This window comes from Carettochelys insculpta, chromosome 29 (genome assembly GCF_033958435.1).
Source record: "Carettochelys insculpta isolate YL-2023 chromosome 29, ASM3395843v1, whole genome shotgun sequence".
NCBI lineage: Eukaryota > Metazoa > Chordata > Testudines > Carettochelyidae > Carettochelys > Carettochelys insculpta.
The window spans coordinates 4888644-5020128 of NC_134165.1; the positions used below are offsets into that span (position 1 = coordinate 4888644).

Below are 131485 nucleotides of genomic sequence, written 5' to 3' on the forward strand. Positions count from 1 at the left end.
GGGCTAGCCCTCCCCATGCTGATACCAAAGACAGATAAAGCTAAACTGATCCAGACCTCAGCAGGCCAGGAGCACCAGAACACAAATACATCCACCCCAGACATAAATCTCCACCCCATCCTTCAGCCTCCAGAACAGAACAGAATAAGTCAAAGCAACCTGGCTCTTTCCCTTGCCACAGGGCTGTTTCTGGGGGCCCTACCTGCTTCCTGTAGATCAGTTGTAATTCACTGAGCAACTGGCCTGGTAGCCTTTTACTGGAGCCCAGCTCTCAAACCCATCACCTGGGGAGGGGGTTAATTAGCCACAGGTGGGAGATGGCTAAACCCACCTTCCTGAAAGGGCCAGGCTCTGAGCCAGAGACCAAAACAAACCGAGCTGCTGGTCAAAGCTAGCCAGGAAACAATTGTGTTTGGGGGACAGTTTTAAAGAGTTCTTGGCAACAATGTGTTGTAGGTTTTCCAGGTTTTTGTCAAAAAGCCGAGTCATGTTGAACGAAGCCATTTGGAGGGAAAATGTTCAACACCCTCTGCCCATTCGCTTAACCTCTGATTTTCAGGCCAATCTTGCAGTCTGGAGGAGGGTGTGATTCGGGCTCATACAATACCTGGGCTGGCAGTGCTGGACACCCCCTTACTCCCTGGCTGCCCGCTCTTCTGTGGCTTCTCCGTTAGTCTGCAGATTTCCCGGTTCTAGCCCTTATGGATTCAGAAGGAATCCCTGATTGCGGGTGCACCCCTGGCCTCGCAGTACAGAGATGGCGGAGCTGCGCTCTGTCTTGGCGCGTGTTAACTCGGGTCCCTAATAATGACAGTCAATAGGGATAGCTAATGACTGAGCATTTTATCCCAAACATCTGGCTCATAGAAGACCTGTGCACTGTGGGCAGGTCTTGGAGGTCACGCCTGTCCCCTAATCTTTGTCTGTCGTGTTCCGATTGCTTTGGGGTGAGGCCCATCTCAACAGGTGTCTGTGCAGCTCTGAGCAAAGCCACCCCCAGGGCTGCTGTTCAGGGTTAGGACACCAATCAGCACAGGGGAGACTGATCTTGAGTGACACCACTGTAATAAACATGATTGATAACAATACCATTTTTTTGCACTAGCTGGGACCAGGCTGCCCATCACCTTGGCCTCAGGCCTCTTATCACTTGCTGCCAAGGAAAGCCCTAAGGACAAGGCCAGGAGATACAAGTGGGCAGCATGTGACAGAGGTGACAAGTGGCCATGGCCCCTTCATGTTATTGCCGATGGGGGGCTGGCCAGCACAGGTGCCCCAAGGCGCCCCATCTGGGGACTGCAGCATCAGGAGTTGAGCTCAGCCCAGGTGCCTCAGGCTGATACGCACACAAGATGGCAAACCCCTGCCCAGCCTGGTCCTGGCCCTGGCCCAGGCCCCTGGACACCCCACACCAGCCCAAGAGGAAAGGGGGTGGGAGTGGAGAGCTCTGGGCTGCAGGATCGCTGGCCCGGCCATGCAGGGGCCAGACTAGGTGCTTCTAAAGGTCCCTTCTCCTCAATGGCTTTGAATGCAACTTTGGGTCCGCTTACGGCTCAGCTGCAACCCCCAGCAGCAGCGGGGCTCACAGCCTGCCTGGGCTCCCCCAGGTGGGGGCAGAGAGGCAGGGGCACCTGGGGCAGGGACATGGCCATGTGGCTTGCGGCGTGCCAGCCTGGGTGAGAGATAGCTCCCCAGCAGATGTAACTCTGCTCATTTTGCATCAGTGATCCCCAGTGTCAGCCTGAGCACCCCCCCCCGAGAGCTGGTGACTGTCGGGGGCGGTCCCCTGGCACTGCTGACCCCAGTGCGGCACTAGGGGGTGCTGTGCTGCGGGTAGCTCTGCTGCTCAGCACAGACTCTGGCCCTGGCCAGGGGAGCTGAATAAAGGTCCCCCCCCGAGCCTGCATCCCTCGAGCAGAATCCCCACGTGCCTCCATCGCCCTCAGTCCCCCTGGAGGAGCAGCAGGACTTGGGCATTTCCCCACTGCCCATCCCAAACTGCCAAGCACAGGGTCTGGGAGCGCTAAGGAAAGCCCAGGCCCACTGCTGCTCCCCAGAAGGGGCGCAGGTGCTACCATCCCTACCTGGGAGGCTGTTCTCCACTCAGCTCACCAGCTGCACTTTCATCCCTGTGGCTTTGGGGCCAGGGCCTCTGTTTGGCCCCTAGGCCTTCTGGGCAGGTCGAGGGCCCCGCCACTGTGTCACCACATGCTGCCCACTCCCTCCTGCCTGTCCCACCCGATAGCCCATCAGCCTCACCATGCCTTGTAACCAGCGGCTCACAAAGTTAGTGGGGGGAGGGGAACCGAGGCACGGGAAGGCTTGTCCACAGTCAGTGACAATGGAGAGAACTGAGCGAAGGAATCCTGGGTCTCAGCTCCCCTCTAACCACTAGTCCATGCTCTCCTCCCAGAGCTGGGCGTGGAACCCCCGAGTCCCGTGTCCCCCAGCGTAGCTGCTGCTCCTGCAGGGTGTCCCGGAGCGGTGTGCTGGCAGGAGAGCTCTTTTAGGCTCTCACAATGAAACGCCTTCAACAGCTGGGTGTGCTTAATGTGTCTATAATTTACAACTCACAGCTCATACCTCAAAGGCAGCTGATTGGATTCCTCTTGCCCCACAGAACACAGCCTGGGGGGGGGGTCTCCCTGCACCCCCCCCTCCCCTGGAGCGCAGACAGCTGGGACAGAGGTAGTTAAAAGGCAAGTGGGTGTAGTGGGGGTGCTGGCAGGGGGACTGTAAACTTGAGCCTAGGCCTGCTCCCAGAATGACCCCACCCCCAAGGCTGACAGGAGGGGAGGGGTTGTTACTGAGGGGGAAACCGAGGCACGCAGAAAAATGATTTATCCAGGCGACCACAGCAAGTCAGAGGCAGAGTCAGGAACAGAACCCAGGAGTTCTTGCTCCTGGCCCCACCTGCTGTAACCATGACAGACCAGTCACCAAGCAGGGCCATGAGAGAACCCGGAAGTCCTGATTCCAAGCCCCCCACCCCTCCCACTCCACTCATAAGGGCTCGACTCTTGCTGACCAGGATGAGACTAGCCCCTGTTGTGGCCAGACTTCCCAGCAGCCCTGATGCCGCGGTGAGGGGCACAGGCTGGGGTTTGGAGCAGCAGGGCGGTGCATAAAGCTCACATGGGGTCCATCTCGTTCCCCTTAGCCCTTGTGCCTGCCTGAGCTCCATGGGGCCAGCACCCCCTACCTCCCACCATCATACCCAGGAAGGCCCCCCACTCTCCTTTGACTCCAGCACTTTCAGGCCCTCAGGCATGGGAGGAGCGGGGACAGCTAGGCCCTCACATACTGAGCGCAGTCAGGCAGGTGGGAGAAAGAAAATGCGGGGAGAGAGTTAGGGACTCAGTAGGGGCCTAATGCCCCTGTCTGGCACTGCAGGGAGAAAGGGGGGCTGTGCTACCGGGAGAACAGCAGGGGGCGCTCTCCATTCACAGTCAGTGCGGAGCATAATGCACCAATGTGACACTAGGGGGCACTGTGGTGCAAGAGGGGGCACCCAGGGCAATGGGTAGCTCGAGCACCGCCAACAGGCCTTTGGGTTAAAAACACGTCCCAGCCCACGGCCAGGCCAGCTTCCTGGCTGGAGTACCCTGGGGGCAGCTCCCTGCAGCCCACTTACAATCCCCTTCCCTCTCCCTTCCAGTCTGAAAACCATTGTGCGTTGTTGCTGGTGGCTGCTAAGCAACTAGGAGAGCCCACCCCAGAGGCAGCTGCATTCCAGTGCCAGGCAAGGGATCCCTGCAGAAACCGCACCCCGCCGCGGCCTAGTGGCAGCTGCCACCCGACCCCCAACTCTGGCGTCACCTGGCTCCATGACACAAGGCAGCGGCCTCTGCCAAGGGCTGGGCTCCCTTTCACCTGGCCCCAGGGGAGCAGACGACCTACGCAGGGACCCGAACCCCTGCTAGAGCTGTGGTAGGATGAGGGGCTGCAAGGCCCCAAACCCTCTAGCTCAGGGGAAGGTCCCAGGGCCGCGGAGAGGGGCCGGGGGGGGTCCCTGCACAGTGTGCGGCAGGGGGAGAGTTCCGCAGAGCAGATCCTGGCCATGGAGCGTCCCACCTGCCCTCCCCCAGGACCCAGCTTTGGTGGCAGCCTCGTCTGCCCTCAGGGTGGCCCTGACCTGCCACACGAGAGTCCAGCAGCTCCCCTGCTTCCTAAGCTGACCAGGACCCCGCCTGATGGGGACCCCACCTGGGGGGGAGGACATAGACCCCTCCTTTCCCTACACTCCTGCCTCTGGGAGCGGGTCTGGGCTCCGCCTTTCACTCTTGGCAGCATCAGGGCCTGGCGGGAGCGGACCCAGGGCAGGACCGGCCCTGAGCTCAACCCCTCCGCTGGCTGGTCTGAAAGAAAGCCGCAGGCAGGCGGGGCAGGACGGTGCTCAGACAGGGCAGGTGGGGCTGGGGGCAGCAGTTCCTGGCTGGGATTCCAAGAGATCCATTTCCCCGTCTTGCTTCTGCTGCTCTGGGGCCAGACTGCTCCCCTTAGCAAGTCCCTGGCCCGGTCCCAGGCCGGCTTCCTCTGGACAAGTCCCTTCCAGAGGTCGGAGGCGGCTCCCACCTGCCGAGTCCTTCAGAGCCCCCGGGGAGGGGGTGGCTGGGGGGAGCCCTCCATCCATCCCCGTGGCCCACTTCTCCCAGGCACACGGGTGGGCACCCCCGGGCTAGCAGGCGTCCGCGAGGTAGTCGAAGTGGCGGAAGGCCTCCTGCTCGGTGGCGGTGAGCGGGCGCGGCTCGCGGGGTGGCGTCAGCGCAGGCGCCTCGGCCGTGAACTCCTCGTCAAAGTTGCTGATGTCCTCCCGCCCCTTGATGACGGGGACGAACGGGGGAGGGAGCTGCCGGGCCAGCAGGGCCTCCCAGTCAATGGCCTGCAGGGGGTGGGGAGCCGTGAGTGGGGGGCACAGCTGCAGCCAGACAGGGAGTTCGCCCGGCCCTGGGGAGCCAGGCAGAAGGCAGAGGCAGGTTGGGAAGCTCCCCGGGGGATGCGCACCCCCGGCAGGCAGGGCTGGGTGCAATGCCCCCCTGCAGCACTAGGGGGCGCTGCTGGCCAACAGGCACATGACATAGCCTAAGGGGGCTGCACTGGAGAGGGGCCCAGTGCCCCCTGCTGGCCGAGCCAGGCGTGGCCGCACCAGTACCCAGTGAGGGGTCTCAGCAGGTGTCAGACTGTTTGTGGGGGGCTGAGCTGTGCCGCTGGGTAGCTGCCGTTAAGCCTCGTGCAGGGACTCAGGGCTGCAGCGGGGAAAAGGCACCTAAGCAATGAGAGGGAGCGGTGCTGGGGGTCCCCCAGGGCAGGATGTCGGGGAGGCGGGAAGGAGGAGGGGCCACACTGACCCTGAAGAACGGCTGCTTCTTGACGTCCTCGGCGTCCCGCTCGCTGGAGCCCAGGCGCCGCTCCGGGTTCCTGCGCAGGAGCTGGACAGAAACGTGGTCACCCTCTGGCGCCCTGCCCCCACCCCGCGCTCCAGCCCAGAACCCCTCCCTGCCCCCGCTTTCCATCCGCCCGCACTGAGCCAGCCTCCCCCAGCCCTGCCCAGGGCTGAGTGCGGGAACACCACGAGCCCTGGGGACAGGCTCCCCCATCCCTAGGGTGCCCGTCCCCCACAGCATCCAGCAACCCCCGCTTGGTGCCCAGCCCCGGCCCCTGGTCTCCCTGCCCGGGACACGCGGACGGGGGTGATGCACTCACCCGGCGCATGACGCCGATGGCCTCGGTGGACAGGAAGCGCGGGTACCGCACCTCGTCGTTCACGATGCTGTCGAAGACCTCCTCCTCATCGTCGCCTGGGAACGGGGACTGGGGGGAGGGGCAGGTCAGCCTACCCTGCCCGGAGCCCTCCCCACCCCACATGCACCCCAGCCCCCGCCCTGACCTGAGGGCCCCTCCCACCTGCGACCCAGCCCCTCCGCCCCGCCCCACCCCCCACCTCTGAATAGCCCCCTCTATTCAGACCCAGCCTGTGGGGAGCACGGCTCTGACCCCCTCCCCTGGCCTGGCCCCCCCCGGGGGAAGACAGTCCCCCCCACAGCTCACCTCCCCCACCAGCATTTCGTAGACCAGGACGCCCAGCCCCCACCAGTCCACAGCCCGCGTGTAGGACGTGTCCGTCAGCACTTCGGGCGCCAGGAACTCTGGGGTCCCACAGAAGGTGCTGGTGCGGTCTCCATAGCCCATCCCTGAGCCAGGAGAGGAAAGGGTTAATCATGGGGGCTGCCACAGGCACTGAGCAACCCCCCCCCCCCACTGCAGAGGAGACCCCAAGGCCACTTGCTGGAGGCCACAGACCCACCCATGCTCCTGCTCCACTGGGCCCTCCCCACAGGCCAACACCTCCTTAGGGTCTCTTTGGCCCCCTGGGCTCCTGCACCAGGTGTCTCCACCCCCGTCAATTGCCCCCGAGCTATGCAGGGTGCGTGCAGAGAGGAGGGAGCTCCCGGGGGGGGGGGGGGGGGACTCAGCAGGGGGTGCTGTGCTGCAGGGTGTGGGTTGCAATGAGGGCGCTGTGCTGCAGGGGGTTCAGCAGGGGGCGCTGTGCTGCAGGGTGTGGGGTGCAATGAGGGCGCAGTGCAGCAGTGGTCTCAGCAGGGGGCACTGTCCTGCAGGGTGCAGCGAGGGCACAGTGCAGCAGAGGGTTCAGCAGGGGGCGCCGTGCTGCAGGGTGTGAGGGCAGTGAGGACGCAGTGCAGCAGGGGGCTCAGCAGGAGGCGCTGTGCTGCAGGGTGTGGGGTGCACTGAGGGTGTAGTGCAGCAGGGGGCTCAGCAGGGGGCGCTGTGCTGCAGGGTGTGGGGTGCACTGAGGGCGCAGTGCAGCAGGGGGCTCAGCAGGGGGCGCTGTGCTGAAGGGGTTGTCTTCTTGTGGAGGGTGACTTCAGACCTGGGTGGTTACTAACAACCCCCGAGCCGCCCCAGGCAGAGGAGGCCCACGCGCCTCCCCTTCACCTCCTGTCCCAAAGTGCTGCCTGCCCAGCCGTCCTACACCTGCCACCTCCCTGCCCGGATGTGTTGGCACCTGGCGCTGGGAGAGTCCCCCCCCCACCCACCCGCTTGGGTGCCCAGCCCGGAGGTGGCTTCACTGCCACGACAGGCCAATTGGGGCACACTCCTGCGGCTGCCTCCTGGGGATCCACACCTGACGGCTCCTGGTCCCCCCACCCCCCGTGCCCAGCGCCCACCTTCCTTGCACAGGCCGAAGTCGGCAATCTTCACAAAGCCCTCCGTGTCCAGCAATAAATTATCCAGCTTCAGGTCTCTGCAGGGAGAGGGGGAGAGGGTCAGGGTGTACCAGGAGCCTGGACTCCTGGGTTCTACCTGTGTCCGGGCAGGGGAGCCCACGGAAGCAGCTCTGTGTCTGATCTGCAACCCTCCCGGACCGGCTCGGTGCCTCAGTTTCCCTACCTATGCTGCAGGGTGCGGAGTAGGGCGCCCCCTGCTGGGCGGGAGTGGGGGATGTTCCCTGCCTGCACCCTGCCCAGCTGAAAGTCTCTGACCTGTAGACGATTTTGTGCTCGTGCAGGAACTGCAATCCGAGGACGACACAGGCGGTGTAAAACCTGCAGGGGACAACAGGGAGAGTCACTCTACAGGCTGGGCAGGAACGGCCGCTGCCCCCCTCCCAGCCGGTCCCACCCTGCAGCCCACCGCGGAGCCAGAGGGGGCAGGGAGGGGAGAGGGGTCTAGTGGTCAAAGCGGGCGGCCAGCGGGGGGCAGGTTCCCAGGGAGGCCTTGTGGGCTGGCGCCTGGCGGCCCGGCACTCACGTGGCCCGGGGCTCAGTGAAGACGTCGGTGTGGATGTGCATCATGAGGTCGCCGCCAGCTGTGTACTCCATGACGAAGCAGACGTGCTCGGGCGTCTGGAAGCAGGCGAAGAGGTTCACCAGGAAGGGGTGCCGGGAGCTGTTCACCGTCTCAAAGATCCGCTTCTCGCACATCAGGCTGCGGGGGAAGGGGGCGGGGGGAGGGCTGCAGCTGGCTGGGGCAGGCCATGACCCCCCCGCCAGCCAGAGCCCCCACCTCGCCGGCCCTGGCAGATCACGGCCCCCATGCACAGAGGCCCTGGCAGAGGGGCACATGGGGGGCACCCAGACATGCATGCACTGGGACGGTGTCCAGCCCAGCTGCCACGTTCCCCCTTTGGGGCTTAGCCCCTGCGCCAGCCGGGAGGCAGCCCCTGGTGCCCTGGTGCGGGGGAGCTGGTTCCGCTGGCAGGGGGCTCGGCAGGGGTCTGCCCACGGCGCTGGGTAGTCACCTCTCCACCTCGTCCCGCGCCACGATGTCACCCTTCTTCAAGGCTTTGATGGCGTAGAGCTCCCCCGTGCAGCTGTACTCTGAGAGCAGCACCTGCAGCCACAGCACCGGCATTAGGGGAGTGGGGTCTAGTGGTGAGAGCAGGAGCCGGGACTGGGTCTGGTGAGGACCCCCAGCAGGACCGTGTCCTTTCCCTGCCCCGGGGGGGGATGCTGGGAAGGGCCCGGATGGGGGCGGGGAGCTTTAGATGTTCCACCGCCGCAGGGGGGAGCCCCGGAGTGGCCCAGAGAGTAGAGGGGAGCTGGGGCGCGGGCGCACGTGGGGCTGGCTCCAAGACTCACTTTGCCAAAGTGCCCGCGCCCCAGCACAGCCAGGAACTTGAAGTCATCCAGCGTCAGCGGCGTCATCCTGCGATGGGGGGCACAGATGGGGGTGAGAACTGGGCACTGCTGCAGCTGGCACCCAGCCTGGGGCAGGGGTCCCCTCGCTCCTCTCCAGCCCTCTCAGGGGGGGTGCAAATGGTGCCCACCCATCAACCCCCCTGAGGAGATAGGAGCCCTGGGGAAGGGCTGGGCCAGCAGTGGGTTAGGGCAGATGGGGGTGGGAGATGATGTGTGATGGGGAGGTTTGGGGGGGTGGGGCTCACGCTGGGGCCGAGGGATGGGGCATGTGGGGTGAGGGCTCTAGCAGGGCAGAGGGTTTAGAGCTGGGAAGCGCACTGAGTGTGAGGGCTCAGGCTGGGGGTGCAGCCAGGCAGGAGGGGTTCGGGATACAGGAGGGGCAAAGGGAGGGGGTGTGCAGGGCATGTGAGAGAGATCTGGTGGGGTTTGGGGTGCAAGCTGCCCCAGGGCAGTGGGGGGAGAGGACCCCCCCAGCCTTCTGTTCCCGCAGCAGGACTTTGTAGGGGAAGATGTGTGGGGAGCTTGTGATGGAGGGGCAGGGCTGGTCGGGGGGCGGGGTCCAGCGATTGAGGGGCAGGGCTGGCGTGTGGGGGCGGGGCCCAGTGACAGGGGGGCAGGGCTGGCGGTGGGGGCGGGGTCCAGTGATTGAGGGGCAGGACTGGTGTGTGGGGGCGGGGCCCAGTGACAGAGGGGAAGGGCTGGCGGGTGGGGGCAGGGCCCAGTGACAGAGGGGCAGGGCTGACTTGTGGGGTGGGGCCCAGTGATTGAGGGGCCTGGCTGCCATGTGGGGGCAGGGCCCAGTGACAGAGGGGCAGGGCTGGTGGGTGGGGCGGGGCCCACTGATGAAAGTGTGGGGCATTAGGCAGCTCATTCCCAGTGGCGGCTGCGGCAGGCCGGGGGGGCGAGGTTCTCCATCCCCTGCCCTGCCTGGGGGCCTGGCCCCGGAGGGAAGGACCCTGCAGTCACCAGGCGGGCAGGGACAGACTGAGGTGGGGGTCAGTCTGGGGGCCAGAGTCCCTCACCTCTGCAGGGTGCTATTCCCAGGCCTCTTGGTGTCTCCTCCCAGCGTCAGCTCCTCATCTGCTTGCGGGCTCTGGGGGCAGAGAGGAGTTCACCAGACAGCACTGGGCACACCGGGCCACCTAAGAGCCTCTCCTGGCAGTGCTGGGGGTCGCAGGGACAGCCCCAGGACCAGTGGGGCTTCACCTTCCCCAAGGGCCTAGCCATGGGACGGGGAATCTCCATCTATGCTCCCACCCCTCCCACACGGCATCTGCAGGGTGCCCATCCCCACAGCCTCTGGGCGCAGCCGCTGGCCGGCCCTGTGAGGCAGGAGCAGGTGAGAGTGGGGGCTGGGTGTGGTGGTGGCTCCCTGTGGGGCTGGGTGTGGGCTGCCAGGCCCCAGGGCTGGTGATAGAGCCTAGGGCCAGGCACTACAGCCTGGCGAGGGGCAGTTTCCTGGGACCCGGCCCATCCTGCCAACCCCAGGAGTGGCTCCAGGCTCATGGCTGGTGCCTTCACCCCCCAGCTGCCCGGGGCTGCCCACGGGGGGGGTGGTCCTCACCAGGGCGCCCCTCCCCGGTCGCTCCCCACCACTGGCCGCCCGGCCTGGCGGCTCCTGCGGCTTGTCTGCGCCCAGGCTCAGCTTCTCGATGGAGATGTCTCTGCGGGACAGGGATGCAGGTTCTCAGAGGGGGAGGCCCAGGGGAACCCCCCAGAGCCCCCCCCCCCCAAATCCCCTGCGGCAGAAGCTGGGGACCCGCCCGGGAGACTGGGGTGATCTGACAACAGGCAACAGCTGCCCCCCCCTGTGTGGGGGTGGGAGGGGGGCTGGCGAACTGGCCCCCCTTGGACCCCTGGTCTCCTGCCCCATCGCTCCCCAGGCTGCCCCCGAGTCCCTCCGCAGCAGGGCGCTGCCCCGGGGCTCCCGGCGCTCACCCGGGCAGGCTGTGGCGGCCCTCGCAGCTGGGCCCGCTGGGGCCGTGGGCCGAGGGGCTGTAGGTGCCGGTGGAGCTGGCGGTGGGCAGGACACGCCGCAGCAGCCGCACCCACGTGGCGATGTCGATGTTCATCTGCCGGGCGCGCAGGAAGGCCTTGCCTGTGGGGCGGCACAGGTCATGGCAGGACTGGTCCCCCCCATGCCCTCAGCCACCCCCCGGGCCTGCTGCAGGGCTGGCAACGCAGCCGGTCCCGCAGCCCGAGCAGCAAGAGGATGCAGTGACGGAGCCTGGCCCCCGGGGTGGGGGAGGGGATCTGGGGGGCAGAGCCTGTCCCCTGGGGTGGGGGAGGGGGATACGGGGCAGAGCCTGTCCCCTAGGGTTGGGGAGGGGATCATGGGGCAGAGCCTGTCCCCTAGGGTGGGGGAAGGGATCATGGGGCAGAGCCTGTCCCCTAGGGTGGGGGAGGGGATCATGGGGCAGAGCCTGTCCCCTGGGGTGGGGGAGGGGATCATGGGGCAGAGCCTGTCCCCTGGGGTGGGGGAGGGGGATACGGGGCAGAGCCTGTCCCCTGGGATGGGGGAGGGGGATACGGGGCAGAGCCTGTCCCCTAGGGTCGGGGAGGGGATCATGGGGCAGAGCCTGTCCCCTAGGGTCGGGGAGGGGATCATGGGGCAGAGCCTGTCCCCTAGGGTGGGGGAGGGGATATGGGGCACAGCCCAGCATCAATCCCCGAGTGCGGAGGGGAAGACAGGTTGGCAGCCGGTGCCCACCCCTGGCTCTGGGCTGGGGGCTCAGGCAGGAGAGCCCTGGGTGCTGGGTCTAGGATTTGGGGCCCGGCCCCCCAGACGGCACCTTGCTGCTTGGAGAAAATCTTCTTCTGCCTCTGGAGCTTGGGGATGCGATCGATGACGGGGTCGAAGAAGGTCACCTGGGGGGCAGGAGACCGGGGTGAGGGGCTGTCCCAGGGGGCAGGCCAGGGTGAGGCCGGCGCTCCCCGTCAAGGCCCGGCCCTGCTCCTGGGGCCTCTGGGGAAACTCCCACCACCTGGTGCAGTGGGACCAGCACAGGCCATGGGATGACTGGACCCAGACTGGGGAGTCCAGGGGCCAAGGGAACTTACCTCCGTGGTGTTGGGAAGTGGAGACAGCCTGTTGCCCCCTTGCCCTGGGGCATCCTCTGCCCCCCAGGCTGCACCCCCGCCCATCCAGCCCCACAGGCTTCCTGCTCCCTCCCCTCAGGGGCCTGCTCCCCACCCCCATGCCCTCTCAGAACTGGCTCCCCGCCCACATCTACCCCTCCTCGGCCTGCTCCCGCCCCCCAGGCGTCACCTCAGCCAGGAGGGTTCCCTGCGGCTCCAGGTCCAGGTGGATCTCATGGCGCTGGTTGTCCAGGAAATCCTCCAGTTTGAGGTGCTTCAAGGCACAGAGGCTGCGGTAATCCCGCCAGTACACCGAGATCTCCAGCTCCCGGGCCTGGAGGGCAGAGCCAGGGATGAGAGGGGGCCCAGCCAGGGCTATGAGACAGCTGGGGGCAGGGGGCTTGAGGTGGTAATGGAGCCCCAGCCCACACCTGGTAGCTCTACCCACATCCCCCCAAAGGGGCTGGAGATTTGGGCTCAGGTGCCCAGCAGTAAATCAGCTCCCTGCACTAGTGCCATCATTAGGTTCCAGTGTAAACACGACTCCCACTGACATGGCACCATTTTAACCCTTTGCAATGGCTGTTTCTCCTGGGCCCAGCAGGGCGTTGTGGGCGCAGGTGCGATCACCACATGGTTAGAACAGGAGCGCAGGTGGGAACTGGCGGTGCGCCACTAAACTCCAGAGCCCATCCGGGGCTGGGCCACATTGGCCCTGGGTCCCCAGTGCGGGTAGAACCGCAGGGTGCGAGAGACGAGGCAGCTGAGTGAGGGTGAGCCCGGCTCCGTTCAGTCTCTGGGGCTGGATCAGCAGTACGGGCAATGCCAACACCCCGGTGGGGGAGGGGGAGGGGGAAGACAGGACTCCTGGGTTCAGCTCCTAATTCCACCTTCCTCAGAGAGGCTCACGTCCAGCTGCCCGGTGGTGGCACCAGTCCTTCACCCCTCCTCCCCCCACATGCTCACCCGCTCCAGCTCCAGGGCGAAGGTCTGGTTCCAAGCCTGCTGGCCCACTGGTTTCCAGGCTGTCTGCCCCACCACTGCATTATCCAGCTTCAGCACGGCGCTCACCTCGCCTGCGGGGAGCAAGGCGCATCACCGCTGGCCTCCAACCCACCTCCCTCCCCAGCCCCCTGCTGTCACCAGCACCCAGCAGACAGCACTGTAAATGCTGCTCCACTGGGAGCCACCCGGGGGGCTGTTGACCAGCCCAAGGCTCTCTGGGTGCGAGTGAGCACTCAGACTCAGGTGCAGCCGGGGTGCGCACGGTTTGCAGGGCAGCTGGTGCAAGCGGCAGGGGAGACTGCACCCAGCCTGGGTGTCTCCAGCTAGAGTCACTTGCTGGGCACCAGGGAGGGCTGAGCTCCCAGACTGCTCTGCATGCTGTTGTGCCCACCTCTGCCCCAGGCCTGTGGCAGCCCCACTAAACTAAGCCAGTAACAGAGCTTGTGCCCAGGCTGAACCAGGGTCTGAACCATCTCCCACTGCTGGATCTCCCACAGACAGCACTCCAGGATCCCCTCCCCCTCCTCCCTTCCCCCTCCCTAGACACCTCCCCCGTCCCGTCCCCATCCCCTCTCTGGACCTCCCACAGACACCGCTCTGGGATCCCCTCCCACTCCCTGCCACGCCCCCAATTCCTCCCCATCCCCTCCTCCTGGACCTCCCCCACACAGCACTCCAGGATCCCCTCCCCCTCCCCGCCATGCCCCCAATCCTGCCCCCAGACCTCCTCCTCTTGCAGGACAATTCCCCACCCTCACGCTCTCCACAACAACCCTGTGGGATCCCCTCCCCCACCCCCTGCACTCCCCTCCAACCCCCTGTCCTGACCCCTCCCCCCCAGCACAATGCCCCATCCCCGCCGGGTGCCCCGCTCACTCACTGCTGGTGTCCTCGGACTTGAGGGCGGTCCGGCCGCTCACGCTGCCCGTGCGGCTGTAGAGCCCCCGCCCGCTGCGGCTCATGAAGGACGGGCGCGCCTCGCCGGGGCTGTTACACGGCAGCGAGACCATGGAACCGCGGGTGCGGCCGGGCACCGACTCCAACAGGCCGCTGCAGCCCAGCAGCTGAACCTCCAGCATCCCTGCGGACAGGGGCAGGGGGGGGTCAGAGCTGGGGGCTGGGTGCCAGGACGCCTGGGTTCCATCCCCAGCTCTGAGGCAGGAGTGGGGGCTGGCGCTTAGAGCGGGCGGGGGGGCGCCAGGACTCCTGGGTTCTCCCACAGCCTGGGAGGGGTTGGAACAAGCAGGCGGAGAGGGCTCCTGGATTCCATGCTGGTACTTGCTCTTCCCGGGGGGTGGGGGGCCGTTCACAAGCTGGTACCTGTGGGGCACTGGGAGGAACCGCAAGGCAGCAGGCCCAGGGGGGTTCCCCCAGCAGGCCAGTCTCCAGGACTCCCCGGGGCGCTGCCCCCGCAGGGCGTACCTGTGAGGGGCGAGGGCTTGCAGAGCGTGCTGTACTGATTGTGCTGGTAGGGGGTGCTGTGGCGGCCGCTGAAGGCGGGCGAGGTGGCCATGATCAGCTCCTCCTTGACGATGCAGCCCTTGGGGTGCTCCTCGGGCAGCTCCCCCACGCGCTGCTCCAGCGCCAGGCGCAGCAGGTCCAGCTTCTGGCTCGACTCGGTCAGTTTCGCCTGGGCCTGCAACATGCACAGCAGGGGCATGGCCCCTGGGCCCCCACATGCGCTCACCCTGCCCCCCACAGCCCCGCCTGTCCCGGCCCTGCGCCCACAGACAACGCCAGGCTCCCTGGCTCTGCGCACGAAGCCGCCCTAGAGCCCTCGCTCCCCACAATGCCTCGCGGCTTGCAGCCCGGGGATCCCGACCTTGGCCAGGGGCCGGGGGGGATGGGGGGAAGGGGGACAGTACCTCGGACATGACCCTGTGGTGGGGAGGGACAGGACCTGGGGGTTGGGCCTGCGAGGGAGGGGGAGTGCCACCGAGGAGCTTGCCAGGGAGGGGAAATACCATGCTGATGGTCTTGCAGGGGAGGGGCAGTGCCTCAGCCATAGCTGTGGGTGGGGGAGGGACCGTAGCAGTATGAAGGCCCTGCGGGGGAGGGGCAGTACCTCGGTGAAGGCCCTGCGGGGGAGGGGCAGTAACTTGGTGAAGGCCCTGTGGGGGAGGGACGGTAGCTCAGAGAAGGCCCTGCAGGGGAGGGGCAGTAGCTCGGCAAAGGCCCTGCTGGGGAGGGGCGGTAGCGCTGTGAAGGCCCTGCGGGGAAGGGGCGGTAGCCCAGCAAAGGTCCTGCCGGGGAGGGGCGGTAGCGCTGTGAAGGCCCTGCGGGGAAGGGGCGGTAGCCTGGTGCAGGCCCTGTAGGGGAGGGGCAGTAGCCCCGTAAAGGTCCTGCGGGGGAGGGGCAGTAGCCAATGAAGGCCCTGCGGGGGAGGGGCGGTAGCCTGGTGCAGGCCCTGTGGGGGAGGGGCAGTAGCCCCGCAAAGGTCCTGCGGGGGAGGGGCAGTAGCCAATGAAGGCCTTGCGGGGGAGGGGCGGTAGCCCCGCGAAGGCCCCGAGGGGGAGGGGCAGTAGCCCCACGAAGGCCCCGAGGGGGAGGGGCGTTACCTCGGCGATAGCCTTGCGGTCTGGCGTCCGGGCGGAGCTCAGCAGGCGCAGTACGTTCTTGGCCCCCTCGGACACGGCGTGCTCCACGCGGAAGTGGTGGCGCAGCTCCTCGATGCGCAGCTCTGTGCAGCTCAGGTCGGTGGTCCCTGGGGGGCAGCGCTGGCTCAGACCCCTGCCCTGGCGGGGGAGCTGTGCCCGGGGATCCCTGCCCCCCACTCGGGGGCTGGCCCAACGCCTCCCAAGCGGACACGGCTCCGAGATCTGCCTGCCAGCCCCTCGGAGAGCAGCCCTGTGGGGAGCCCCTGCAGCTCGGACGTGTCGGTCTGGGACTAAACACGCACCCGCACAGGTACACAAAGAGCCCTGCCCGCACCCACCCACACGTCTATGTACTACACAACGTCCTCCACAAGCACACCTCCTAAACCCCCTACACATGCACACAAAGAGCTCCTCCTTCGCCAGGTGTCACAGCGTCACAATGTGCATGCCCGGCCCCACCAGCCTGCATGTGCAACTGTATCGCCGTTGGCTTGTATGTGTGAGGGCCCAGGGGCAGATCCCCTGCCCCCATAACACCACAGCTGCCGGGGAACATCACTGCCAGGACCTGATGCCTGTGGGTTACCTGAGTCATACCTGCTGGCAGAAGTGTGCAGGGCTGGAGGGGTGTTTCAGCACCTGTGTGTGTGCAAACTGGTGGTGGGTATGGGGCCAGTGTGCAATGACACTGTTGTGTGCACGGGGTGGGCATGTGCCCATGTACAGGTGTGCTCAGGAGTGGGTGTGTGCCCCTGCATAAGCATGCACAAGAGTGTGTGTGTGTGCCCTGGCAGGGCATGTACAGAAGTGGGTATGTGCCCCTGCACAAGCATGCACAAGAGTGTGTGTGTGCCCCAGCAGGGCGTGCACAGAAGTGGGCGTGTGTCCCTGCACAAGCATGCACAAGAGTGTGTGTGCCCTGGCAGGGCATGTACAGAAGTGGGTGTGTGCCCCTGCATGAGCATGCACAGGAGTGGGCATGTGCCCCTGCACAAGCATGCACATGAGTGTGTGTGCCCTGGCAGGGCATGTACAGAAGTGGGCGTGTGCCCCTGCATGAGCGTGCACAGGAGTGGGCATGTGCCCCTGCACAAGCATGCACAAGGGTGTGCATATGCCCCGGCAGGATGTGCAAAGAAGTGGACGTGTGCCCCTGCACGAGCATGCACAGGAGTGGGCGTGTAGCCCTGTGTCATGAATGAGTGCAGGAGAGGGGTTAATGTCTTCCTGAGGTAACCTGAATCCCAGGTGAGCCAATGGGAGTGCAGTAATTTTTTTTAAACTGAGAACAAGTGCAGCTTTCGGGGCTTTTTTCTGCAGCCCAGCAGAGAGGAAGACCAGGGGAGAAGATGTCTCCCAGGCAATTGCAATGAAAATCAGAAATACCCCACCTGTTGCAAAACCAGCCCTAGAGGTATAAGTAAAAGGCAATGTAGAGTTAGAGGCCATCAGGTTCTGGTTCTTTTGAATTTGGTTGGACTGGCTGCTCTGTTCTTCTCTTTTGTGCTGTTGTTTGACTTGAGATTTTCCGCCTGTAACTTTTAAACTGAAACCCAGGGAAATATTTTTCTCGGCGTGCAACCCCTGATTTACTTTTCTCCTGGTTTGTGAATTAATCCCCGTTTTTAAGCAATTGATCTGATCCTGTGTCGTAAGAAGGGTCTGTCTGCATCCCTCAGCCATACAGCTAGGAGGTTCCAGCTTGTTTCAATTCTCTAGCTCCCCTCTGTGGAGGGGAGAACGGGACAGGAGTTTTCCCCCACGGGGGCATTGCCCAGTGTGTCTGCCTGGGTTAAAGGGGTCTCCAAGGACTGGGTTGGTGGCAGCTACATCCCAGCCTCCAGGGGATCTGTGACCTGGGGAATTTTTAAAGCGAAGCCTGTGAATAGCAAGGTGTTTTAAAGATTTTGCAGGACCCCACTTTCTGCACTCGCAGTGTGGAGCTGGGAGGAGGCCTGACGTCCTGCACGGACATGCATGCAGGTGGGCGTGTGCCCCTATACGAGCATACACAGGAGTGGGCGTGTGTCCCTCTACGGGCATACACAGGAGTGGGCGTGTGTCCCTATACGGGTGTGCACAGGAGTGAGTGTGTCCCGATACAGGCGTGCACAGGAGTGGGCATGTGACCCTGCACAGGTGTACAAGGGAGTGGACTTGGTCCGCTTCCTGGGTGTGTGCCCCTATACGGGCATGCATGGGAGTAGGCGTGTGCCCCTGCACGGGTATGCGCAAAAGTAGGCGTGTGCCCCTGCACGGGTGTGCATGGGAGTGGGCATGTGCCCATGCATGAGTAGGTGTGTGCCCCTACACAGACGTGCATGGGAGTAGGCGTGTGCCCCTGCATGGGTATGCCTGGGAGTGGGCGTGTGCCCATGTGGGCAAAGCTCTGGGACAGAATGTTATTTAAAGCTCCTCCTAGGTCTGTTTTGCTGCCCTGACCCTGGGCACCTGCCAGCAGCTCCGCCTGGGCTCCCCGTTGGCTGGGATGGGCACCGCTATCTCATGCCATCCCCGCTCCTTGGCCACGAGCACAGAGCTTGGTGCTTCCTCGCTGGGGCTGAGGACCGAGTGCTCAGCGGGGGTCTCAGCCTCCGGGCACCCAGCTGCCCCCCACTTCCAGTACGAGCCCCGTATCACCCCTGCCCCGGGGATCCACTGCCAGTCCCTGCCTTGCAGGGGGGAGGGGGCTGCACACACCCATCCCACCAAGCCAGGATCTCAGCTTCCCAGCCCCCACCTCGCAGCTCGGACTCAAGGCCCACGCAGCCCCACACCCCCTGAGCTACCCCCCAGCAGGGGCCCCCCCATTTCCATGCACGGAGCATCTGCCTGCCCCAAAGAGCCCCTCCCGCGCTGTTTAACCCCTTCCAGCCTCCACGCCCAGCCATGACCTGAGGAGGGAGACCCGATCGTGGGTGCCCAGGGCAGCTCTGCCCTCCTAGACCCTGCATGGCTAGAAGGGACCACAAAGCCAGCTGTGGGGGGGGGGCGGGGCTGAGGAGGGGGCTCCCTGTACTGGACCTGTGATGCATTGGGGTAGGTGGCAGGGGGCAGAGTGGTGGGGGCTGGGAGGAGCCAGCAGTGCTGTGGGGAGCAGGGGATTGTGGGAGCATGGGCAGGGTGAGGATAGCAGGAGTATATGGGCACTGCCCACCCCGCTGCCCCTCCTTGCTATCCCCATCGCCCCCGGCTCCCCCCTCCACTGCCTCACCCACCTGGCCCGTCCTCCCCGTCGGGCGGCGCTGCGTCGGCCTGCGCAGCTCTGCGGATCTGCATGCGGATGATGTTGATCTTGGTCTTGCTGTCCTGCAGCATCTGCTGGGCCGTCTGCAGCAGCTTCCGGTCCTGGCGGGCAGGCAGGGAGCTTGGGGGAGCCGCTGAGCCCAGAGCTCTCAGGGGAGGGGGCACCCTCCCTCCGAGGAGTCTGAGCCCCCAGATCAGGAGCAGCTCCCCTTCTAGCCTGGCCCTTGAGAAGCACATCCCTTCTGGCCTCGGAGGGCTGGGGAGTGGGACCAGCACCACCAGAGCCACAAGCCCAGGGGGAAACTGAGGCACGGCACGGGGCCATGCCTGGGAACAGGGCAGCCACCCTTTAAATAGTTTGTCAGCGCTTGGCCCTGACTGAGTTCAGGGTGCACCGGGGAGGGGAGCTGTAAGCAGTAACCTTATTATAAGGCCTAAAGCCCCCAGCCTTTGTCTGCAGCAGGACTGAAAGCGCAGCCGCCCTTAGCGGAGACTCAGGAATTCACTCCTCCTCACACTCCATCTGAACTCCATTAAAGAGGGTGATTGCCAGACTGCCCCGGCCGACTGGCCCCAGCAGCACCAGAGAAAGAAGCAGAGCTTCCGAGGGTTAAAAACACCTAGTTTGACAAGGAACCACTTATCAATACGTGGGGTTGTGAAATCCTCATTTCTGTTATTCCGGATCCCACTTCCCTGTTGTGCGTCTGCACCATCTGGCTGTTCGTTCATTGTCTGTCTGCTGTGTAATTAATTTCCTGAGGTGTAAAGCAAGGAAGGTGGCGGGACAGAGTAGGTTGCAGAATGACATTACTGTATGTTCGGATTGGATAGTAAAATGTTACTAAAATATTTGGATAAAGTAGAGCTAAACAGGACTCAAGTTTCACTATATAAACTGGGGTGCACAAGGAAGTCGGGGCAGCGGGGGAAGGCAAAGCCAGGACACAGTCCTACAATCAGAGCTGCCAGACCGCAACCTTGTGTCAGTGACACTGTACAGGAACTGGAGTGTCCCAGCAAGACCTGGCCATGACCGGCCATCAAGAAAAGCCTTGTAAGCTTGGCATGCGCCTTCTCTTTTGGCAACTGTTAATACGTAGAAGTGAAGTAGGATCTTACTGCGTAACGCTCTTGGTAAAAGAAACCCGCAAAGAGTGAGGGGGAAGGGTCAGCGTTCCCAGGTGACCACTAAGGAGAGAGTCAAATGCTGCCCAGCTAGTTAGCAGAGTTCCCACAGCTGGGTTTTTTGTTTCTCCTGGTGGTGCACCTCTGCATGTGCCTTGGTGCACATAAAATTTATTCTGCACACAGATGGGGAAAATTAGCAGGAACACCAGGAAGGGTGGGTGCCTCTACTGAGAGGGTTATGCCTGAGTCCTCGCGCAGGGGTGGGAAACCTTTTCATGGCTGGGGGCCACCGACCCACAGAAAAATCACCTGGGGGCCACACACAAGTGAGAAACGGACACCCTCAACTCAGGGTCTCTGGGTTCTGCTCACGCTCCTGCACCATGGAGGGGTGAGTGTGTGTGTGCTCAGACTCAGAGACTTGCCATGGGGCTTTAGCGCCAGCCCCAGCTTGCCCCACTGCCGGGGGGAGCCCTGAGCCTCACTGTGGGCTAGATCAGAGTAAGCTGCAGCCGTAGGTTCCCAACCCCTGCCCTATTACCCTCTTTGGGTAAGTGTAGGTGTGCTGGGGAAGGGGGCTTTGGGGGCAGGGCTGGGGCTGGTGCAGAGGGGGGCCCTACAGAGGGGCTGGTAAGGGAGGGCAAGGAAAGGGAGGGGCAGCATGGGGCTGGTGGGGGGGGCTCTTCCCCAGCCCCCAATGGGCCATGCTTTCACCATAGTTAACAGATCCCCAGGAACTGCACCTGGCTGGGGGCTGTGGCCTAGGACAGCAGGGGGAGGGGCAGGGCCATGGGGTGGGGGCTCTTTTGAACCAGCTGCGCCCCAGAGGCCATGGCAAACTGCCCCCGGTCCCCAGAGCAGATGGGGGCAGAAGCTGGAGGGGGAGGGGGCGCTGTGTAGTTTCTCGCCTCCTTCCAGGCCTGTTTCCTTTGGTGCTGATGGCACTTGGTGAATTCGGTCCCAGGGCACCTGGGAGGGGAACGGGGATGGGGGGAGTAGGGGGGGTGGGAGCTAAGTGCGGGGGACTTGAGGGGCCAGGTAGAGAAGCGGAGGAGGTTGGGGTCAGGCTGGGGTGGGGAAAAGTCTGGAGATGGCGGAGGTGGGGGAAGAGGGCAGTGGCCAGACAAGGGATGGAAGGTTCGGGGCTGGGCCGGGGAGCAGCAGGAGCCCTCACCTTGGTGGAGCCATTGGCGTACATCTGGATCATGTTCTCGGCTCCCTGCTTCACCTTCAGCTCGATGTTCAGCTGCTTCTCCAGCCCGGCCAGACGGTGCTTGTTGGCGGCCGAGCGGCTCAGGCTGTTGGGCGACTGGGGGGCATCTGCAACCGGGGGGGGGAAAGTTGCTGGGAACTGAGACAGGAGGTTTTCCCCAGCCCTTGGGGCCATGCACATTGAGCTGAGAGGGTCAAACCGCTGCTGTGCCTGGGCTGAACCCTGCCACGCGCCACCCCACAGGCGGCTGCACCTTGGCCCCAAGAAGGTTGTCACAGAAAAGTCAGGCTAAAAGCCCATCTAGTCCATTCTGCGGCAGGACAAGGAAACCTGCCTGGCCCCTTCCTCGCAGGTGCTGGCCCAGGCTGTTCTTGCAAACCTCCAATGGGGAGCCCACAACTGCCTCAATCACATGGGCAGGGTGTGAACCCCCACTGGCCTTGTCCCTTTCACCCAAGGCCCTGCCCCTGCACCCTGGAGCCCCAAAGGACCCCCTCCATAGAGAAAGCCCCAAAGAGGCCTTCCCTGGCCTCTTATACCCACTGCCCACGCTTGGCCACCTGCTGCAGAGCCGAACTCCCCTGGGACGTCGAAAGTTTTGCCTGATTTCCAACTGAAATCCCCCTTGCTGCAGGTGAAGCTCAGTGGACAACCACTTATCCCTGTCCTCTTTGTCACAGCCCTTCATGCCCCTAAGGGGACAGGAAAGCTCAAGGGGTTGAGCACTAGCCTTGGGAGCCTAAGGCTGTGAGCTCAGCCCTGCAGGAGACCATTTGGGGGTGAGTGCAAATATGAGCCTATGCTGGAGTACAGTTCTCAGGTTCCTCCCCTCAGCTGTCTTCTCTCAGACTCACCACACCCAGCTTTAACCTGGCCACCGGCCAGGTTGGCTGAGTCTCCTTTGCCCTCTCCCCAGCACATCCACACCTCTGCTAAGCAGAGCACCCACTAGGTGTGCAAGCACATTAACAGGGAGCCGCTCCAACGCCACAGAGCCTGCTAGAGCAGCTCTCTCCCATGGAGGGGCTGGGGGTCTCCATCATCAGGGTTCTGCAGCCTGCCTATGGTGAGGGAGCCACTCCTGCCCCAGGGGCTCTCAGGCTACACCCCGCCCGTAAACTTAAACTTAGCATTGGAATGCATTGCCTAGAGAGGTGGTGGATTCTCCATCCCTGGGAGTAAAGTCTCAGCTTGACAAGCTCTTGGCTGGGATTACTCAGTGGGGGTTGATCCTGCTTTGGGCAGGGGGCTGGACTAGACAACCTCCTGAGGTCCCTTCCAGCCCTAGGATTCTATGAACATTTAACCAGTTAACTAAATAAATGGGATTTTACGTCCCTAGCAGCCACAGCTGGACACAAGTCTCCAGCAGAGGCAGAGCAGAGCAGAACCATCACCTCTGGTACACCCCAGATTGAGTTTTTTCACAGCTGCATCACATGGTTGACTCGCATTCAACTGGAATATTGTGTCCAGTCCTGGGCACCCCAATTCAAGAAAGATGAGGAGAAATTAGAGAAGGTCCAGAGAAGAGCAACTAGAATGATAAAAGGTCTGGAGAACATGACTTATGAAGAAAGGCTGAAAGAATTGGGCTTGTTTAGCTTGGAAAAGAGAAGATTGAGGGGGGACATGATAGCGGTTTTCAGATATCTTAAAGGGTGTCATAAGGAGGAGGGAGAAAACTTGTTCTTCTTGGCCTCTGAGGAGAGAACAAGAGGCAATGGACTTAAGCTGCAGCAAGGGAAGTTTAGGTTGGACATTAGGAAAAAGTTCCTAACTGTCAGGGTGGTCAAGTACTGGAATAAGTTGCCAAGGGAGGTTGTGGAATCTCCCTCGCTGGAGATATTTAGGAACAGATTAGATAGATGTCTATCAGGGATGGTGTAGATAGTGGTCGGTCCTGCTGTCGGGGCAGGGGACTGGACTCGATGGCCTCTCGAGGCCCCTTCCGGTCCTAGTGTTCTATGATTCTATGATTATTTTGCTCTAGCCCTGCAGCCTTTCCAACACTACGACTGCCTGGCCAGCTATTCCCCACTCTCTGACGGGGCCTGCGATTTTTCCCTCCTGAGCGAATAGCTTCACCCTCACCCGTCCTGAATCTCGGCTTGTGCATTTCAGGCCAATTCTCCAATTCGCCAAGGTTGTTCCGAGCCTTAGCCCTGGCCTCTGGGGAGCGAGCTGCCCCTCCCCTCCCAGCGCAAAGTCAGATGCAGCTTTACCAGCACTTTCTGCTTCCACCATCCTCGTCACTGCAGAAAACGCGGCAGAGGACTGGGCCCAGGCCCGACACGCCCTCCCTGGCTGTCAGCACACCAGTGAGAGCAACGCTCGAGGGTGGAAATCTGCCCATCTGTGTACTCACGTGGCAGTATCCCGGTCTAGAGCCACCTCCCCAATTTGTGTGAGACTGTTACATGGGACTGCTGTGTCAAAAGCCAAACTAAAATCAAATCGTATCCCAACTACTCTCTCCCCATCATGCTGGCCCAGCCACCCCGCCTGAGAAGGAAACGGGTTGGTTTGGTATGATTTCCTCTTGACAAACCCAGGCTATTTCTCTTCACCCCGCTGTGCTCTGGGTGCTTATGAACCAGTTAATTACCTGTTCCACAAGCTTTCCTACTCTTAGAGTCAGGCTGACCCGTCTACAAGTTCACAGGTCCTCTCTTGAAAGCCGGGGGCCAGGTTTGCCCTTCTGGGGCACTCTGCCCCCTCACCCGCCCCCTGGAGCTCTCACGGATAACTCCTAACTGGCGCAAGGTTGCATCAGCGAGTCTCCAAAGTAGGACAAATTTCACTGGGCCCTGGAGACTTCAATCCAGCTAACTAACCTATGTGTTTTTTAACCTGCTCCTGCTCTAGTTTGGCTGCGTTCCTCTCCCCTTGTTGTGAACGTTGGGCTGAGGAGCTGGTCTCCATCCATCTATTTAGCGGAGACTGACACAAAAGAGGCTTTAGAGCCGGGGCCTTTCTTGATGCCATCAGCTGTTAAACTCTGCTTCCCTGCCTGCACTTCCCTTCATTTTTCTCCTGCTTCGAATGGATTTAAAGCCCCTCTTCCGCTGCCTTTTCTGCCTCTGGTGAGGTGCAGTCCACCGTGTGCCTCAGCCTCTGCGAGGAGCGTGGGCTCTTCCTTTGTTCTCCCCCCGAGCCACCGGCCCAGGCGGCCATGTTTTCTAGGTTTTCCTTTTGATTCTCCTGATGGAGCCATCTTAGTCTCTCCCTGTTCGACCTGCCTGCCCTTTGCCTCTGATCCGTCCCTGACAAGCCGCCAGCCCTGCTCAACTCCATCCGCCAGGAGAGTGTCTCTTGCTGGTTCTTATTCTGCAGCTTTTCTCCCTCCCGCTCCTGAGGGTCCCCGGCCACGTCCTTTCCTGGTCGCCCTCACCCAGTCCATGTTCAGACTCCTGCCTGCTGCTCTGAATCCCCCCAGCCCTCACTTCCTCCCCTCCTGCCACAAAACGCTGCCCCAGCACATTTCCCCAGCTGACCGGAAAGTCTGGGCATTACCATGTGACTTGTCCGCGGGACTCTCTGGAGGGGAAAGGGGGCTGGGGCAGCCCTCCCCCCCCCCGCTCTGCCCCAGGCCACAGCCCCACTTCTTCCTGTCCCTGCTCTGCCCTCCTGCCCCCATCGCACCCGTTCCCCACACGCGCGACCCAGGGCTTGCTGAGGGGGCTGCCACAGGGCAGCAGCCGGGTCTGACCCTCTCTCTGCACTGCCCTGGCCAGCTCCACTCTGCCCCCTAAGCCGCCTCCTCCCCTTCCAGTCGTGGAGCCTCCCGGCTGGGAGATGGGCAGCCGAGCGGAGCAGACGGCTAGGGGGCTGCCGCCCCAGGCCAGGCCCCCAGATAATCCCCCAGCCCCTAGGCTACCCCCAACAGGGGGGACTGGCCCAGCCACCAGCTGGTTGGGGCACACGAGACGGCTTTGCTGCTCCAGCAGCTCTGAGCGGAGCTGAAGCCCCCATGGCTATTTGTGACTCCTAGAGATGCCTCCCCTGGCCGGGGGGTAGCAGAGACCCCCGGTTATGGACTGCAACGCAGCCCTGGCCTTCCTGACCGGGCTGCACCCCTAGGAGCCAGCCCAGCCCGGGGCTCCGCTGCCTGCGCACATAAGGCGCTGGGCTGGGCGGGGAGAGGCAGGGGCCGGCGCCGGCTCAGTTTTGTTTTTCTAGCTCACTAGAGGAAGCAGCCGAGTCGTTTCCTGCCTCGGACCCCCCGGCTCGCGCTGCAATTCGCCGCCGAGGCAGGTGCTGCGCGGCGGCTTCCTGTTGTGAAATCCCGGCCGTTGGTGCCCCGCGTGGGGGCCTGGCGCTCAGGGCTCCATTCCCGGCTGGCCGGGGAAGGGAGCTCGCCAGGACCCAGGGGCTCTGCGCTGCCCCGGCCGGCTGTGCAGCCTGGGGCCCAGCTACCACAGCAGGCAAAGCCCCCAGGGACGGGGCCATCCCTCGGCCGGGAGAGCTGTACAAAGGGCTGCCCCGCTGAGACTCGGGCACCGCACCCCTGGCTGGGGGCTCCTTGCCAACCTCCGGGGTGCTCAGAGGCCTCCACTCCAGTCCCCAGACACCAGCAACTCCCCCGCCCCCTGCCCGGCCTGTCTGAACCCTGCCTCACTCCTGGCCCCAGGCGCTCTCTGGAAGGTACCTCAGCAGTGACCCCTGTGCCCCATAGGGCCCCGGTACCTCAGCAGTGACCCCTGTGCCCCATAGGGCCCCGGTACCTCAGCAGTGACCCCTGTGCCCCATAGGGTCCCGGTACCTCAGCAGTGACCCCTGTGCCCCATAGGGTCCCGGTACCTCAGCAGTGACCCCTGTGCCCCGTAGGGCCCCTGGTACCTCAGCAGTGACCCCTGTGCCCCATAGGGCCCCGGTACCTCAGCAGTGACCCCTGTGCCCCATAGGGCCCCTGGTACCTCAGCAGTGACCCCTGTGCCCCATAGGGCCCCTGGTACCTCAGCAGTGACCCCTGTGCCCCATAGGGTCCCGGTACCTCAGCAGTGACCCCTGTGCCCCATAGGGCCCCTGGTACCTCAGCAGTGACCCCTGTGCCCCATAGGGTCCCGGTACCTCAGCAGTGACCCCTGTGCCCCATAGGGCCCCTGGTACCTCAGCAGTGACCCCTGTGCCCCATAGGGCCCCTGGTACCTCAGCAGTGACCCCTGTGCCTCATAGGGCCCCTGGTACCTCAGCAGTGACCCCTGTGCCCCATAGGGCCCCTGGTACCTCAGCAGTGACCCCTGTGCCCCATAGGGTCCCGGTACCTCAGCAGTGACCCCTGTGCCCCGTAGGGCCCCTGGTACCTCAGCAGTGACCCCTGTGCCCCATAGGGCCCCTGGTACCTCAGCAGTGACCCCTGTGCCCCATAGGGTCCCGGTACCTCAGCAGTGACCCCTGTGCCCCGTAGGGCCCCTGGTACCTCAGCAGTGACCCCTGTGCCCCATACGGTCCCGGTACCTCAGCAGTGACCCCTGTGCCCCATAGGGCCCCTGGTACCTCAGCAGTGACCCCTGTGCCCCATAGGGCCCCTGGTACCTCAGCAGTGACCCCTGTGCCCCATAGGGTCCCGGTACCTCAGCAGTGACCCCTGTGCCCCATAGGGTCCCGGTACCTCAGCAGTGACCCCTGTCCCCTGTGGGCCCCTAGTACCCTCGGCAGTGACTCCTGCCCCCCCAGCATCCTCTCCAATGCCCCCCCACCGCTGCCCCCTCACCTCCGCTCTCGTCAGGCTCCTTGACCATGATGTGGGCGTCCAGGTGCTGCAGCTGGCAGTGCAGCTGGTGCAGCTTGCGGTCCGACCCGCGCAGGAGGCTCTCCACGCTGGCCAGGTTGCGGCGGTCGGTGGTGGCCCGGCGCAGGTTCTCTGCTCCCTCCTTGATCTTCAGCTCCTTGCGGATCTCACGCCGGATCCTCTCCTTCTCCTCGTCCAGCCGCTGCTGCACGCTGCTGGCCGCCAGGTCGGGGCTGGGCTCCAGAGCCAGCTGCTCGAGCACCGACCAGCCCTGCTCACCCTGTGGGGCAGAGAGTGGATAAGGTCCTGCCCGCCTCCTCGGCGGCCCCCGCCAGTCCCATCCCTGCCCCCCTCTCTGCCCCCACCTCCTCAGAGCCCCCCCACTGGTCGCCTCCCTGCCCACCGGCCCTCTGCTGGCCCCACCTCTGCCCCCCATCAGCTCTGTCCCCGCCACCCACCTCCACGGCTCCCACCTCTCCCTCTGCCCCTCTCCAACCCTCTCCCTTCCACTCACCTCCACAACGGCCCCAACTTCCCCCACCCCCTCACAGCCCCTTCCCTGAACCCCACCTGCTCCTCCGGAATCCTGCACCTACTGGCCCCATGGCCCCTCGCTGCCCCCCGTCCCAACTGGGGAGGAGGCCAGGTCTTCCCAGGCAGAGGAGCATCTGTGCCAGCCACCCCATCCTGAAGGGAGCGACACCCATGAGGGAACTGGCACGAGGGGCTGGCACTCTGCCCTGGCAGTTCAGGGGCTGGGCTGGCCCTGGGTCCAGTCCCCGGCTCTCTGGGCACGTCCCTTTGGCCTTGTCGAGGTACAAGTTGGCTCTAGACACCAGCCCTGGGGATGCTGATTCCCACGTAAGACCCTCATGGATCACTGAGCTCATGGGGAGCCAGGGGCCCCTCCTCAGGCTGCTACAGCCAGGCCAGACACCTGGCGCCCCTGCCGGGGCATGTCAAGGAATCCCAGCCACTTGGCCTAATGCCAACCAGAGCCAGATACCAGAGCCAGATAGAGGCCAAGACCAGCCACAGCTCCCCTGGGCCCCCGGTCTCTTCCCCAAGGAGAGCTTCAGGGCAGTGCTTGGCACGACAAGAGGGAATCCCAGTGGGAGTCTGCTGTGCCTGGCCGGGTGTGTGGGGGGCGATCCCTGTCAGGGTCTGGGCAGCATTGGGCATAATGACCAGACACGGAGCGGGCAGAGGGGGGTGCATGGGCTCTCAGTCAGGGCCCTATTGCAATAGGAACAATGTCAGTTTACCCCCCAGCAGGGCCGGTGCAGGGACAGCCAGGCCAGGGTCTCTGGGGAAGAATCAGGCTGGGGCCTCTGGAAATCTGCCTGAAGGATGTGCCCAGGCACCCGGCCTCCTCCTGGCACCCACTTCCTGAAAGCTGGTTTTCCACCTCCATCCCACCCAGGCACTCAGCCCCTGACCCCCAGCAGCTCCTTGGCTAACGGCACAGCCCTGGAGGCTGCAGGGAGCAGGATCCGGGGAACAGGAGGACCAGCCGGGGGCTGGAGGGGTGGCTAGAACATGGCAGGGGATGGGGGAGCCTCCATGGGGCCAGAACCTGTCCCTTCCTCTCTGCCCCTCCCCCTGCGTCAGTTTGCAGGCAGCTGGCGCAGCAGCCACGGCGGGGGAGGAAATGCACCGTGCCCCCTGCATGGTGCCATGCAGGCGTCAGCCCCACCCTGGTTTCCCAGCTGCACAGTGCCCGGCCTTGCAGAGCCCTCTTTTATTCAGTGGGAAGAGTATTGGCTGATTCCTCTTGTACTCCCCCACCCCCAGCCCAGGCAGCACCAGCCCCACTCCCCAGAGAGCCCCTCCAGGCCTTTGCCACCGCTGGGCCACCCTCCCCATCTCCATGGTGCCAGAGCAGCAGGATGGGGCGATTCACATCCCTCTGGGGCCCTCACCCAGCCAGGTACCTCCACATCATGCTCAGAACAGGAGTCTGACTCGGAGAGCGACATCCTGGGCCTGGGAGGGTGCAGGCCAGGCCCCCCGTCTGTCCCTGGGTCTGCGCGCTGGTTGACACCGCCCTCCCGCTGCTCTGAGCCTGTCCTCCCTCCTGCGGCATGTCACAAAACCACTTCCCCTTCCCGCTGCAGCCTGGGCCTGGATCCGCCCCCACTAGGCTGGGGCCCAAAGGGTTAACAGGAGGGCGAGTCTTTCCCCATGTGCAGCTCCCCAGAACCAGGCTGAGTTTGGGGCTGACTCCCACACGCCCTCCCGGGAAAGCCCCACTGTGCACCAACCCCCAGCCTCAGCCCATCCTCTCCAGAAGCTCCCCAGACCATGCCTTGAGTCATCCCTAGACCCCAGGCCACTCCCCAGCTGACCAGCCCCTGTGCCCCACCCCAGAGGTGGCTGCATCTCAGCTCCAAGGGAGGGATTCCAGCTGGGGACACATTCTCTCTTTACTCCAATCAATTCTGCACACCATGCCTGAGCAGTCCCCGGGCGGACAGCTCTCCCCTGCCCCTGGGCTTTGGTGAGGCCACATCTGGAGTACTGTGTCCAGTTCTGGGCCCCCAATTATAGGAAGGATGTGGATACACTGGAGAGGGTCCAGCAGAGGATGACCAATGTAATTAGGGGGCTGGAGCATATGACTTATGAGGAAAGGTTGAGGAAATTGGGACTGTTTCATCTGCAGAAGAGAAGACTGAGGGGGGATTTGATAACAGCCTTCAACTTACTGAAGGGAGGCTGCAAAGAGGCTGTTCACAGTGGTCACGGATGGCAGAACACGGAACAATGGTCTCAAGTTGTGGTTGGGAAGGTCCAGGTTGAACATTAGGAGAAACTTTTTCACTAGGTGGGTGGTGAAGCATTGGAACGGTCTACCCAGGGAAGTGGTGGAGTCTCCATCCCTGGAGGTGTTTAAGTCTCGCCTCGACAAAGACCTGGCTGGGCTGATCTGATGGGTTTGGTCCTGCCTAAAGCAGCGGGCTGGACTCAATGGCTTCTTTAGGTCTGTTCCAGATCTATTGTTCTATGATTCTAAGAACCCCAGCCTTGGGAGCGGGACAGCACGTTCCCCTCCTCTCGCCTTCTGTGAGCTGTCGCGACTGCTGCTCCCACCTGGCACCCCAGCCGTGGGGGATGCTGAACGGGGGCAGGCTCAGACTAGGTAGCTCGGCACATCAGGAGCCCTCCCCAGCTGGCTGCCCTTTGCTGCCCCACAGCCCTGCGGCTGCAGGGCTCTGGGGCAGCAATGTGCAGCCAGCTGGGGGAGCACCAATGCACCAGATGACCTCCTGTCCCCACCCCACAGCTGCAGAGGAGCCCCAGAGTGAGAAGGGAGGAGCTCAGCACTGGGCCCTGAGCTAGAATGCAGGACGCCTGGGTTCCATTGCCGGCACTGCCGTGTGGCCTGCGGCCTGCCCCCATTCCCTGCAGCACAGCGCCCCCTAGTGCCGCACTGGGGAACCCCATTGACCTGCCCAACCCACTCCCTGCTGCACAGCGCCCCCCCGTGCCGCACTGGGGAACCGCCATTGACCTGCTCAGCCCACTCCCTGCAACACAGCGCCCCCCCGTGCCACGCTGGGGAACCGCCATTGACCTGCCCACAGCGCCTCCTAGTGCCGCACTGCGGAACCGTCATTGACCTGCCCACAGCGCCCCCCAGTGCCGCACTGGGGAACCCCCATTGACCTGGCCAGCCCACTCCCTGCAGCACAGCGCTCCCTACGGCCACACTGAGCCATCGCAGCCAGCACAGACCAAGAAACCAGCCCCGGCTGAAGCCCCAACCTGTAGCACCGCCTAGTGTCACCGCGGTCAACGCTAGCTTGAGCGGAGAACACGCCCAACCCCTCTCCCACCCGGCTCTGGATCCAGGCCAAAGCTGCTTAGCCAAGGCGAGGCCAGGTCCCAGCACACACGGAAACAGCCTCAACAGGCTGTTACCGCATGGAGTCAGCACCACCAAAGTGGGGGAAGAAGGGGCCTGTTTGCCCCAGGGACTGGCCCCAGTTGCAGCCCTATATGCGGGAAGTAGGGGCGCAAGAAGTGCTGCAGACACCCCCCCCCAAGATTTTGCACCCCACACCAGGGTCCAAGATACCAGCCCACACCCAGGGCTAGGCTGTCCCTTGGGGTCCCAGTCACTAGCTCCAGGGGGCTCTGACCGCCGCCCAGTACACTCTGCTCTGACCCAGGGTCCTGGCCATGAGCCAGGGGCTGTGCTGCAGGCCACAGGCCCACCCGTCAGCCCCACACCCTGGGCTCTGCAGCTGCACCAGCCTGGGCAGGGAGGGGTGCAGATAAGGTAAGGTAGGAGGGGTGCAGCTCAGATCCCCCACCCTACATCACTGGGTGGTCCTGCCACCCCCACTAGCTGGCAAAGCTGGAGTCTGCCCTGGGCCAAGGGGCCAGCTGCACCAATGCAAACCTCAGCTCTGGCCCTGTGTCCCCAGGGCTGGCACAGGCCGTTGCCACGTGAGGCGGAGTGCAAACCCGGCTGGAGTGAGTCACCGGAAAAGGCCGGAGTCTCTTCCAAATCCGGGCAGCTCCTGGGAAGGCCATCAGGCCCAGGGGCCAGCAGCCAGGACTGGGGCCAGCCCCGGCTGTTGGGGAGAGCAGCAGCAGGAAGCCACCCATGTGTTCCTCCTGCACTGCACACGGGGAAAGGGATGGAGCTCCCTGGGAACAGCACCCTCAGCCCAGCGTCCAAGGGCGCTGCCTGGGCAGCTCCACCCAGCACCGGCATGGGTCCAGATCACAGGGTCAACGCCTGGTCGGGAGATCTCCGGCTGCAGGAAGCGAGAGTGGCTGACTCATGAGAGCTTCCTGACAGGCAGCGCTGGCCTGGTGGGGCACTAGGGGGCGCTAGGCTGCAGGGTGGGGGGCTCAGAAGGGGGTTCTGACCAGGCTGGCCCCACTGCTCGGCTAGGGGGGACCCACGTTGCTTGGCTGGCAGCAGGGCACCCCCATCCCCCAGGATCCTGCATGGCTGTTCCAATAACCTCCACCCCTGATCTCGGCCAGGTGGGGGGTGCCACAGCCCCCAGACAAGAGCTCGCTGGCTGGCTGGGACGGAGGCGCCCGATGTCCAGCGCAGGACGGGGGCCAGCTCAGCCCCTGTGACGGGAGTGACACAGCCCTTCCAAAGAAGGGAACACAGGAGCGGCTGGTTAGGAGGGACCTCCCTGCCCTTGGCCGCAGCCCCAGCCTTGTGCTCAGTGCGGCCAGCAGGAAACCCGGCAGCATGGGGAGCTGGTTCCCTTCAGTACAGATGTCCTCCAAGGAGCCCGGGGCGAAGGAGGCCCAGGGCACCTTCCCCAGCCGGCAGCTGCCCAATGCCCCTCCTACCCCTCTGCCCCCTCGGCCCCTGGCTGCAATGGAGCCAAGGGACGGGTACGCAGCTGCAAACAGCCAGGGGAACCCTGCAGCAGGAGCTAATGGGGCGGGGGGGCCCAGAGCACAGCCTGGCTTGGATTCTAATGATGCCAAATGCTCCAGAGCCTACGTGGCAGGAAGACCAACAGGCATGGCCCAGGGACCGAGTACCGGCTCTGCCACTGACCTGCAGGGCAGCCTGGGGCAAGTTGGTGTCCCTCTGTGCCTAAGTTTCCCCATCAGCCCACCAGTGGGAACTGTACCGGCCTGGCTTCCTGTGAGCTGGACTGATAACTGGCTCATCTCTGGGCAGTGCTAACGTGAACCTCTCCCCCAGGCAGCTGCAGGCTGGACCCCGCGGGAGGAGAATTCCCGGGAGAAGGAACCAGTCGTGCCGAGCCTCTGGGGAGCCTCTGAGTGTAACTCTCAAAACAAAAAAGCAGCCAAGTAGCACTTTAAAGACTAACAAAATAATTTATTAGGTGATGAGCTTTTGTGGGACACGAAAGTGCTACTGGGCTGCTCTCTTGTTTTGATAGTATATAGACTAGCACGGTTCCCTCTCTGTTACTATTCATGAGTGTAACTAGTTTTTCATGCTACTCCTGTCCTGGTGTGGGACAGTGGCAGGGAGCTGGGAGCCAGGCTGGGCGGGGCAGAGTTGCTCTGCAGTTGTGCTGATAGAGATAATGAATTTGAATAACAAGCGGTGTGCCAGGCAGGCCAGGGCTGGAGGAGGGACAGGCTGGCAGCTGTATGCAAACCAGCATCACCAGAGCCCCTCTGCAGCAGGACCCCGGGGAGGGGTGGCTGGCCAGGCCCAGAGCAGCAGGATGAGCTGGCTACAGTCCGGGCCAGATCCCCTGTGGGCACAAAGGGGCCCAGCACTGCAGTCACCGGGGCCAGACCCCCAGCCAGTGCCACCCACCCTGGCTTTGCTGCTACTGCGTCACTGGGCCTCTCGCTGCTGATTCGCCAGCGGAGGACCCAAGCTGCAAACAGCACCAGCTGGACACAGCCAGCCTGGAGCCCCCACCCTGCAGGGTCAGCCCCTGCAGCGTCCCGGAGCCGCTCACAAAGGGAAGCCCCCGCCAGCCTTCCGGAGCCCCTGAGTCGAGACCCGGCCTCTGCGCTGCCCAGGGATGTGAACCCCTCTGTGCTCCACTGGCCAACGTCCCCTCTGTGGGGCGGGGAGTGGGTGTGGTCAGGGCTGGGACCTGGGTTTGAACCCCCGTCCTCACCCCGATCTGCCGGGCAACAGCTGTGCCCTGCCTGCCCCCTGCTTTGCTCAGCTGCTGTCGCCTGTAGCCCCTGGCTCGGTACTGGGGTCCTGCTGCATGGTTAGAGGGGAGCACCTGCCCCGGAGGCTGCAGCTGTTGCCATCTGACAGCCCACGAGGGCAGAGGTGGGAGAAGGGAGAAGCCATGTTGTAAGGTTGGTATAGCAGTGCTGGACTGAGAGCACAGCAGGACTCCTGGGTCCTGTCCTCAGCTCTGGGTGGGGAGGGGAGGGGAGGGGAGGGGAGTCTAGGAGGGGAGTGCAGGGGGGAAGGTTAGGAGCCAGGGCTGCTGGGTTCTATCCACTGCTGAGGGAGCATGCTGAAATGTCTGTGTGCTGCTCCATGCCTCAGTTTCCCCTCCCACCTTCAGCCTATTTACTGCGTTCTCCCAGGTGGGGGCTGCCCCTCCCTGGGTCTAAGGGCCCCCTGCATGATGGGCCCCGATTTCAAGGGGGTGCTGCTTTAATACACATAATAACACAGCCCTCAATGAAGCAGAGCAGCCCAGCCGGGCATGTGCCACCCTGGGATCCCTATGGGGTTTGGCTCCTGCCCCAGAGCCCCGTCCTTCCCACGATCGCTGCCTTGCGCCCCCACAGCCCAGGCTGGGACGCCCGCACCATGGGGGCGTCCCCCTGCCCACAGCTCACACAGACGGAAGCACCTCGTCAATTGCTTTCCTGGGCACAGACTCCACCAGCTCCCACAGCCCTTTACAGACCTCGACCGGTCCCCCACCACCCCAGAGCTGCTGTGATCCCCAACCTCATCAGGGAAGGAAACTGGCCTGGAGACGTACTGGCGACTGGGACACCGCAGGGAATGGATCTCAGGAGTCCTGCCCTGGCTCAACTCTAACCACTAGACCACATTTCCCGCAGGAGTCTGTGGCAGAGGCGGGACTCGAACTCAGGTCTCTCACAGGGCTTGGGAGCTAACCACTAGGCCACCCTTCCTCACCTCCGTTCACACCAGTGCCCCCAGTTGTGGCAGCATCCAGTGAGTGGTGGCACATAGTGGTGGAGGTGTGGGCTGCCTGTGTTACTGCGGCCCCCGGTGCCTGTTGGTCTGGCCATGCCAGGCCCAGGAAGACTCACATGGCACCGAAGGGGCCTGTTTCCAGCCAGGGCACATGGGTAGTTCACCCCCTCCCGGATCTATACCCAGCCAGGGTCGCTCTCGCTGCCAGGGGTCACTGGCCCTCAGCCGCTGCTGGGCTGATCCCTGGCACGCCCATTGGCTCGTGTCCCATTCCCCTGCCTGCATCTCTGGACAGCTGAGCTGCTGGCCGCACAAAGCAGCCATTCACCCGCCCTGGCGGCCGGCACCACGGGGCGCGGGGCCAGAGCCCCAATGGCACAGAGGTGGGGGTGCTGCTGTGGCGGGGGGGGCAGCTCCTGGAGCTGAGAGTCAGCACTTGGAGAGCCTGGAGAGGAACTTCATCCGACCTAGGGCTACTGGGCATAGACCAGCCCAGCGAGAGCCGGTACTGGGCGCTGCACAGACCTGGCAAGCCGAGTGCTGCACAGATCCTTCCCCTGCCCCCAGCCTGGGATCGGGGCCCCCTTTGCGCTGGGCGCTGCACAGACCTGGCAAGCCGAGTGCTGCACAGATCCTTTCCCTGCCCCCAGCCTGGGACTGGGGCCCCCATTGAGCTGGGTGCTGCACAGACCTGGTGAGCCGAGTGCTGCACAGACTTCCCCTCCCCCCCAAGTGAGATCAGGACCCCCCCCATCCGCGGACTGAGAGTGGGGCTCCTGTCGCACTGGCTGCTGCAAGACACCTCCCGCAGATGGGGGGCCCTGATCCCTGCTGGGGTCTACCCAGCTCCCAGCAACAGGAACAGATGCGCACTCTGAGCTGCTGCCCCAGCTCCAAAGAGCTGCAGCCGGTGACAGGAAGGCCCGAAGGACTCCCAGGTCCAGGGCGTGGCGGTGACCTGCCCGACCCCAGCAGTGTCCTGGCCTGATCCAGGGGTCAGCTACATGACAGCTCTGTGGGCTCCTCCGTGGCACAAGGCGACCGGAGCACAGCTGGGGGGTGCTCAGCAAGGGACCTACAGCCCATCACAGCCCCACGTGGGGTGATCCAGCCCCTGACACACACACACAGCATCTGAGCCAGAAAACAAGCCCTACCACTAGTGGGTCAATTGAGTTGCCCACTACAGAACCAAGCCCCTGGGGTGGGCTGTGTGCAGGCTGGAGACCCCGAGGGAGCCAAGCAGGATCCTGGGGGATGGGGATTCCCTGCTGCAAGCTGAGCAATGTGGGTTCCCCCTTGCCTAGTAGTGGGGCCTATACTGACAGCAAGGGGTCAGAGACCCTTCTTGAGCCCCCACTGCAGCACAGCGCCCCACCTGCTCCCTGCAGCACAGCGCCCCCTGCTGGCCCCCCACCCCACTCCCTGCAGCACAGTGCCCCCTGCTGGGACCCCACCCAGAAGCCTCCTTGCACTGCAGTCCTGCCTGCTATAGCTCTGGGATTTAACCCTTTGCAGACCTAGCCCAGCCTTGGGAGACAGCCGGGCAACTCCAGTCTCCCAGAGGCCTCCGGGGCCTGGAGCTCAGCCCTGCCCCCTCCCGCCACCCCGGCAGCAACCTTCCCAGCTCCAGCCTTGCACCAGCTTGCTCCAGGCACCTCCCTCCCTAGCAGGCAGGAGCCTCCCAATTTCCATCCCAAATCTGTCCCCACTGATCCCCAGTTGTTCCTCTTGGCTCGCCCCCTCCCGGGGGTCTCTGCCTGCAGACCCCCACTCAGCCGGCAGTCAGCCCAGCTGCGCTCTGCTGGGATCAGCTTCCTGCCAGGTCCCACTGCCCTTCTCTGCACGCTGCCTGCCCCCGCAGCTGCAGGTCTCCTTGGACAGGAGTCTCCAGGGTGGGCAGCAGCTTCCTTCCCCGGGCCCTGCTCAGGTATTGGAAGAGAGGGCAATGGGGGATCCGAGTTTTAAGTCAGGGCACGATTTAAAGGGCCAGTGCACCCACTCGGTGCTCAGCCAGGCCCAGCGTCTCATGCTGCTGGGGTGGAGTCCCTCCCCACAGCCAGCACTGGGAGCATGCAGAAGGCTCCTCAACGGAACAAGGGCAGTTTGCACCCGTGCAAAGGGAAGTCACAAGTCATGGCATTGTCTAGTGGTTAGATCACTGTCCCAGGACTCAATTCCCAGCCTGGCTATGGGGTGACCTTGGACAAGCTGCCCTGTGCCTCAGTTTCCCCATCTGACAAAGGGGGGAAATGATGCTTTGGAAAGTGTGCTGAGCTGCGTGGGTGAGATGAGCCAGTGAGTATCATCCCACTGGTGCAAATGAATCACCCGCTGGGAGCAGAGTGACTGATCTGCTAGTGCAACTACAAATCTCTCCCTGTGACACTCGCACCTTGGTGCACCATGGAACCCTCGGCTGGGCCCCCCTCCCTGCATGGATCTGGGGCTGGTCAGGAGTTTTGGAGGGGACCAGGAGCGCTGGGAGCAAGCCAGCCCCAGCTCCACTCAGAAGCCAGGCTGGCCGTGGGCGCTCGGCCCCCAGGTCCAGCTAAAGGGATCCAGTCGGAGCTGGGGCTGCCATGTGACAAGGCAGCAGCTGTTCAGGCCATAAAGCGACAGGGCCAGGCTGACCCCACTCAGGGAAGGAGGGGCTGGGGGGTCAAGGCCAGAGATCCAGGTTCGATTCCCGACTCTACCCACCTTGCTGTGCTGGGGACAAGTGACACAGGAACTCCTGCCTTTGCCCTCAGAGCTCGTGGAGGCTGCCCAGAGATCCACAAGGCACTGGAGCCGGCAGAGCTGATGGACTCCTCCCCAGCCCAGGATCCATCATGTCCCTTCTTTCTGCTGCTCCAGAAACCTTCAGCCAGCCAGTCCCCAGCTCCGGTCCCCCTCAACCTGGACACCCAGCACGAGCCAGTCCTGAGAGCTGGTGCCCCCCTTCCCTGCTGTCCTCCATGAGTCTCCAGCGCCAATCTGATCACTTTGCAAGGCCCTTTCCATTACAGGGCTGCTGCTGAGACAGGAATCGAACCGGTGGCTGGAGAGTCGGGGACAGGACAACACCCAGAGTGCCTCATTGCAGCAGGGAGCAGAGCTCTCTTGGGGACAGTCAGGGCTGGCCCTAATGCCCCAGGGCAGCACCAGGGGGCGCTGTTCTGCAGGGAGCGGGGGAGGGGGGGCTCAGCGGGGGGGGCGTCACCCAAGTCCCCTCAACGTCTCTGCAAAGCTCCGCCTCCCAGGCCCCAGCCCCAGCTGCGCCTCACAGCAGCAGCCTCTGGTTTGCATAGGACCTGCAAAAAGCCCAGAGCAAGACAGCAAAGAGCAGTGGGGAGCGAGTTCCAGCCACAGCTGCGGATTCCAGCGGCCCGTCACCTTGCAAGGACCCAAGCAGCCTCGCCAGTCGCGAATGGGTGGCACCGCCGAGGTGCCCCCTGCACTTCCGCCCGCTGGGCGTCCGAGAGCCGGTGCCTTTAACACCGGGCCCAATGCACGGCCCAAGGGGGCAAAGCACACTGCAAACACTGCAGGCCTCCCAACCCCCATCCCACAGACGGGGAGACCGAGGCACAGGGATGGGAGTCACCTGCTAACAGTGACAGCCAGGGAGAGAACCCAGGAGTCCTGGCTCCCAGCCCCACCCTGCTCTAACCCACTGAGCAGCAGCAGCCCAGGTAGAGACCCAGCAAACTCGTCTTAGCAGGGCTGGGGAAAGGCCCGGAGCACAGGGAAACGGAGAAGAGGAGCAGGCCCAGCCCAGCCCAGCCCAGCCCCCACAGGGGCCAGGTGTGTGGGGTAGCTGCAGTCCAGCCTGTGCTTGAGCATAGGCTGGTGTGCAGATGCCTCCATTCGGGCTGTACTCTAATTGCGCAGGGCCCATACGATGCTCTAGGGCCCAGGGGCCCCAGGTGATGCAGAGCCAGAACTCTGGAGCAGCTGGCAGGGAGGAGCAGGGTCCTGTGACCCACGGCAACGGTCCTCCCTGGCCCGGACCCCAGAGCTGGGACCCTGACTCCAGTGCCCGGTTGTGCCCCACAGACCGCAGGCAGCAGCCCAGAGATGGGCACAAGGCTCCCAGTTCCCATCCCATCCAGGACGGTCCTGTCCCAGCCACTAGGTGCCTCAGTTTCCCCACCGAACACAGGACAAGACTCACCCTACCCACACACACAGAGCCAGGCCTGGCGCTGCTCAGGCCAGACAGCGCGGAGGGGAAGGGGTTAAGTGGCCCCAGCACGCCTGCTGCCTTAGCATTGCAGCGCCCTCCAAGTGCCAGGCCCCAGCAGGCGCTGGCTGGGCCCCAAGGCCGGTTCCCACATTGGTCGTTCAGTGGCGATGGGCAAGCTTCCTGTTGGGCTGTGGGAAATCCCTGCCCGCTCACCCGCTGACCCAGGGCCATGGGTTGCAGGCCCCTGCTCCCCCCTGCCAGCTGCTCCAGAGTTCTGGCTCTGCATCACCTGGGGCCCCTGGGCCCTAGAGCATCATATGGGCCCTGCACAATTATATGGAGGCATGTGCACACCAGCCTAGGCTCAAGCACAGGCTGGACTGCAACGGAGTCTAGTGGTTGGAGTGAAGACCAGGATGCCTGGGTCCTAGCCCCAGCTCTGGGAGGGGAATGGGGCCCAGTGGTTAGAGCATGGGTTGCTTGGAGCCCAGGGCACTAAGGGAGCAGCCCAGGGTTGTGAGGGGGGTTCACATTCTGAGTTTAGAGGTGCAGCCTCATCTCCCAGCATGCATTGCCAGAGAGGCTGGGACTGTGTGCATGGGGGTCCTCCTAGCTCCAGGCTGGAATGGGTCCACGGGAATCCAGCTTCCAGCACACAGAGGCCTCAGGGTACAGCACTGGCCGGGGGTGAAGTGCCCCCGTTTCTGTGGACCTGGTTGGGTCTCCTGGCCTCAGGAAAGGCTGAACCAGGGTGTGCAGGTTGTGTCAGGTGCTGCCCCCAGCCTCAGACCCCCAGCTGCCTCACAGCCTGTGAAGTGTTTGTCTTCACCCCCATCCTGGGGCTTCCAGCCCCCTCGGACTGAGGGGGGAAACTGAGGCACGAAGCAGCCGGCTCACTCCAGGAGGGTGGCACATCAGATAACCGCCCACCCCCACTGCCTGCCCCTGCCAGGAAAGGGTTTGCTGCGGGGGTGGGGAAGGGGGAGCACCTCGCCACAACCACAAGGCCCCTAAGGGGGGAGAACTCTGCCCATGCTGAGGGGCGCCAGCCCCACGTGGCTCTGGCCGCCCCAGGCAGGAAGCAGCTGATCTCAGGTGTGGGGGATGTGCACCTGCTCCTAGAATGCAGCCACTTCTGGGGTGAGGCAGCCGCAGGCCAGGAATGGAGCTGGGGGAGGGGGCGAGGCTGACCCCGTCAGGCAGGGCAGCTCCCCAAGAGGCAGCCGGCTGGAGTGGAAGAACCAGCCCTGCCTGCCAGCGCGCCTCCCCCTCCTCCCGCTGCAGGGCGGGCTGCAGGCCCCTCCTCGCCTGGCACCGCCCAGGGCTGGGGCCTCTGCCCCCGGCTTTGATGCTGAGCAGAAGAGGCCCCGACGCCCCCCCCCCACCCCCGACTTCTGCAGGCTGCTCCCCCCGCCCCCAGCAGGCTCCAGTTCAATGGCAACTCCCTTAACCCTTCGCTGTCTGGCTGAAGCCGCAGCAGTAAGGTCCTAGCAGGAGATGAGGCGACAGCTCTGCCAGCTCCGCTCTGCATCTAGGCCGTGGGGGGAGGGGATGCTCCCAGGACTCCTGGGTTCTACGCAGGGCTCCGGGTGGGGGGAAGGGACTTCTCGCTCCTAATCCCACCTCGGCCACTGCCCCTCGCCCTGCCTTAGTTGACTGAGTGCCCAGCCCAGGACACAGGCCCTGATGGAGGATGGGGGGTGACTCTGCCACTGGCTAGTACTGCCCTGGGGGACAAGGGATCCAACCCACGGGGGGAACAAGGGCTCAAAGGTGCAGGAGGGGGGTGCAAGGGGTTAAAGGCATAGGCTGGGGGACTGGGGGTGCAAGGGGTTAAAGCGGCAGGTGGGGGGAGTGGGACTGGGTAAATCCACATTGGGAAAAACACTGGAAAATAGGCAAATCTGGAGCCGTAATCCCATAATCCCCCAGGCCCAGCTGGGGGGTGGGGGAGAGACATCCCAGTGGGGTCCCCTGGTGAGTGAGCCCAGCAGAAGGTGGGGGAAGCCCAACTCGATCCCAGAGCAGGGAGAAGGCTGGAGCAGGGCCCCATCCCAAAAGGAGGCAGCAGCTGTTGGGGGGTTTCCAGCTCCAGGGCCTGGGCCGCAAGGGGCAGACAGCAACCCCTGGGGGTCCCCCTGACCACAGCACCAGTGTACCCGCAGCCACGGAAGGGGGCAGCAGCAGGGCCTGCCTGGGAGTCCCTTGCAGGGTCAGATCCTTCTTCCCAGCACCCCAGGGTGCCCCCCAGCACCCCCAGAGCAGCAGGGCCACGGGGAGCAGCTGGCCCCTCTTGGCTGGGCTGGGGGTGCTGATGGGGCCCCACACGGGGACATAATGTCCCCCGGTCCGTACAGGCAGCAAGTCAGGCACCTCCTGGACGCCTGGCTCCACAGCCCAAGCGGTCTTGGCCGGTGGGGGGGCACCCAGGCCTCCTGTGCAGCCCACTCAGCTCCCCCGGCCAAGGTGCAGCCCCTGGGGGTCTGAGAGGTGGGCCTGGCCGGGGAGGGCTCACAGGCAGGTTTAATGGGGGAATTACATAAAGGGTGGCAGGAAGGTGCAGGGGGAGTACGGGGAGGTGGGGCACCCCTGGGTCAGCGCAGGAGGAGGGGCCCAGCTGGGGGGCGGGAGGGGGCTAGGTCTGGCTGTGACTCAGCCAGGGCCCCTGTCCAAATGCGAGTGCTCCTCCTAGCACCAGAGAAGTTGGGGCACAGGGGGAGCCCCGGCTAACAGCACACCCAGAGCAGCAGGGTCACAGGGCAGAGCTGGCCCCTCTCGCCTGGGCACCTCCCCCAGCACCCCCACTACAGACCGGCCAGCCCCATTACACACTTGGACCACAGGCCTCCGCCCACACACGTACCACAGCCAGCAGCCTGGGCCAGGCCCTGCCGGGGCCCCTGTAATACGTACCCCCGTGAGAGGGTCGGGGGGGTTATTCTGCCAGACCCAGGGGAGCTGGGCCCCTGGTGAAACCCCCATTGGGACGCAGCCTCCCCCCCAGCTATGCAAGAGACTGGGGCGCCCTGGCCCAGGGTGGGGTGTTGGGAGGAGGCCCCAGGACTAGCCTGTGCCTCAGCTCCTGATGAGGCAGGAAGGGGGGGGGAGCAGGCTGGGGGGCTTCCCAGGAAGGACCAGGGAGCCCCAAGCTAGAAAAGCAGGAAGTGACAAGGGCAGGGAAAAGGCACAGATACCCCTCGGGGGGCCTGCCGGGGGCCTTGAAGTGTCCAGCAGAGGCATTGCCCCTCCTTTGGGGAAGCAGCCCTGTCTTCAGCACCCCCTGGGATGCACCCAGCTGCGAGAGCCACCCTGCTCAAGCCTGCCCCCCGCCACCCCTGCCCAGCTTGGCCCCTTTCACACACAACCCTGAGCCAGAACAGAAGCAGTTTTCTCACCCTCCAGTGGGCTGAAATGCAGAACACCAGGAGTCCATTCCTGGTTCTGCCACTGCCCAGCTGCGCGACCTTGGGCAAGTCACCCTGCCCTGTGTGCCTCAGTTTCCCCCCACCCTGATCTGTGGAGACTCCTGTGCTGCTCTGGTTCTAAATGCTGCCATAACCCGCCAGTTAGCAACATCGCTTAGGGTACAAACCCCCTCCCAAGCCCAGAGGGATTCCAGGGCGACCCCTCAGCACCACGCCACAGCCTGCCCGAGAACGAGCTGTGCTCCTTAACACGGGTGTTTCCGGTTTGCTTGTCTCCAGGAGGACGGGAAGTTCGAGGGTGGGTCTGTCTGCACCACAGACTCAAAGCTCCCATCTAGTAGCACGAGGCTCCTTGTCTCTCCCGCTCGCCTAGTGGCCAGCAGTGCCACAGGCTCCTCTGTTAGTCCCCTCACCCCCAGGGCACTCACTGGTGGTGTGCAGCAGGCTGGGATCAGGCCCATGGGACAAGGCGAGCTGAGGATCAGGCCTGCAGCCTGGCGCTGGCCCTGACCTGAAGAATGGAGCCAGCACAGCCCAGCAACAACGGACGCTGCATGGGGCACCAGCTGCAGTCATCAAGCCCTCCCTGGGGCAGCCATCCAGGGCCCCAGGAGCCCCCGGTCAGTGCGGCTTTGCCTGTGCTGCAGCTCAGCCAGGCTAGCGCTGGGAGGGCGGGATTAAAGGACCAGCACCCACCCAGAAGCTGAAGAGCAGGGGAGGCCCCCTTGCCAGGAGAAGGCTGCGCAGGGCAGTGGGTCTGGCCAGGTGACCAGCTGCAGAGAGCTCTCGCTCTCGCTCCCAGCAGCCAGGGGAGGGAATCCCACAACCCTGCGTGCCAGCCCCGGGGGGTGCGGGGGGCAGCGTCCAGAAGCAGCTGCACATCCCAGCTCTGGGCAGGAAGCTGGGTTGCCCACATTTCAGTGTGTTTTGGTCGGTCCTACGTAAATACGGCAGCCCCACAGCACCGAGGTCTGCCCTCAGGTTTACTGAGCACAGCCCCATTGCAGGTGAAGGCCAGAGTCAGGCCCTGGTCCGTGCCGTGCCGTGCCCCTCCCGGGGGAGAGCAGGGGCCAGCAGCAGAGAGGAACCAAGCAGCAGTGCTCAGAAGTGCAGCCCCAGCAGCTGTGCTGGGCAGTGCCGGGGCGAGCGGGGAACAGAACCCAGGAGTCCCAGCCTGGTGCCCCCTGGCATAAGCCCCTTGCTGCTGCTTGGCCTGCTGGGAGCAGCCTACAAAGGGCAGACCTGGTCTCTGGTACCACCCCCAGCCCGACACGTGCCAGAAGCTGCCATTGCTGCTGCCCTGGCAGGGGCTGCTCGAGACGCGGGCGGAAAGCTCTCCGCCAGCCCGGAGCAAAGCCCCACTGCTTGGATGGGCCAGCGCTGTGCTCTGCCCGCATGGACACCAGGCACCACCAACGAATCAGGGTTTCCCCATCACCCAAGGGAGTCAGGCACGCCCCTGTCCCATGCATCTCCCCTAGCCAGGTGCCCACAATCATCAATGGATTAGCCCCTCCCACCCGAGCAGAGAGACATGCTGTCGTCGCCATGTACGGAGGGGGAAACTGAGGCAGAGAGGGGCAAATTAAGCAGCACAACACATGGGGGGGAAGAGCTGGGAAATCGAACCCCAGCTCCCTGGACCCCAGGCAGGTGCCCCCCCGCCCTGGATTCCTACCCCAGCCTGGCATACACCCCCCCACGCCGTGCTGGGAGAACCCAGCACTGTTCCTTTGCTGACTCTGGGCAGGTTCTGGGTCCTGGCAGGTGGCTGCGCCCCGCCCCAGCTTCACCAGCCACAGAGCTCCCCACTGGCTGGGGGAGGACCTGGCAGAGAAGTGCCAGGGAGCGAATTCAGAAACGGAAGGTGGGAGACAGATCTGATCTAACACCCACGGCCTGCAGGCCCCTCTCCCCACAGCTCCACCCCCCAGCATGGGCCATGCACCACAGAGAGCAGGGCAGGGAGCAAGGGCGGATTCAGGGGTGAGGGGTTCAGGGACTCTGCACCAAATGAAGTCAGTGGGGATGTAACCACCAGCCCCCCCCCGCCCCAGTGGGGAGCAGAGAGCTGAGCTTCACGCCTGCCGCAGACAGGAGCGTCCGAGCAGCTGCATTAACTCAGCCGGTCAATTATTCATGCGCAGACAAAGACACCGCGACAACCTCCAGCCTGCCTGTATTAACCAGGCACAGGCTCTGCTCTCCCAGGCCAGCCGCCCGCCCCGCCTGCCCGTCCAAAAGGGAGTCCCTGCCTCGCAGCAACAGCCCCTACGCTCACCACCCCCCGGCTCGGTGCAGCGCAGGGAACCCCCTCACCTGGGGCTCCCCAGAAAGGGGAAGGCTGTGCCCCCCAGCCAGGGCCACTGCACACAGAGAGGGCCACTGCGCTCCTCGGGGCCTCTCGTGCAGTGCGCAGGGAACAGACACTGCGTGAGTCAGAGTGGAAGGGGGCAGCTTGCAAAAACCAGCATAAGAACATAAGAACGGCCATACTGGGTCAGACCAAAGGTCCATCCAGCCCAGTATCCCGTCTGCCGACAGTGGCCAGTGCCAGGTGCCCCAGAGAAGGAGAACAGAAGACAATGATCAAGTGATTTATCTCCTGCCATCCATCTCTTGCCCTTGTTCTGAAGGCTAGGGCACCATACTTTACCCCTGGCTAATAGCCATTTATGGACCTAACCTGCAAAAATTTATCAAGCTCTTTTTTAAACCCTAATAGAGTCCTGGCCTTCACAGCCTCCTCTGGCAAGGAGTTCCACAGGTTGACTGTGCGCTGTGTGAAGAAAAATTTCCTTTTATTAGTTTTGAACCTACTACGCGATCAACCGAGGGGTTGTAAATTTCAAGACCAGACGCCTAGTCTGACGCCCTGCACAGCACCCAGGAGATCTGCGCTCGGTACCGGGCGCCGACACAGCCTCCTCATGCGACCGTGCTCAACGGCTGTGTGACTCAGTTTCCCTCATGCTGGAAAAGGGGGAGGAGCTAAATCGGCGGCGGGCGGCCTGCGGCCCCCGGGCTGGTTGTGGCCCAGCGGGGTTCTCAGTGTGGCCCCCGAGACACTTTCATTCCTGTGTCCCATGCGCCGGGTTGCCTGGTTCTGCTGGCTTCCAGCTGCGCAGTTTTTTCCTACCAGTACGATTCAAGTGACCCGCATGTGAAGCGAGGTGGGTGCTGATCGCACACACCGCTGACGCTGAGGTCCGGGCGTGCGCTCTGCAGCCAATCAAAGCACAGCTACGCTTCAGTCGGCACACCCCACAGATTCTAGGTACCCCAGCGTCATTAGCAACATGCCCCGTCCCAGGGGAATGCCTTGGTTAGGACAATCTCATGGCTCACGCAGTAGCCAAGGTTGCCCATCTCTGGGATAAAGTCTGCATAGGCTGAGAGTCTCTGGGGTGACCAATGCAGCACCTGCCCTAAGCACAGCTGCAGCGGAGGGCCGGGGGGGGTGGGAAAAGGGGGTGCAGAGCTCTTTCCAGAATACAGAACCAAGCCAGGCCACGGAAGCTCCCCCAGCCCTTTCTGCAGCAGAAGACGTGATTTTCCTCCTTCCTCACTGCTGGGCCCAGCCTCTCGGGGGCCAAAAGCCACGTGGATCACTTAGGCGGACATCCTGCCTCAGCCGAACAGTGGAGAATCCAGCCCAGCCTGGCCTGACTGCTCAGCTCCCCCACCTCAATCTGTGGTGGAGGGAAAATCACCTTCCCCTGCAGCATGAGGCTGGGGGCAATTGAAACACATTGGCTGGAAAGTCACTAGGCTCAGTATGGGAATTTAAGAGCCCGATGGTCCCTGCTGGCCTCAGATGTGTTTGCCCAGCCTGAGTTTCCCGGCCCTTCAGCCCCCAGACCCCAGCTCCTGGTCCATCTGCAGCTCCTAGCCAAGGCCCTAGAACTTGCCAGCGTGCTACCGTGATACACTTAATAATAAAACGTACAGCACCTAGCACAACGGGGGCTGTTATCAGACCCAGAACAGACCTCACCTCTGACAGTCTACCCGGACAAGAGACAGCAGATGTGGGCAGACAGGGAGTGAGTACAAGGAAACAATGAGACAATAGCAGCCTCCTGGGTCAAGTTACTCACGCAGCACAGGGAACGGTGCCATTAACAAAACTGGCTCTGAGAAGCTCAGGGATCTTTTACAAAGCGCTCTCACTCTCTCTGCTGCAGAGGCTGTTTGCTTCCGGCCTCTCTGCCTGGACTTCAAAAACAAAAAATCAATGAGGTCCCTTTCAGTTTTGCACATGGTCAATTTCATTTTCAGGAGCTGCCTGAATACCAGAGGCTCAACTGGTCTTTAAGGGAAGAGGGAGACAGATCTCTCTACTGCCGCTGGGGTTTGTTACAGAACCTGAGACCCTCATGCTGCAGAACCACAATTCACACACCTAGAACCGGCCCCATGTGAATTCACCCTCACAGGCTCTGGGAAGGCCCAGGAGTTTGCCTGCATGGATCTGGTGTGGGGCCAGGAACAACCTTTCCTTCAAAGGGAGGTTTAGGATGAACATTGCAGAGAAACACTTTCCATTGGGATTATGTTTTTAACTCCAGTTCCCATCATCCGCATCCAGGTCTTTGCTCCCCAACCACAACAGCAGAAGAGCCAGGTATTATGGAAGCAAAAGTGAAACTAAGTAGCCTAAGCCATGCGGGGTGAGTGGACAGAGACCCTTCTGGGTTGTCTTCCCAGCTCTGCTGCCTAACATATGAACAGCCACGGTGCCTCAGTTTCCCCACCAGCAAAGTGGAGACTAATACAGTCTAGATAAGAGGGACAGATTTCTTATTCAGTCATTTAGCAAAATGCAAACAACAGCAAAACTGGGCCAGAGCAACTCTTCCCGGCTCAGCAGTCGGGCGAGGGAAAGGGCTGCCAGATCTGAATCAATACAGGCCTTTAATAATTGACAGGTTGCTACCCACGCAGCGAAGGAAGGTTTTCTCAGTCTATTGATTTTTTAACCTGACAGCGATCCTTTAAACAAGCAGCCGGCATGATCGTGGCCAGGCATGGGCCAGAGGCAGGCTCACGAGCCTTCAACACACCTGAAGTAGCAACGAGGGACCTCAAGAGCTAAAAGCAACAGCCTGAACTAAAAAGCCAGGGTGCCCCAGCTGGGGCAGACAAGCCCCTTGAGGATGGGGCTTGCAAAGGTGCACACAGCTATGGCCTGGGCTTTTCCCTGCAGCACCTCTCTCATCCCCAGAGCTGGAGCCACAAATGCTTCCTGCCACTGGAGAACCATGTGGCGGCATCCCCTGGCAGGGCAGCATTTCGCTCGGCTGGGCCCTGCGGGCACGAGCAAGAAGGCAGCAAAACCACAACAACCTGGGACGTTCCCAGGGGGACATGGCCGGCGCCTGCCAGGCCACAGAGCAACCACAGGGAAGCGACTGTAGGAGCATCAGCCCCATCCCCCCACCTGTACAGGACCAGGGCTCCGATAGGGGAGGGTAACCCTACAGAGCGATGCAGCCTCTGACCCATCTCCCACCCCACTAGCACAGAACCAAGGAAGGGAGCGCAGGTCCCAGCTGTCGGCTAGTATGGGATCAGAGGACCCTACAGAGTAGGGGTGTGCAAAGGGGGAGAAGGGGGACATGAAATTTCATAAGGGGGGGCACAGCACAATCAGCTGCTGGGTCTCAGGCTCACCCGTCTCATTAAGAATGTGGAGCTGTGTGACTGTTTTTAGCTTTGTGTATTCACATTTCTACACCGACTGACAAAGCTTTTGCTTGTGACAGATTTATTTTCTGAAGCACGTGGAAAGAGATCCTTTCTTCACAGGAACATAAGCGAAATATCGGTCGGTTTGGATTACTTTACCTGCGCGGGGGGGGGGGGGGGGGGGCTGATAATTGCAGGGACAAAAAGTGGGGCCTGACATAAAAAGTTTGCTCATCTTTGCTCTGGAGGATGAGGTAACCAACCCTTTCCCTGGGCAAGTGCACAAGCAGGCAGCCCATCAGGCAAAGAGTGACCCTATAAGGGATGGAGCTGAGGTCCGTACCTTCTCCGGCTAGTACAGGGTTAAGACCACCAGAGGGGATTTCACCCCAGACGCTGCTGTCAGGCAACCCTATCTGAGCAGCGCAGAGCGCAGGATTCAGTTCTCGCTTGCAGCAGGGCTGGCCTGGGCCCCAGGGCAGAGTCAGAGCCAGGGGCCAACACGGCGAGATTGACAGCTGCAGGGCTGGTGCTCTCAGGCAAAGCAAATTGCTGGACTGTTGCTAGCAGGTTTGGTGATAGGGAGAGGAGGCAGCTGCGTTTGGAACCTGGAAATCCTGGGGCCGGGGGGGCATGAAAGTGACTCCCATCCAGTTCAGGGGAAGGTCATGACACCCGATGCTCTCTAGGGACAGGACTCCCAACACCCACCGTTCGTCTGGTTTGCAGTCATCCCAGGGTGGGCAGGTGCAAGAGCCAGGGAGGTTAAATCTGGGACGGTGGGGAGGGGTCTTCTGGTCCGCCTTGGGGTCTGGAGCCCCCAGACGAGCCATGCCAGAATAGAGGGAGCCATGGGATTGAGGCAGAAGTTCCCGTGTGTGGATGGGGCAGGCTGAGGCGCACGGGGGCTGCGTGAAGAGACACCAAGGCAGAGGGAGCTGAACTTGGAAGCAGAAATGAAACAGGGCCCAGCTGGCCAGGAAAAGCCTGTAGCTTCCTCCCCCCATCTCCCCCTCCCCAGGCCAGAGGCCAACAGCTTTACACAGATGAGGAGAGCAGAACTTGGCCCAGCCCAGCTGGGGGCCTGCATGTCCCACCTGTATCAGGGGGCTGTCCCACAGCCCTCACACCATCAGGAGGGGGTCATTGTGCCTGAGATACTTCCTTCGTCAATGGGTGTAGGGGGGCTGCATACCCCATATGTGCTGGGGGGCCCCACGGGAACAGGCCCCACCCCCTTGCATGTTCCAGATGTGCATGGGAGATGGGCCATTCGACACCCCCGCCTGCAGACTCCAGATGTGCAATGACTCCAGGCCCCCTCCCGTCGCGTTGGAATGATTTGTGTGGCCGGGGCGCTGAAAACCACTGAACAAAACCGCCAGCCCTGGCCCGCACCCCCAGCACCCCGTCTCCCTGGCCATGTTCCACCTCCTCCTCAATGGGGAGGCAGGAAGACAGTCCAGACACCCGCCTGCGCTGGAGATCCCACTATACAATAGGTGACTCCCCGCCCCGCGCTCCGGGCAGCTCCCAGATGTGGTAGGGTGCCCCCTGGCGGCCGGGGACTAACCACCCCTCCCTCCGGCTCTTACCTGGACCGAGTCGTTGGCCATCTCTGCCCCCCGCCTCCGCCCAAGCCACCGCTGCTGCTTCCTCCTCCTCTTCCTCTCCCCTGCTCCGGGGAAGGCTGCTGCAGCTCTCCCCAGGGGCCCCCCTTCACAGCCACCTCTCCATCGTCCTCCCGCTCCGGGCTGCGGGGCGGGCACCGTGCGCCGAGGCTGCGCTGCAAGCCCCCAGCCCCTGGCGGCGGGACAGGCAGGGCGCGAGGAAGGGCGAGGAGCGCAGCTGCCGCTACTGCGGCTGGGGCGGCTCGCGCCGCGGCCGCTCCCGGGGAACGTTCTATCCGGGCGGCTCGCGCCGCGGCCGCGCCCCCTGCGCCCCGCTCTGTCCCTCCTTCTGGGTCCCTAACTTGCCGGGATGGTCACGTGACCAGGGTGCAGGGAGGCGGGGGGAGCTGGGAAGAGGAGGAGGCTGCCGCTGGGCTGCAGCAGGCGGCTAATGGGGGCGGGATCCCAAGGCCGGAGACTGCGGGGGTTGCAGCTGCCGCCCGGGGTCCCTTCCCTTCGCGTCCTCTGCAGATTAAGGGATTAGCGGCCCAGGCCGGGGAGAGCTGAGCCGCCCCCCGCCGAGGCTGCATCCTCCGGGCTGCCTGCAGGAGTCTGGCCGCCGCGCTCCGAGGTGTTGCGAGGGCGGGGCAAGACGTTGCATGTCCTTATGAGCGGGGGGAGGGGTTTCTCGGTGTCAGGAAGGGGTCGGTGTAATGCATCGACTCCCCCCTCCCCGCCCCCGCCGCCCCTGGCCAGACCCGCTCCCCTCGCATTGCCCAGCCCCCTCCCCATAACCCAGCGTGCCCAGCCTCTGACACCGGCTCGCGCAGATCCGATTCCACCCCACTCAGGGCAGCGGCGCCCTATGACCTAGTGGCCGCCGGGGCTTCTCCGCGGTTCTTTCCCAGCGCCACCCCGAACCCGCTCCAAGCTAGGACCACCCCCCGCTTCCCGTGCGCTCCACTCCGCGCGCACGCGCGCACACGCCCCTTGAAAGCCGAGCACCCCGGGGCTGGGGAGTTTCACTCGAACCCAAGGACAAAAGTTTGCAGTTCCCACGTGAGAAGGAGCCCGGCGAACAACTCAGCCAGTGTTCACACGCGGAGACAGCGGCTGGGTCCGCTCCAGGGCGAGCGCCGCTGCCAAGTTACTGCGAGTCCTTGAAATTTAGGTCAAAAAAACAGGGAGGAGAGTTAACCCGGCGGAGGCAGCCGCGGCGACTCCCGGGGCTGCGTCTGAATCAAAAGCGCTTTGTTTCGCGCTCGCAGCCGGCTGGGCAGGGGCAGAGAACATGAAATTGACGAGAAAGAGAAAGTGAAACTGACCCGCTGCGCTTCACCGCCCAGAGACGTGGAAAACAGGAGGTGACTGTTACACAAGAGCCGGGCTGGGTCACCACTGGGCCGCTGTGGGGGGGCGTCTACACTGCAGGTAAACAGCTGCACCAAGGGCCACACTCAGCGGATTGGGGTTAAACGTTACAGCGCAGGCGTGCAGCGAAGCATCCTGCCCGGGTCTTTTCCTGCAGCATGGTCTGGATGAAAACAACAAGTCCCGTGGCACCTGATCGATTAACAGATATTTTGGAGCATAAACTTTCGTGGGCAAAGCCCATTGTTATAGGGCGACATACCTGCCTCATACAGCTGAAAGGGGCCTTCAGAGGTCATCAGTCCACTCCCCTGCCCTCACAGCCGAACCTCGCACCGTCCCTGGCAGATTTTTTTAAACACATTTGCCCCAGATCCCTAAAACAGAAGGGAAATTTCCCTCTGTTTGGATGACATTAGACAGACTGGGGGGCGGGAGGTGGGAGCTGCTAATGGCTGGGATGAAAAGTAGGGCCTGATGTAGAAAGTTTGCTCACCTCTACAAGAGGCAATGGAGCATTGGAGATGATCCTGTTTTGTAGGGGGCCCTAAGCAGCAGCTGGCAGGGGCGGCTGTCCAGGGACCTCCAGATTATGCATCGGCGCAGGGGGTAGCTGAGTGAGCCTGTATCTTCAAAAACAACAGACATCTGATCAGATATTTTGGAGCATAAGCTTTTGTGGGCAAAGACCCACTTTGTTGCAACTGCAACTGCCCACGAAAGCTTATGCTCCAAAATATGTTAGTCGATCAGGTGCCACGGGACTTCTTGTTGTTTTTGAAGATACAGACCCACTCAGCTACCCCCTGCCCCGATGCATAATCTGGAGGTCCCTGGACAGCCGCCCCGGCCAGCTGCTGCTTAGGGCCCCCTACAAAACAGGATCATCTCCAATGCTCCATTGCCTCTTGTAGAGGTGAGCAAACTTTCTACATCAGGCCCTACTTTTCATCCCAGCCATTAGCAGCTCCCCCCTCCCGCCCCCCAGTCTGTCTAATGTCATCCAAACAGAGGGAAATTTCCCTTCTGTTTTAGGGATCTGGGGCAAATGTGTTTAAAAAAATCTGCCAGGGACGGTGCGAGGTTCGGCTGTGAGGGCAGGGGAGTGGACTGATGACCTCTGAAGGCCCCTTTCAGCTGTATGAGGCAGGTATGTCGCCCTATAACAATATGAAAAAGACAAAGCTTTCAGCAGGTGGAAGAAAATAATTCTGTGCAACGACAAATCTTCATTGAGCGGCATCGACATGTGACTAAACACACATAAAACCAGTAACATAGTTCTGCATTTTAATGCGATGGAGCCTGTCGCGCTGCGTCCCCTTAGGAAACGTCATGCCCCCCAAGCAGGCCCATCCCCCACCTTGCACACCGCTGCCCTATTGTGGACTCCCAGGTCCTGGCAGCTGGAGGCTTAGGGGCCCCATGGCAGGGGGCTGCGTCCCTGAGCATCTTGGCTGACAGCAGTTACTGGACCTACCCCCCCGCCCCCACCCCACAGGAACTTAGCCAATTCTTCTTTGACCCCACTTATACTTTCGGCAACATCCCCTGGCAACGAGCTCCCCATACTGTGCCTTGGGTTTTGGAAAACTTCCTCGAGTTTGTTTTAAACCTGCTGTTTATTCATCTCATTTCCTGGCCCTGGTTCTCGTGTTAGGTGACGGGTGAATAACACTTCCCTGGTCACTTTCTCCTCCTGATCCCTGATCTCACAGACCTTCCTCCTTTCTTCTTCCAGCTGCACAGCCCCAGTCATGTGAAGCTCTCCTTGTATGGAAGCGGTTCCATCCCCCGGGTCTGTTGCCATTCTCAGTATCTTTTTCCAGCTCTTCTATATCTTTGTGACAAGGGTTCCCAGAACTGCAGGCACCGGGGGTGGTGCATAGGGAGTGCGTGGAGTCTTCTGCTGTCCTTGGCAGGGGAAAACCTCAGCTCGGGCCTTGTGCCCAGTTCTGGGCATCACCCTTGAGGAGGAGATATGGACTTCCAATTCCTGCAGAGTTCAGCAAAAAACAGGATCAGAGGTTTAGAGCAGGGGTCAGCAACCTTTCCCAGGCAGAGTGCTGAAATGTGACCTTTTGACCTCTATGTACAGTCCCGGCCCTGGTGACACTTTTTAAAGCCCTGTGGGGGCCCTGCACTCCTGGAAGTCCTGCCCCACACTCTGGCAGGGGCCCTGGCTCTGGCCCTGAGTCACAGGCTCCAGCCCCATGCTCCAGCCACTGGCTCTGTGGTGGGTCTCTGTCCTGGGCCCTGTGCCACTGCCCCACGCTTCCTCCTCCTCTCATGCTGCTTGTGGGAGGAGGGGCAGGGCCGGAGCTCCTGCAGTGTGCCGCTCGAAACTGGCTCACGTGCCAAGAGTTCCCACCCCGGTTTAGAGAATCTGACCTGTGTGGAAAGGCTGATAGAACTGAGCATGGTTAATCCAGGGCAGGAAAGTTGGGGAAGCAGCTGGTAATAGCCCTCAAATGTGTGCAGAGGCTGGTGATCAGCTCTTCTCTGCGTCCCGAACTAGGACAAGACGCTCTGGGCTTGCTCCACAGCGAGGGAAAATTAGGTTACATACTAGGCAAAATTTTCTGCCCTAAGAAGGGATCAGCACAGGACCACGTGAGCCCGAGCACTGGGGGTTTTAAAGAGCAGGGTGGACAAAGGCCTGTGAGGGGTGAACTGAGGTTACTTGGTCCTGTCCCAGCAGAGGGGTGAATGAGCGACCCCTTGAGGTCCCTTCCAGCCCAAAGTTCCTGTGATTCAGGGGGTGGAACAGCTGAGAGAGATCAGAAGAAAGGGCTCCTAGGCCTAATCCGGCACCATGGCTGTGTCTGCACTAGCCAAAAACTTCGCAATGGCCATGCAAATGGCCATTTTGAAGTTTACTAATGAAGCGCTGAAATACATATTCAGCACCTCATTAGCATGCGGGCAGCCGCGGCACTTCAAAATTGACGCGGCTCGCCGCTGCATGGCTCGTCCAGATGGGGCTCCTTTTCGAAAGGACCCCGCCTACTTCTAAGTTTCCTTATTCCTCTCTGCTCATAGGAATAAGGGGACTTTGAAGTAGCCGGGGTCCTTTCGAAAAGGAGCCCCGTCTGGACGAGCCGCGTGGCAGCGAGCCGCATCGATTTCAAAGTGCCGCAGCCGCCCGCATGCTAATGAGGCGCTGAATATGTATTTCAGCGCTTCATTAGTAAATTTCAAAATGGCCATTTGCATGGCCATTGCGAAGTTTTTGGCTAGTGCAGACACAGCCCATGAGTGCCCTTACCCTTCTCAGTCATCAGATGTGGCATTTGCAATCAGTACCTCCTGAGGTGTTTTTGCAGGTCATGATCATCATCCCTGTGCTGCACGCGGGAAACTGAGGCACAGAGCGGTGCCAGGACATGCCCACACCTAGCAGAAGAACCAGGAACAGCACCCAGGTCTCCCCTCTAAGCCCCTCCACCAGCCAGGCCAGAAACTGGAGGAGCCCAGGCTGTGGGAAGCTGTGGGGAACAATGGACCTGCCCTGGATGGGCGCTCCAGGGAGCAGAGACAAAGGCTGGGGTCTTAAGGGAAGAGTAGGGGCAGGGGTGGGGCCACAGAGGGGGCAGCATCATGTCCCCCCACTTTTGGAGTGAATCCATCACCCCTGGCCCCAAGGGCCTAATTATAAATATCGGTAGGATTGGGCCGGAAAACACTTCAGTGCACTTGGAGGAGGCAACATAACCTAGTGGGTAGAGCATTTGGCTGGGAATTTATAAGTCCAGCATTCTCTTCTCAGCTCTGTTACTAACCCATTGGGAGCCCGGGGACTAGCCACTTCCCAGCCCCTGCCTCATTTTCTCCTCCCACCCCTTGTCTGTTTAGACTGGAGACTCTTTGAGGCAAGTGCTGCTGTCTCGCATCATGCGTCTGTGCAGCTCCAGGCGCAATGGGACAATTGTAGGTAATGACAGAGCTCCTGTGACTGGCCTGTGGGAGCATTGCACAGTGGTTCACCTGCTCCCTGGCAAACAACTGTGTTAATGCAGAGTTCAGGGTCCTGGTGGCATCTCTGGAACGTTGAGCCCAGTGTCCTGAAAATCAGGAAATTCGCTGATTCCTAGACTGTGAGGTCACAGGGAAGCATTGCGATCATCTGGGCTGGTTTAGTTTAGAAAAGAGAAGACGGAGAGGGGTCATGACAGCGGGTTTCAAGTGCCTAAAACTGGGTTACAAGGAGGGAGAAAAATTGTTCTCCTTGGCCTCTGAGGATGGGACAAGGAGCAACGGCCTTAAACTGCAGCAAGGGAGGTTTAGGCTGGACATCAGGAAAAAGTTCCCAACCGTCAGGGGCCGTGTCTACACTAGCTCAAATCTTCAAAATGGCCATGCAAATGATCATTTCAGAGATCACTAACGAAGCGCTGAAATGCATATTCAGCACCTCATTAGCATGCTGGCAGCAGAGGCTCTTCGAAATTGCCGCTTTTCACTGCCACGCAGCTCGTCCAGATGGGGGTCCTTTCAAAAATCCTTGTTCCTATCTGCTGATCCCTATCTGCAGAATAAGGGGACTTGGAAGTTCCCGGGGTCCTTTTGAACAGCCACGCGGCAGCGAGCTGTGGCAATTCGAAGAGCTGTGGCTGGCGGCATGCTAATGAGGTGCCGAATATGCATTTCAGCGCCTCCTTAGTAATCCTGGAAATGACCATTTGCATCACTGTTTCAAAGATTTGGGCTAGTGCAGACGTAGCCAGGGTGGTTAAACAGTGGAATAAGTTACCTTGGGAGGTTGTAGACTCTCCATCACTGGAGATTTTCAAGAGCAGGGTAGATAGACACCTATCGGGGACGGTCTAGATGGTGCTTGGTCCTGCTGTGAGCGCAAGGGGCTGGACTCCATGACGTCTCGAGGTCCCTTCCAGTTCTAGCATTCTGTGATTCTCTATGATCTGCCCCTGGTACAACCCTGGCCAGAAAACTCCCTCCACACAATTCCTTTGGAGCCAGAGAGCTTTAGAAAGAAAACTGAATCTGGATCTTCCCCCAGGAGAGTCTCCGATGACCATTCGGGCCTGGAGCGGGCGGGAACTCCTTGTCTGCTTTCCGGCTGCAGTTACTGCTCTGGGTGGCGCTGTGTTGAGGGGGTACAATGACTGTGAAATGAGGAGACCTGGGGAGGGACCTTGATCCCCATGTGTGAGATCACAGAAGAAGGGCTCCTGTGTATTGTGAAGGGGCCAGCCCGCCTGCCTTGGGCCCAGGGCCCTCTAGGTTGTGTTATGAGCCAGGCATGGGGACTTCTTCCCTGCTGTAATGCGGGTGCCAGGGCACAGAGAGGCTAAGTGAGTTGCAGACAGACACACAGGGAGCCTGGAGCAGCAGGGGTTAATCGCAGAGCCATCACACAAGCACAGCACCAGAACCGCAGGGCCCAGCCAGGGTCTGCGCAGCACCCAGCGCAATGGTCCCAACCTCGGCTGGGCCGATGGCAGTTCCACTAGCACCTTGCAAACGGCCTGATGCCGTTTTACTGATTGCAGAGCCCCTGGCGCGATGGGCCCAGTGGGTGCCCCTGCAGGGTACAGCTGTAACACACAGCCCCACCCTCCCTGCTCTTCCTGGGCTCAGGGACGGGCAGTCGTGTAACCCACCTCGGCTCTCCTGCTTCAGAGGGTCCCCCCTCCCCAGCCCGCATGTCTCAGAGCTGCCCCAGGGCTCCATGCCAAGGGAAGGGGCTTGGTGCAGGTGTTTCAGTGGCTGTGCTCCGCGGTGAGCACCCGCCCGCCCAGCCCCCTTCCCGGCACATCACCTCCCTCCGCGCCGGCTCTCCCCTCTGCTCCCTCTGCCGGGTCGATCGGTCCTTTTCGCAAATGTGATTCGTCTGCGGGATTACAGCCATTTGTGGGCTCACAGCATTCGGTGACCGTTCCCCCACCACCAGGCTGTCTCCCTCCCCACAGATCTCTCCGCCCACCCCCTGGTCCCCGTTCCTCCATCCGTCCTCGCCTGATCCATCTAACCCCAAACACCCCCCAACTGTCTGTCTGTCTATCTAATCTGATCTTGCCCATCTCCCTGCTTTCTAGGTACCAGCATCAGACCACAAGCCTTGCTGTGCATCCCCACCCTGCAGCCTTTCCTAGTGTGCCAGCACCCTCAGCTGGCCGCCCCACCCCCAGCAGGGCTGGTCCTTTCACCCTTTTTAACACAACTGGTTTCCTGGTTGAGTTGGTTTAGTTACAGGGAGATCTGTGGGCAGGGGAGGCTAGTGCCCTCCCCACCCCCTCACCGCTGTCCTGGCGGTATGTGGAAACGGCTCCCAGCAGGAGAGGACTGCCCGGGGTGGGACCTGGTGTGCCAGTGGGGCATGTCGGCTGTTGGGTGCAGGGGGGCGAATGTAGCTGCCCTGGCCCCAGGATTAGAGATCGAGGGTAGGGGAGGTCACATTCCCACTGCTCCATTGTGGGGCATCGGGGCCTACGCTGACAGCCAGGGAGAGAGGTTCCCTCCCCTGCTCCCTGCAGCCCAGTGTTCCCCACTGAGTCTCCTCCCGGCTCCCTGCAGCCCAGTGCCCCCATGTGCTGCACTGGGCCCTGGGGTTAGCACTGCCTGCCCCCGCCCCTGCTCCCTACAGCATGGCGCCCCTTAGCACCACAGAGCCCCCTCCTGAGCTCCCACCCCGCTCCGTAATGACAATCTCCCTTCTCTGCCAACATCTAAAGCCTCATGACAGATCCTCATTCTCCTCCCCACCCCCACCCCTGGAACCAGGCCAGCCTGGGGCCTGGTAGAGTGGGCTCATTGTCTGCCTCGTTTGATAACGAACCGCCCTGTTTACACACTGCCTGTGGCTCTGCCATATGCCCAACATTCCTGCGTAGGGGGACCGTATGGACTTCTGGCGCAGGGAACCACCAGCAGGTCTCCCACCCACGAGGCTGCAGCAAAGAACATCAAACCAACGCAGGCCACTTGGGAGCCACATGGCTTGAGTAGATCAGGGGCAGAGAAAATCAGGGGTGCCTGGGTTGCCTCCACCCAGGTGACTGTGGGAGGGGGCTGCATGGCTGAACTTTTCACCAAGAACCTAAAACTTTTTCTCACCTTTTCCTAAAGCCGGTGCCATAGGCTCTGCCTACACGGCCGCGTTCGTTCAGAATAAGCTGATCTGGAAGAGATTTTCCACACTAGCGTGTTTCAAAATAGCACATCTATACCCAAAATGCATCACAAACTAGCACCCAGCTATTTCCAAACCGCGCGTCCGCACACAACAGAGCCTGTTTTGGATTGGAAGCACCATAGCTTATTTGGCAATAGCCTGTTCCCTGCCCACACAGCCCCTGGTCCGAAGTATCTGTTTCAGCACAGGCCCTATTCCTCCTATAGTGAGGCTTACCGAATTCGAAATGAAATAGCAGGGTTGTTGTGTAGACACTCGCAAAGTCATTTTGGAAGAGCAGCCGTTATGCCGGAATAGCTTTCCTGTGTAGACACACTCCTAGTGCAGAGCTGGGGCAGCAGTGCTGTGGTGCAGGGGGTGGGGGTGGGGCCCAGCAGGGGGCACTGTGGTGCAGGGAGCGGGGTGGGGGCCCAGCAGGGGGCACTGTGCTCCAGAGAGCGGGGTGGGGGGTCAGCAGGGGGGCGGTGTCCTTTGGCACTCAGTGCCGTCCTTATTGTCAATGGTCCCAGGCGATTATCTCCTAAGCTGGCTGGGACTGGCCAGAAGAGGTGGAGGTGGAGGTTCCTGGTCTTTGACTGGGTGGATGCAGATGTAACAATCCCCAGCAGAGGGCAACGCAGCAGGTGCTTCTCTGCCTCTTGGGAACCTCTTCTGTGGGAGCAAACCGAACCCACAGCCACATTAATCAATCCTGGTGCCATGGGCCTCCCTCACTCCCACCCCGTATCCTTGCACAGACCTTTGTTCCCTTGCTCTGTCACTGGCTTTGCTCCACCACTGCTGACGGCCTCCTGTTGGTGCGTCCGGGGAACAGAGTATCTGGCAGCCAGCTTCACTGTGTCATGGCCCATAGCTGTTCTCGATCTCTCCTCTCCCTGAGAGCAGATGGGGCTCCCAACCACTACAGGGACTGTGCCCTGTAAACCAGCTAACAACTTACTGGGGCAAGCGGTGCAGAGCAAGCATGGGGGAGGGGAGGCAGAGCAGTCCCAGAAGGGCAGGGCAGGGCAAGGAGGCAAAAACAAACACAAAGACTGTGTCTACATGAGCCCCTTCCTTTCGAAAGGGGCATGTTAATGAGCAGGTTCGAAAGATGCTAATGAGGCGCTGAATGAATAGTTACCTCATTAGCATCTTTCGAACCCGTTCATTAACATGCCCCTTCCGAAAGGAAGGGGCTTGTGTAGACACAGGAAAAGGGTGCATCTACACTTTCCAAAGAGATATGCAAATGAGGTAAATCGAAAATGCAAACGAGGCATGAACTTGCATATCTGGCACATCATTTGCATATTCTAATTTTGAAAGAGCTTGTTTCGAAAGAAGAAAGCCAGTGTAGACGCTGCTCTTTCGAAAGAAAACCCCCTCTGCGAAAGAATCCTTCTTCCCATTAAATAAAGGGAAGAAGGATTCTTTCGCAGATGGGTTTACTTTCGAAAGAGCCGCTTTCACACGGCTTTTCTTCTTTCGAAAGAAGAATATGCAAATGAAGTGCATGATATGTAAACCTATGCCTCATTTGCATTTTCCATTTCCCTCATTTGCATGCCTCTTTCAAAAGAGAATTGCTAATGCAGACACAGCCAAAAGATGGGTTGAGCCACTGCAGCAAAGGGATGAATTCTGTTGTGGAAATGCTCTGTCTGCAGCATCTCAGATTACAGGAGCTGTGCAGCACTCAGGGACTTGTTGAGATGAACATGCCTCACACCAGTCTGCTAGAGTTCTTTAAAGAGTCAACAAGAATATGGTCAAGAGAGTCATCAGATGTAGTGGACTTGGACTAGGAAGAAGTAGAAGTGACATTAGGGCACGGGATGAAAATTAATAGTTTGAGGTTCGCGGATGATACAGTTATCATTCAGGAAGATGAGAAGCTAGCAAAAATGTTGACTGATTATGCACATTGATAAAATGAAAACAATGGTATTTGGAGATAAGGAAATAGGAAGGAAGATCAGCATAGACAGGATCGAACTAGGGAACAGAGAAGTTCAGGTAGCTGGGGAGCAACATGACGTATGAACGACTGTACAAAGGACATAGCAACTAGAATAGCAAAAGCAAGAGCAAGTTTGAAGGTGATGGATAAGATCTGGAAAACCAAAGCAATTAGCTTAGGAACGAAGCTGAGTGTCTTGAAAATGTCCCTATTCAGCAGCATGTTGTACAGATGTGAGATATGGGTGACAAGGAAAGATTCAAAGAGAAGGGTACTGGCGTTTGAGAGGAGTTGTTATAGAAAGATCCTGAGAATAGGATGGCTGCAGAAGGTCACCAGTGTGGAATTATACAGGAAGATACAGCCAAAAGAGAACTTGCTGAAGAAGGTTGTACAACGGAATTTACAGCTATTCAGGCATATCTGCAGAATGAACGATGAACAAAAAGTCAAGACACTGGTATTCGGCATAATGGAGAGTTTGAATAGGAGAGGCAGACCCCGCAGGGAGTCTGATATAGTAGATGATATAGTAGATTGGTGTGGAGCTAGTCTACAGAAGGTAGGCCGCTCTGCACTGGACCGGGAAAGATGGAAAGAAATAGTAAGGGAGGCATCAGGCGCCAATGGATGCTGAGCCCATGGTTGTTGATGTTACTAAATACAGGGAAGCACTGGAATAAGCAAAGCTTACTCTGAAATAGTGTGTCCACACACAATAGAACCTACTTCATCTTATCCAAAATACTAATCCAAAATACTATGTCTACACAGCAGAATGATTTCAGAATAATCTATTCTGGAATAGTTCATTCCAAAATAGCCCCTATAACCCTGGCTACGTCTACACTACAGTGATCTTTTGAAAGATCTCTTCTGGAAGATCTTCTTTCGAAAGAGTGTGTCCACACACAAAAATAGCAGAGGATAAAATCGATCTGCTCTTTTGACAGAGCGCATCCACACAGTCCCCACTCTTTCAGGGCCACAGATCAAACCTCTGTTGCCATGAGGACTGCTGGTTTGAAAAAAGGGCCCACGGAACATCTACACATAATTTTTTTTGAAAGAAGCTTTCGAAAGGAGGTGATCTTCCTGACCTGGGAGCGGAAGAGGGCTTCCGGAAAAAGACCTGTGTTCTTTCAATTTCGGATCGAAAAGAGCATTTTGTGTGTAGACGCTCTGCATGCTCTGTCAAAAAAGGGCTGGATTTTCCAAAAGAACTTGCCAGCGTTCACGCAGCCCATCTACACAGCCCCTATTCTGAAATATCTATTTTGGAATTGGTGCTGTTCCTCGTAGAATGAGGTTTACCAATTTCAAAATAAGCCATCCGCTATTTTGAAATTATTTCGAAATAGCGGTTGCGTTGTGTAGATGCTCGCAAAGATATTTTTGAATAGCAACTGTTATTTAAAAATAACTTTGCTGTGTAGACCTGCCCTCAGTGAGCAGAAGACAGGAGACAAAGAGTAGGAATAAACGAGCAGTTTTCATAATGGAGAGGGGTAAATAGCGCTGTCATTGTAGGGTCTGTACTGAGATGAGAACTGTTTGGAAGTGATATAAAACTCCTTAAGATAGTCCAGTCCAAAGCTGACCGCAAAGAGCTGCAAAGAAACCTCATCAGACTGGTGAGACTGGGAAACAAAATGGCAGATGAAATTCAATGTCGATCAATGTAATGCAGGTTGGAAATCCCCACCATAGATGAAAAAGGCCAGGATTTTTCTTAGCGGTTATCTCAAGCATGAGATTCTTGGAGCCACCATGGAGAGTTCTCTGAAACCATCTGCTTCATGTGCACTGGCAGTCAAAAAAGCAAGCAGCATGTCAGGAGCCATTAGGCAATAGGGTAGGATGTATCCCAAAGCCTCCCTATAAACCCATGCTACACCCACAGCTTGAGTACTGGGTGCAGATGTTGTCTCCCTGCCTCTAAAATGGTATCTTAGAAATGGGAAAGGTGCAGAGAAGGGCAGCAAAATATATCAGAGGGCTGGAACAGCTTCCATGCAGGGAGAGGTGACTACAGCTGGCATTGTTCCGCGTGGAGAAGAGACGGCTGAAGGGGGCTCTAGCTACTGAGCAAGCCTGCTGGCTGTGGGGCACAGGGGCACTTGCCCCATGGCCCAGGGTTTCAAAGGAGCCTGGAGCTCCAGCCACTGCTGCTGCTATACTGGCCGTTGCGGCTGCCATAGCTCCGGGCCCTTTCAAAACACCACGGCCATGGGGCGGTGCCATGGCCTCGGCAATGCTGAGGGCGGTTTGACCTAGGCCCTGCCCCTTCTGCCACTGGCCCCACCCCTTCTGGGGCCCAGAGCCAGAACCCACCTCCCCGCCCACCTTGCCCCCGGGGGGGCAGAGGCAGCGGGCTGAGGCAAACAGGGCAGGACTCTGTGCCCAGGGGCCTGTGGAACTCCCTGCCAAGGGCTGTGGGGGAGCAGGCCCAGCTCAGCCCCAGGCTGGGTCCATCAATGGCTGCAGGCTGGGCCAATGCTCTGGCTGTCAGTAGTCCTGCCCGGCCCCCAAAGCGTTGGCCTGGACTGGGGCTAGCTCCCTCCTCTGGGAGACCCAGCAGCTCCTGCCAGCACTCAAGATGGCATCCCGTTGCCGCCCAGGCCAATGGTGTCTTTGCCATAATTCAAGATGGCGTCTCACCCCGGCTTCATTTGCCCTTTGCACCGACCGCGTTCAAGATGGTAGACCTACTGGAGGACACCCGAGGGGCTAGAGCGCGCTGATTGGCAGGGAAGTGCACCCAGTCAATAGGCCATTCTCAAAGATCCGCAGCTCCATCATCCAATCAATTGGCACTTCTCTCTATTACCTCGCCTACTTCCGCCGTTAGGCGGGCCTCGGACCTGGAGAAGACCAATGAGAGCGGAAAGAGGGGCTGGAATGACGGGCCGCCGCGCCAATGGGACTGGAAGCGGAAGTAGCGCCCTGTCGCCGGGAGAGGAGGCGTCGCGCGGGAGACGGAGTAGGAGCGCGGTACCACGTGAGCGGCCTCCGGGAGCGAGAGGTGAGAGCGGCCGGGCGGTTGCTCACGCGAGCCCGGGGCTTGGGTTGCGGCCTGGTCCGGGACTGGCCGGAGCGGGTCGGAGAGGCGCGGGGGGTCGGGGGCTGTTAGGGGTGAAGCTCTGGGCTCATCGGTGCGCCCCGACCCCCGACAGCAGCGGCGGGTTTGAGTTTGGAGGGGAGCCAAGTTCTGTGTAAAAGTCACCCACCCCCGGCTTCAGCCGCCACGGTCCCAGACCCGGGGACCTCCAGCCGCGCCGCTGCCCCTCCGTCACCCCCAAGGCCCCTGGGGTACCCCCAGGCCCGCCGCTGCCCCCGTACTCCAGTTCTGCCTGTCCCTCACAATTCGGCCTTGAGCCCCGTGCTACTCCAACCTCAGCTCTCCACTGGCTTTGTGGTGCCTCTCAGTCCTGACCCACGATCCCAACTATCCGAGCCCTAGGCTCCCCCCGCCCAGTTCCCCTGAGTTCCTCAGTCCTGACCCCAGACCCTGCTCTCTGAGTGTGGGTCTCTCTCTACCCCAGCAGAGCCACTCAGCCCTGACCTGCAGCCTCTGCTAGCCCAGCTCCAGACCCCTCCCCACCCCCAATTCTCCAGAGTTTCTCTACCCCAGCTCTGTTGGTGCTGTTCAGTGCAGCCCCCTGGTCTGAGTGCATCTGTTCCTCGCAGAATGGCTGAGCAGGATGTGGAGAACGAGCTGCTGGACTATGAGGAGGATGAGGAACCCCAGGTGGTGACAGCTGCGGTGCCTCCTGCTGCAAAGAAGGACGTGAAAGGTTCCTATGTGTCCATCCACAGCTCAGGGTTCCGGGACTTCCTGCTCAAACCTGAGCTGCTGCGCGCCATCGTGGACTGTGGCTTCGAGCACCCGTCTGAAGGTAGGAGCGGAGCCAAGGCCCCTGGCCCCCGGGAGTGCAACCCCCCTCGCCAGCCCGCCTGGGAGGAGCTGCGGGCAGGGGCCGTAGAGAGCCGCGCTGCCTGGTGAGAGCTGCGGGAGATGGGGTGTCGGCAAGGGAGCGTGAGCCCTTAAATCTGCCCTGCCAGGTGGGGGAGGGCCTGACTGCATGGGGGAAGCAGGGGGCGCTCTCCCTTGGGAGTTAGTGCTGGCCCCAGTGCAGCACTAGGGGGCTGCGGTGCAGCTGGGAGTGGGGTGGGACTCCGTAGGTGGAGCTGACCCTTATACCCAGCAGAGGACAGGGGTGGGATTTAGTGGGTTTGAGCAGGGAGCTGAGAGTCAGGACTCCTGGGTTCTCTCCCCAGCTCTAGCTGTGTGCTCTGCCCCATGTAACTGCCTTGTGTCCGTACTTGCTCCCGCAGTGCAGCACGAGTGCATCCCACAGGCCATCCTGGGCATGGACGTGCTGTGCCAGGCCAAGTCGGGCATGGGCAAGACGGCTGTCTTCGTGCTGGCCACGCTGCAGCAGATTGAGCCAGTAGATGGACAGGTGCGGGGGGGGCTGGGCTGGGTGGTTTGCTGGGAGGGGGAGCAGAACAGGGCAATGCGGGGAGTGATCCAACCATGTCATCCAGTCCCATGTTGTGGCTGCCAGAGGTTTAGGGACAAAGGGTGTGTCCCTGACACGGCCAATGGCCGTTGCTGGAACCGTTCTGCAGGAACTTGGCTTGTTCTTTTCGGCCTCCACTTACATGTACCTGTGCTGCTGCTCATTAAGCCAGCGAAGGCCTTCATGAGGGGATGAACCTTGGGTGCAAACTCCTGAGACAGGGCTGGATCCTCTCGTTTGGTGCCTTGCACGCCAGGGAAGGTGACTTAGTCTGACCAGCCCTTGGGCTCCGTGTGTGGGGGAGCAGGGGCTATTCCCTGGCCTTGCTTTGGAGGATGTTGGTTTAGATAAGCCCTTCTGGTCTGAAAAGCTCCACAGGTGCTAAATGTTCCCCTGGAATGCTGGGGGAGCAGAACCCTGGGAGGCCGTCTGTGAGCAGCCCCTGGGGTGCATGTGAGGGGAGAACAGAGGCTGGTGCTTCTCTGGCCTAGGCTAACTTAGGAGCGCAGGGCAGCCCACTGCTGAAAATCTAACTCGAGGCTGTGATCCTGGGGGTGGGGGGTGTCATGCTGGGCTGTGAGGGTGATGCTGGCAGGCTACAGCCAGCAGGTTTGGCTGCCTGTGTCATGCTACTGATAAAGCCCCTTAGTGCTGGTCTGAGAGCTGGTGAACTTGCTGCATGTGAACAACCTGGAGTGCAGCCCTGGGCTGTGCCTCTGGAGCCTGCTCCTCCCAGCATGCCCTGCTGCTCCTAGCACTGCAGGGAGCCGGTTGCCCACTCATGGCTAGGGTGGGGGCGCAGTTTGGCCTGCCTGGGCATTGCTGCTGTGTCTGGATCTCCAAGGGCCCAGCTGCCCTCGTGGCCCGTCTCAGGGTCTTCAGTCCAGTGCTGGTTGGGGCTCTGATACCCCTTGTGGGCTGGATCCTGCCCTAGGACAGCCTCCCAGTGGGCTGTAGCCCCATGTGGAGCTGAAGGTGCTTAACCCACAAGCCTTTAGGTCCAGGCCTGCTGGAGTCAGGTGTCTATATCCTGTGCTGGCAGTTACTGAACCCTGCTCTGCTGAGCCTGGGCTGCTAGGGGCCACGGCCTGCCCTGGAACCATGCGCCAGAGCAGTCCTTTCTAGCAATGAGACCCGCGTCTGCTGTTGTAGGGGGTCAGCCTACTGCACCCCAGAACTGGCCGCATTAATAGTTCCACCTGCACCAAGTGCTGTTTACCCTATGGGGGCTGCGCCTGTGTTGACTGGTGGAATGTGTAAGGGGCGGGGGCTGGGAATGGAGTAAGTGACCGAGCCGCTCCGAGCCCAAGCTGCTGATCTGGGGGGTGGGGGTGGTGCTGAGAGCTCTGAAACCTTGGGGAGGGGGCAAAGACGGGGGCATCCCTTCCCGGTATTGGGGGAGGGGGCAGCTTCCCGCAGGGGGGAAGAGATGGGCTTGTGCCCTGGGAGGGTTGTTCCTTGGTGGGGGTCTCAGGCTGTGCCTTGGGTGGGGGACACAGGATCTCTCGGATGGGGGGTGCTCAGGTGAGCCCGTCTCTCTCCCGCAGGTGTCGGTGCTGGTGATGTGCCACACGCGGGAGCTGGCGTTCCAGATCAGCAAGGAGTACGAGCGCTTCTCCAAGTACATGCCCAGCGTCAAGGTGATCCCAGCCCCTGGCCTCCCACGCTGCCTGGCGTGGAGGGGAGTCCTCCCCCTCCCCTGTGCCCCGTGGAGCAAGGCTGGCTCCCGAGTGGCCTGGCTGCCTGGCGAGGGCTGTACGTGGAAGCTCTAGGGCAGGGATTCCCAGCCTGTGCGTCCCCCACATTAGATTTGTTCAGGGTGGCCAGCTGGGCAGTTCCCAGCCCCGAGTGGCTGTTAAGGAAGCTGTTTGCAGTTTCTAAACACCGCTGCCTCAGGCAGATATCTGTCCCTAGAGATGAGCTGCCCTCTCCATTACGATCTCTGTCACTAGAGACAGCAGTTACCTCCTTATGCCCAGGGGCTGAAAGCTCAACGCTTGAGTTAATTGGTTTTAACCACTGTTACCTGCTGGGATCAGGAGGGCTGGGGGAGCCACCCAGCCTAGCAGCCCCAGTGAAGAGGCTGCAGGAGGAAGGGGAGGGATCTCAGGCTGGGGGGGAGGGGTGGGTCTGAGGCTGGGCACGGTTTGGGGCTGCTGGGGGCGGGGGGGCTGAGGCTGGGGTCTATTTTGTGTTCAGCCCATGTAATGTTTTAAAAATTGCCATGTGGCCCCCAGTGTGAAAAAAAAGTTGGAAGCCCCCCCCCACCCCGCTGCCGCCTTGCACGTTACAGAGGCTGCTGCCGTGTCTTTGATATTCACGGTGATCCCAGGCAAGCCACTTACCAGTCTCTGGCAGGAATTTTCACCCGCCCCCGGCCCACCCTTCTCTTGCATGTACCTGAAGTCTGTTTCCATTGTGTGTGTTTGTGACCCCTCCAGCCTCAGTGGGGGGGTTTAGGCCGGGTGCAGGGGGCAGCGGTTTGAGGATGAGCCTTTCCCCCACTGCAGCTCAGATTAAGTACAATAATAGTGTTATTTTATTAACATATTTTCCTTTTTGATGGAAAAAGTCTTAATATAGAAACATGAGGGGGCACAAAATGAGCTAATCAGAGCACTGCTTCCCCCCGTCCGCCCCCTGGTTTTGAGTTGCTGTGGGTCCCCAAGTCTTCCAGTGGGTCCCCGTCTGGCAGAGGTTGGGAAGTGCTGCTCTAGGGCCTGTCTCTCTCTGTCTCTCCTCTGGGTATAGCTGAGGGTGGGTCACGACTCCTGGAGCGCAGCGGGGTGGGGCGTCAGGACTCCTGGGTTCTAACTTAGACTCTGCTCTGAAACGGCTTTTGGGCAAGTCGCTGCCTCAGTTTCCCCGAGCTCCAGGTGTAAGAGCTCACTGCCTGGCTGCTGACCCTGCTGCTCCCCTGGCTGCCTGCAGGTGGCGGTGTTCTTTGGGGGCCTGTCCATCAAGAAGGACGAGGAGGTGCTGAAGAAAAACTGCCCCCACATCGTGGTGGGGACCCCGGGGCGTATCCTGGCCCTGGTGCGCAACAAGAGCCTCAACCTGCGCAGCGTCAAGCACTTTGTGCTGGATGAGTGCGACAAGATGCTGGAGCAGCTGGGTGAGGCGGCGAAGGGGCAGGGGCAGGCCCGGGGGCAGCTGCTGTGGACTCAGCCCCCGGGGAACCTGAGCCATGGGGGGTGTGCGTGCATATCCGCGAGCGATTGGTCAGGCCTCACGGGGGGGGGGGAAGTGGGATCTAGTGGTTAGAGCTGGGAGTCCTGGCTCCTGCCCCAGCTCCCCTCCTAGAACTGGGAATGCCGGGCAGGGAGAACACCTCCCTTCTCTGGGCCACGGTGGGCGCCTACAGCTGCTGCCCTAGAGATCCTGTCAGGATCAGGCCCAAAGCTGATGCCAGGCGCTGCCCGCTCGGGGGAGCCCGGCTCTGCATCCCTGGGGCCCTGCTGGTCCGACTCGCTGGCGTGGATGTCTGGGCTGCGACCCCCAAGTCGGTGGTGTGGGGGGCGGGGCTGCTGGCAGATTCCCAGGGCCGGGCTAGGGATTATCGTGAGGTCCCCGGTGCTGTGACACCTCTCTCCCCCCAGACATGCGACGGGACGTGCAGGAGATCTTCCGGCTGACGCCCCACGAGAAGCAGTGCATGATGTTCAGCGCCACCCTCAGCAAGGAGATCCGGCCGGTCTGCAGGAAGTTCATGCAGGATGTGAGTCCACTGCCCGTCTCCCCCACACCGGTGGGCCTGTGGCCCAGCCCGTCACTCCCCTGCCTGGCCAGGAGAGTGAGCCTCAACCTGGCCTGCCCCAACCGGGCCTTGCTGCCAGCACCTCCAGGCTTGGTGGTGGCCCCCAGCCAGTTCCCTTGTACCAGACGGCAGGCAGCCTGTGGGGTGCCAGCCGCTCAGGGGCTCCTGATGCCCTCACGCAGGGCCCAGTGTTCTCTGTGGGAGTGTCTGCCGCAGAAGGGCCTTTCCACTGCCCCCTGGGGTGAGACGCTGCCTGCTCGGGGCCCAGCACAGTGGTGTGTGCGCAGCTGTGCTCACGCAGTGCCTGGCAGGGGTGTTGCTGTCCCAGGCTGGAGACATAACAAGGGCAGGAGATAACAAGGGCAGGAGATGGATGGCAGGAGATAAATCACTTGTCTTCTGTTCTCCTTCTCTGGGGCACCTGGCATTGGCCACCGTCGGCAGATGGGATGCTGGGCTCGATGGACCTTTGGTCTGACCCAGTATGGCCGTTCTTATGTTCTTATGAGACGGAGCTTTGCGCACCTCTGGTGGCCGGGCAGTGGGGGAGGGTAAGGGTCTACTACAGCTGCTGTCGGGGGCAGCTCCTCCTCCAGCTCGAATACTGGTGCGCCTGCTGTTAGTGCTGGGCTGGGGGGAGTGACTTTCAGCGGCTCACACGGGGTGGGCGGAAGGCCTGCTGGCAGCTGGGGGCGTGGCTGAGCCTCCCCTCCCCTCCCTGCCCCCAGCCCATGGAGGTGTTTGTGGACGACGAGACGAAGCTCACGCTGCACGGCCTGCAGCAGTACTACGTCAAGCTGAAGGACAGCGAGAAGAACCGCAAGCTCTTCGACCTGCTGGATGTGCTGGAGTTCAACCAGGTGGGGGCTGGGAGCTGGGCTCCTGGGGGCTGGCTGTGACGCTGCAGCCAGGCTGTGGCTCCTCACCCGAGTGGCTGGCAGCGCTAACCACCCCGTGAGAGCCAGGAGTCCTGCTTGGGTTGGGGGGAAGGGGCTGGAGCCCACTCAGTCTTTTCCAGTGGTACTGGGGGGGGGGGGTCACCTTTGAACCCCCACCACAGCGGGGGTGGGGCTGGCTGGGCAGAGGGAGCCAGGCAGGGTCCCTGCAAGCTGCATGGCTGGTGCACGCAGAGCTGCCACAGCCGCTTCCCCCCAGTCATGGCTGCAGCCTCCCCACGGCCTCTTCTCCCCAGCCATGGCAGCTCCCTGCTGGGCCGGTTCCGCTCCTCGCCCCCAGCAGGGCCGGGTTCCAAGAGGGGCTCTGGGGCTCCGGGCTGTAGCCGGGACAGCCCCTGTGCTCTGGACCAGCCCTTGCGCTGGGCAGGGGAGGCAGCTCGGCATGTTATCTCTCCCCACTCCGAGGGAAGCTCGGTCCCTGCACTGTCCTTGCCTGGAGGCTGCACTTCCGCAGCATGTGATTCCCCACCCCCCACCAAATGGGAGCTGCCCCAAGTAAGCGCCCTACACCCCCCAGCCTCTTGCTGGGAGCCTTCTGGACTCCAGACCCCTTGGCCGCCTCCTCCACCCCCATCTGGAGCACTCGTCTCTCTCTGCCCCCACCCAGCCGTGTGCCTACTCAGTTTCGTTGTGTGCCAGGACAGAGGTGGTCCATCACAGCTCCGTATTGGTGCACGTGAGATTCACTCCGCGCACGGGCGTAAAAAGTTAGCAGGAGGGCTGGGTGCAGGACCGACCAAGGGGCTTCACTCCAGCACAAGTGGTGGTGGGGGGCAGGGAGCGGGGAAGTTGCCTGACAAGCAGGGCTCTGGGGGGGCGCTATGCTACCCGCTAACCCTCCGCTCTCCCCCCAGGTGGTGATCTTCGTCAAGTCAGTGCAGCGCTGCATGGCACTGGCCCAGCTGCTGGTGGAGCAGAACTTCCCGGCCATCGCCATCCACCGGGGCATGGCGCAGGAGGAAAGGTGGGTGCTGGGCCCCAGGGCTTTCTTTGACACCGTTGCCTCCAGTGGGGGAACGGGGCTCACGTGTGACTCTCCCCCAGGCTGTCCCGGTACCAGCAGTTCAAGGATTTCCAGCGCCGCATCTTGGTGGCCACCAACCTGTTTGGGAGGGGGATGGACATTGAGCGCGTCAACATCGTCTTCAACTATGACATGCCAGAGGACTCGGACACCTACCTGCACCGGGTGAGCTGTGAGGCGGGGAGAAGCCTGGCTCTGGTGGGAGGCCTGATCTGGCACTGGCATTGGGGACCTGACCCTGTGCCCATCTGCCTGGGGAGAGCTGGGCCCTGCCTGGCACTGGGCGGTGGGGATCTGACCCTGCGTGTGCCCGTCTGGCTGGGCACATGGCCCTCAGTGCAGCGTCGTTGCCCTCGGGCCTGGCCGCTCTTATGCTGCTGCTACTGGAGCACAGGGGTTGTGGCTGAGGTGCTCCGCCCGGCAGGCGAGGCGGCTCTGGCTGCCCAGAGAAGGGTTTTGTTGTGGGGTGGTGGTGGTGGAAGAGGGGATTCTTTGCCCAGCAGAAAGGAGCTGGATCAGCAAGCAGAGAGGACACTTGGCAAGTGGCCCCTGTTGATGCTCTCATTGCTTTTTGGGGGCTGATCCTGGGGGCACCAGAACTGCTGTTTGTCCTGCTGCCTCCAGGTCCATCCCCCGGGGCAGGTCATAGAATCCCAGGGCTGGAGGGAACCTCAGGAGGTCATCTAGTCCTGCCCCCTGCTTCAAGCTCCCAACTAAATCATCCCAGCCAGGGCTTTGTCAGCCCGGGAATTAAACACCTCTCGGGATGGAGATTCCACCCCCTCTCTAGGCAGCGCATTCCAGTGCTTCACCACTCTCCTGGGGAAAATAGTTTCTGCTAATATCCAACCTACACCTCTCCCTCTGTAACTTGAGACAATTACTCCTTGTTCTGCCATCTGTCACCACTGAAAACAGTCTCTCTCCATCCTCTTTAGAGCCCCATTTCAGAAATTTGAAGGTTGCTCTCATATCTATCTTCAGTCTTCTGCAAACTAACTAAACCCAAATCTCTCAGCCTCTCTTTAGAGGTCATGTGCTCTAGCTCCCTAATGATTTTCATTGCCTTCCATAGGATCCACTCCAATATGTTCAGATTCTTCCTATACTGGGGGGCCCAGAACTGGATGCAATACTCCAGATGTGGCCTCACCTGTGCTGAGTGGTGGGGAATAATAACTTCTCTAGCTCTGCTGGAAATGCTTCTCCTAATGCACCCTAATATGCCGTTAGCCTTCTTGGCTACAAGGGCACACCGTTTGACTCATATCCAGCCTCTCGTCCTCTGTAATTCCCGGTTCCTTTTCTGCTGCATGGCTACTTAGTCGGTCCCCAGCCTGTAACAATGCTTGGGATTCTTCAGTCCTAACTGCAGGACTCTGCACTTGTCCTTGTTGAACCTCATCAAATTTCTTCTGGCCCAATTCTTTAGTTTGTCCAGGACCCTTTGGACTCTATTCCTACCTTCCAGTGTATCTACCTGACCCCCTAGCTTAGTGACATCTGCAAATTTGCTGAGGGTGCAATCCATCCCCTCGTCCACATCATTCATAAAGACGTTGAACAGTACTGGCCATAGAACTGATCCTTGGGGCACTCTACTTGAAACTGACCGCCAGCCAGACACTGAACCATTGACCACTACCAGTTGGGCCCGTCCTGTCAAGTCAGTTATCTGTCCATCTTATGGTCCATGTATCCAACCCGTACTTCCTTAACTTATGGGTAAGAATATTGTGGGAGATGCTATCGAAAGCTTGGCTAAAGTCAAGGTATATCACATCCATTGACTTCCCCATGTCCACAGAGCCAGTTACCTCATCATAGAAGCTAATTAGATTGGCCAGGCATGACTTGCCCTTGGTGAGTCCATGTTGACTACGTTTGATCACTTCCCCTCTTCCAAGTGCTCCAAAATGGATTCATTGAGGATCCCCTCATGATTTTGCCAGGGACTGAGGTCAGGCTGACCGCTCTATAGTTCCCTGGATTGTCCTTTCCTTTTTTTAGAGATGGGCACTTCATTTGCCTTTTTCCCATCATCCGGGACCTCTCCTGATCTCCATGAGTTTTCAAAGATATGTCATTGCAGAGCCTTTGACATTCTGCCAAATCCCTCGGTATCCTTGGATGCATTAAATCTGGGCCTGTGGATTTGTTTGCTTTTTCTAAATAGCTTTTAACCTGTTCTTTCCCCACGGAGGGCTGCCCACCTCCTTCCCTCACTGCATTGCCTAGCGCTGTAGTCAGGGAGCTGACCTTGTCCGTGAAGGCAGACACAAAGAGCATTGAGTACTTCAGCCGTTCCCACATCGTCTGTCACCAGGTTACCTCCCTCATCCAGTAACAGCTCCACACCCTCCCTGAGCAGCCTCTTACTGTTAACGTGCCTGTAGAAACCCTTCTTGTTGCCCTTCACATTTCATGCCAGCTGCAGTTCCATTTGTGCTTTCACTTTCCTGATTACCCCCAGCATTCTCCAGCCATATATTTATATTCCTCCTTAGTCTTCTGTTGAGGTGTCCACTTCTTATACACATCCTTGGTGAGTTGAAACTCAAAAAGGATTTCCCATGTAAGCCAAGCCGGTTACCTACTATATTTGCTTTTCTTACTGCACGTCGGGATGGTTTGTTCCTCTGTCTTCAATGAGGCTTCTTTAAAATACTGCCAGTTCTCCTGAACTCCTTTCACCTTCATGTTAGCTTCCCAGGGGATCCTGCCCGTCAGCTCTCTCAGGGAGTCGAAGTCTGCTCTTCTGAAATCAAGGCTCTGTATGTCACTGCTCACTTTTCTTCCTTCTGTCAGGATCCTGAAATCTACCATCTCATGGTCTCTGCAGCCCAGGTTGTCACCCACTTCTGTTTCTCCTACTAGTTCTTCCCTGTTTGTGAGCAGCAGGTCAAGCTGCACACGGCCCCTGATTGGTTCCTTCAGCGCTTGTACCAGGAAGTTATCCCCAACTTTCTCCAAAAACTTCCTGGCTTGTCTGTGTGCTGCTGTATTGGTCTCCCAACAAATGTCTGGATAATTTAAGTCTCCCATGAGAAGCTGCACCTGTGATGTGGAAGCTTCTCTTAGTTGTCTGAAGAAATTCTCGTCTACCTCATCTCCCTGATCTGGTGGCCTGTAGCAGACACCAAACAGTACATCACCTCTCGCGTCCACTTCTGAACTTAACCCAGAGACACTCAGCTGTCACTTCTCCCTCCATAAACTGGAGCTCTGAACGATCATATTGTTCTCACGTACATCACAGCTCCTCCTCTTCTCCCCTGCCTGTCCTTCCTGAACAGTTTATACCTTTCCATGACAGTGCTCCAGTTATGAGAGTCATCCTGCTAAGTCTCTGTTATTCCAACCACCTCTTACTTTCTTGACTGTGCCAGGGCCTCCTCATGCCTCCTGTTTCCCAGGCTTCTTGCATTCGTGTACAAACACCTTAGATAATTGGGTTCCCCTGCCCGGAGTCACCCCAGTCACAGCCTCTCTTGGCCCCCAGCTGGGCACTGCGTCCTTAGGCACCTGGGCCCATGAATGCCCACACCTACAGCAGAGTCCCAGTTGGCTGCAGCTTCCAGGGGCAGGCACGAAAGTCCAGCGCCTAGCCCACCCCATGATGTGCCAATCCTGTGCTGCTGATGGGCGGGGCTCCAGGAGGCCCCTCCCCTGACAGTCTCTTCCTGTTGCAGGTGGCCCGCGCAGGGCGTTTCGGCACTAAGGGCCTGGCTATCACCTTTGTGTCGGACGAGGGTGATGCCAAGATCCTCAACGAGGTGCAGGATCGCTTCGAGGTGAACGTGGCCGAGCTGCCCGAGGAGATCGACATTTCTACGTACAGTACGTACCTGCCTTGTCCCCAGCCAGCTCCCCCCTCCCTCCTAGGGAGCAGCTGCAGCCCACGCCCTGTGCTGCCAGTGCAGCTGGGGAGCCCTGTGCCTTTGGAGGGCCGAGAGGGGAAAAAACCAGCCCTGAGTGAGGGCAGATGGGTGCCCAGAGGCCATGGTGATGGGCCTGTGGATTAGGCTCAGCGGTGACCGGGGAGGGGAAGGTGTCCTCCTCATCTCAGATGCTTGTGGTATGGCAACACCCACATACACCTCTTCTGCCCTGACCCTAGAGGGGGCTCTGGTGGCTGCTGTGTTAGTGGGGAGCCTGAGTCTGGCCCCAGTGAAGAGCTCCGTGGGGCAGGGGCACCCTCTGGTGGCAGCAGTGGGATTAACAGTCTCTTTCTCCTGCAGTTGAACAGAGCCGATAACTGGATTGGATTCTCCTGCCCCGAACCAGCACAGCTGCTGCTTTTAACTCTGTCTAGATCACGGGTATTTCATTTTTTATGCAGTTTTTAAACCTGTAGGTGTGTTTGAATGTCTACTTTTTTTATGACCAAGTGCCTGGGGAGGGGGGTAGCTTTTTTGATGGGCTTCATGAGATTTGAATCTGTCTTGTGTGGACTGGCACCTGTCCCGTGGGTCCCAATTAAATTTTTTTTAAAATACCTCGTCGGCTGCTGGGAATCTGGCCTGGTTTGGAAAGCGGCCGCAGCTGTTCACAAGAGCGGTGTCCCACCCCAGAGGTGGCTGCTTCACCTCAGTGATGATGAACTTTCCAAGTGTTAACTGGTCTCTGTTTCTGGGGCACAGGGATTCTGTCCCAGCCCTGAGTGCGAGGAGGAGGGTGTGATGTGGGTTGTGTTGTGTTGCAGGGACCGAAGGGAGCCTCTATCCATGGGATCATGGAACAGCTGTTGAGGTGGTGGTGGACGCTCAGGGCTGCTGGGGACGGCTGCTTGAAGCAGGGAAGCTCAGGCAACAAGGGGAAGGGTTGGGCCCCATGAAATCCAATGAGGTTCAACAAGGACAAATCCTGAGGCCTGCACTTGGGATGGAGGGTCCCCAGGTGTTGTTACAGGCTTGGGACCCACTGGCTAAGCAGCTGTTCTGCAGCCAAGGACCTGGGGATTACAGTGGATGAAAGGCTGCATATGAGCCAGCGGTGTGCCCTGGTGTAGCCATGGGTCCAGATTTAATGCACCCAAGGGTACCGAGGGAATTGACAGAGGTCACTGCAGAGCCTTTGGCTATTACCTTTGAAAGCCGGTGGCGATCAGGAGAGGCTAACGGCATGTTTGGGGTGCGTTAGGAGGAACACTGCCGCCAGCTCTAGGAAATAATTATTCCCCCTTAGTTGGCACTGATGAGGCCCCAGCTGGAAGATTGTCCAGTTCTGGGCCCCCTTTTATGGAATGGACGTGCACCTGTAACTGCCTCCATGGGACTTGAACCTGGCAACTCTGGAGCTTAGTGCATGAGCGCTCGCCCGTTTGAGCGACAAGCCAGCTGGCTGCAGCGCAGGCCGTAGAGGAGACTCGTTCTCTAAGGGGTGCGGGTGCCAGTATGTGGGACAGTGAACCACAGGCAGGTCTGGGGGTTACTGCTGCTCGCAGAGCCCAGCAGATGGCAACAAAACCAAGGAGGGGGGCTGGAGTGTGTTTCACGAAGCGATACTGAAGCATGTGGGGTTGGCTGCAGAACGGAAGAGTGAAGCAGCTTTACTGGAAGGGGGGTTCTAGAAACTGGGGGCCCTGTGGAGAGAGGTGCCCAGGGTGAAGCCCACAGATCCATAGGCATGGACAGGCTCATCAGCCTAGCGACTGGCTGAAGGGGACCATCAGCCTGGAATTGGGGCAGTTCTCTAGGGGCAGGGGTTCTCCACTCCCCCTTCCCAGCAGAGCTGGCATGAGCTGCTCTTGCTCCGCTGGCAGGCGAGGGCGCAGAGGAGCCCAGCTGCCCCTAGTGTGTAATGGAGAAGCGAGAGCTGTGGGGCAGGACTCCTGAGTTCACGCTCCTGCCCTGCGCACTCGGCTCCTGCCCTGCGCACTCGGCTCCTGCCAGCAGTTGTCCTGGTCACGAAACTTTATTTAAAAACTTCAAAAAAGCCATTTAAAAACATCCCCGCGCGCGGCGATGGGGCTGCCACGGGCTGGGGCCACTTGCCCCCTGCAGCTCAAGCCGGGTCGTACCGTGGAAGCCAAGGGCAGCGGCATGCTGCAGATCCTGGGGAGGGAGGGAGTGGGACCCTTTCTGGGGCAGGCTCACTGCTGCTGGCTGGATTCCCCCTGCTGAGCAGCCTTCCCCATGGCAGGGGGGCAAACCCTCTGCTGGTCCGTTTGCATTGCAGGCACACAGCCCGGGCTGTCCAGCCCCTTTTCCTTCTCCCTCCCTGCTGAGGCCAGTGTAAGTGGTGCTGAGCAGCTGCTGGGGGTGGCAGCGGGAGGCCTGGAACTGGCGTGTGCCCAGCGTATGGGAGAGGGCAGCATTCATTGCCCCCCTCTGCTGGGCGGATTCCGCTGGGCAGCCCTTGAAGCAGCTGCATGTGGCCAATCCTGGCAGATGCATGGTGCCATCCCGCTGGGTGTGTGGTGGGCTCCTGCCCATGGGCAGGGCCAGGTCCTCCTGCACAAAGCTGCGGTGTCCGGGAGCAGGCTGGGCCCCATGGTGCTATACCCCAGACTCCTGCGAGGAGGGGTGCAGCCCCTGCTGGGAAAAGAGCAGTTAGACACAGCCATCCCCTGTCCCCTTCCCCCAGGTGTGGGGCGCTGGTCACAGGAGTCAGACGCGTGGGATCCTGGCTCCCCACCCCACCCCTAGAGCAGGGATGTAAAATCCTGTTTAATAACCAGTTCAGTGGGTTAACTGGCTAGGGGGAGGGTGGGGTGCAGTACAGCACCCCTGCTCCAGGCTAGGGGGAGCCTCCCTGCCTGCGGCACTGCCCCAGCTGACGTGTGCTCCAGCTGGGGGCTGCTCCAGCCCCTGTTGCTTAACCGTCACCAGCAAGTCTTGTCTCTAGGGAGAGGCTGACTGAACAAATATTAACCGCCCGCCCGCCCCTGGGGCCAAGCCCCCAGGCTTCCTGAGGCCCCCCCTTACTGAGTTGAGAACAGATCCCAGGGCTCCTGGCTCCTAGTCACCTCCCCGAGCTGCGCCCGGCCTTGTAGCTCCCAGCCCCACTTTCTGGAGTCTAGTTTCATTTTTTTTCTGCTCCACTTGGCTTCATTCCTCTTCCCCTGGCCCTAGCTCGGCCGGGCGACGTGCGCTACCGGGCTGGCTGGGTGGGGGACAGGAGCAGGAGGGGGAAGGGCTGGAGGGGAACGAGGGGATGTGGGGAGAAAAGCGCCTGCGCCAGGGTGGAGTGCTGCGGCTGGCCCCTGGCCGCCTTACCCGCGTGGTGGTCATGGAGCTGGAAAACTCGGAGTACTTGGATGGTTTCTTGATGCCGCTGCAGGACAGCCACTGGCGGTACTCATCCCGCACCTGCGAGGAGCAGAGGCTGGTCAGCCCACGGGCTGGTGGCCAGGCCTCGGCCGTAGGGGAAGCAGGGCTCAGCTCCCCCCAGCCCCTCCCAGCAGGGGTCTCCATGGGGTGGCTCAGAGTGCCGGCTGCAGGGGAGCTCCCAGCAACAGGTGCTGGGCTGGGGAACCAGAGTACTGACCGGAGGTGGGTGCTGTGGGGCAGGGGTCAGTGCCAGCTGGGGGGCAGGGGAGGGGACTGGCTGTGGCCGGAGGAGGGAGCTGAGTACTGGCTGTGGAGGGGGGACGCGGTGGGGGGCACTGGCCTGTTTCTTGAGCAGACAGTGCAGCAGGAAGATGTAGAGGCCCTGGAAGCAGTTGAGGAAGGTGAAGATGTAGGAGATGACCAGGGTGTGGTGGTTGACCTGGAAAATGCCCACGATCCAGGCGATGCCCAGGATGCAGAGCTGGGCGATGGCTGTGAGGGTGAGCGCCCTGCGGGGGAGGGGCAACCAGTCATGTGGCCCTGCCCCAGCCATAACCACCTTCCTTCCTCAGGGCCCCACCCCCTGCCCAAGCCCCGCCCCCAGTCACTGCCTTCCTCAGACACTGCCCAAGCCCCGCCCCCAGTCACTACTGCCTTCCTCAGGGCCCTGCCCCCTGCCACAGCCCCGCCCCCAGCCGTATTGCCTTCCTCAGGGCCCTGCCCCCAGCCACTAGTGGCTTCCCTCCTTGGCCCTGCCCCCCGCTTCCTCAGGGCCCTGTCCCCTCACCCAGTCTCTCTCCTAGGGCCCCCCTTATCTGAACACCCCCCTCCAGGCATGTGACGGCCATCTCCCGCCCCCACCTCTCCTGGCCCCACTTCCAGCTTATAGGGGGAGGGGAATGGGGGTGACAGGCAGCCAGCCCCCCTCCTCCCCCCCCCAAGAGTGGGATTGACAGCCTGTTACTCACTCCCCAGCCAGCAGGGCCTCTGCCCCCCCCCACCTGAACTTCTTCAGCTGACTCATGTTGGGGTTGATGTCGGTGAATTTCTGCGACAGCTTCCAGACGGTGACCACGAAGATGACGGCGTTGACCTGCGGGGGGCCAGGGCCCAGCCTGGTTAGGAGCGGGGCAGAGCTGTGCCGGGGCGGGGCTGGCTGTGGAGCCAGGGCCCCTGTTCCCAGAGGGTGGGGGGGGGGTATCGGTGAAGGTCCCAGCACCCGTGGGGTGGGGTGGGGTGGGGTGGCAGGGGGGAAGATGGGGGTGTGGCTGCCCAGGGGGCTGGGCCCTTGGGTGTCGGTCACTGCTGGTGGGGGAGGGGATTTACCGCGATGATGCAGCAGACGGGCGCCAGGAAGCTCCACAGGAATCCCCTCTTCAGCGAGAGCCAGCAGCTGTGGGGGGAGGGGCAGAGGGGTGGGGGGGTCAGTCACCTGCCAGAGGGGGCACTGGGGGTCTGCCCCACATTGCAGAGGGCAGCCCCCCCCCCCCTCCAGCTGGCAGCAGCACTCCTGGCCGTGCCCCTCCGCTGCCCGTGCACCAGGGTCCACGTCACTTGCACGAGCACCCCTCCCTCCACCCCCCCCCAGGCTGGCAACTCACTGGCGCTCGGTGCCGTAGCCCTCGCTGTGGACGGCGGCTGAGACGCCCACCACCAGGCCCGGCACGCCGTAGCCCAGCAGCAAGAAGTGGTGACGCTTGAGGCCGTGGGGCGTGAACACCTGCACCACCAGCAGGTAGAGCTCCACCCCCTCCAGGCACATCCAGCAGAAGGCGGCCAGGAAGAAATAGTGCAGGAGCCCGGCCACCACGCTGCACGTCACCTGTGGGAGTGGAAGGGACGGGGCACCTCAGGCTGGGGGCTCCCATGGCCATGGACCCTGGCAGTCGGGTACCGCGGGCCCCAGGCTGGTTATGGGGAAGGGGAGCTCCCAGCAGGGGAGGCAGTGGGCCCAGGGCTGGTAGGAGGTGCCATGGCAGCAGCAGATCCCGGGCAGGGACGGTGGGAGAGGGGAGGTCCCGTTGGTGGGGGAAGGGCGGGCCTGGCAATGGGCCCTGGGCTAGTGGGGGGGAGGGGAGTTCCCAGCGGGGGCCATGGGGGGGAGGGAGTTCCCATCAGGGGGCCCTGGGCTGGTGGGGGGAGGGGTGGGGAGGGGAGTTCCCCGTGGGGGCCATGGGGGGGAAAGAGTTCCCACCAGGAGGCTTGGGGTGACAGGGGGAGGGGAGTTCCCAGTAGGGGCCATGGGGGGAGGGGAGCTCCCAGCGGGGGCCGGAGGCCATGGGAGTGGGAGGGGAGTTCCCAGCAGGGGGCCTGGGACCAGCAGCGGGAGGGGAGTTCCCAGCAGGAGGCCCGGGGCCAGCGTGGGGAGGTGAGGGGAGGGGAGTTCCCAGCAGGGGCGATGGGCTGGTGGGGGGAGAGCCGGGGCGTTCCCAGAGGGGTTGCCCAGTACCTTGTTGCTGGTGCTGTTGATGCCGCCGAGGAAGAGGGCGTGGGCCAGGAAGAGCGCCAGGCAGAGGTGCAGGTGGATGGTGGTGCGGGTGCCCTGCACACTGCGGCAGAAGAGGAAGGTGACGATGGAGAGCAGCAGGAACAGCAGCGAGATCACCAGCCCCACCTTGGTGATGACTGTCAGGGTCTCGTCCTGCACCGGAGGGGAGGGGTTAGTTGGGGCTCTCCACCCCGCCCCCCACAAGGCAGTGGGAGGGGCTGGGTCATTCCCCTCTCAGAGAGCAGACACCTCCCCCGCCCCCAGGACATGGGGGAGCCCCGGTTACACAGGACGTAGGGGCTTGTGGCTGAGGTGCTGCAGTTCAGGGGTGGGCAGGGTGTGATCAGGGATCCTGGATTCAACGCCCATCTGCTGATGTGTCCCCGTCCTTTCCTAACTGAAGCGTTTAACTCCTCCCTGCCTCAGTTTCCCCAGCCGTGCAAAGTGTCTGGGGACCGCTCCTTGTCCCACAATGCAGTGCGGTCAGTCCCCTGCTGCTCTAGCCAGCAGGGGTGGGGCTGCTTGTGGCACAGACCAGCTCTGGGGCCCTGACTGCTGGTGGAGGGAACTGTGGTCTGCTGGGGAGGACGGAGGAGCCAAGTACAACCAAACCCGCAGCCAGCAAGGACGGCGCCCACCTCCAGCTCGTAGAAGGCCATGAGCACTGCGAAGCTGGTCAGGTGGTTGCAGTGGCAGTGGGTGGTGCTGCCGTTGGAATCCACCTGGCTGCAGCCGTGGGTGGCCCAGTGGTGGCTCGTGGGCTCCCAGAAGGCGCAGAGGAGCTGTGGGTCGGTCTTGGATGCCTGGGGATAGAGAGAGATTTGGTGCATGGGGCCGGTAGGGGGTGTCGCATGGGGCTACACCAGTGAGGGGCCAAGTCAGGCTCCAGGCTGGGCTAGGGCCAGCTGTCAGTTTGTCCCTGCATGGGAGGTTGCCTCCCCTGCCCCAGGTATGGGGTGTCCCTTGGCTCAGCCCCCCCACCCCTGTGCCCAGCTCACCGGCACCGGCGGGTGGCTGAAGTGGATGTGGACGGAGAGGTTGAGCGGCTGGGGTAGCGGGTCGTTGACGAAGGCCGACACCACCTGAGACAGTACGCGGTAGCTGCGCCGCCTCGGCGCCTGCCCCCACCTCTGCGCCTGGCCCCCCTCATCCCACTTGGGCGTGTCCACCCGGGCAGCTCCTTCCAGCACCGGGCTCAGCCCCTGGTACGTCAACAGCCCGACCAGCATCAAGCCTGTGACGGACAGACAGAGGAAGCGGATGACAAGGGGGCAGAGGGGCCGTGCTGCTGGAGACCCTGCTGCCCTGGCTGTAACTGTAACCACCCCTCGTACTCGTCCTGGGATTGGGGGTGGGGTGGGGGGGGTCACATCAATTACCTTCAGGCTTCTGCCCTTTGGCTCCGGCCCACGTTAACTGCATGTGCGTCTTGTTCTGCTGCAGCGTCACAGCCTCCTGGCTCTGGTTCTGGGCCTTCCTGATCACCAGCCCCAGCTCTGCAACCACACGGCCAGCTCACTCACACCACAGCGCCCCCAGCAAGCCTGGGGCTGGGCAAAGGGCTTTCCTGGCTCTGGGGGGAGCTCCTGCCTACTCCAGTCCCAGCCTCCCCCTGCAGGGGCCGCTGGAGGGAACAGGGCAGGAGCGCTGGCTGTGGGGGTCTGGGGTGTGATTTCTCCCATCTCCCAGCAGGGGGCGCTGTTGGGAGCAGGGTGGGCTGCTAGCTGTGGGGGGGCAGTTCCCGTCTCCCAGCAGGGGGTGCTGTTGGGAGCAGGGTGGGCTGCTAGCTGTGGGGGGGCAGTTCCCATCTCCCAGCAGGGGGTGCTGTAGGGAGCAGGGTGGGCTGCTAGCTGGGGGGGATGTCCCATCTCCCAGCAGGGGGTGCTGTCAGGAGCAGGGTGGGCTGCTAGCTGGGGGGGGGGCTCCCATCTCTCAGCAGGGGCAGCTGTAGGGAGCAGGGTGGGCTGCTAGCTGGGGGAGATGTCCCATCTCCCAGCAGGGGGTGCTGTCAGGAGCAGGGTGGGCTGCTAGCTGGGGGGGGGCTCCCATCTCCCAGCAGGGGGCACTGTTGGGGGCAGGGTGGGCTGCTAGCTGGGGGGGACTCCCATCTCTCAGCAGGGGGCGCTGTTGGAAGCAGGGTGGGCTGCTAGCTGCGGGGGGGGGGCTCCCATCTCCTAGCAGGGGGTGCTGTTGGGAGCAGGGTGGGCTGCTAGTTGGGGGGGATGTCCCATCTCCCAGCAGGGGACACTGTAGGGAGCAGGGTGGGCTGCTAGCTGGGGGGGCTCCCATCTCCCAGAAGGCAGCCCTGGCGGTGGAGAACGAGAACCTGTCTGGCAATGCCAGTGCACCGGGCTGGACGCTGACCTGTGCCGCTGGTGGACGTGATGCTGATCGTGCTGTCAGGCAGGATCAGCGCCGGGAGCCTCAGCAGCTTCTCCACCGAGGCCATCAGCTTCGTGGCACTGTGGTGTCTCTCCTCCACGCTCTTGTTGTTCAGCTCCGCCAGATTCACCTGCTCCTCCAGCTTCCCCAAAAATTCCTGGCCAAGCATATGGCCGGGGGGGGGGGGGGGGGGAGCGGGAGGTAGAGGGTGGGTGTCACAGTGCCTGAGCCCTGGCTGCACCTCCCATGCCCATAGTGCTGGTCCTCCACTGCTTTCCCACAATCCCCCACCTTGAAAGCAGAGATCAGCTCTGCACAGTTGACATGGCTGCCTAGGAAGTCAGACCAGATTAACTACAATCGTCCTTCTGGCCTTGGAGCCTAGAAGGGCCGAGTTCTTGGGCACAGAGCCGGCTGAGAGGCAGGTGTGGGAATTTCTGTTCAAGGTGCTACAGCTTGGTCTGAGCATGTCAGTTCCTGCTAGGACTGGGCACAAAGCCAGCGAGGCCCCAGATTTTTGGCTTCGTACCTGCAGCATTTCCTCTATGGATTGGGTGGCCTGCATCTTCCTCTGCGCCAGCGCATTCCTGCAGCGAGCTTCCAACCGGTCTGCAAAACCGCGCAGGAACGGCTGCAACACAGGCCCCAGATCAGGCTCAGGAAACGTGAAGGCAGAACGGCAGCCTGCTGCCCCTCCCCCAGCAGCAGATCCTTGGCACAGAAGTCAGGCTCAGGCACTGCCCTGTCGCCCCCCGCCGCCCCGGGGATGCACAGCAAGGGATGGTGGGGCAAGGAGGGCACCAGCTGAAATACATTGCAGGCTGGGGGCAATGGCCAATGCCTAGGCCGGATCGGCCTGCGGGGGGCAGGGAGGGTGGGACTGGCCCATGGCTCTTTGTCCAGCGGCGAGTTAGCCCCCCCCGGACGTCACGCTGGGCGAGCTCAGTGAAAAGCAATGCGGGGCATCAGGGTCTGTCCCCTCCCCCAGCCGAGGGGTGAGCCCCACTCACCAGGTCGCTGGGAACGACGTCCTGCAGCGGGGGGCAAGTGAATGCTGGGGAAGGAAAGGGAGGCGGAGTCAGACACGGGCAAGGGGACCGGCTGGGCAGGTGCGCTCACCAGAGCCAGGCACAGAGCAGGACTCGTTCCCTCCAGCAGGGGGCGCCAGGGCCATGCACGTGCGCACCGATGCATGCACGCTTACCCCCCCCCCATGCACTGCGCAGGACTCGTTCCCGCCACCAGGGGGCGCCACGGACATGACGCCGGCACCAATGGATGGACGCCTACGCCACCCCCCATGCACTGCGCAGGACTCGTTCCCGCCACCAGGGGGCGCCACGGACATGACGCCGGCACCAATGGATGGACGCCTACGCCCCCCCCACATGCACTGCGCAGGACTCGTTCCCGCCACCAGGGGGCGCCACGGACATGTCGCCGGCACCAATGGATGCACGTTTACCCCCTCCATGCACTGCGCAGGACTCGTTCCGGCCAGCAGGGGGTAGCAGAGGAACACCTGGACTGAGAAGGACTCAGTCTCTCCAGCAGAGGGCAGCAACAGCTTCTCCCCCCCCGGCTTCCCCCCACCAGTGGCATGGGTGTGACAGCTCCTCTCCTGGTGGGGTGGTGGACAGGGGCCATGGAGCAGTGACACCCCCCACACTCAGCCCCACGTGTGCGCAGGCCCTCCCCACCACCCTCTGCCATTTGGCCACCTCTGCAAAAGGAACCCCACCCTCCCCCTGCCAGCCAACTCCTGGGCGGGGACTGAGCCATGTGGAGGGGAGGGGGCTGTGGAATCAGCCCAGAGTTATGCCCCCCTCCCCCCAGCTCTGTGTGGCTGTTGTGCAGCTCCACTTTATGCAAAGTGGGCAATTTGCAGCGAACCTTAAACCTAAGGGGAGGGAAGGGGGGAGGGGAGTGGGACGAGTCCAGCAGGGAGCGCTGGCCTGGCCCTCCAGCCACTGCTGGGCACAGACTGCGCCCCTGCTGCGTCTCCCCAGGGCAGAGAACCCTGCCCCGCAGCAGGAACATGGGGACTGTTGGGGTGGGGGGGGGAAGACACCTGGTCTCTGGCAGCCCTGCTGTCCCCCTCCCCAGCATGGCCCCTCCCCTCCCCTCCCCTCCCCAGACAAGGGCTGGGCGGGGGCTGAGACCCTGCAGAACAAGCAGTTACTGCCTCTGCTGGGGCTCCCTGATGCAGCAGGTCAATTGCCCCATGCGAGTTTTCTGCCTAGGGCCGCCTTGTGCATACAGAGCCACTCTTGTCCCAGCCAGCCCCAGAGGGAGGGGCCGCTGCAGCCCTGCCAGGGGCAGCAGAGACAGCGGAGCAAGAGGAAATCCCCTTCCTGGCCGTGGTCAGCACCAGGTTACACCCAGGGGCTCTGGCCCCGGCTTTGGGACGGTCACACATGGGTGCCTGTGGTGACGCATGGAGGTGGGTGCATGGTCAGTCCCTCCCGCATGCTGGGGAAGCGACTGGAGAAAGGTCCATGACTGAGTCTCCTGGAAAGCCCAGCCAGGACCGAGCCTGGCCTGGGACATCGGCCGGCTTAGCAACGCAGCGTTCAGCTGTCTGGGGAGCGGAGGACACCCACGCGACTCAGGCCACTGATTGCACATCAACAAGTTTGTGGAGCGCAGTTGGCCAGTGAGATCCCAGAGCGATTTATCTGCCCAGTGAGCTGGCTTGGCATGCAGAGATGTCCTGCTAACCCCCCTGGTGGGCAGACCAGCTGGCCTGGGGCACACCGAGCCAGGGCTGCAGAAGAAAGAGCTCCATGACACGTTTGCTCCTCACTGCAATCCTGGCAGTGAATCCCCTTCATGTGGGCATCAGAAAACGAGCCGGTGGGGTGGGGTGGGGGGAGTGGACTTCTCCTGGCTCCTCCCATTGGGCCAGGTTCCAGCACCTCCACCTCTTCCCTGTGGGTGTTACTTGCACTGAGGCAGAAAGAACATCTCATCTAAAGAGCCAAGTGGTGGGAGGGGAAACTGAGGCACAGGTTGCCTAAGTCTCCTGTGTTCTGTTCTCGTCCCCTGCCCACTAGACCTAACTGCCTCCTTGGGCCTGTCCCTCCCCCCCCCACCCCCCCGGAAGGCCAAGAATGTGTTGTCCCCAACTCAATATATAGATTCAACCCTCTGCAACCCCCACCCCGTGTCTCTGTGGCTCACGGCTGGGAGTGCAGCAGGGTACCAGCTCCTTCTCTGCCCTACAAGGGGATTATGTCCAGAAGTTCCAGGAACTAACAGACTTTTGGTGCCTGGATATTAGAGAAAACTACTTCCCCAGGCAGGTGGTGAAGCACTGGAATGTGTTACTGAGAGAGGTGGTGGAATCTCCATCCCTAGAGGTTTTTAAATCCTGGCTGAGGTCCCTCCCTGGCTGGGAGGATTTAGTTGGGGCTGCTCCTGCTTTGAGCAGGGGCTGGACTCACTGACCTCCCGAGGTCCCTTCCAGCCCTGGGATTCTGGGATTGGATGGCAGGTCCTCAGGCGCACTCACTCTCTTCTGCTCCATCTCAGCCCCCGTGGCTTGGCAAAGACCCACCCTTCCCCCACCTCACAGCTCTGCTTCCAAGGAGCCTCTCACCCTCTAGTTGCAGCTGCAGAATTGGGTGGGTGCTGCAGCTTCCACCAATGCCCCGACCCTGGTGCCTGGGATTACGCAGCGTGCCAAGAGTCACGGCGACCTTCAGTCCCTGGCCCCAGCCTCCAGCCAGTACAACAGGCTGGGAGTCCGTCTCTGTGGGCATTTAGCCTGTGGACGGCGCGGAGAGAGAGCGAGACCTGACGGCAACCTGGTTAGTTTCACCGGTCCCGCATGCTGGTTAGTTTCAGTGCGGCTGGGGAAGCTCAGGGAGGGTGGATGCTTTGCAGCCAACAGTGCCAACGCCAAGCAACCCCACTGTGACCCAGGCTGCAGAAAAGTCCATTCCGGCTTCTGACGCTGGGGTGGAAACGGTTGGTGCCCCCCCAGTGTGGGTGTAACTGCCCCCAAACAGATGCAAACCCAGGACCTCTGGAGCTTCGTGCAGGAGCCTGTACAGTTGAGCTAAAAGTTGGTTGGCTCTCAGCTGAGGCTACCGTGGAGACTCAGTCTTTCCCTGGGCAATTGGTCTAGGTGCCAGTACGTCAAACAGTGACCCGCACCCAGGTGTGGGTTACATGAGGCTTGGCTGGTTCATCTCCACCATGTGGGCAGGGCCCTGCTATTGGATTTAGCCAAAACCTGATCCTCCTGATTTTAGCCAGCTCCTGGGATCCCGTGACTCCAGGAGGTGGGGCTTTATGCTGCTGTTGCCTTAGCAAGCCCCCAAGAGCATGCATTTGCCAAGAGTCTTTTCCGCTCCTGGGGTACCTGTGCATTTCTTTAAGGGATCCTTGGAACTCTTCCCAAAGCCCCACTTGCATTTGCACATGTAACTCCCTGGGGTGTTGATGCAGCTGGCATGGGGCCCACAGATGGTGGCGTTTTGCCGGCACTCGTCAATGTCTGCGAGGAGAGGGACAGCGCGAGGTCAGACTGATGGAGGAGCTGCACCTCGGGCACTGGGGGACCGCTGCCGAGGGGTGATCTGGGCACCTGAAATGCACCCTGCTCTGGGGAAACAGAGCCAGTGGTGCGGTTACTGGGTCGGCAAACAGGAAAACGTTGGCGATTGGCCAGAATGAGCTGCCTGGCGGTGTGGGGAGGGGGGGAACAGCCCTGCCAGGACAGGCGCGGGAGGATCTGGGCACCATGCCGCCCCATCAGTGTAGGCCCTCCCCAGAGAAAGGATGTGGATGCATTGGAGAGGTTTCGGCAGAGGGCAACCACGATGATGAGGGGGCTGGAGCACATGACCTACGAGGAGAGGCCGAGGGATCTGGGCTTGTTTAGTTTGCAGAAGAGAAGAGTGAGGGGCGATTTGAGAGCAGCCTTCAACTTCCTGAAGAGGGGCTCTAAAGAGGACGGAGAGAGGCTGCTCTCTGTGGTGAGAGATGGCAGAACAAGGAGCAATGGTCTCAAGTTGCAGAGGGGGAGGTGGAGGTTGGATATTAGGAAAAACTATTTCCCTGGGGGGGGGGGTGAAGCCCTGGAATGTGTTACTAAGAGAGGTGGTGGAATCTCCATCCCTAGAGGTTTTTAAGTCCTGGCTTGACAAATTCCTGTCCGGGATGATTTAGTTGGGGTTGGTCCTGCTTTGGGCAGGGGGCTGGACTCGATGACCTCCTGAGGTCCCTTCCAGCTCTAGGATTCTGTGTTGCCTGCATGAGCTCTCTGCCCCGGCAGGAGGAAATAGGGAGCCGTCTGGAGGAAGGGAGGGAGGGAAGAGAGAAATCACATGAGAACTAGTCTAATACCTGGATATCAGTCCATGAGGCAACCTCCCCTGCTGCCTGGGCACCACCGGGCACGTAGGACAGGGCAGAACTAGAGGGAATCTGAGACCCTCTCTGAAGAAGGACTGAAAAGACCAGGATTGCCTCGTTAGTGACCCTTGGCAGGGTCTCAGGAGTCTGAACAGCTGCGTGGGCTAGAGAAGGGGGCATCTGTTGTCCATCAGTCCTAAGGCGAGAGCGAGGGCCAGTCAGGGACCTTCCAAGTGGAGGGGACATTCGAGCCTGAGCCAAGGAGATGCTGCGTCTCCCAACATGAGTTCAGCCTGCAGAACGCCCTGCCACACGGAGGCCATGATCTCAGCCCGCGTCAAGGCATCACTGGATGACAAACTGGAGGATGGGGCCAAAAGAAATCTGAGGAGGTTCAACAAGGACAACTGCAGAGTCCTGCACTTGGGATGGAGGAATTCCAAGCATTGTTGCAGGCTGGGGACGGATTGGCTAAGTAGCAGTGTAGCAGAAACGGACCTGGGGGTTACAGTGGATGAGAAGCTGGATAATGAACAGCCAAGACGGCTAACGGCATATTGGGGTGCATTAATCAGAGCATCGTCGGAAGATCTAGGGAAGTGATTATTCCCCTTTATTTGACACTGATGAGCTACGTCTACACGTGCATGCTACATCGAAATAGCTTATTTCAATGTAGCGACATCGAAATAAGCTATTTTGATGAATAACGTCTACACGTCCTCCAGGGCCGGTGCCGTTGATGTTCAACGTCAACATTGGGCAGCACCACATCGAAGTAGGTGCTGCAGGGGTGCGTCTACACACCAAAGCGGCCCACATCGAAATAAGGGTGCCAGGAACAGCTGCAGACAGGGTCACAGGGCGGACTAGCACTTCCCGGGCAACAGCAAGCCACTCCCTTAAAGGGCCTCTCCCAGACACACTTGCACTAAACCGCACAAGATCCACAGAGCCGACAACTGGTTGCAGACCCTGTGCATGCAGCATGGATCCCCAGCTGCAGCAGCAGCAGCAGCCAGAAGCCCTGGGCTAAGGGCTGCTGCACACGGTGACAATAGAGCCTTGCAGGGGCTGGAGAGAGCGTCTCTCAACCCCTCAGCTGATGGCCGCCATGGTGGACCCTGCTATTTCGATGGTGCGGGATGCGGATCGGCTACACGTGCCCTACTTCGATGTTCAACTTCAAAGTAGGGCGCTATTCCCATCCCCTCATGGGGTTAGCGACTTCGACGTCTCGCCGCCTTATGTCGATTTCAACTTCGAAATAGCGCCCAGCATGTGTAGATGTGGCAGGCGCTATTTTGAAGTTGGCGCCGCTACTTCGAAGTAGCTGGCCCGTGTAGACACGGCTATGATGTCACATCTGGAGTACTGTGCCCAGTTCTGGGACCCCCCATTACAAAAAGGATGTGGATGCTTTGGAGAGGGTCCAGCGGAGGGCAACAAAATGATTAAGGGGCTGGAGCATGTGTCTAACAAGGAGAGGTTGAGGGATTTGGGCTTATTTAGTTTGCAGAAGAGAAGAATGAGAGGCGATTTGAGAGCAGCCTTCAGCTTCCTGAAAGGAGCTCTAAAGAGGCTGGAGAGAGGCTGTTCTCAGGGGTGACGGACGGCAGAACAAGGAGCAGTGGTCTGAAGTTACAGGGAGGTGTAGGTTGGATATTAGGATATTTCCCCAGGCAGATGGTGAAGCACTGGAATGCGTTACTGAGAGAGGTGGTGGAATCTCCATCCCTAGAGGTTCTTAAGTCCCGGCATGACAAAGCCCTGGATGGGATGATTCACTTGGGGTTGGTCCTGCTTTGGGCAGGGGGCTGGACTCGTTGACCTCCCGAGGTCCCTTCCAGCCCTGGGATTCTATGAGGAGACCAGCCAGAGTGTTCAGTCCCAGGTGTTCGGGAGGAGAGAAATCCTCCTACTTGGGGCTTCAGCCTGAGCATCGGAGACCAGGAAGTGAGGCCAGATACTCCCTTGGCTGCCACTGGAGGGCTCTTCCCCTGTCCCCTGCAGCATCTGGCGGTGGACTGTTGGCGCCGGGACATTAGATGGGTCTCAGCTCTGAAGCCGTTGGTTCCACGGATGTGCCGGCGTTCCTCATATCTTGGCCTGGCAGGTGCTGTGGGTCTGCTTCTGCAGTGGCTGCGCTGCCCTGGGGTGACTGACCCTGTAAGGCCCTGCCGGCTGCATCCTGCCAAGCACCGCCTCTGGGAACAAACCCCCTGATCCCCAAAGACTTCCAAGAGGCCACCCAGGATGGGACCGGAGCTTCCAGCTTGTCCCTCCCATCCTGTCCTGGTTTGCTTGGGGTGTTTATAGCGGGGTGGGGCAGCAGCTGGGGACCAGGGTGACAGGCACTGACCGCACCCCACCAAAGCCACAGCCCCGCCTTCGCCGCGCTTTCTGCCAAGTGGAGGGGACCCGGCGCTGGGTTCTCGGTGGTGCGGCTGCTGCTCCCATCGCTTGCGGGAGTCCTGAGGCTCCCAAACTCCTCCGAGTTGCGGGGAGCTCTGTGATTGGGTGTGCTGGGGTAACCGCGGGCAACACTGCTCCCTGCCTGGGCTCTCGCTCCAGACCAAGCTGGGTGCGTCCCAAGGGAACCACGCGGCGATCCTGAGTAGGGAGTCTGGGGGACGAGCCCTAGGGAATCCCTCCCCGCCCCCGTCTCCCAATGCAGCTCTCCCTATGCCAACCCGGGACACTGTGCCTCAGCCGGCCCCAGGGCACTGGCTGTGGCCAGCCCATGTGGGCTGGGAATGGGAGTAGCTGGGCCAGATCCCTGCCGGGGAAGCATCCCAATAAACGGGGCCCCGAGTTCTGCCAGTGCCAAGGCCTGGTGCTCTGCCCTCCGACGGGTCCTGGGGAGGGGCCGGCTGCGACGCGATACAAACGACAACGAGTGGGGACAACGCCGCAGCCCCCTCTCCGGTCAGGCCTCCCCGGCTGTGTAACGGGGGTGCCCTGGCCCCATCGGACCCCCACTTCCCCACCGGCCAGGGGGCTCCCAGCCAGCGTGGAGCTGGGAAAGGCTCTGCTGAGGCTGGATCGGGGGTGTGGCCAGTCTGGCCTCGGCACTGGCTGTTCTCAGCCCCCCATGGCCCATTGGGAGGGATGGGAAGGTGGCTCGGATACCCAGTGCTGTGCCTCCTGCCTGCCCCCAGGGCCGTAGGGGACCAAGGACACTGTGCTGGGTCTGTGGGCCATATACAAGGCCCGTTCCCAGGCTTGGGGGGCACTAGCAGGCAGAGGCTGTGTGCTGGGGATCACAAGGGTCCCCTCCCCTCTCCCAGGGCCTCCCTGCAAAACTAGAGATTTACTCCCTATCCAAAGGCCGAGGCAGGGGAGACCCTGGCCCCCCCACCCGCCATTGCACTGGGAGCCATTGAGGGCTGCAGCTGGTCACAGCCCTGGGGAGCACACTGGGGGCCTGGACTGGAGCTGGCAGCAGCCGTTGGTGCAGCACCAGGCTTGGAATGAGCCGGGGTGGGGTTTCTGCAGGGCACGCTGGGCAAAAGGAAGGGGAAGGGGCAGGACTCACCCTGGCAGGTGTTCTCACTCGCGTGCGTGAAGTTGGCTGTCTCAGAGCTGGACACGTAGCCATCACTGCAGGTGCAGATGTGACTCCCAGGCAGGTTGGTGCAGTTGGCGTTGGGTCCGCAAATGGTCCTGTTCATCTCCCGACACTCGTCAATATCTGCAGCACACAAGGGGCGCTCGGTACAGTCCTGGCAGGGAGGTGTCGCCACATCTGCCCCCCATCCCCCAAACCCCTGCACTGGCAGGACCCAGGGGACTGGGCCTCTCGGAGCCGAACAATCACAGGCCTGACTCTCAGCTGCACTAGGCCGCACTAGGCTGCAGGGACGTGTAACGGCCACTTTAGACTCCCCCACCCTGCAACAGGGCTGCCCCAGCTGATGTGGAGCTGCCTGGGGCCCTGCCCCCACCCTGCTCCCAGCCCCTGAGCACGGACAGTGGCTGTGGTGCAGCTGGAGTGCCCTGTACTGTGGCTGTTCTCTGAGCACAGGACTCACGGGGTGCATTGGGGGCAGGGCTGGGTGCACAGGACGGGGGCTGTTCTCTGCCCCCCAGGGCCCACAGGGACAGGACTGGGGGTGGACAAGTACAAGTGCTGAAGGAACCGACCAGGGGCCGTGTGCAGCTTGACCTGCTGCTCACAAACAGGGAAGAACTAGTAGGAGAAACAGGAGTGGGCGGCAACCTGGGCTGCAGAGCCCATGAGATGGTCGATTTCAGGATCCTGACAGAAGGAAGGAAAGTGAGCAGTGACATACAGAGCCTTGATTTCAGAAAAGCAGACCGACTTCCGGAGAGAACTGATGGGCAGGATCCCCTGGGAAACAGATTTGCAGGGGAAAGGAGTACAGGAGAACTGGCAGTGTTTTAAAGAAGTTTTACTGAAGGCACAGGAACAAACCATCCTGATGCGCAGCAAGAAAAGCAAAGCTGATAGGCAACCAGCCTGGCTTACCAGGGAAATCCTTGGTGAGCTCAGACTCAAAAGGAATGTCAAAACAAAAAAGCAGCCCAGTAGCACTTTAAAGACTAACGGAATAATTGATTAGGTGACGAGCTTCTGTGGGACAGACCCACTTCTTCAGACCACAGCCAGACCACAAAAGACTCAATATTTAAGGCACAGAGAACCAAAAATAGTAATCAAGGTTGACAAATCAGAAAAAAAATGATTAAAGGTGAGCAAATCAGAGAGCAGAGGGATGGGGGTGGGAGAAGTCAAGAAAGGGATGTGTATAAGAAGTGGAAACTTGGACAGATAACTAAGGAAGGGTATAAACATATGGCTGGAGAATGCCAGGGGGTAATCAGGAAGGTAAAACCATAGTTGGACCTACAGTTAGCAAGGGAAATGAAGGGTGCCAAGAAAGGTTTTTACAGGCATATTAACAATAAGAGGCTGATCAGGGAGGGTGTGGGGCCGTTACTGGAGTAGGGAGGTAACCTACTACCAGCTGATGGGAGGGATAGCTCAGTGGTTTGAGCATTGCTCTGCTAAACCTAGAGTCGTGAGCTCCATCCTTTTAAAAAAATAACACTGCCAGGGATGGTGCTTGCTCCTTCCAAGAGAACAGGAGACTGGACTTGACCTGCTGAGGTCTCTTCCAGCTCTATGACATGTGTGTCTCCAAAAGCTGAAGTGGGCAATGCAGTATGGGAAGGAGGTGAGCAACCCTTGGTGGGGAAAGAACAAGTTAAGGGCTATATAGAAAAGCTGGTTGCACACACATCCCTGGGCCTCGATTTAAGGCATCTGAGGTAATGGGCACGTCATTGCAGAGCTTCTGGTTATTATCCTTGATTACTCCTGGAGATCAGGAGAGGTCCCAGATGACTGGAAAAAGGAAAATGCAGGGCCTGTCTTTAAAAAAGGAAAGAAGGACAATCCAGGGAACTATATGGGTCAGCCTGACCTGAGTCCCTTGAAAAAGCATGGAGAGGATCCTCAAGGGATCCACTTGGAAGAGGGGAAGTGACCATGAATAGCCAACATGGATTCACCATGGGCAAGTCATGCCTGAGCAATCTGATGAGCTCTTATGACGAGGTAACTGGCTTGGTGGACATGGGGAAGTCAATGGATGTGATATACCTTGACTTTAGCAAAGCTTTGGTACAGTCTCGTACAACATTCATGCCCATCAGTTAGGGAAGTGTGGATTAGATCCATGGCCTAGAAGGTGGATAGAAAGTTGGTAGATGGTGAGGCCCAACAACTAGTGGTCAATGTCTCATTGTCTGGTACATGGTCGGTTTCAAGTGGAGAGCCCCAGCGATTAGTTCTAGGGCCAATACTGTTAAACATCTTTATTAATGACCTGGATGAGGGGAAGGATTGCACCTCAGCAAATCTGCGGATGACATTAAGCTGGGGGGGTCAGGTAGATACACTAGAGGGTGGGAATAGGGTCCAGAGTGACCTAGACAAATTGGAGGATTGGACCAAAAGAAACCCGATGTGGTTCAACAAGGAGAAGTTTAGAATCCTGCACTTGGGAAAGGAAGAATCTCAAGCATTGTTACAGGCTGGGGACCAACTAGCTAAGTAGCAGTGCAGCAGAAAAGGACCTGGGGATTACAGTGGATGAGAGGATGGATATGAGTCAACCATGTGCCCTTGTAGCCAAGAAGCTAACTGTATGTTAGGGTGCATTAGCAGAAGCATTGCCAGAAGATCTAGAGAAGTTATTATTCCCTTCTACTTGGCACTGGTGAGGCCACATCTGGAGTATTGTGTCAAGTTCTGGGTCCCCGAATATAGAAAAGTTGTGGATGTATTGGAGAAGGTCCAGCAGAGGGCAACAAAAATGATGAGGGGGCTGGAGCACATGACCAATGAGGAGACGCTGACAGATTTCAGCTTATTTAGTTTGCAGAAGAGAAGAGTGAGGGGCAATTTGAGAGCAGCCTTCAACTTCCTGAAGGGGGGCTCTAAAGAGGATGGGGAGAGGCTGTTCTCAGTGGTGACAGATGGCAGAACAAGGAGCAATGATCTAAAGTTACAGGGAGGAGTAGGTTGGATATTAGGAAAAATTATTTCCCCAGGCGGGTGGGGAAGCACTGGAATGCGTTACCAAGAGAGGTGGTGGAATCTCCATCCCTAGAGGTTTTTAAGTCCCGGCTTGACAAAGCCCTGGCTGGGATGACTTAGTTGGGGTTGATCCTGCTTTGGGCAGGGGGTTGGACTCGATGGCCTCCTGAGGTCCCTTCCAGCCACAGGATTCTGATTGTGTGTGTCTCTGGGACAACCCACATTACACTTGTTCCCTGCTCTCTAAGCCACAGGGGGCTGAGGAGACTGTGATGTATCTGTGGCCAATGCACAGGGCCCCTTCCCAAGCTCGGGGACAATAGCAGGCACAGCTGGGCCTCTGTCACCTAATTAACTTCCCCTTCTACCTGCTGAGTGAGAGTCGCTCCTGCCTGCGGACGGGGTGTAGAGCTTGGGGACCCCGGAACCCCATTACCCCCCCGCACAGAGCCACGGGGCAGCACCCAGGGGACTGGGCCTCTAGGAGCTGAACGGTCACAGGGAAATTCCCACCTGCAAGAGGCAGCACCAGGCTACAGGGACACTTAGCAGCGACTTTACACTCCCCCACCCTGCACACAGGCTGCCCCTGCCAATGTGGAGCCGCTTGGGGCCCTGCCCCCACCCTGCTCCCAGCCCCCGAGGGGGGACTGTGGCTGGGCTGCCCTGCGCTGCAGCTACTCTCTGCCCCCAGTCTCGCAGGGACGGGATCACACCCTGTCCCCAGCAGGCGCCCGCCAGCCCGTGCACCACCCTGCGCCGGAGCCCAGTGCCGGTAGCACCAGCGACGTGGCGAGCACGTTGCAGCGGGAGCTCCCGCCCAGCGCGCAGGAAGCCGGGCCCACGGCCGCGAGGAAGGGGGACGAGGCCGCAGGGGAGCGGTACAAGGGGGTAACAGACGAGTGTGACCGTGGCCGTGCCAGGAGGGCCGGGGACTGGACTCGACGACCTCTCCAGGCCCCGGCCGGCTGTGGGATTCTACCGCAGGGGCTGGGGCGGGAGCGTCTGTCCCAGGAGCCGGGCTCAGTCTGCGCCTCTTGGGGTACCCGCCTGACCCCTCGGCTGGCCCTGCGGCAGCGGAAGCTGCATCGCTCGCTGCCCCAGCCCGTTCTCAGAGGCGTCACGTGCCCTGTGCTGCCTGGGCATCAGCGCCGCTTGCGTGGGCCACAACCCTTCGCCCCGCGCCCGACTCTGTGCCCTTGGGGCAGTTCCGTGGAGGTCTCCAGGCCGGCGCCCTGCCCAGAGCCGGGACAGCGCAGGGGGGAACACACCCGCGGGCAACGACGGACAGCCCCAGGCCCCGCCCCCCAAGGCTGCAAAACCAGGGGGTCTCAGGCTGGGCTGGCGACGCCCCCGACAGCGCTGCCCATGTGGGGAGCTTCGGGGAGCAGGAGGGTCCCTCAGCAGGGCCAAGAGCCACTGTGAGCCCTGGGGCAAGGTGGGAGGGGTCCAGCTCTCTGTGCCAGAAGGGGCGGGGCCCAGGCCAGTCAGCCCCGAGCACCACCTGGACCTCGGTGCTGGGTCTCCCCACCCCACGGCCACACTGGGTGGTTCTGCTGTGCAACTTCAAAGGGGCCTGGAGCTCTGGCCACCACCACTGCTGAAGTGGCAGCGGTGTCAGACTGAGCTCTGGGCCCCTTTAAACGCCAGGCCCCAGGGCAACCGCCCCCTTGGCCCCCACCCATCGGCAGCCCTGGGGTCCCTGGAGCTGGCAGCTGCACCCCTCGCGGCCAGAGGACGGCACAGCTGCCTGGCCGCGGGGGAAGCTCAACATTGCAGAACTGGGGGCAAATCCAACTCCTGGGGCCATTCCCAGGCTCAGGGGCACTGGCAGGCGGGGGTGTCGCCCTGGGGTCAGCGAGGGCCCATCCCCCATCCCAGCTCATTGCTGCACCCCAGGACTTTGCTTCCAGAGTCCGTTTCTAACCGTGGGGGTCATTCCCCAGCCAAGCGCCGGGCACAGGGGTGAGCCCAGCCCTGTGCTGCGGTGCCAGGGAGGGTCACGTCTCATCACGGCCTGGCGGACGGGCCCTGGCGAAGCCGGCAGCAGCTGTGGGGCGGCTCCATGCTGAGGAGGAGCCTGTGGGACGGGGGGTCTGCGGGGGGGCGGGGGAGGGGCAGCTCACCCTGGCAGGTGGTCTCATTCGCAGAGGTGAAGTTGGCTTTCCCAGACCTGGACTTGTAGCCATTGAGGCAGGTGCAGTAGTAACTCCCGGGCACGTTGGTGCAGTTGGTGTCGGGTCCACAATCTACCGGGTTCGGCCCCAGACACTCGTTGATATCTGCAGCGCAAGGGGGGACGCTCGGTACAGTCCTGGCAGGGAGATGTCGCCATATTCCCCTCCCCCGTGATGGAGTGGGGGGAGCGTGGGAGAGAGTCGGGCTGGATGTGCGTGTGACAGGCAGAGCAGCTCCCAGCGGCTAAGGGTGACCCCGGGGGCTGTGACCTAAGCTGGCCGGTAACACCTCTGCCGGAGCAGAGAGCAGGGAGGAGCCGAGCTGGGTTTGAGTCGGGGGCGGCAGGTAGAAGGAGCAGCGAGTTGGAGGGCAGCCAGCCTGTGCCGAGGGGAGGCCAGACCCCAGCTGGGGCACCCCTCGGGCTCCTCTCCCCAGCGTGGGTCGGAATGACCGTCTCTGCCGGCTGCACTGACACCTCTGTGCTCAGCTGGGCTTCCCGTTCTACCTGCTGAGTGAGAGTCGCTCCTGCCTGCAGACAGGGTGCAAAGCTTGGGGACCCTGGAACCCCATTACACCACCCCCCGGCTCCCCCCCACAGCCCCCCACAGGCCCTGGAGTTGTGCCCCCGTGATGCCCTGCTCCATCCAGCCCCCCCAGGCAGCCCCGTTACCGTCACAGGTCTCTGTTGTATCATCGAAGACACTCTGATTCCAAAGGTGCTTGAATCCATCCAGGCAGGTGCAGTGGGTGCTGTTCACACACTTGGAGTTTGCTGGGCATATTATATCAGGGCAGTTCTCTGTGCCACCTGCAGCTGTGGGAACAGCCGGGCACAGTCAGCTCACACAGAGCGACTCCCAGCCCCCACCTCAGTGGAACCAACTCTGTTCACGCCCCTCCCTTGCTGGTTCTCACCCCAGGGTGCCTGGCAAATGGCTGCGCCATCCCCAGCTGGCCCACCAGCTCCCCTTGATGGCCCAGGTGGTGCCCTGGCACCGACAGGCCGAGCCGGGCGCCGTGACATGCCAGACTCAACCAGCGTCGCTCCTTTCCGGTGCCGTCGTTCTGTCTCCCCTCGGCGTCATGTTCAGACCGTCACTTCCGCCCAGGAAATGGGAATTTTCACCCTCCCCCCATCTCCCCCCAGCTGCACGAGGGGCCTGGGGCTCAGCTCAGCCCAAGGGAGGAGATACCGGCTGAGTGTTTGATGGCCGAGCGTCTGATGGCCGAGCCCTCGGGGGCTGCGATTCCGGCTGGGCTTGAACACGGCTCTCGGCTGCAAAGGGGATCTGCCCCATCCCAGCCCCGACCCCAGTGTCTCATCTCCCCTGGCGACCAGGAAGGGAAGCTGAGAGCTACACAGGCGCTTCCCCCTCTCCCTTGCATGCACCCACCGCCCTCAAAACCTGCCCTAATTCCCAGCTAGGGGCTGCTCCCAGCCCGCCAGAGCCTGAGGCTGCTGCCTGGCCACTGGCGGGGCTGAGCTCCGACACCCAGGGCAGCCTGAAGCTCTGGGGAAGGTCAGCCAGGAGCGGTCAGTCTTACCTGATGCACTGACCCCCTGGTCCACAGCACCCCACAGGCTGAGGGCGATGCAGAGCCCTGGAAGGCAAAGAGACAGGGTGAGGCACCAGCGCCAGGCATGAACTGCCCCACGGCCACCCCAGCCCCAGCCCCAGCCCCTCTGGTCCTGCAAAGCCTGGAAATGGGGTGGGGGGCGGGTGGCAAGAGTTTGGGAAGTGGCCGAGGGCTGCACTCTTTGGTGACCTGAACGGAGGAGGGGTGGGCCTGGGGGGCAGGTTGGGCGCAGACGGGAGCTCAGGATAAGGGACTGGGGGGAGGGGGTGCGGGATCAGGAAAGGAGTTTGGGTGAAGGAGGGGGCTGTGAGCAGGGGCTGGGGAGGAAGGGAGCGGGGCAGGCTCTGGGAGGGGGCTGTGAGCAGGGGCGGGGGGGTGGCAGAGGGGGTGCAGGCTTGGGGGGGGCTGTGAGCGGGGGTGGGGGGGCAGGGTCTGGGAGGGGGCTGTGATGGGGCAGGGGACAGGTGGAGAAGGGGGGCAGGTCTGGGAGGGGGCTGTGAGTGGGGGTGGGGGGGCAGGGTCTGGGAGGGGGCTCTGAGCAGGGGCAGGGGAGGGAGCGAGGGAGGGGGCTGTGATGGGGCAGGAGTGCAGAAGGGGTGCAGGGATTTGAGTTGGGACAGGCAAAGGGGATTGTGGGGCAGGAGGGTTTAGGTTACATGGGGGAGGGGGGCCAGAGGGGGCAGAGGGCTGGAGGAGGGAGGGGCTGGGGGACACTGACATGCCTCTGAATACTGGGAGGCGGGGCAGGGGGGTGCTTCACCTGCTGCTTGTCCTGCAAACAGGCAGCTCCCATTGGCTGGTGAGCTGCAAAATTTAGCTGGGGGCAGGGTCAGCGCCAGACGCCGACGCCCCCCAGACTGGCAGGGTGCAGAGGGTGGTGCTGAGCGCAGGTGGGCGGGGCAGGCAGAGGGCCTGGGGCAGGCTCTTGTGGGTGGGGCCCGGCCCGTGGGCCGTATTCTGCTCATTCCTGCGGGAGTCGCCTGGCGAGGGCGGAGTGAGCGATGCAGCCGCCAGCGCCTGCGAAATCCGCCCCAGCTGGGAGCCCCGGCTCTGGCGGGGAACCGGCTCTTTTGGCCAGGACAACGGGGTCGATCACCACGTGTAACAGCAGCAAAGAAGAGGCACCTCTGTGTGCCTGGTGCTCCATGGACCAACACTGAGATCGGGGTCCTTGCGCCCAGAGCCAACACGATCAGGGCCCCATTGTGCTGGGTGCTGCACAGGAGACAGGACGTCGGCCTGTGACCCCAAAGGAAGAGACCAAGGGAGGAGCATTCTCCCCACTTTACAGATGGGGAAACTGAGGCACGGCAGGGGGCAGTGACTTACCCTGAGTGACCCAGTGCAGTGTGTCCATGTGATGGACAAACCCACTGGGAAGGGGCAGCGTGGGGCAGGGGGGTGGGGCTGCTTTTAATCCGCTTTCACGCAGGGATGGCCCCGGAGCTGCCACCTCCTGCTGGGGGTTATTTATTGGCTGTGGCTCTGAGTCACTGACCACAGGCCCAGCCGATGAACCAGGCGATAAGGGACCCGCGGGCTGAGTGCCTGAGGTGGCGACGTGAGAAGGGGAAGCGTGGGAGGGACCCGCCGCGCCCTCCTCTGAGGGGCGCAACAACGGGGGCGCTGCTTGGAAATTCCAGCTCCCCCAGGGAGGCTCCCTGGAGCACGAGGCAGCTGGGGAGGTAATGGCGTCCTGCACCCCTCTGGCCAGAGACCACCCCAGGGGTTCCTGCAGCCAGTCCCTGGCTGGGGGTCGAGCTAGTGCCCGGCTTGAGAGCAGACAGCCCCTCTGTCCCCTCCCCTCTGGGAACACGAGCCTGCAGCCGGCCCCGAGAGCGAGGCACTGGCTGTTTGGGCTCTTCACAACAGGGGCAGCAGGCGCAGGGCTCGCTGGCCAGGCAGGGGACAAGCCCACCCCCTTGGAGGCCTTTCTCCTGAGGTGCTCCCACGGTAGGGGCAGCGCCAGGCCTAGAACCCAGGATCCTGGTGTCCCGCTTCACTCTAATCACTGCACCCTACTCCCTCCACAAAGATAAAACCCAGGAGTCCTGGTGCTCAGTCCCTGCTCTACCCACTAGCCACGTTCCCCTCCTCCCAGAGCTGGGCAGAACCCAGGTGTCCGGCTAGGTGGAGGGCCACACTCCTGCCGTAAGATGCCAGTCAACAATGTTCTGTCACCGCCATCGGAGCCCATGAGGCCTGAGTCCCAAGGCCAGTCCAGCCCCACGCCAACCTTCGTGTCCACACGACGGCACTGCTCAGCCTCGGCCTCTAGGGGGCCCCTCTGCCCCACACCAAGGCCTGGCCTGGCGCTGGGCGCTCACCTGGTGCTCAGCCAGGGAGGGGCTGGGGCGGGGGCTTCTGAGCTCTGGAGCCCACCCAGTTCTCTCCTTCCCAGCGCTGGGAGGGGCTGTGTGCTGCCTGCCCAACGCCAGTGCACCATGCGCCAGGGAAACCCCTTTTCCCTCAGCAACGTGCCTGAGCACACCTGGCCAGCTGGGTGATCGGAAAGGTTCTGTGCCCCCTCCCCGGGCACTAAACTGCCCCCCGGCCCATGTCCTTGGAATTCCCGTGGTGCCTCAGCAATACCCTCACATACACGCCTCGCACAAGCATTGCACACGCGAGTGTCCACAAGCACACCCCCTCCAGCATGCACACAGCTGTGCAGTCGTGTGTTCACGTTGGTGCCCCAATACACAGGGCGGCACAGGCACTACACACTCAAGCACCGGCACGGAGATGGATGTCTGTGCTCCGGCACCTCAGAGGTGGGCCTGAGCACAGGCGCTGGAACTAGGGGCAGGGGGCCCTGGCTGAAGATTCCATGACACCCGGGGTTTCCAGGTGGGTTCAAGAGCTCTGAGCACCGCCCCCCAGGGAGCAAGGAGCCCCCCGGCCCCTCCCCATGGCTCAAACCTCAGCCCAGCCCAAATGGAGGGGGAAGTCATCACATCCACCTGCCTGCAAAGAGCTGCCGGGACTCTGCTCTGAGGGACGCCACTTCCTGGGGCCCTGCTACTGCCCCAGGGACTGGCCAAATGCCCCATGCAGCCCTGTCCTGCCCCCCCAGCCCCAGTGCAACCCCCTGAGTAGGGAATCAGCCCTCCTCTGCTGAGGACCCCACAGCCACAACTCCTGCCCCCCCCAGAGCACCCCCTGCTGGGACATCTGCAGCAGCCAGGAGCTCCCCCGTCCCCTGCCCCAAGTGCTTCTGTCCGGCTGTCACAGCGTCCCCTGCTGGTGCAGCCCAGCGCTGCACCACCACCACCACTCCAGCACTCTCGCCAGGGCTGGCGGCTGCAGCCCCGGAAGCGCCGGCCAGCTGGCAGTGCCAGGGGGCTGTGCCAGTCGTGGTCAGCCCCGTCAGACGGCAGGGTCCAGGCAGACGTGAGCACTGTCCCCTCCCACTGCGCTGGGAAGCTGTGAATCATGCAACAACCCCGGGGAAGAGACCCAAACTCCCCCACCTGACCCCCTTGACCCTAGATTGCCAGTGGAGCCTCTGAACTGCCCCTGCTCTCAGAGTCCAACACAGCCCCCCAGGCCTCTGGACTCCCCGCCCCCCGGGTCCAACCTGCCTCCCCTGCTCACTTGGCCTAAGCTGCCCCCGGCTCCCCGGCTGCGGCAAGGCACATGGGGTGGGAGGGGCGATGAGTCAGCTGTGGAGGGGGTGGGGGGCACAGAATAACTGCGCCTTTGTCCCTGGTCCCCCCATCCTTGGCCAGCAGCCGCCTCTTGGGGCCAAGAACATTTCCCAGGAGACAAAAGGGATGACAAAGAACTTTACTGGCCAGGGAGGGGTGTCGGGGACCTTAAAGAGACAGTGCGCAGCTAAACAGCCCCCACCCACCCCATCCTGCCCCAGGGACTCCCCTGCTGTTCAGGGGTATCTGGGCATGGGCCGTTAGGAGAGGGCTGGGGTCAGGCCCTGCGCCCTCCCCTCACTCACATGGGCTGTCGGCAGTCGGGGACACCCCCCCCGAACACCCTTGTCCCTAGTGTCCCCCGCCTCCCCGGGTGGAACCAGACCCCCCCCCCGCAGTGCTGGAGGGGCTGTGGCTGGCGCTCAGAGCCAATCATGGGACAGGCGGCCACTACCCCCCCCGCCCCCGGACGCAATGGAAAGCGCGGCCCAGCTCCAGCAGCCACAGCCCCAGGCAAAGCGCAGCCAGACCCATCTCTGCCCTCCTCCACCCAGGCCACAGGGCCGCCCCAAGGCGCTGGATCAGAGCCAGGGCAGCTGGCGGCTGGGTGGGATCCGGGCTGGCTTCAGCATGGGCACCAGCTCCGGGGCAGTGCCAAGGGGCCAGGGCTGGATTATGGGAAAGTGACCTCCTCGCACGCACACACACACGCACACGCACTGGCTGCGTCACTGTGTGCACATGCCCACCCTGCCAGAGCCGGTGGACGAGCTGAGCTCATCCAGGTCCAGCAGCATCACAGGGACTGGTTAGTCCCAGCTCAGCCGGCTGCACCTGGGCCGTGCGGGAGCTCACTAGGGGCAGGATTTGCCTTGGCACAATGCATCAAGTGAGCCCGGGGTGACTGCCCCTCCCCCATCACATGGCCCCTGGCAGGATAACTGCCTCCTACGCTGCACGCCGAAGGCCCCCCGCCCTGCACTGGGCTGCCCTGCTCTGCCCCAGGACGCAGCGCACGCTGCGAGCAAACCGGCGCTGGACAACCAGCCAACCAGAGCCACGCAGGGTTAAGTTGACAGAGTCGGGCCCCCCCCATCCCTGGCCTGGGCCCCCCAGAGGCAGCCCCCAGCTGGACTGAGTTAGGAGCCAGGGTTCGGTTCTCAGGCTGGCTCAGAGGAGCTTTGCTCTGGAATCAGCTGCCCCTGGGGTGTTCCCTCTCCTGGGCACACGCAGGGCCCTGGCAGTGGGTGCTGCTTCCCAGCTGGGGCTGCAGACACCAGCCAAGCTCCCCCACGCTGCCAGGTGTCCGCAGGGGGCACTGAGGGCCGGCAGGTCTCTCTCCGGCCAGGCCGTCTGCGCGCCTGTGAAACTCAATCCCACGTGCAGCTGGGAACTTGCACCAGCTGCCGCTGACATTCCTGCCCAGTAGCTGCTGGCTGGGACCCCCGGCAGGGCTGTCTGCAGAGGGACTCTGGCATTCCCAGCAGCTGCGGCCCCAGGGACTGCCGGCCGCTGGCAGCTCTGCAACTCTCACGCCATCAGACATGCAGGGCTGGTCCAGCCCAGCTCGGAGCCACGACTGATTCTTCCCTGCAGCCCAACCTGTACTAACTCCCCCGTCCCCATCCTCCTCTTCCACCAGCAACCGTCTGTCCAAGGAAAGAAACTCCCCACCATCCTGGGGTGGAAGTAGCTGCGTCTCGCCAGCAAACAGCCAGGTGGGAAGAGCCCCCTCCTCTGCCCCAGCCCTTCAACTGCTGGGAGACCAGGCCCCAGCCCCCCAGCTGTCTGTTCTCACACGAGCCAAACCTCATTGTAATCTGCCCCCCGCAGATCACATTTGGTAACGCCTGTGGCCTTTCTCCAGCACGTCCACGTCCTCGTCTCCTAGAGCTGGAAGGGACCTCAGGAGGTCATCAAGTCCAGCCCCCCACCCTCTTACTAGGACCAGGCACCAGCACCCATCTCTTCCCCCGAGTCTATTTGCCCCCAGCTCCCTACATGGCCCCCTCAAGGGCTGAGCTCACAACCCTGGGTTTAGCAGGCCAACACTCAAACCACTGAGTTATCCCACCCCGTTGGCCTTACATGTGCTGCTTGCCACTGGCTGCAGGACTCCAACTGAGGCCTCACCACAGCCCAGCACAGAGGGACCAGAGCTGTGTTTCTCAAGGGTGGTACAGGGAGCACCTCAGCTCATCCAGAGATCCACCAATGGCCGAGGTCCACAACCGCCCACGTAAGGAGCCCCAACAAAGTCAGTACAAACAGCGTCACACAGACGACGGGCTGTTTACAGGGCTCTGCAGAGCAGCCCCTGAACTGCAACAGTGATATTCCAAATCCAGGGCTTTTAGGAGGCTGCGGTACCAGGGGGCACGTCTGCCCTGTGCCAGGACGCGTGTGCCAGGACACGCTATGGCTGATCTGGTAAGAGAGTCCTGGCCAAATCTCTCTAGTCCGGGACCCTCTCATCCGGCAACAGCTGTAATCTGGCACGATTGAGGTTAACCCGACGGCCACTTATCCTGGGTGTGGCCCAGTTCCTGCGGTCCCATAAACTTTGTTTCCAGCCACCAGTCCTGGCTCTCAGTGTTCTGCACTGTTATTTGGCTGTAATTTACCCCTAACTGTCCTCTAAGAGCCCAGTCAGCAGTGGCAGGGTTGGTGATGCTGCTAGACAACACTGACCTGGTCTGGCAAATCCTCTGGTCCAGCACCGGCCAGGTCCCGAGGGTGCTGGATGAGAGAGGTTCAACCTGTAGTTTTTAAGTCAGGGGAAACTTGGGCTACACAAGACCAATCAGACTCCTGGGGTGTGGAAGGGCTGAGAGCTGCAGGCACCGAGGATGCTGCTATCAATTTTGCACAGGGGGAAAGCCGCAGAGTGGCAGGCTGGTGTAGGGAGTAGGCAGTGGGTGAGGACTCTGGAGATTGGCATTCAGGCCTCTGGTTCACCCACCGGTCACACCCACCGGCCGTGCCTCAGTTTCCCCATTTGTACAACAGCGACCAGGGGCTGGTTTGTGAGAGGTGCCTCGCACCCGTTGGTTTAAAAAACATCCACCCCCAGAGCCTCCCTTTGTCTAGCTCTCTAGGGTCACGGCACCGTGTGCGCCCGACACTGCACGCCCCATCTCAGTCGGGGGCTAGTGCTGCCATTGTAACGCTCCTCGTGCAAGAGAGGGAGTGAGCACTCTCAGCGTGGCAGAGGGAGGTGCAGTAGCTGGCAGTGTCACTCAGCCGGGTGGTCACCCCCAATGGTGACCTGGCCCCACTGGCTCCCCGAAGCGAGGCTGGCTATGTTGTGAAAACATCCGGGTGGTAACTAGGGGTGTTATCGGTTCCCTTTTCACAAGGACACTTATCTCCTGGCCACTTCCCCCTGCTCTGAAGGGCATGACTCAAGCGGTGTCGAAAGCCCGAGCCGTTAGGGGCTGCAGGGGGGCTGGTGGCTACGCAGGCCAGGCCTGGGTGTGGCCCCATAGCTTAGCTGAGACACAAGTGCTCAGAGCTGGGCCTGTCCCAGGGGAGCCTGGCATTGCTGCGGCCATTCCTGGCACTCATAGCTGGGTACGTGAGGTCACCCAGAACACAGGACTTGGTGCGAGGGACTCTGGTGCTAGTGCCCAGATGTGCGAGGACACCCAGGATCCAGGACTTGGTGTGAGGGACACTGTGCTAGTGCTCGGGGGTGCAAAGACACCCAGGGGCCAGGGACTGGTGTGATGGATGCTGGCTCTAGTGCCCAGGTGTGCAAAGACACCCGGGGCCAGGGAGTAATGTGAGGGATGCTGTGCTAGTGCTCAGGTGTGCAAGGACACCCAGAAATTGGTGCAAGGGACTCTGGTGCTAGTGCCCAGATGTGCAAGGACACTCAAGGGCCAGGGAGCAGTGCGAGGGATGCTGCCACTAGTGTCTACATGTGAGAAGACATCCAGAGGCCAGGGAATGGTGCAAGGGATGCTGTGCTAGTGCCTAGGTGTGGGAGGAGATCCAGAGGCCAGGGAATGGTGTGAGGGACACTGCATTAGTGCCCAGGTGTGCAACTACACCCAGAGGCCAGGGACGAGTGCAAAGGATGCTGGTGCTAGTGCCCAGGCATGCGAGGACACCCAGGGCCAGGCGAGGGACCAGACTGTGCCCAGGGCTCCAGGAAATGCCTGGCTCTGGGTCCTGCCAGGACACGCTGTCGCTTACAGCCCAGCCATCACCTTCCCAGAGCTGGCTGCAGAGCTCGACCCCTCTCCCCGCGCAGCCCTCCGGCCGCACAGCGTCACACGGTGCTGAGGGGGCCGGGCTTTCCGGAGCCACCGCTACTGCCTTTGTTAGCAGTCGCTCTGCCAGCTGGGCCCCGTCAGGAAATGCCTACACAGCTTCCTGTGCACAGGGCACCGGGGCACCTGGAAGGCAGAGCCAGGATGGCCATGGGCAGGGTGGGCACCCTGGATGCCCGGGATCCAGTCCCAACTCTGCCACTGCCTGCTGGGTGGCCTCGCACAAGTCACAGCCCTGCTCTGTGCCTCAGCTTCCCTCCCACCAGCGTTAGGCTGTGGGCTCTTTAGGGGAGGCGGATTTTTACAGGGACTCAACGCCCGGCACAAGGGGCGGGAGGGCAGGGTGGTTTTGGGCCTGGTCTGTGTGGCATCCGCCCAATAAGGCCGAGGCGCCCTGTCCTGGCAGGGCCTGGAGCCCAGGCGCTCTCACCTCAGCGCGGACACTGGGATGGGGGGCGCGGACACCGTCACCGAGGAGAACCGCCACCACCGCACACACTGGCCCCACATCTCCAGAGGCCCTGCCCGGAGCCTTGTGCGAGGCCCCGACCCCACTGCTCAGCCAGTGCCCGGAGCCTAGTGCAAACCCCCGACCCCACTGCCCAGCCAGTGCTCGGAGCCTAGTGCAAACCCCTGACCCCACTGCCCAGCCAGTGCCCGGAGCCTAGTGTGAGGCCCCGACCCCACTGCCCAGCCAGTGCCCGGAGCCTTGTGCGAGGCCCCGACCCCACTGCCCAGCCAGTGCCCGGAGCCTTGTGCGAGGCCCCGACCCCACTGCCCAGCCAGTGCCCGGAGCCTTGTGCGAGGCCCCGACCCCACTGCCCAGCCAGTGCCCAGAGCCTTGTGCGAGGCCCCGACGCTGCTGCCTAGCCAGTGCCCGGAGCCTAGTGTGAACCGCTGACCTCACTGCCCAGCCAGTGCACCGAGCACTGCGAGGCCCCGACCCCACAGCCCAGCCAGTGCCCAGAGCCTTGTGCGAGGCCCCGACGCTGCTGCCTAGCCAGTGCCCGGAGCCTAGTGTGAACCGCTGACCTCGCTGCCCAGCCACTGCACCGAGCACTGCGAGGCCCCCACCCCGCTGCCCTGCTGGCATGTGGCAATGGTGCTCGAGGGCTGGATTGTAGCTGACAGCAGGACGCAGCCTCAGGTCGGAGCTTGCCCAGCCCATGACTACACCATGGAAATTAGACAGCCCAGGGACTCAAGGAGCAGGACAGAGACAGGGGAGCCAAGCAGGCGACCTCATCACCCAGTGAGCAGAGCTGGGGATTCCCCTGCCACGGCTGGGTGCCCCGACAGACATTTCCAGCCACTCTCCAAGGAGCCTTGTCCTGCTCAGTCCCGTCTCAAGGGCAACCACCCAAGTAGCAATAAAATCATTATCCCCCTTTCACAAGTGGTAAAACTGAGGCCCGAAGGAGCAGGTGGGTCACTCAAGGGCAGGTCAGAGCTGGATCAACCACCCAGGCCTCCAACCCCAGCCCTGCCTTGCTCTACCCTGTGAGGACAGGACCTAGGAGTCTGGCTGTGCTCTCTGCACCGGGGGCTGGCGGGAGGCAAGGGGACAGGGAACAGCTGGATTCTCCGACACTGAGAGCCGCTGTGCGCCGGGGAGGGAGCGTCTGGGCCACGGGGGAATTTCAGGGTCTGTCTCTTGGTACCGTTGGCAGCCCCGGGCATTGCGTCCGACCCACGCCCTGCAGAGGGGTTGCCAAAAACTCGTCCGGACGGTCCATCTCCCCCTGTTGTGTGGATCTGTCGCTCGGCAACCGAGCAGGAAGGGTTTGTGCGCGCTGGGCCACGCCGGCTGGAAAACCGCTAAATTTGGCTGGGTGAGGAACTCAAAGCAGCCGGAGGGGGGTTACCCTCAGCAGAGGGAAGATGTGCATCCCTGGCACCCTGGCCCGTGCCCAGCTGGGCTCCCTCAGCCCCAGCACAGCTGGAGTCAGTGGGCCGGTTCCCAGTACTGGTCCATTGTGGTCACGTCCCACCTGCAGGACCTGACCCCAGGGTCACACTGCTAACCACATGAATGTAGGGAGGAGCCATTGAGACAGAGGGGCCCAGACTGAGCTTGGCTACACCAGCAGGATTCTTGCCTGACTAGCAACATCAAGGTACATTACAGGCAGCATGGGGCACCAGGATCCCTGGGTTCTAGTCCCACTGCTGGCTTGCTGGCTGGCCTCAGACTGGATGATCTTCTTGGCGTGTGGTCTAGAGAACAAGAGCTGGGAAGAACGACAGAAAGAACTGGGCTGGTTTCGTTTATAAACAGAAGACTGAGAGGCGACATGACAGCGGTTTGCAACTACCTGAAAAAATATGTTACAAGGAAGGAGAAAAAGTGGTCTCCTTGGCAAGATGCAATGGGCTTAAACTGCAGCAAGGGAGGTTTCAGTTGGACATTAGGAAAAACTTCCTAACTCTCAGGGGGGTTAAACAGGGAAATAAATTGCCCAGGGAGGTTGTGGATCCATCACTGGAGATATTTAAGAGCAGATTAGATACACCTGCATCAGGGATGCTCTTGACCAGGGATTCCCAACCTGTGGGTCACCATTTAATTTTCTAAGGGTCGCTTGCCGGGTGGCCCGAGCCGCAAGTGGCTCTTTACAGAGCCATTTGCAGCTCCTGGCTACTGCCGCTCACTCCTCTGGCGTCCAGTCCTTGCCCTGCCGCCCTGAAATGGGATTCAGTTTAATTGGTTTAAATGGCTGGCAGGAAGGTTCTGGCTGGTAAACCAAATAAATTGAGTCCCGTTTCAGTGAGGCAGGGCAGGGAACTGCCAGTGCTGCGAGCTGGGGAAGGGAGTAGGAGGGCTGAGGGGAGCCACGGACAGGAGGCAGTGGTGGCCCAGTGAAGAAGCAGCCACGGCAGTGTGCAGAGTTTATGTGAGGTAGGTGGGGTGGGGGGGAGTTTTGGGGCTGAGGGGGGGGTTTAAGCTGGGGGGGGCAGGGCAGATGCATTTTGCCAGGGGAGTACCTCCCCCCTCCCATTTTGAACTGCCTTAGGTCACAAGGGCTGTGTTTATACTTGCACTCCCCTTCCTCATGGCAGGACTATGCACCGTCTAGAGCAGCAAGTCCCAACCTTTTCGAGACGGGGTCCCATTTTGGCAATTGAGTAAGACTTGGTTGTGTCTACACTTGCATTCCTCTTTCGAAAGAGGCATAAAAATGAGGTAACTCAAAGATGCAAATGAGGTACAAATTTGGATATCTGACACCTCATTTGCATACTCATTTCAAAATAGCTTCTTTCGAAAGAAGAAAGCCAGTGTAGACGCTGCTCTTTCGAAAGTAAACCCCATCTTTGAAAGAATCCTTCTTCCCATAAAAAAAAGGAAGGATTCTTTCGAAGATGGGGTTTACTTTCGAAGGACCAGCATCTACACTGGTTTTCTTCTTTCGAAAGAAGCTATTTCGAAATAAGAATATGCAAATGAGGTGTCCGATATGCAAATTTGTACCTCATTTGCATTTTTGAGTTACCTCATTTTATGCCTCTTTTGAAAGAGGAATGCAAGTGTAGACACAACCGAGTCTTACTGAATTGCCAAAATGGGTCCCCGTCTCGAAAAGGTTGGGACCCGCTGCTCTAGACAGTGCATAGTCCTGCCATGAGGCCAGGGGACTGGACCTCATGACCTCTTGAGGTCCCTTCCAGTTCTGATTCCTATCATGCCTCAGTTTCCCCTCCTGCACCTTGTCAGTGTAGACTATGAGCTCTTTGGGGCTGTCTCCCGTAGGTACCCTGGAGAGTAGTTGTAAATGGTTCACAGTCATTCTGGAAGGGCATAACAAGTGGGGACCGGCAGGGGCCAGTTCTGTTCAATATCTTCAACAATTTGGATATTGGCATAGAGAGGACCCTTATCGACTTTGCAGATGATACCAAGCCGGGAGGGGTGGCAACTGCTTTGGAGGATAGGGTCAGAACTCAAAATGATCTGGACAAATTGGAGAACTGGTCTGAGGAAAACAGGACGGAGTTCAGTAAGGACAAATGCAAAGTGCTCCACCTAGGGAGGGACAACCAGCTTCCTACATACAGGACGAGCAGTGGACTCCCTAGCAAGGAGCTCTGTGGAAAGGGACTTAGGGGTCATAGCGGACCACATGCAAATTATGAGTCAACAGTGTGATGCTGTTGCAAAAAAAACAGCAGCACACGAATGTCGCAAGAAGTCATTCTTCTGCTCTGCTCTGCACTCATTAGGCCTCAGTTTGGAGGCCTGTGTCCAGTTCTGGGCACTGCGTTTTAGAAAAGCTGTAGAGAAACTGAAGAGGGTCCAGAGAAAAGCAACTAGAAGGAACAAAAGTCTAGAAAATATGACCCACGAGAGAAGATTAAGAGAACTGCGCTTGTTTTGTTTGGAAAACAGAAAACTGAGTGGGGACCTCACAGCAGCTTTTGTAACCCACACACATAGGCATGGGTCACTGCCCCATGCAGGGGTGCCAAGACCACTTACACAGAGAAAGAAGGGACCCTATAGCCCTAGCTAAGAGCCAGCTGGCTTCTAGCACACCCAGCCCTGAGGTGCCTGGGTCAAGCCTGCCTGCGGGTAGTTATGCTGTCAAGTACCTAAAGGAGGGTTACAAGGAGGAGAGAGAAAAGCTGTTCTCCTTGGGCTCTGAGGACAGGACAAGAACTAACAGACAAACTGCAGCACGGGAGGCTTAGGCTGGACATTAGGAAAAACTTCTTAACTGTCAGGGGCTTGGCACTGAAATCAGAGAGTGGCAGAAGCTCTGTCACTGGCCACCTTTACAAACAGGTGGGACGGATGCCTAACAGGGATGACATAGTGACAGCGAGATAGTTGTGTTCGTCTGTATTCCACCAAACCCCCAAACCATCCAGTGGCACTTTAAAGACCAACAAAAGAATTTATTAGGTGATGAGCTTCCGTGGGACAGACCCACTTCTTCAGCTCAGGAAGTGGGTCTGTCCTATGAAAGCTCATCACCTAACAAATGACCTTATTGGTCTTTAAAGTGCTTCTAGGGATGATACAGGCGGAGCTCGGTCCTGCTGTGAGGGCAGGGGATTGGGCTTGATTACCTCTCGAGGTCTCTCCAGTTCTAGCCATAGAATCGTTGAGTACAACGGGGGCCTCTAAGTTTCCGAAATTAGAATGTGAGTTGCAGAGTCACTGGTGGGAAGGCCCCAGAGTGACTGGATTTCTAGGGGAGCTGGGCTCCCACCAATAACAATGCAGCCCCCCTCCCCACCAATGCAATGAGCAAAATGCCGGTGCTGCACACGGGGGAGAGCTAGATGCCAGCTGATCCCCCTCCTCCTGGTGGCCTATTAATACTCAGGCCCCGGAAATAGAGTAGACAGCTGGAGGCAGAAAATATCGCCAGCTGGGGACAGGCTGGGAGTGGAATGGGCTCGGCACAGGAGGGGTGGGGGCAGGCGGGAGTCAGAGCTGGGGTGCTCAGGCAGAGTTGGGCCGTGCGATTTGCTTCCTGGCCGGGGTTGGTCTCCGGGAGAAGCTGCACGATGGCGTCAGAGCCGGGTGCCGACTAAGCTCAGTGGGAGGCAAAGCCTGGCTCTGGGAGTGGGGCTGGAGCACACGGGACGGGTTGGGCTCTGGGCCAGATACTCAGCTGACAGCCTGGGGGAAGCGCATTGAAGCCGATGGGCGCTGCAGGATGTGGTCCCCCTGAGTCCAAAGGAGCCAGATTGCGCCCGCTGGGACCTGGCTGGCCAGAGTGAGACCCACGTAAGGGCTTTGTCTGCGCGCTCAGCCAGTCAGCCCTGGCGTCACCTCCTCTCCCCGAGCAGCCGTTTGCTCCCCATGGATCGGGCAGCACGTCGCCCCCAACGCCTGCCCTGCGCTGGGGCCAGAGCCCCGGCAGCCTGGCTCCCAGCTCCCTCCAGCTCACACAGGTGCAGCTCCCAGCTGGCAAAGTGCCCAGGCTGCGCCCCCCAGGGGAGGTCGGGTGGGAAGCCCTGAGCCGGGCGGGTGACCAAGTGAGATCCAGGTGTCACGTCACCCCGGCGGTCCTCTGCCCCCACTTCCAGTGACAGCCCCTCACTCCCGGGCCAGCACTAACTCCCTGCAGGCCGTCGTTCCCACATTCCCAGCCACGCGCCAAGCAGCGACTTCCGCCCCCAGCCCCGCATTCCCAGCCAAGCAGATGCTGTGGTGCCCCTGTGGTGCAGCCGGGCAGCGCCCCTCCCACCCCACACAGCTTCCCCAGGAAAGTCCCCACTTCTCCAAAAGGAGGCAGGAGACTGTGTGTTTTTTCCTGCCTCTGCTGCTTCAAGCCACAGCCTTGTGTGTGGAGCCCTGGTCTAACCACTAGACCACACGGTTCTCCCCGACACAGGGGCTAGAGCCAGGAGCTGTGGCTCCCAGCCTCCCCCAGCGGTAACCACTAGGCCACTCTGCCTTCCCACAGCTGGGGCTAGGACCCAGGAGTCCGGGCTCTCGGCAGACACCAGACCCTTCTGAGAGCAGCCACTTGCACTTCTAGGAATCAACCAGACTTTCTGGGCCAAGCCCCCAGCAGATGTAAACCAACCCAGCCCTACCGAGCTCAGCGGAAAGAGGCCGTTTTACACCAGCCAGGGCTCTGGCCCCTCTGTGCTTTCCCCTGGCCTGGGTAGTACCAGGAACTGCTCTGATCTCAGCATCTCGCCGCTAGTGCATAACCCTGCAAGATACCGAGAACTTCCTCCCCTTGACCTGCATCTCACTTCTGCCCAGCTCCCACATCAGGGTTTGATGCCCCCTCCCGGGCCCAATCCACCACTTATCTGCCCCCTGAGTTGTCGGATCCACCAGTGCCAAGCTGGGGTCACACCTGCCATGCTACCACGTGGAGGTGGGATGCTGACCCTCCCCCACACACGCTCAGTCACACAGGTTCACAGCCTGGTACAAGCCAGGGGGCAGGTTCTGGGAGAAGAAGGGGAAGAGGCAAAAACCCATCATTTCCCTGGACCCATCACCATTTCCTCACAACGCGCCTCCCGCCTTTCAGTTTCACTCAGTTTCGAAATCAGACAGGCAATGTCTTCCCCGTCAAAACACCCCCACCCCGCTGCCAGGTTAACTCATCCGCCTGCCCCCACAAGAGGAGAGGCATCCTGCCTCCAGCCCCCGCAGATACAGCCAAGCCCCAGCACTGCAGGCATGGCCCTCCCCACCCTGTGATTTTATCACCAGCCTTTTCTTAAATCCCCAGCTTCTGGACTCCTGGGATGCAGAGGACTTGGGCTCTCATTAAAACAAGTTTCTAACCTGCACAGTGGCAGAGCGAAGCTCAGAAATATGACTCCCGGGGGCTACGAGACAACAAGGAACCCAACGGTGCTGTCCCCAGCTGGTTTGTTAACTTTTACAAGCATGATATTTAACCCACGCAAGATTTGCAAGGGCCTGACTCAGTGCTGCAAGGCTGGAGTTTGTATTAAGTGCATTATGGTAGAGCCTTGCCTGTGAGCGAGTCCTCATTGTGTCAGGCGCTGGACAGACACGTACCAGGAATGTGGCCCCTGTCAAAAAGCAGACAGTCCAAGGAGGAATCTGGCGATAGCGAGGACAGCTGGGATCCGTGTCCCAGCAGCTTAATTTCCACTCATGGCCACAGCTCAGGATACTGCATGAGACCAGATGCATTTGCTACGTCAGTTCTCTAGTGACAGCCACGCCAAGCAAGTGCCAATGACGAGAGACGCAGGGATGTGACCTCTGCCACCAACTCTGCCAGCGTGCTGGCAGCACTTTGGCCCTGGCCAGCCCCAAAGCTGGGCCCTCGCAGCACCGCCTGCTGAGAAAGCAGCTGCCACCATTTTGCCCGTGGGGAAACTGAGGCACAGTTTCAAGGCAAATGGCAGCTGGGAACAGAACCCAGGCATCCTGGCTCCCAACCCACTACTTGGCTCTTTGCTTCACATTCTCTTCCTTCCCCCACCCCACTTTGATGAAACCAGGAAATTAAATGCAAAATTCAAAGCCACCACTCAAACAAACGGGTGGGGGGGGGGACCCAGTCCTGCCACCAGGCTCACAAAACACAGCCTGTATAGAGGACTCCCACCCCCAGGACTCCATTGGACCCAGCCTGGCATGTACAGACCTTGGCATTGCCAGCCAATGGCCCACTGCCAGCTTGGCCCCTGAAGCACTCAGGCACCTGTGCCACCCAGGTGCAGCTGGCTGGGCTACGGCACAGCCGTCTAAGGAGGCACCTACAGGAGCCCATCGAGCCTGCAGAGAACACCAGTGAGCATGCAGTGTAGGATCCAGCTGGGAACCCACGGGCCAAACATGGGCCCCTAAAACCTGGTACCTAAATCCACATCAAAGATCCTACAACAGCTGGCCCAGGTCCTGGGAATCACAGTAGCAACCATCAGTCCTGACCAAGACTGGGGCCTTATTGTGCAAGGTGCTGCACAGAACCCCCCCCTTGGACTGGGATCTGGGCCCCGGTCATGCGAAGGGGGTGCCCAGACCCCAACCAAGATTAGGGGCCCTATTGCAGCAGGCATGGCATCAACCCACAACGAGAGACAGCCCCCACCCCAGAGAGGGCCTAGTCTTAAGAGACTAAAGGCAGATGGGGAAACTGAGGCACAGCATGGGGGTCAGGGAGGGGGCTAGTCCGACTGTGCTGCCCACCCCCCACTGACTAGACAGCGCTGCCTGCCTGTGAATCACAGCCCCTTCGTAAGTCCCGCTTCTCTGGAAAGGTGGGTGGGCACCGTCTCAGGGGAACGCTGGCATCCCCGCCTCCCCCAGAGGGAAGCTGAGCTGCTCCACTCGATTCATCACTTGGCACAATGGAGAGAAATATTTCATAGGGCCCCTCCTCCGCTTGCCAGGAACACAGGATGGGGCACTGAGCACCCAACAGGATCCAGTCCTTCGGGCATCCACATCACTTGACCCACCCCTCCCCCACGGTGCACTAGAACCCAGATATCTTGACCCCACTCCCCGCCCCACAGTGTTCACCACCCTCGCCACGAAACCCCACTGCCCTCCCAGACGGCAGAATGAAACCCAGGAGCTCTGGCTCCCAACCTCCCCTGCTCTTTCCATTAGGCACCACTCCTCTCCCAGGCCTGGGATAGAACCCTGGAGTCCTGGGCCCCAGACCTCACTCCTAGAGCTTCTAGGCCCTGTTCCCTTCAACCTACTGGGGAGAACCCAGGAGTCCCGAGTCTGCAGCGTGCTCCGGACGCATCTGAAGCCAGGCACATGCCCGGGTAGGGAAAGCCCCAAAGAGAAGGGCACTGACCTACAATCCACCCACACCCCCTCCCACCTGGCCGCCTCTGAGCCCTGGGACACCAGGCCCCCAGATCCTGCCGCTGCAGCGCTCTGCACCCAGCTGGATGCCTCCCAGACTCCAGCACCACCAAAGCCCAAAGGGGATTCAACTGGTGAGGCATCAGCTGCAGGTGGGCATGGGGAAGATGACCCTGGAATTTCCCCCACCCCAAGAACAGACCAGCCCAAGCCAGGCTGAAGCTGAGGGAGTGCAGGGCTGGGAGGGAGGATAACTGACTGAGCCCAGGAGGACCAGGGACTGCAGCAGCTGGGAAGGGGGCACCTCTCCACTTGGGGTGCACAGACACTGCAGGCAAGGAGCAGACCTGGCACTGTCGCCCGTGGGGGCCGGATCAGGCCCAGTGAGCGGTAGAGCCAGGACACAGGCAGGCGACTGCATCCAGCCCTCTGCACCGTCGCTTCCCACCCAGGACTCAGCCCTGGGTTTGGAGGGGCAGCAACACCCCCTACTCCAACAGACCCTCAGATCCACCGAGTCCCCTCAGGTGGATGCAAGGCCTGGTCACCCCACCAGGCTTTTCATACCCGGCCCCCTGCCCCTCCCTCCCTGGGGCAAAGTCCAGCCAGCCCCCTGCAAAACCAACCTACAAACCCTGCTTCTGCGGCCCGAGGGAGCAGGGTGTAGTGGTTAGAGCCATGGGGGGTGGGCATCAGGGTCCTGGAAGTGGGGGGGGGGTCTGGTGGGTTAGAGCCGTGGGGGGCAGGGCAGCTCTGGGAGGCAGCCTGGTCACCCCAGAAGGGTCCCCCAAAGGCTTTCAATGCTGATCCCAGCACGGGGCGGGGGGCAGTCTGGGGGTTATGTCGTGGGGGAGGGGCCCGGACTCCTGGGTTCAGGCCCCGGAACCAGCCGCTCTGTCCAGGAAGGACCCCGGGGGCGACCACGGCTCAGAGACCAGCCGGGCACACAGCACGCGGGACCCTCCGGCAGATCCCCGCCCCCTCCCCACCGCCAGAGCCCAGGGGCCCGATCCCATTCCCACCGGCGCGGGATCCGGGAGTCGCCCCCTCCCGGGCGCTGGCTCCCACCGGGGCGCGGGCTGAGACGGCTCCGGCCCCGGCTGGAAATGGGCCTCGCTCTCCGGAGCCCCTGCAGCGAACACGCCCCCGGGGGCGGCGGCGCCCCGCAGGCAGGGCCGGCGGGATCGGGCCCAGCTCTCCCGGACCGGACCGGACCGGACGGGACGGGACCGGGGCTCACCTAGGCTCAGCAGGCGGCGAGCGGGGTCCATGCCGGAGCGGCAGCCGGGGCGCAGCGCCCCCCGCGCGGGGCCGGCCGGCTATATGGGGGGCGGGGCCCCGCCCAGGAAGGCTGGAGCGTCGGGGGGGGGGGGCGGGGGCAGGACTCCCCTTGTCTAGACAGGGCGGGAGAGCCGAGCCGAGCCGAGCCGAGCCGCGGGGGCTGGGAAGGGGAGGGGCCGTGTGGGGAGCTGGGGGGCGGAAGGGGGCAGCTTGGGGCGGGCGGCGATGTTTGAACCAGGGGCTCCCACCACGGGCGGAACCCGCCTGGGCCGAGCCCCGCTCCCGGTGGGGGTGGGGGTGGGGGGCCGCTGCGGATCCCATTTAAACAGCTGCCCCCCCCCCCCAGGCAGCCGTAGGCCACAGTCGGGGAGCCCCGGGCTGGGAAACACTTGAAGGGGGAGGGGGTGGCTGGGAGGGTGGGGTGAGCGGATGCGGGGTGTAACCTATAGGGATGGCTGGGAGGGTGGGGTGAGTGGATGGGGGCGTAGCCTGTAGGGGGTGGCTGGGAGCCTGGGGGGTGTATACAGTATGGGGGTGTCTGTATTTGAGACCAACATGCCAGGCTCCGAGCCCCTGTGACGCTCCAGCCGACTCTGCTCCAAACTCCCCGGGCCTGGTGGACTCTCCTTCCGACCAGACACCCCTCCCGCCAGCCCCACCCCCGAGACGGCCCCAGGCAGGGCCCAGTGGGCCTCTGTGCCTCCCCCTCGCACCCCTACCAGCTTGGCCTGCTGCCCCCTGTGCCTCCCGGCATGCAGCCCCAGTGCCGTGCAGAGCCCAGATTAGCAGAGTCGGGGCAGCTGGGGGCTGCCTCCCCCTCGCAGCACAACAGCTGAAGAGCTGGGCACATTCCAGCCGCCCGCCACGGCCCAGGCGCAGCCCCCAGTGTGAAGGGACCTGGGGCAGAACCGTGCCTGGCAGGGACCTCACAGTCTGCGCTCCCCCCGAGCATTACCTGTACATCCCTGCAGCCGTGCGCTGTGAGCCCAGGGAACCCCCTGCTGCAGGAGAGTGGGGAAGAGACGACCTCCCGGGGGTTGGAAAAGGCTGCGCTACGGCTACGGGGTGTGGTGATGTGGGCTGCGTGAGGATTTTATTCCCCTGGTTCCGTTGCATGTGTTTCCGAGTGCCCTGTAGTAACCCGAGGTGGGTGCCTCAGTTTCCCTAGGCACAGCATCAGTGCAGAGTGGGGAGGGGTGTTTCGGCCTCACACTCGGACCATGGCCCTCCAGGTGCTTTGTAACCCAGGCAAGCAGGTGGCACCTTTCTTCCCCCAGAAAGGACAAAGGCTGGAGGAGGGTCCTGGCTGGTTTGAACTGGAAGGGGACTGTGGAGGGGGCAATCTAGTCTGGTCCGGCTGGAGAGGGAGGAAGGGGGCCAGGGCCCCAGCTTGGGGACCCCCATGGGCTCCCCCCTCCCCAAGATGGATGGTACCGACAGCTTCTGTTTCTGTGCTGACACGTCTAATCGATGCGGCGTGCCTGTCGCCTGATACGCCTTCGTTCTCCCTGCCAAGTGAGGGCCACGTCCGACTGCGGATGGGGGTGCGGGGCCTGGGACACCCCACTCTGTGACGCGGGGCAGTGGCAGGCTCTTCCTGAGGAGAGGGAGGTAGTAAAGGAGCTAGAACCCAGGAGTCCTGATGCCACAGTCCCTTGCTTTAACCACTAGACTCCACTTCCCTCCTCATGCTCAGACACAAGCCCAGCAGTCCTGCCCCCCCAGAGTGCTCCCACCCCACAGCCGGCAGGGTCATGCCCTTTGGGATGTGGGAGTGGGGCAGGTCATGCTGCTGAGGCACAGTGGCTGGAGCCCAGGGCACGGTGACATGGTGGGGATTCCCTGGCACCAGAGACCTCATGGAAACAGTGCACGGCAGAAACAGGAAACCCCGGGTGAGAGCACCTGGGAGGATGTGGGGGAAGTGCATCTGTGGGGCAACAGGCTGAGGTAGCAGGGGCTGTGGGCCAGGGCTGAGGGGCACTGGCAGAGTTGGGGGCCAGAGCTGGGATAGCTGGGGCTGTGGGGCAGGGCTGAGGAGCACTGAAGGAGTTGGGGGGCAGGGCTGTGATAGCTGTGGGCTGTGGGTCAGGACTGAGGGGCACTGGCAGAGTTGGGGGGCAGAGCTGGGATAGCTGTGGGCTGTGGGTCAGGACTGAGGGGCACTGGCAGAGTTGAGGGGCAGAGCTGGGATAGCTGGGGCTGTGGGGCAGGACTGAGGGGCACTGGCAGAGTTGAGGGGTAGAGCTGGGATAGCTGGGGCTGTGGGTCACAGTCCCCCTCCCTAAAATACTCTAGTGCTGGGCAGCTCCGCCACAACACCCCTCACCTGTGTACCCCAAACTCCTGCACCCCCACAAGTACACTCTGGCCCCCCACCTCCAGTGCCCCCAGCCCGCTGGGCCCCTGCCCCAAGCTTCAGGGGCTCGAATGCCAGCAGCTGGGCTCTCTGCAGGGGCCCTGGGTCCAGGGTTCCCAGTTACAGTTGTTCCAGGGACTCCCTCAAGCCCTCCCCGGCCCCGGGGGTTTCCAGGGAGTTTCGTGCGGCGAGCTGGGTTTCTCCGGCTGGCCCGGATCCTGGGGGAAGGAAGGGGAAGGGTTTGCTGTGACCCCTGCTGCTCTGCAGCCAGGGAATCAAACCGCAAACCGGTCCCAGCCCCAGGGGCTCACGCTCCGCTGGAGCAAGTCAAGCACTAGCTGCTGCTGCAAGGCCCATGGGCCTGATCCTGCAATGGGCTCCCCAGGGACAGCAGAGAACAGGGGATGTGACCCGGGCGTTGGGGGCAGGACCCCAGCAGCACAGCGCCCCCCGGTGCCAGGCTGGGGTGTGCTGGGGATGGGGCTCAGGCAGGGCACTGGGGGCAGCATCCCTCGCAGCGCTGCGCCCCCTGGTGCCAGGCTGGGGTGTGCTGGGGGTGGGGCTCAGCCAGGGCACTGGGGGCAGCACCCCTCACAGCACTGTGCCCCTTAGTACCGGCTAGGGGTGTGCTGGGGATGGGGCACAACCAGGGACCCCAGCAGCACAGCACCCCTTTGGGCCAGGCTGGGGTGTGTCAGGGATGGGGCGCAACCAGGGCAGTGGGGACAGCAGTCCCAGTAGCGCAGTGCCCTGGCGCCCGGCTGGGGTGCAGCTGGACATGTGCCCTGGTTCTCATAGGACTCCAGCTGGGTTGCCATAAGGAAGTGTCTGCAGCACCTCCCCAGCTGAGCAGCGGCCAGGAAAAGCAGGAGACATGCAGGGCCGACAACCCAGTACTCCCCCGGCTCAGGGGCTCTGCCTGGTGCTCTGCAGGAAGTGGCTTCACTGGGCCAGCTGCAGGGCTGGCACCCGGGTGTCCTGGCACTGGCTCTGGGCCATGCCACCCTTGTGCTGGGGTGCAGACCATCTCCTTCCTCAGGCAGCAGTGGCCAGCGTGTGCTCTAACTGCCCATTGTCCTGGCTCCTCTGCCCCCCTTGAGAGGCAGGGTGGCTCCCTGCTGGAAGGGAAGAACAACAAATGCTTGGTGGCACTTTAATGAGCAACACATTTATTAGGGCATCAGCTGCAGCTCCCCTTTGCCCGAATACATCTGTCAGGTGCCTCCGGAGCCTTGTTTTTGCTGAAAATGATGAATGTGGCTCTCTCTGAACCAGGGCAGGGTTTGTTCTCTGGGTAACCAGCTCGGCCTGGCCCCATCCTGCACCGCTCTTTGAATGAGAACAGCAGCAGGGAAGCCCAGGCAGGGGCCAAAAATAGCCAGTGCTGTGTACTTAAGTGTTTGTTTTATCTGGGGGCAGATCTGTAAATACATGGGCTGGGCGTTATGGTCTCTGGTTTTGAGTCCTTATCACTGCAGGCAGCTGTGACCAACTCAACACACAGGGGAGCAGGGTGCATCCCTGGCATATCCAGGTCACTTCACGGAACAGTGTTATTTATTTCTGCGGCTGTGCCCTGAGAAATGCCCATCCTAGACCAGCTTGGGGAGAGGAGCGGCGTCTAGAAACGCAGACTTGAAGCTGCCTCCTGCTCCACCCACTAGACTGCACTCTCCTCCCAGGGCCCCACAATGAGCAGGCGAAGAGAGGACAGGATCATGGTCGGTTCATCCCTTCATGGGGAGCAAAACACTGGTAACGTGCTCGTCAATCTGTCAGAGCAGGAAGTTGAACTGAGACAAGGTGGGACGGGATAGGAGAAGCACGTTTTTACGAGTGCAGGGAGCCAGCATCGGAACAAGTTACCGAGGGCCCTGGTGGATTCTCTGTCGCTGGCAATTTTTAACTCGAGGCTGGATGGTTTTCTAGCGCATCTGCTCCAGTTCCCCCCAGGAATTAAGCCGGGGAAGTCCTAGGGCCTGGCTGATGTGGGCACTTAAGATCATAGAATCATAGAACAATAGAGCTGGAAGAGACCTAAAAAGCCATCAAGTCCAGCCCCCTGCCCTAGGCAGGACGAAACCCATCAGATCAGCCCAGCCAGGGCTTTGTCGAGGTGAGACTTAAACACCTCCAGGGATGGAGACTCCACCACTTCCCTGGGGAAACCATTCCAATGCTTCACCACCCTCCTAGTGAAAAAGTTTCTCCTAATGTTCAACCTGGACCTTCCCAAACGCAACTTGAGACCATTGTTCCGTGTTCTGCCATCCGTGACCACTGTGAACAGCCTCTCTCCAGCCTCTTTGCAGCCTCCCTTCAGTAAGCTGAAGGCTGTTATCAAATCCCCCCTCAGTCTTCTCTTCCGCAGACTAAACAATCCCAATTCCCTCAACCTTTCTTCATAAGTCACATGCTCCAGCCCCCGAATTATTTTGGTCGCCCTCCGCTGGACCCTCTCCAGTGTATCCACATCCTTCCTATAACTGGAGGCTCAGAACTGGACACAGTACTCCAGATGCGGCCTCACCAAAGCCAGATAAAGAGGAACAATCACTTCTCTGGATCTACTGGCAACGCTCCTCTTGATGCGACCTAATATGACATTAGTTTCCTTGGCTACAACAACACACTGTTGACACATGTCCAGCTTCTTGTCCACTACAACTCCCAGGTCCTTTTCTGCAGAACGACTACTGAGCCAGTCGGTCCCCAGCCTGTAACAATGCTTGGGATTCTTCTGGCCCAAGTGCAGGACTCTGCACTTGTCCTTATTGAACCTCATCAGATTTCTTGCAGCCCAGCCTTCCAATCTGTCTAAGTCACTCTGGACCCTGTCCCTACCCTCCACAGGCTGTAGAGGAAAGGCAGGTGAAGGTTTGTGTCAGTGCTGTGTCTGGCTGCGCCGGCGCCCTGGCATTCACGCCTCACCGAAGCGCCGGGGCACCTTGCAAAGCAGCCGAAGCTCTGGCCATTTGCCGCCTGAGCCCCTCAGACTCCCAGTTTTCAGCCCAAACTGGCTCCTGCACAAAGCGTCGTGGGTGAGGGGGGATGAGCCTCACTCATCGCAGAGGGCTGAGATTCTCTGGGGATGTGGCCAGCCCAGGCTCTAAGCATAACAGTAGGGTCTCCATATTTCCCTATGTCAAATACGAGACTCCCGGGGGGGAGGGGGGCGGGTCTCCAGCTGCGTCTGTCAAGCAAGTGTAGCTCCCTGGCTGCCCCATGTGCTGGAAAGGGGCTTCTGCCCCATGGGGAAACTCCCCAGTTACAGGGGCTGTTGCCCTGCAGCGGTGGGGAGGGTTTGCTGGCTGCCCCATGCCACCAGGCTCCAGGAATGCTGCATGGATGCTTCCTGGCTCCAGCAGTGGCTGCCCTGTGTGGGGTGCGGAGGGAAATGCTCCCTGGCTCAAGGGTTGGCTGCAGCTCCCTGCTGCCCCATGCCTCCAGGCATCAGGAATGGGGCTGCTGCTGCCTGTGCTGTCTGGCCAGCTCCTGATTGATTTTACCTGAAGCTGCAGCTGTGCTGACTTGGGGAAAGGGCTGTCCTGCAGGGGGAGTGAATATACGGGACAATTAGCCTTTTAGCCAGCCTAAAACAGGGGACAGTCCTGGGGAAAACGGGAGGGATGGTCACCTTACGTAACAGGGATCCCACACCAGCACCCGAGGGACTATTCAGAGTTGCAGCCCTGTGCTGTTGAAGCTGTTCTGCTTCACAGAACTACTTAAATCTGCCTTGGAGCAGGGCCACAGGGCCTGAGCTAGCAAGCAGTTCTCAACGGTAGCCCAGATTCTCCCACAATGCACTGGGATGAACTCAGGCAGCAAAGCCAAAGCAGGCGATGTGTCCTGGAGAAGCCTGCTGCATGGACACGAGCATGCACTCAGCTGAGGGTCACCACCTGGGCACAAGGTCTGGTCACAAGAGCGATGGGCTTGCAGAATGTTCGGCTTGCACGTTTCCAGCTGCACAGAGGCCTCAGAGCTAGTGTGGTTGCACTGGTAGAGTGGTGTGCTTGCACTGTTGCACTTTTAGTGCAGTGTACTTGCACGGCTGTAGTGATCCATATAGTGGTAAGCTTGCAAGGTTCTCGTGGTACAATTGCTCATGCAGCATAAGAGGCTGGGACGTTCGCAGTTGCACAGTTGCATTTGTAGTGTGCAATGCTTGCACAGTTGCCCTTGCACTAGAGTGTGCTCGCACAGTTGTGCAATTTTACTTGCTCTGCTGTGCTGCACAGTTGTGGTCATACTTGGAGCATCGCATGCTTGCAGAGTTGTATGTGCACAATTACACCATTGCCCTGGCAGCACTATGCTCACTTGAGCTGTTGCACAGGAGTGTATGTGGTGTGCTCGCCCTTGTGTGCTGCGGTGCAGTACAGGAATTGTATTTGCATCACTGTGTGGTTCCACAGTTGCACGTACCCTACAACCAGATCCCTCAAACCTATGTACTCCTGCAGTGGCCCATGCCAGTTCCTCTTTCTCATGGCGCCAATGGGCCCTGTGGTGGGGAGGCGGGTCAGAAGCAGGCTGGCCTGGAAATAGCAGCATTTATAAGACTGGGGCCAGCTGAGGAAGCTGCGTTCAGAGTGAGCGAACAAGACAGAGTGAGCAAGCAAGAGAGAGCGAGCACAGCAACCTCAGCCTGAAGCTCACGTCCCCTGCAGCAGGGGCAGAAACAGCCAGGGCAAAGGGAAGACCAGCACCAAAGCTTAGTACTTAACGTCACCAAGCAAACAGCTTCCCTTAGAGGTCTGGTAGGCCAGAGACTCTCTGCTCTGGGCAGGAGCTCCAGTGAGAAAACCCCAGAATCAGGAGATTTGTCCCCAAATCAGATTTTTGTTAAAAAAAAAAGACATGAAATTGGGGAGTTGGGGGTGACTTTGTTTTTTTTTTTTAACTCCTGCATCCCCAAGTGTGCCTGGGGAGAGTCACAGGGTGTGAACTCTCCCAGGGGTATGAGTGGGGCAGAGTCAGAGTGTGAGTGATTAAAGGTCCAGAGAACTTGAGCTCTGAGGGGTGGCTGAAAGAACTGGGCTGGTTTAGTTTAGAAAAGAGAAGACGGAGAGGGGATGTGAGAGTGGGTTTCAAGTACCTAAAAGAGGGTTACAAGGAGGAGGGAGAAAAATTGTTCTCCTTGGTCCGTGTGGATGGGACAAGGAGCAATGGGCTTAAACTGCAGCAAGGCAGGTTTAGGTTGGACATTAGGAAAAACTTCCTATGTGTCAGGGTGGTCAAACACTGGAATAAATCGCCTGGGGAGGTTGTGGAATCTCCATCGCTGGAGATATTTAAGAGCAGGGTAGACAGACACCTATGGGAGCTGGTGCTTGGTCTTGCCATGAGGGTGAGGGCAGGGGACTGGACTCGATGACCTCTCGAGGTCCCTTCCAGTCCAAGCGTTCTATGATCCCCCCACAGCGTGTTTGTGTGGGGCAGTTACAGGGTGAGAATTCTCCCAGGGTGTATAGACGTGGGGACGAGGGGGAGGGAGCTGTGTTACTCTGCAGATGCTATCTGCGCTGCTGGTGGAGTGGTATCAGGCAAGGTTTCCGTTCTTGTGTCCTGGGTGGTGCATGAGTTTTAGGGGTGGTGCTTTGTCCTGCCAAGGGGACAGGTCTGGATGACCTCCCAAGGTCCCTTCCAGCTGTAGCACCTTAAAGACTAACAGTTTATTTATTAGGTTTTGAGCTTTTGTGGGTAAAATCCACTTCCTCAGAGTCTCATCAGCAGAGGGTGGTTTGTGTGGTGCAAATACAGGATGTGTACTACCCCAGCATCTTTGTGTGGGGCATTGCCTAGTGCTGAGATGCAGCTACCTCTGGGGTAGGGCACAGGGGCTGTTTGTACAGGGACCCCTTCCCTGGCATGGAGATGCTGCTGCATGTGGCATGAAGACATTGCAGCTGTTTGTAGCCGTTTACCTTGGGAAGGCCACAGATGAGAGGGGACGTAGTACAAGCCTGTGAACTACAGCCTGGTCTAGAGCAGGGTGATCAGGACCCTTTGTCTCATGACACACAAAGAAGGTCACAGCAGTACCATGGGGAAATCCCACAGCACAGCTCCAAGCCTGGTGGTGCCCCCTATGGGATCAGAACCCCCTTCCCAGGCACTGGCACTGACTGCGAGAGGATGGCGCCCCCAGGGCCTCCCCTCCCAGCTGCACTCCGAGGTCTCCCATCCAAGCCCCGGCCCAGGCTTTTCCTACTTCACCTGGCAGCTTGCCTGGGATGCCAGCACCCAGGTGCCCTTCTCATGCCCCTGCCCCTTGTCTCTAGCTATGCAGCTCCTCCCTAGCTGCACAGGTGGCCATCTGCCCCCCAGATCACTGCCACGGAGCACAGATCCGTCTGGTGTGGTGCACCCCACCCGGAAGCTGCTGCCTAGGCAGTTCAGAGAGCCCCACTTGCTTGCAGCCTTCTTACCCTGGTGCTCTCCTGCAGGGCTGCCCCATGCACTGTGCACTCCAGGTCGCTGGGGGCCTTCAGTCGTCTAGCTCTGCTTCACCTGCTGGAGAGCAGCACACACCTGCATGGCAGGGCAGCTCCCAGTGCAGGAGCAGGGGCCATGGGAAGAGGTAGCTCTTGGATCTGGAACTTTACAGCCAGCTCTCGAGGGGAGGGAAGGATGCAGCTCAGATGCAGGGGCAGGAGAGAAGGGAGCGACTGGGGGCAGCGCCCTACACTGAGCGCCAGGGCTGTAGTGATCATTTGCTGAGTTGGGTTTTCACACGTTCCACTATGCAGCGCAGAGCCCAGAACCCACATCCTGCTGCGTTCCCCTGCCTGGTCGATACAGGATATCCTGGCTCTTGCTCCCAGCAACTACCTACTAACAAAGGCGACTGGGGCAGGTGGTGAACTTGCTGAGCTGCAGGCTGTGTGGCTCACTGCCAGAGGGGCGTATGCCAAGAAGAATCACAAAGTATATTAAACCTATAAACTCTGGGATCTGCTACCTGATGCCGAGCTGCATTCCCTGTGAGCTGCGCGCCTGGACTGCTTGCCCAGGAGAGATTGACGTGTCGTTCAGCTCATTAGCAGAGCGCCCCCAGCTGGAAGCATGTGTGTCTATTGATGGTGCACCTTTGCACATGCTTTGGGGCATCTAATAAAATTTATTCCACCCATTGATGATTAAAAAAAATAAAGAGAACCCTGGTGCTGAGATGCAGAACACAAGAACAGCCATTACTGGGTCAGACCAAAGGTCCCTCTAGCCCAGCATTCCTTCTGCCGACAGTGGCTAGTGCCAGGTGGTCCCGGGGTGGGGTGGACCAAAGACAATGATCAGGTGACTTGTCTCCAGCCTCTGACAAACAGAGGCCAGGGACACCATTCCTACCCCTGGCTAACAGCCTTTTATGGACCTAACCTCCATGAATTTATCTAGCTCTTTCTCAAATTCTGTTACAGTCCTGGCCTTCACAGCCTCCTCTGGCAGGGAGTTCCACAGGTTGATTGTGCACTGAGTGAAGAAGAACTTTCTTTTGTTAGTTTTAAACCTGCTGCCCAGTAATTTCATTTGGTGTCCCTAGTTCTTATATTAGGGGAACAAGTAAGTAACTTTTCTCCTACCCCGCTCATGAGGTGCCCCTGGGGTGAGTTGCAGGGGCTGTTTCTTTGGGAATCCCACCGCTGAAGCTCAGATGCAGCCAGCTCTGGACAGAGGTGTGGGGCTGTCTATAGGGGTCTCCCTCATGCAATGCTGTGTGTGAGAGGGGCGCAGTGGCTGTTTCACAGCTACACCGTAATGAGACAGTAAGTGAAGCAGAATCCCTTCTTTACTTGCAATCTATATTCAGCGGTGCCAGTGATGCCCAGTGACACCAGCTGGAAACTGACCTATAGCCTCCAGTGTAGCAACACCTACTGACACCACTAACACCTCTCTTCATTGGTCAAGACTTAATTAGGGGGTGGGGCTATTAGGAAGGCCAGGGCTACATAAAGCTACTAGGGCATGTAGCGAACAGAAGAAGCTAACACGGGCAGTTTCGTGGGGGAGCTTAGAGGGGGTTAGAGACACCTGCAAGTCTTTCAAACCTCTTTTAAACTAAACTAAAACCAGAATGGTCTGATTTAAATAAAAACCCTATCAAGAATCTGATTATCTGTAGGAGGAAACGCAGGCAGCAGCCCAGCAGCAGAGTGGGGGTTATCAGGTTTATTGCACCCAATGTAACAAATATGATTACCTGCTGCCCTATGGACAGGTGGCTGATGTGTGCCTTCCATGCAAGAAGCTCCAGGCTCTCAGAGACTGCACACGGGCTTTGGCCGCCGGGTGGGCGAGGGCGGGCTGAATTGGAGGTGCTAAGCGGAGGCAGAGAGGTACATAGATGAGGCTTTCTGGGACACTATAGAACCTTCCCACCTCTGTTCAGACAACCCCTGTGTTGTTGAGGAGGATGAAAGTCTCAGGGAAGGAGAACATTCGCCTGGAGCAGAGGGAAACCATCCCATAGCTGGGACCCTCCTTCCAGGTGATCTTGTGGTATCCTCTCGCGCTGAGGATGCCTCTCCAGGGAAGGACTCCAGGCACTGGGAAAAGGCAGGTGTTAGTGGTGCGGGAGTCGATCTTTGGAAACAGCTGGGTTTGTGATGACCAGGAGAGCCGTATGGTGATTTGCATGTGTGGTGTGAAGGTTGCAGATCTCTCAAGACATCAAGATAGACTTATGGGTAGTACCAGGGAGGAGCCGGTGGTTGTGGTACATGTAAGTACCTGTCACATAGGGAAGAAGTTCTGGAGACCAAATTTAGGTTGCTAGGAAAGAGATTGAAATCCAGGACCTCTCTCTCTCAGCACTCTCTGAAATGTTTCCCGTCCCATGGGCCGGGCCAGGTCAGGCAGAACTTCAGGCTCTCAAAGGGTGGATGAGATGATGGTGTAGGAGGAGGAGGGGTTAAGTTTTGTTAGGAACTGGGGACACTTTTGGGAAGGGGATCACCTATACAGGAGGGATGGGCTCCACCTAAACCAAACTGGAACCAAACTGCTGGCACTTAACATTAAAAAGGTCGTAAAGCAGTTTTTAAACTAAGGACTGAGGAGAAGCCAATGGGTGCAGAGGAGCACATGGGTCAGACAGAGACAGCCCTTAGGGGAGGGTCTATCAAGAGGCATTCTCTATGTTCCTGTAAGGAGGAGAGGGTCAGAAAGATAATGGAGCAGGTAATTAAAGAAATCATCTGCAAGCACTTGGAAGGTGGTAAGGTGATAGGGAACAGCCAGCATGGTTTTGTTAAAAACAGATCATGTCAAACCAATCTAATAGCTTTCTCTGATAGAATAACGAGCCTTGCGGATAAGGGAGAAGCAGTGGATGTGGTATACCTAGACTTCAGTCTCACATAATATACTGATCAATAAACTACGCAAATACAACTTAGATGGGGCTACTATAAAGGTGGGTGAACAACTGGCTGGATAACCGTACCCAGAGAGTACTTATTAATGGTTTTCAATCCTGCTGGAAAAGTATAACTAGTGGGGTTCCGCAGGGGTCTATTTTAGGACCAGTTCTGTTTAATATCTTCATTAACGATTTAGATATTGACATAGAAAGTACGCTTATTAAGTTTGCAGATGATACCAAGCTGGGAGGGGCTGCAACTTCTTTGGAGGACAGGGTCATAATTCAAAAGGATCTGGATAAACTGGAGAAATGGGCTGAGGTAAACAGGAGGAAGTTTAATAAGGACAAATGCAAAGTGCTCCACTTAGGAAGGAACAATCAGTGTCACACATACAGAATGGGAAAGGACTGCCTAGGAATGACTACAGCAGAAAGGGATCTAGGGGTTATAGTGGACCACAAGCTAAATATGAGTCAACAGTGTGATGCTGTTGCAAAAAAAGCAAACGTGATTCTAGGATGCATTAACAGGTGTGTTGTGAACAAGACACGAGAAGTCATTCTTCTGCTCTACTCTGCGCTGGTTAGGCCTCAGCTGGAGTATTGTGTCCAGTTCTGGGCACTGCAGTTCAGGAAGGATGTGGAGAAATTGGAGAGGGTCCAGAGGAGAGCAACGAGAATGATTAAAGGTCTAGAGAACATGACCTATGAAGAAAGGCTGAAAGAACTGGGCTTGTTTAGTTTGGAAACGAGAAGACTGAGGGGGGACATGATAGCAGTTTTCAGGTATCTAAAAGGGTGTCATAAGGCAGAGGGAGGGAACTTGTTCTTCCTTGCCTCCGAGGATAGAGCAAGAGGCAATGGACTTCAATTGCAGCAGGGGAGGTTCAGGTTGGACATTAGGAAAAAGTTCCTAACTGTCAGGGTGATCAAACACTGGAATGAATTGCCAAGGGAGGTGGTAGAATCTCCATCACTGGAGATATTTAAGAAGAGGTTAGATAGATGTCTATCAGGGATGGTCTAGAAAGTGCTTGGTCCTGCCATGAGGGCAGGGGCCTGGACTCGATGGCTTCTCGAGGTCCCTTCCAGGCCTACTCTTCTATGATTCTATGATTCTGTGAAAATACAGGTAAGATCAGATGAGAAGCAAATGAAAAAGAGTCGAACGCATTGGAAATGGCAGAGAGATAGTGACAATTTTTCAAAGTGCTTATGCACAAACGCTAGAAGGGTAAATAATAAGGTGGATGCACTAGAGTGTCTTGTATTAAAGGAGGATATCAACTTGATGGACTGAGGATAATCATTGGGACAAAGTCATACCAGGGTACAAAATACATCGGAAGGAGAGAACAGGTTGTGCTGGTGGGGAAGGGGCACTGTATATGAAAGAAAATATAGGATTAAATGAAGTAAAAAGCTTAAATGAACCAAAATGTTCCATAGAATCATCATGGATAGTAATTCCATGCTCTAATTATAAGAATAGAGCAGTAGGGATATGTTACTGACCACCTGACCAGAGTAGCGATCAAGGTAGGTAGGCAGCTGTCAGTCCTGGGGGGCTATGGTGTGTTGTTGCACCCAGGGTTGGATCGACAGCAGCATCTAGTGTGGCTGTAAAGTCCAATTCTTGAGTGACAGTCTTTTCCACACAGGGTACAGGAGAACACAGAGCCTGGTTGACGGACTGGGAGCGGGACTTCCTCAGGGTTCTTTTCTCTTCTACTTGTTGCTGGAGGTTGTCTTCGTATGAGGACAGTCCTTTTCTCACCCGTTGCTTCCACAGGCATCGATCGCTGGCGAGTGTCTCCCAGGTGGCAGTGCTGATGTTAGCAGCCTTCAAGTCACACTTGCACACATCTTTGTAGCGGAGATGAGGTCTTCCAACCGGCCTGGTCCCTGTCGTCAGTTCACCGTAGAGCAAATCCTTAGATATGCGACCGTCCTGCATGCGGGAGATGTGACCTAGCCATCGCAGGCGTCTCTGCTTGATCAAAGTGTGCATAGTGGCAGTCCCTGCTCATTCGAGCACCGTGTTGTTGGTGACCTTGTCCTGCTAGGAGATTCCCAGGATGCATCTCAGGAAATGAATATGAAATGAGTTGAGCCTCTTTTCATACTTGGAGGTCAGCGTCCAAGTTTCGCAGCCGTACAGGAGGGTGCTCAGTATGCAGGCTCTATAGACTTGTGCTTTGGTGTGCTCTGTGAGTTTTCTGTTGGACCATACTCTTTTTGTTAGCCTGGATAGTGTGGTGGCCGCCATTCCGATACGTTTGTTAATCTCGCTTTCAAGGGAGAGGTTGTCGGATATTGTGGAGCCCAGGTAAACGAACTTGTGGATGACTTCCAGCTGGTGATTGTTGATGCTTATGGCAAGCGGATGGTTAGTGTCCTGACTCATCACTTGTGTTTTCTTGATATTGATGATAAGCCTGAACACTTTGCAGGCATCCACAAAGCGACTCATGAGGTGCTGCAGTTCCTCCTGTGTATGAGTTGTAATAGCTGCATCATCCGTGAAGAGGAAGTCTCGCAAGCACCTTGTTTGCACTTTGGTCCTTGCTTTTAGCCTAGACAGCTGGAAGAACTTGCCATCAGACGTCGTGTGAAGGTAAATGCCTGTTGTGGCTGAACCAAAGGCATATTTGAGCAGGACAGAAAAAAATATTCCAAAAAGTGTAGGGGCCAGAACGCAACCCTGCTTCACTCCACTACGGATACTGAAAGGTTCAGAGGTGGATCCATCATAGACGATGATTCCCTTCATGTCCTCGTGGAAAGACTTGATGATATTGAGCAGGGTGCGGGGACAGCCAATCTTTTCCAGAATTTGAAAAAGACCATTTCTGCTAACAAGGTCAAAAGCCTTGGTTAGGTCGATGAATGCAATGCATAGTGGCCTTTGCTGTTCCCTGCACTTTTCCTGCAGCTGCCTAAGGGAAAATATCATATCGATGGTAGATCTTTTAGCTCTAAACCCTATAAAATACGAAGGGAGATTAGAGAAGCGATCAACATAAAAACCACCTCAATAAAAATGAGGGGTTTCAACTATCCCCATATGGACTGGGTAATTGGCACCACAGGACAGGATGCACAGATCAAATTTCTTGAGATCTGATTCTGGAACCCACCAGGGGAGAGGCAATTATTGAGTTAGTCCTAAGTAGAACACAGGAGCTAGTCCAAGAGGGAAATATAACTGGACTGCTTGGAAATAGTGACCATAATGTAATAAAATATAACACCCTGTGGTGGGGAAAACACCCCAGGAGTCCCACACTGTGGCATTTAATTTCAGAGATGGGGGGACTACACAAAAAGGAGGAGGTTAGTGAAACAGAAATTAAAAGGTACACTGCCAAAAGTAAAATCCCAGCAAGCTGCATGGAAACTTTTCAAAGACCATAACAGAGGCCCAACTTAAATGAATATCCCAAATTAAAGGACACAGTAGAAGTAGCAGCAAAGGGCCATCATGGCATAACAACCAGGTAAAAGAAGCAGAGAGAAATA

General features: G+C 60.4%; 3 protein-coding genes across 6 annotated transcripts; 1 reads left to right on the forward strand and 2 right to left on the reverse strand.

Annotated features, from left to right (window-relative positions):
* Nucleotides 1–1048: 1048 nt before the first annotated feature.
* Nucleotides 1049–49784, reverse strand: PKN1 (protein kinase N1). The gene is made up of 22 exons (XM_074979588.1): nt 49165–49784; nt 26650–26947; nt 20895–21040; nt 18562–18691; nt 15302–15447; nt 14166–14379; nt 13624–13824; nt 12705–12814; nt 11929–12072; nt 11453–11528; nt 10599–10758; nt 10225–10324; nt 9683–9753; nt 8601–8667; nt 8261–8352; nt 7771–7947; nt 7503–7565; nt 7188–7264; nt 6049–6191; nt 5704–5811; nt 5349–5429; nt 1049–4882 (listed from the first exon to the last, which is right to left on the reverse strand). The coding sequence occupies exons 1-22, from the start codon at nt 49183–49185 to the stop codon at nt 4679–4681; spliced, it is 2829 nt and encodes a 942-aa protein (XP_074835689.1). The 5' UTR covers nt 49186–49784; the 3' UTR covers nt 1049–4678.
* Nucleotides 49785–62611: 12827 nt separating this feature from the next.
* On the forward strand, nt 62612–74409 carry DDX39A (DExD-box helicase 39A). Its single transcript, XM_074979652.1, has 11 exons — nt 62612–62673; nt 63339–63547; nt 63987–64114; nt 65722–65814; nt 67106–67289; nt 67774–67892; nt 68660–68791; nt 69742–69851; nt 69932–70076; nt 73604–73751; nt 74153–74409. Exons 2-11 carry the CDS (start codon nt 63340–63342, stop codon nt 74167–74169), a joined length of 1284 nt encoding a protein of 427 aa, XP_074835753.1. The 5' UTR covers nt 62612–62673; nt 63339; the 3' UTR covers nt 74170–74409.
* A 1405-nt stretch (nt 74410–75814) lies between these two features.
* On the reverse strand, nt 75815–116287 carry ADGRE5 (adhesion G protein-coupled receptor E5). Of its 4 annotated transcripts, none has more exons than XM_074980321.1 (19): nt 116191–116287; nt 97711–97767; nt 96836–96979; nt 96114–96269; nt 90958–91113; nt 86425–86559; nt 83066–83109; nt 82585–82686; nt 82038–82212; nt 81053–81169; nt 80672–80907; nt 80312–80476; nt 79635–79826; nt 78787–79007; nt 78512–78578; nt 78187–78278; nt 77526–77694; nt 77132–77224; nt 75815–76447 (listed from the first exon to the last, which is right to left on the reverse strand). In XM_074980321.1, the coding sequence occupies exons 1-19, from the start codon at nt 116219–116221 to the stop codon at nt 76412–76414; spliced, it is 2388 nt and encodes a 795-aa protein (XP_074836422.1). In that variant the 5' UTR covers nt 116222–116287; the 3' UTR covers nt 75815–76411. The 4 variants fall into 4 exon arrangements, 3 of the variants coding, with proteins under 3 accessions (XP_074836422.1, XP_074836423.1, XP_074836424.1); XM_074980322.1 differs by lacking the exon at nt 116191–116287 and adding an exon at nt 98869–98933; XR_012642828.1 differs by having other exon boundaries at nt 76392–76447; nt 79635–79734.
* Nucleotides 116288–131485: the final 15198 nt, after the last annotated feature.

Bases quoted from the DNA above. Each gene is read 5' to 3' on its own strand.
- PKN1 (XM_074979588.1), bottom strand. From the start codon at position 49,185: ATGGCCAACGACTCGGTCCAG. The intron at 6,192-7,187 runs GTGGGCGCTGGG...CTCCTGGCTCAG, and splicing joins CTTCGGCCTGTGCAAGGAAG to GGATGGGCTATGGAGACCGC. The intron at 5,430-5,703 runs GTGAGTGCATCA...GTTTCTGTCCAG, and splicing joins CCATCGGCGTCATGCGCCGG to CTCCTGCGCAGGAACCCGGA.
- DDX39A (XM_074979652.1), top strand. From the start codon at position 63,340: ATGGCTGAGCAGGATGTGGAGAACGAGCTGCTGGACTATGAGGAGGAT. The intron at 67,290-67,773 runs GTGAGGCGGCGA...CTCTCCCCCCAG, and splicing joins CAAGATGCTGGAGCAGCTGG to ACATGCGACGGGACGTGCAG. The intron at 68,792-69,741 runs GTGGGGGCTGGG...CTCTCCCCCCAG, and splicing joins ATGTGCTGGAGTTCAACCAG to GTGGTGATCTTCGTCAAGTC.
- ADGRE5 (XM_074980321.1), bottom strand. From the start codon at position 116,221: ATGGACCCCGCTCGCCGCCTGCTGAGCCTAG. The intron at 97,768-116,190 runs GTGAGCCCCGGT...TTTGCCTTCCAG, and splicing joins TCGCCGCCTGCTGAGCCTAG to GGCTCTGCATCGCCCTCAGC. The intron at 76,448-77,131 runs GTAAGGCGGCCA...TTTTCCCAGCAG, and splicing joins GCTCCATGACCACCACGCGG to GGGCTGCACCCCTCCTCGCA.